Raw genomic sequence first — 134,453 nt, forward strand, 5'->3', positions numbered from 1 at the left:
TTTTTTTTTTTTTTTTTAAGATTTTTATTTATTTATTTGACAGAGAGAGAGCACGAGCAGGGGGAGCAGCAGAGGGAGAAGCAGGCTCCCCGCTGAGCAGGGAGCCTGATGAGGGGCTCAATCCCAGGACCCTGTGATCATGACCTGAGCCAAAGGCAACTGTTCAACCGACTGAGCCACCCAGGCGCCCTCATTTTTGCCCTTCTTGTACAGTTTGGTTCATCAATTCTTCCTTGACCAGGAGAATTATACCAATAAATTCCTGGTTTTGTCTAAGCTAGTTTTTTTTTTTTTAAGATTTTATTTATTTATTTTGACAGAGAGAGACACAGTGAGAGAGGGAACACAAACAGAGGGAGTGGGAGAGCTGAGCAGGGTGCCTGATGCGGGGCTCAATCCCAGGACCCTGGGATCGTGATCTGAGCCGAAGGCAGATGCTTAACGACTGAGCCACCCAGGTGCCCCATTGTCTAAGCTAGTTAAGTAGGGTTTCTGTCTCTTGTAACCAAGAGGCCTGCCTGGCTGGCTGTTGGTAGAGCATGTGACTCTTGATCTCAGGGTCATGAGTTTAAGCCCCACACTGGGCGTGGAGCCTACTTGAAAATAAATAACTAAAATAAAACTCATTATGTACTCTCATAAGGTATATATGAAGCAAGCCAGGAAAAGGGCCCAGGAACTCCCAGCCTGTACCTTTTCATGTTAACAATTTGCCTGTGACTCTACATCTCCTGAGCAACTAAATTCATGGATCCAACTGCCTAACTGACAGAATATCTCAAAGGTACCTCAAAACCATCATCTTTCCTCTCAAACCTTTGCCTTCAGGGTTCCTCATCACAGTAAATGGCATCACTACTCACATTTGGTGCCCAAATCTCAAACTTGGATGAGGTCCATGCATTATAAAACATACCCTGTCCTGGCTCCTGCCTATATACTACTCCTGCCTCCATTCTCTACCTCCAGCCACCTGGTTTATCTAAAATTAATGAGGTAACATCTCCCTTTCCCCTAGTGGTCCTCCACTGTATGCATTTTTGCATAGAACTTTCCTGTGTAAAACCCTAACTCCTATGTAAGGTACTCAAAATGGAGAGCTATGGATGTCCCTATACCCACAGGCCCCCTGCCTTCCCTGCTCTTCTGTCTGTAACAGATACAGCTTGAAGAGATAATCCTTACATATCTAGGAGTTTGAAACAAATGGGGTAAAAATAGAAAAAACTATAGAGGTCATAGTTTTGTGTGATATGTGTCAAAGACCACACTGACTTAATTTTACATGGGATGACTTCAATAGGGCCCCAAATTACTTAGCAAGTAAATGATTGGACCTCTGTTGCCACTATGGCAAGAAAGTGATCCTGCATGTCCCTTGCTGCTGCTGCTTCTTCTTTTTTTTAACGGATACCTCTAGGTTCAAATCTTTTTTTTTTTAAGATTTTATTTATTTATTCATAAGAGATAGAGAGAGAGAGAGAGAAGCAGAGGGAGAAGCAGGCTCCCTGCTGAGCAGGGAGCCCGATGCGGGACTCGATCCCAGGACCCTGGGATCATGACCTGAGCCGAAGGCAGAAGCTCAACCATCTGAGCCACCCAGGCGCCCATGTCCCTTGCTTCTTCATCCTGTTCCTTTCCTAATCAAAAATCTCACAGAGGAGCATCTAAGTGGTGAGGCTACTTTCATGCCTGTGCCTTAGTTACAAGAGTCACTGAGATAGTGAGGAGCTGTCTTCTACTTTAGTGAAGTAGGACTCATAATGTCAGAGGAAAGAGTAAAAAAAAAAAACAACCCACAAGGGAAGACTGATCAAAAAATGCTGGAAACCTCAAAGTATGGTCTCCACATCATGGCTTAACCCAGCCATCTTGTGGCATTCCCCTGGTGATTGAGACTGTTTTGCAATAGGCACCTGGCCCATTTCACACGGATGAGATGTTGGGGAGATTTCCAACGGTTGTTGTAAGAGAAGAGCTCTCATTTTAAAGGTGTATTGGAAGCTAGCTGTGTCTTTTTCTGGACAATATGGTTTATGGCTGAGGTTTGGAATTACTGCAGTAATGTTGACACTATGAGAAAAGCTATGCCCTATAGATGCAGCTAGCACAGCAGGATGCAGGGTGGAGATATGGGAAGAAAGTGAGAAACTGAATTTCACCAATCCCAAAGACTGTGCATTATACCTCTGGATCTTACAATTATGTGAGCCAATAAATCATCTTTATCATTTCAGTCTGTTTTGTCTAAATTGTCTAAAAAAAAACACATATCTGGCAAAGGACTTGTATCCATAATATATAAACAACTCTCAAAGCTCAACAATAAAATAACTAATAACCCAATTAAGAAAATGGGCAAAAGATTTGAAGAGACACTTCATAAGGGAAAATATATAGATGACAATTAAGCACAAGAAAAGGTGATCAACACCATTAGTTATCAGGAGCAAATTCAAACCACAATGAGAAACTACTACACATCTATTAGAATGGCTAAAATTAAAAATCTGACAATACCAAGTGCTGACGAAGATGCATAACAAGTAGAATTCTCACATAATGCTGGTGGGAATGCAAAATGGAACAGCCACTTTGGAAAACAGTTTGACAGGTTTTTTTTTTTTTTCCCTCTTCTTACTAAAGACTATATTTTTTGAGTAGTTTTAGGTTCACAGACAGCTTCTTTTAAAGTTAAACATACAGTTACCATATGGTTCAGCAATCCCACTATTAGGTCTCTATCCAAGAGAGATGAAAATTTATGTTTACACAAAAACTTGTACATAGGGGCGCCTGGGTGGTACAGTTGGTTGGGCATCTGCCTTCGGCTCAGGTAATTATCCTGGGGTCCTGGGATCCAGCCCCACGTCCAGCTCCCTGCTCAGTGGGGAGCCCGCTTCTCCCTCTGCCTGCCGCTCCCCCCCTTTGTGCTCTTTCTCTCTGGCAAATAAATGAAATCTTAAAAAAAAAAAAAAAGAACCACTTGTACCTAAATGTTTATGGTGGCTTTATTCATAATGACAAAAAATTGGAAACAACCCGAATGTCCTTCAGTGCGTAGAAGGATAAACAAACTATGATACCTCTGTGGAATGTAATACCACTCAGCAATAAAAGCTATGGATACATGCAAAACATGGATGAATCTCAAATGCATTATGGTAAGTGAAAGAAGTCACATGTGAAAGGCTACATATGTATGATTCCACTTATAAGACAAAAGTATAGCGATATAAGGCAGATCAGTGGTTGTCCAGGGTTGGGGGAGGGATGGGATGGGGGCAGATTGACTACAATAGGGCAGCAGGAAGGAATTTGTGGGAAGGGGAGGATGAAACTTCTGTATCTTAATTGTGGTGGTGTTTACATAACTTTACATGTGTCAAAACTCATAGACATGTACGCACACACAAAAGTGAATTTTCATTATATGTAAAATTTTAAAAGTGAATAATTAAAAAAAAAGTTCTGTCTCTACAATCTATTGGATGAAGCAGAGTTCCAACCCTCAGGGAAATTTTAGTGTAACTGGTAAAATGAAGGTGCCTGCTATAAGAAATAGTCTAATATAAGGGGCACACAACTAAATGTATATAAAAAATAGACAAGTACGGATGCATGCAACTTCAAAAATTAATACACGTAGGTATTAGAATAAATATAGCAAAGTAAAGTTAGTGGGACAAAGTCTCCTGGAAAGGCTAAGCAGAGGTTATAAGGGTGAAATCATGCAAGGATCTAAAAGCACTTTGGAAAGTATTTAGATTTATTAAAGTACAGATTTCATAATTTTCTTTGCATCTCCTACAAGGCCTAGCATAATATTTATATATTGTTGGTGTTTCATAAATAATTTTTGCTTATTCTTGTTTGTTACATATGATTGATAAATAAAATAAATTGTTCAAAGGAGTGGAAAGACATTCAATTCAAAAGGGAGTGTCCAGAAGAAGTTTTTTTTTTTTAAAGATTTTATTTATTTATTCATGAGAGACAGAGAGAGAGGCAGAGGGAGAAGCAGGCTCCCAAGGAGCAGGGAGCCCGATGCGGGACTCGATTCCAGGTCTCTGGGATCATGACCTGAGCCGAAGGCAGATGCTTAACCATCTGAGCCACCCAGGCGCCCAGAAGAAATTTTTATTCGTTCCAGACCTGGTCAGATCCCAAGGACTTTCCCCTTATTATAGGCAAAGACTGGGGGGAAGTCACCTTGTAAAGTATTGATCCAGAACAACTGAGGTCCTGCTTTTGTCTACGGCATGGTTTGCAGTTTGAGTAACTGGTATCAATCTTATGCTCCCTGTTCTACACAAAGATGTAGGTTCTGATGGGTATAAAAACACACTCTCCCAGCTACCCGGGGTGGGCAAACTTCCTGCAGCAGCCCCCTCTGCTTGCCTTCCTCTCCTGCTTGACTGCCGGGCTCAGTGTTCTGCAGAAACCAGTATTGATGGTATCTTTTTTCCCAGATCTGCAAGGGCCCTCTCAGCTATAGATTGGTGACATGACAATTAACCTTCAAAGTAGCCTGGTCCCAGGTACGGGGCACATAGCAACAACCACCTCCGGAAAGTTAGCATCTTATGAGCCCACTAGTACCCCACAAATCCGGTACCGCTATGATTTGCCAAAGTGGAAGAAAACTGTTTAATTAACTGTCTTTACTCACTCTGCCAGGACTGTAAAAGCCCTTGACTTCTCCCCAACAAAAGGGTCCCTTTCCCACAAGCATAGGCTAGAGAGTGTAAAGAATTAATTCTATTCAAATAGATCCTGTTATTCCCTTTCTTTAGCATACCTCTTAGTTGAACATTTGTCCTGGCCACTAAACTCTCAACTTTTTTGCATCAAGTTTTCCTTCATCCTCAACTCTAAATTCTGCTAGTTCTTCATGAAGACATCTTAGTCTTACTTCACTATAGTTTTGGTTTTAGTTTTCTGTTATTGCAGGTTGGATCTTCATAAGTACATCTATCTAAAATTTTAATACCACAGAAGACAGGCACTGGCTCTGATCTCATACAGTGGAACCTAGCAACACATGGCTTTTTAAAAAATTAATTATTATTATTTTTAAGTAATCTCTACACCCAGTGGGCGGCTGGAACTCACAACCCTGAGATCAAGAGCTGTATGCTCTTCCAACTGAGCCAGGCAGCCAGCCACCCCAGCACATGATTTTTTTTTTTTAAAGAGTCTATTTATTTACTTGAGAGAGAGCAAGTGAGCACAAGTGCGGTCAGCAGCAGAGGGAGAGGGAGAGGGAGAAGCAGACTCCCCACTGAGCAGGGAGCCTGATGCAGGGCTCGATCCCAGGACCCTGAGATCATGACCCGAGCCGAAGGCAGACGCTTAACCGATTGAGCCACCCAGGCACCCCCCAGCACATGATTTTTTTAAGTAAAAAACATACTACATAGATGGAAGAACAAGGTCTAATGCAAAATATTCACAGCTCCCAGCAAGTTTGGGGACTGAAAGTCACTCATTCCCTTCCAGAAGTTTTTCTGGGTATATTTTTATTTTTATTATCTTTTTTATTTATTTATTTATTTATTTATTTATTTATTTATTTATTTATTTGAGAGAGAGAGCGAGCATGCATTAACAGGGGGAGGAGCAGAGGGAGAAGGACAAGCAGACTCTGTGCTAAGCATGGAGCCCCATGTGGGGTTCGATCCCATGACCCCAAGATAATGACCTGAGCCGAAATCAAAAGTTGATACTTAACTGATTGAGCCACCCAGGTATACATGCCCCAGGGTATATGTTTTTAAAATGCAACAAGGCAAAAGACCTGCCTTCCTCTCTTTTCCCTATTGCAACATGCTCAGAAGCACAAGGGTTCTAAACAAATGGTTTACAAATAAGAAGTCATTTCACATATATTTATATTTATTATATATTTTAGCCTAAAAATGTTTTTCACATTCAATGCCAAAATACGGACCTTGCACCCCGCAGCCTTATCCACTGCCCCATACACTCAGCATGCTCTTGTCCTCTCCTACTTTCCTCATGAACAAAGCAATGCCTAGGCCCCTTAACTCTTACTTTGCTCCAGGTTTGTTTTTTTTTTAAGATTTTTATCCATTTATTTGACAGAGAGAGAGAGGACAAGCAGGGGGAGTGTCAGGCAGAGGGAGAGGGAGAAGCAGGCTCCCTGAGGAGCAGGGAGCCTGACTCGGGCTCCATCCCAGGACCCTGGGATCATGACCTGAGCCGAAGGCAGATGCTTAACCAACTGAGCCATCCAGGCGCCCCTCTTTGCCCCAGTTCTAATACAGCTCAGATGTTCTGTCAGTTTCATCCTTCTAGTTGTGGCCAGACCTGGGAGACTATTTCCTGAAGGTAGGAAGTATCTTGGAAGCCTAGAAAAATGTCCCTACCCAACCCACAGAAGAGAAGTTTGGAAAAGCCTTCAGAGCAACTTGTGGGCTTAAGTTCATGCATCCTAACCAAAGGCAGCCACCCAGAGGAGTGTCTCCCAGTGGAGCTCAATCACAAACCATGGAATGGCTCCTATGCCGGGAGAGGCCACAGCTGGTGTGAAGTGGGAATCATCTAGCCAATTAGCTTTTCCCCAGGGCTGTGGGAGAAAGTCTTTGAGGAGGAGGCTTTGGGACCAAATAGGGGAAAATGGAAAGCAGCACCTGGGTTAGCCAGATGCAGAAAGAAAAAGCAAGCCATCCCTGAGTGAAGTGGGGAGGCACTGCCCACAAGAGCGGGTTGCAGAAATTAACACCTGAACTGTGGTGGCAATCGGTTCATACCCATGTAACCAATCAAGGCAGAAAGGCAAGCCAGAGCTCAGATGATGGGTTTAAAGTGATAGGGACAGGAGAGGCCAGGAATCTGGTTCTATTGTCAGTACTGCTTGAACATTATTGAGACAAGGCACAATGAACCTCTCTGGGCCTCTGTATCTTCCAGGATGGCAGAATTTCCCAGGCAATACAGATAGAGGACCTAAGTGTTCTAGGTTTAAAATTCTTGGCCCTGTGTGCCTGCGAGAAGTAAGATATTCTAACTTCATAGAGCATTTTACCATTCAGCTAGGTTTTACATATATTCTCTAATTTAATCCTTATAATAACCCTGTGAGATGGCTTTTTTCCATTTTACAGAAGAGGAAAGTACGGCTTACAGAAAGCAAAGCTTATAGAGAAGTAGTTAACCCCGGCGGCACACTCTGGTCTTTAGATACCCCAGTCGGTATCCTCTGCATTGCTTAGTGGTTTTCAAACTTTGTTTTTCAAGGCCCTCAACAATTCCACGGAAGTGTCTGTGGGGTTTTGTGGACATTCTTACAGCAAGTCAAAAAACTTTTTAGACCACTGCTCAGTAATGCTTGACCTTGGTACTGCCCTTTGATTTGAAGTATATTTGGTTCCCTCAGCAACCCTCAGAAGGTCAGGCCTCACTTTCCCCTGATGCTGCAATGATTAAGACAGATAAGTAGTGCACAGATAGGGCTTGGGCGCCTTGCCTTGAAAGCAAGCCTCACTTCTGTAAGAATCCCAGCCTCACAGGCCTGGGGTGAGAGAAGTGGGCAGAGCAAAAGGAAGTCTGTTACTGATGCTCTGTGCCATTGAGTGATAATGCAACGTTCATCTTCCTGTTGAATACTTTTAAGTGCTTTCCCAGTTATGAATGAAATTTTCTCAGATTGGTTTTTTAAAATTCCCATTAAAACACCGAGCTTTTAAATGAGTTACAGTAGCCTCCTGCATCAGCAAACACATTTCCACAGTGACTGCTCTGACAGACTGTCATGTATATTCCTTGTTTTTGTGCTGCCCACCACCTGAACTCTCTTCCTGGATCTGAGGCATCCCCTACCATTGGAACTTTAGTAAAAAGCAGGGCCAGTATCCCACTTTAAAAGCACAAGGGGCATATACTTGCTTTCCCAGCACCTCTTACAGTTAGCGAGTAGGCATGTGATCTGATCTTGGTCAACTGGACATGCCCACTTGGAATCTGGACTCAGGAAATAGTAATGCAGAGAATGAAGCAGGGAAGCAGAATTTATTCTAGCAACAGCAATATCTAGTTTCCATGCCAGGGGTAGCATGCAGTGTCTTGTGCTGGTAGTGAGAAAGGCTTCATCAGACTGGCTCTGTGGTAGGATCTTGATGGTGGTTATACCTCCCTCCCTCCTCTTTATGCCCAGAGCTTGAGTCTCCAGGAAGTCCCATGAATATCCAACTCCTTTTTCTGGTTGCTCAGGCCCAAACCTTGGAGACTTTCTGAGTCTTTTTGTAACCCTATATCCAATCTATGAATGAGGGAATGAAAGTGGCCCATCTCCTCTGCCGGTACTCCCTGGCTCAAGCCACCATGACTCCTCACTGGATTACTGCAATAGCCTCTTAACTGGTCTCCCTGCTCTCACCTTTGTTCCCATACAGTCCTTCCTGTCTCTACAGAGTAGTCAGGATCTTCAAAAATCCTAAGTCAGATCCTGTCACCCCTCTGCTCAAAACCATCCCATAGATTTTCATCGTACTCAAAATCCAAAATACTTATCGAGGGCTACAGGATTGGCCCCTTGCTTTTGACCTTTCTAATCTCATTTCCTATCACTTTCTCACTTGCTCTCTGCTCTGGTCACACCAGCCTCCCTGCTATTCAAAATGCTGAGCACACTCCTGATGCTGACCTTGCTGTTTCCACTGCCTGGTAGGCTCTTCCCCAAGATGCCCATGCGACTTGCTTCCTCATTCCAGTCAGGTCTCTGCTTAAATGTTACTTTATCAGATGGGCTACTCTGACCTCATCCTATCTAAGCACTCCTCTCATCTTCATTTTTCTTTTTTTTTTTATTAAAGATTTTATTTATTTATTTATTTGAGAGATATAGCAAGAGAGGGAACACAAGCAGGGGGAGAGGGAGAGGGAGAAGCAGGCTTCCTGCGGAGCAGGGAGCCCGATGTGGGACTCGATCCCAGGACCCTGGGATCATGACCTGAGCCGAAGGCAGACGCTTAACGACTGAGCCACCCAGGCGCCCCTTCATTTTTCTTTTCTAACATTCGACTCATTCCTCTTTATTTTTCTTCTTTAGCATCTGAAACATTATAAATGCATTTGTTATTGTCTCTCTCCCCTACTACCGTGTAACCTCCTTGAAAGTAGGAACTTTGTTGGTTTGCTGCTTTATCCCCAGCATCTACAAGAGTGTTTAGCACATAGTGAGCATTCAATAAATATATATTTAGTAGATGTGTTTACCAAATAAATTCCGTTTCTGCTTAAATCAGCCATAGTTGGCTTCTATTTCTTACAATGTAAACTCCTAAGAACTTTGTCTGATAGACATAGTGTAGGCCCCAGGACATTGCAAATCAAATTTATTTATCCTTTAGTGACCTTGGGCAAAGTCACTTGACACCTGGGGACTCAGTTTACATGTTGCCCCTCTTTGCTCTAAGATAATTTTACAATTTTTTTAAAAAGCCAAATTTCAAAGCACCAACAGGATAGCTATTTTTCCAAACTGCATCATTCTTTAGCTTTTACGGTTAGCATTTATATCTTCTTAGAAATGAGTCACCTGGGGTACCTGGGTGGCTCAGTCGGCTAAACATCTGCCATGGAGTCCCGGGATGGAGCTCTGCATGGGGCTCCCTGCGCAGCGGGGGGTCTCCTTCTCCCTCTGGCCCACACCTGCTCATGCTCTCTCTCTCACTCTCTCAAATAAATAAATAAATAAAATCTTAATTGAAAGACAAGAAATGAGTCACCTCTCCTCAAAGTCTTATTACACTCGGGTAATTCTTATATCTCGCCAATGCTATTTATCACCACTGCCGCCAAATGAAAGTAACAAGCTAAAAGATAGAGGATTTCACAGAAGGGCAAAGGTCATCATGCACTATGTTGAGAAATGGGTGTTGGTTTTTAAAAAATTTTTGTTCAAGTGACCTCTACATCCAACATGGGGCTTGAACTCACAACCCTGAGACTAAGAGTCACATGCTCCACTGCTGGAGCCAGCCAGGCGGCCCTGAATGAAAGACGGATTTAAGGTGAGTAGAGGGGAAAGGTGGCCAACAGATGCTTTACATAGGTAAAAGCAGAGCACTACAGGTATATGATGAAGAGGTAGAATAACCAAGAGTAAGCAAATTCCAGTTTATTAGGGTTACCCACAAGCCATGCACTGGCTTCTCTTGATTTCTAGGAAAAGATGTAGACACCACAGCTTAAAGTTTTGTCTTAGGACTTTCTCCAAATTGTCTTTGTGTCTTCGTCCACAACTCAGCCTGCTTCCTCTATTTTCTTGCATCCAAAACTATATAAACATTTTTTTTAAAGCTCCTTTGCATATTCAATGACTTCTATAAAATTGCAGGCCTTTTTTTTTTTTTAAAAGATTTTATTTTTATTATTTATTTGACAGAGAGACACAGCGAGAGAGGGAACACAAGCAGGGGGAGTGGGAGAGGGAGAAGCAGGCTCCCCGCAGAGCAGGGAGCCCGATGTGGGACTCGATCCCGGAACTCCAGGATCATGACCTGAGGCGAACTCTACCAACTGAGCCACCCAGGCACCCTGCAGGCCTTTTTCTTATGAACGTCTACAAAGCCAAAATTTTCCCTTCATGTACTTCACTACATATTTTAATGTATATACTGGACTTTCTGATTATTCCTGTAAATTTTTATCTTTTAGCCTATTAATTAGAATTTGGAATCCTAACTCTCTAGGTCAATATAGTAGGTTATAGGTACTACAGTTTATGACACCTGAAAATTTCAAAAGTATTTCTCATGGGTCTTTATCCAAGTTGTTGAAGAAAATGTTGAATGAGATGAGGTCCAGGACTTCTGTGATCTCTCTTCAAGTTAAAACCGATCTTATCAGTACTTGGGTTTAACTTTTGAATCCACAATAAATAAATTCACTCAACTATTTTGCAGGGAAGAGATTGTGGTTTAGTAAATAGAGCAATGGACTGAGATTCCTATGAAAATGATTCTGAAACAAACTCTGCCACCGACTTCGTCAAGTTAACTAACTTCTCTTGAACTTATTTGGAAAATGAAAGGGCTCCATTTCCAAAATTCAAGGATTCTATCATCCAGTTCATATTTCCCCACAAAAAGAGACAATATTGTACTCTCTCATTTTCTGTCTCAAGAGACAGGGCAATAACATTTCTCTTTGGCCTAATTCAGCATAGGTAAGTCTTAAAACATGCTCAAGAATAGACAGTCTAATTTCAATTCAGTCCACAAACATCTGTTAAGTGCATACTATGTCAAACATTATACAAAGGGGCCTCTAAAATCAATCACCAACAATAAAAAACAAAGTTAACTAGAAATAAATCCTGCATTCCCAGACTTTGGATCTGTGCAGCACTATGGAAGCATGTCTCGGCCTCCTTTCCACGGACACTAGCCATTGCAGTTGCCACAGCATCAGTGTTTATGCATTTCATTAAAGGACTATGTCTTGTCCCTGAATTCTCTGAGATATTCTCTCATTCTTTCAGAGGCCATATATAATTAATCATTTTCTTCATTCTATTTTTCCAGTGTTTTCTTTAGGACCTTTAGGAAAATGTGAATTTTATCAATTAGGATTTGATCAAGGAAGCAGACCTCTATGAGTGATAATAGAACAAAGGATTTATTATAGGGATTAGGTCTTTTGCAATCATGGGAGCTAGTTAAGCAGTCTATGTGAGTCTGTTGCTTCTACATTTGGTGCTGGGCCTGAAGTCAGCAAGGCCAGCAGTTGGAAGGGAAGATAGACACAATGTGGGAGAGACAGAGGACAAAGTGGAACCCATGAGGACAAACTGGAGCTGTGTGGGTCTCTTTCTCACTTCTTCTACTCTAAATGCTATAGATGATCTATAAGATTAGTTGGTATTCCTCAGCATGGAGGACATGAACATGGCCCAGAATTTGGAGAAGATGAAGGAGATCATCCAGTGGGAGATGGGTCCTGCCCCAAACCAACAAAATGTACCAATAGATAACTGATGACATGTGAGCTACATAACTACACCTGCCCTACACTGACCTTCAGAGCACAAAATTGGCTATGATTTTACTTCTACCTTCAAAATCTCACGCAAACCTCTCTTGTGACAATTCTAATTAACAAGCATACAGGGAAGGATACTATGGAAAATATAGTTATACCGTAGCTACCACTGACACAGTACAAAGCCATCATCAGAATCAATACACAACTGGATAGCCCTTATGAACATTTCCTCCCTTATTCTTTAGAGCTTTTTAAGTATTCATTCCCATGTTCCATACTACTGTACTTGTTGCTATTATCAGCCACAGGCTAAGAGAATATGACTGCAATAAATACTACCTACAAGGAGTTAATATTTAGAATATATAAAGAACTGCTACACCACAATAAGAAAATGAAAAATGACTTAATAGAAAAATGGGCGGGGCACCTGGGTGGCTCAGTCGTTAAGCGTCTGCCTTCGGCTCAGGTTGTGATCCCAGGGTCCTGGGATCGAGCCCCGCATTGGGCTCCCTGCTCGGTGGGAAGCCTGCTTCTCCCTCCCTGCTCCCCCTGCTTATGTTCCCTCTCTCGCTGTGACTCTCTCTGTCAAATAAATAAATAAAATCTTAAAAAAAAAAAAAGAAAAAGAAAAATGGGCAAAAGATATGAACAAGCAGTTTGCAGAAAAGAAAACTCAAGTGGCCAATAAACATAAGAAAAAACCTCAATCTCTCTACTAATAAAAGAAATGCAAATTAAAACAGATTTCATTCATATTCATCAGACCAAAAATATTTTGAAGTCTGCAAAAACAAGTATTGGTGAGGATGTGAAGAACTAGGAACTTATACACTGCTAGTAGAAGGTAAATTGGTACAACCACTTTGGGGAATGATTTGGCAATAACTAATAAAGTTGAAGATGCACACAACACATGACCCAACAACTCTAGTTGAGTAGAAACACTCTAGTCTAGAGAATTCTTACATGTGTGTATCATGAGAAATATACAAGAATATTCACTGCAGCATTGATGTAACACTGAAAATTGGCAACAGTCTAAATGTTCATCAGTAAGTAGCTAAATAAATATAAATTGAGGTATATCCATCCAGTGAAAAATATTCAGTAGTTAAAATGAATGTACTAGAGGGGCACCTGGGTGGCTCAGTCGGTTAAGCATCTATCTGCCTTTGTCTCAGGTCATGATCTCAGGGTCCTGGGATTGATGCTGCTTCTAGCTCTCTCCCTCTCCCTCTGCCCCTCCCCCCACTCATGTGCTCTCTTGCCCCCCCCAATAAATAAATAAAATCTCTTTGAAAATTAAAAAAAAGAATGTACTGGAGCTACATATATCAACATGGAAAATATAAGAAATAATCTCGAAGGGAAAAAGCAATTTGCAGAATATTTATAGTGTCACACAATTTAAATAAAGCTTAGAAACAGGCAAAGCACTAGCAATATATTATTTATTTATTTATTTATTTATTTGAGAGAGAGAGAGAGAGAGAAACCACATGAGAGGGGAGAGGGTCAGAGGGAGAAGCAGACTTCCCGCTGAGCCGGAAGCCCGATGTGGGACTTGATCCCAGGACTCTGGGATCATGACCTGAGCCGAAGGCAGTCGCTTAACCAACTGAGCCACCCAGGCACCCAATATATTATAGTATGTAGTAAATATATAAAGGCACGCACAAAAATGATACACACTAACATAATGAACACCACTGGGGAGAAAGAGACAGAGATTTTATTGTAGAGGGTACAAAGTGGGTTCAACTATATATATAATGTTCAATTTCTTAAAAAAAAAATCTGAAGCAAATATGGCCAGATGTTAAGATGTGACAAGCTGGGTTATGGATACATTGTTTTTATTTTTTTTTTTGGTGGATGCATTGTTTTTAAATTAATCACTATACTTTTCCTGTTTGCTTGAAATAGTTTGTAATTTAAGTGGAAGGAAGAGAGGGAGGGAGGAAGGAGGAAAAGAACGAGGGAGAGGAAGCAATTCCAATATCTGTGCCCCATTTCCTACTCAATGCCACAATTTTCCTGCTGTTCCTTCTTCACAGTCGAGCAATGTGTTAGAGTGAAGAAAATGTCCTAGTTTTCAAAGATTTGAGTTCTGATCCTAACTTGGTCCCTTTTGAGTTGTGTGAATTTGCTGAAGATACACAATTCAAAAGGTACAGAGCTAAGATTTGAATTAGTACTGAGTTGATTTCTTTACTGTAAAATAAGAAAAAGTAAACCTAGCTCACAAAGTGGTTGTATAGATTACCCAGTAACAGCTTATATAAAATAACTAAGAATGACTGTCATATAAACACATGATAAGCAAATGCAAAATGAATAATTTCCTTCACTTCTTTCTTTTTTTAAGATTTTACTTTTTAAAAAGATTTTATTTATTTATTTGACAGAGAGAGAGAGAGAGAGAGTGCACGCACGCATAAGCAGGGAGAGCAACAGGCAGAGGGAGAAGCAGGCTCCCTGTGGAGCAAGGAGCCCAATGTGGGACTCGATCCCAGGACCCTGGGATCATGACCTGAGCCGAAGGCAAACTCTTAACTGACTGAGCCACCAAGGTGCCCCTTTAAGATTTTATTATTATTTTTAAAGATTTTATTTATTTATTTGACAGAGACAGCGAGAGAGTGAACACAAGCAGGGGGAGTAGGAGAGGGAAAAGCAGGCTCACCGCTGAGCAGGGAGCCCGAAGCGGGGCTCGATCCCAGGACTCTGGGATCATGACCTTAGCTGAAGGCAGATGCTTAACGACTGAGCCACAAAAGTGCCCCTAAGATTTTATTTTTAAGTAACATCTACACCCAGTGTGGGATTCGAGCTTACAATCCCAAGATCAAGAGAGATGAAGGATCACTGCTCTACCAACTGAGCCCGCCAGGTGCCCCTTTTCCTTCACTTATTTCTAAGTTCTTGCCCTTCCGTTCCTCTCTCATTGCCCAATTCTCAGGCTATATTTTGCTAAAAGGCCTGAATTTTCTGGCTTTCTCATAAACTTTTACACTTTCTCTGGCATTCCTAAAAGGTAAGGACAGTTTTCTTGCCCACATTTTGTAGGTGGGGAGATTAAAGCCCATAACAATGAAAGAACCAGGCCAAAGTTACATAGGGTATTTAGGAAAATAGCTGGGACTGAAATAGAATTCTTACGATTCTTGACCAGCTATTCTAAACACTCTGTCATGATATTAACAAAAACGAACAAACAAAAACAACAAACCAAAAGTAAAAAAACAAGTCAATTAAAAGTACACACCCTGGGGCGCCTGGGTGGCTCAGTTGGTTAAGTGTCTGCCTTTGGCTCAGGTCATGATCCCAAGGTCCTGGGATTGAGCCCCACATCGGGCTCCTTGCTCAGTGGGGAGTCTGCTTCTCCCTCTCCCTCTGCCTGCCGCTCTGCCTAGCTGTGCTCTGTGTCAAATAAATAAATAAACTCTTAAAAAAAAAAAAGTACACACCCCAGGATCTCCTGAAAGATGGCAAAGAATAACAGCCCTACCTGCATCCCAATGTTTATAGCAGCAATGTCCACAATAGCCAAACTATGGAAAGAGACCAGATGTCCATTGACAGATAAATGGATAAAGATGTGATATATATATATATATATACAATGGAATATTTTGCAGCCAATGGAAAAAAATAAAATTTTGCCATTTGCAATGATGTGGATGGAACTAGAGGGTATTATGCTAAACAAAATAAGTCAGTCAGAGAAAGATGATTATCATATGATCTCACTGATATGTGGAATTTAAGAAACAAAACAGGATCACAGGGGAAGAGAGGAAAAACTAAAATAAGAAAAACCAGAGAGGAAGATAAACCATAAGAGACTCTTAATCATAGGAAACAAACTGAGGGTTGCTGGAGGGGAAGGGGGTGGAGGGACGGGATAACTGGGTGATGGACATTAAGGAGGGCATGTGATGTAATAAGCACTGGGTGTTATATAAGACTGACGAATCACCAATAATGCATTATGTCAATTCATTGAATTAAAAGTAAAAAAGAAAAAGAAAAAAAATAAGTACCTTCTCTTGACCCCCACAATTAATTAATTAATTGATCAATCAATACCCCTTCCATCCAAAAGGTGTAGCCTAATTCTCCTCTCCTTTTAGATAAGACTGGATTTAATGACTATCCTATTGAACAGAATATGGCAGAAAGACCTAAAGGTGAAGCAGACATTAAAAAATACTGTCTGGCAAACCAGCTCCACCCTAAACACAAACTAATGTTATAGGAATTTGAAGCTTGGGATGCCCTAAGCATAACCATAGCAACAATAAATCTCAAACCAGGTCAATCACACACACCATAATAGAGATGAAGAATGCTTATAAGTGCATCAGAAGACTCAACACATCTGAGCAAAGGATCAGTGAACTTGAAGATAGGTTGATATAAATTACCCAAAATGAAACATGAAGAGAAAAGAGTATAAAAAGGAGGACTGGGCGCCTGGGTGGCTTAGTCGATTAAGCATCCAGCTCTTGATTTTGGGTCAGATCATGATCTCAGGATCCTGGGATTGAGCCCCACATTGGGCTCCACACTCAGCGGAAGTCTGCTTAGGGATTCTCTCCTTCTGCCCCTCCCACTCTCATGCACGCATATGCTCTATCTCTCTAAAATAAATAAAGAAATCTTAGCCACCCCCCACTATAAAAAGAGGACAGATCATCCAAAAGCTGTAGGACACTATCAAACAGTCTCAAACATGTGGTTGGAATCTCAGAAAAAGAGAGAATGAGGCCAAATAAATATTAAAAAAAAAAAAAAAAAGAAAAGAATAACTGTGCCCCAGACTTCAAACTTTCCCTGCTCTCCAAATTTCTAAAAAACAAATCATCGAAATAAAAACTTCAGTATCAACAATAAGATTCAAGGAATTAAACTTAAGGCAGCAGAAGTACATAGACAAGTAATACAGGGAGTTCACAGTTAACCCAACCATTTAAATGGATGAACCATAAGAAACACAAATATATATTTGAGTGGAGCTGAAAATTAATTCCTAAAGAAGATAAATGCAAGAGAACATCTAGTCTTGAGAATTTTTGTATGTATTTACTAAGCAACACCTGGTCAGGATTATCACATTATCAAGTAAGATCATTGTGTAAAACACTGAAAAGCAAAATGGACCCAGCAGGATAAAGTAGAATCAGTGAAATGAAAAGTAATTTTAGAGAAATATATTAGGAAATAAAAAACATATTTTAAAAGAACATGAAAGAGGAAAGGCAGAACCAACCTTTAAAAAATAGAAGTCTCAAAGAATACAGAAAAATGGCCATATATGTGATCAATAAGGTTTAAAAGAATATTTTTCACCTGAATAAAGAACTGAGATTGGACACAAAGAAAGTTCAGAGAGGAAATCAAAATTAAATAGCAGAGTCCAAGACCATGGCTTTGGGAAAAAAAATTAAATTACTGGTAAAAATGAAATAATTCTGTCTTCCAACTTAAAAAAAAGCAGGCTAGGGGCGCCTGGGTGGCTCAGTCATTAAGCATCTGCCTTAAGCTCGGGTCATGATCCCAGAGTCCTGGGATCGAGCCCTGCAGAGGGATCCCTGCTCCACCGGGAGCCTGCTTCTCCCTCCCCCACTCCCCCCGCTTGTATTCTCTCTCTCGCTGTGTCTCTCTCTGTCAAATACATAAATAAAATCTTAAAAAAATAAATTAAAACATTTAAAAAGCAGGCTAGGGCGCCTGGGTGGCTCAGTTGGTTAAGCGACTGCCTTCGGCTCAGGTCATGATCCTGGAGTCCCTGGATCGAGTCCCGCATCAGGCTCCATGCTCTCTCTCCCACTCCCCGTTTGTGTTCCCTCTCTCGTTGTGTCTTTCTCTGTCAAATAAATAAATAAAATCTTTTAAAAAAATAAATAAATAAAAATAAAAAGCAGGCTATATGCAAATTAGAGATTTATATAGAGAGAGAGGTGCTTGAGTGCATGCGCGCACACACACACACACACAGGTGGGGTGGGAGGGGCAGAGGGAGAACGTTAGAGAGGATCTTAAGCAGGCTCCATGCACCGCAGAGACCTATGTGGGGCTCCATCCCACAACCCTGAGATCATGACCTGAGCTGAAATCAAGAGTTAGATGCTTAACTGACTGAGCCACTCAGGTGCCCCAGAGCAGCTTTATATTTTCCCATTAAAACAAAACCAAAGGAATCACTGAAAAAAGACTTCTAATTCATTAGTAAATAAATGGACCAGGAAAGCACTATGAGTTTGTCAAAATAAGAGGCATATGTTATTTATTTATTTATTTAAGATTTTATTTATTCATTTGACAGAGAGAGCACAAGCAGGGGGAGTGGCAGGCAGAGGGAGAAGCCCGATGTGGGGCCAGATCCCGTAATCATGATCTGAGCCGAAGGCAGGCGCTTAACAGACTGAGCCACCCAGGTACCCCACTTTTTTTTTCCTTAAGATTTTTTTTTTTAAAGATTTTATTTATTTATTCATAAGAGAGAGAGAGAGGCAGAGGGAGAAGCAGGCTCCCCGCTAAGCAGGGAGCCCGATGTGGGACTCGATCCCAGGACTCTGGGATCATGACCTGAGCCGAAGGCAGACGCTTAACCATCTAGCCACCCAGGCACCCTTTCCTTAAGATTTTTATGTATTTATTTGAGAGAGAGAGCAGAAGTGGGGGGGGGGGGTGAGGGAGGGGCAGAAGGAGAGGAGAGGGAGAAGCAGGCTCCCCACTGAGCAGGGAGCCCAATGTGGGGCTCAATCCCAGGACCCTGAGATCATGACCTGAGACAAAGGCAGATGCTTAACTGACTGAGCCACCTAAGCACCCCTTGTGACTGTAATCTTAAGCACACCTCATATCAGAACTGCCCAGCAAAACCACTCCTGGATTCCTGACTTTGGAAACTGGGTTAGATAATAAATATTTGTTTAAGCTACTAAGCTTCCCTTTTAGACTGATTTAAAAGGTAAAAGGAGAGGGGCCTGGGTGTCTCAGTCAGTTAAGTCCTTGATTTTGGCTCAGGTCATGATCTCGGGGTGGTGGGATGGAGTCCTGCATCGGAGTCTGCCTTCAGTGGGGGGTGTCTGCTTCTCTCCTTCTCCCTCTCTCTCTGCCCCTCCCCCACCTTGTGTGCACCCTCTCTCTCTCTAAAATAAATAAGTAAATCTTAAAAAAAAGGTAAAAGGAAACAAAGTAAAACTCATAGAAAGGGTAGAACTGAAGAACTAAGAATAAAAGGAAACATAAGTAGAAAGTAAAGTAAACCAAGAATAACAATTAAAATTATTCTAAATAGTCAAAGTCCTGCTATCAGAAGGCAAAAAAGCATAAATCATTTAAAAATTAAGTAATGTTTTTAATATAGATACCTAGAAGCCAAGAGGCCTAGAAAGCTAAACATCAGAGAATGGGCAAAAATAAACAACTGATAAAAAAGGAAAGCAGTAATATTAGTATCTGATGAAACAGAATTTATGGCAAAAAAAAAAAAAGATTATATATAAAAGCACTTAAGGCAGGTGGTCACTGAATATGATAAAAGGTAGTGAATAACGAAAATATAATAATAAAGAATTTATATGGACCAACATAGCAGCTAAATATATCATGTAGATTAACACCTTGTAATGAGAAAATGATAAAAATACAATTATAATGGAAGATTTTAATTCTTTAATATCAATGACAGTTTTTAGCATGTAATATAGAAAGTTGTAAAGGATCTAAACACCATAATTGATAATGAAGAACATTATTGCAGATTTTTGTATTCTACACATATTCTATATACATAGAAATTGAACATATTAGTTTATAGAGAAAAATCTCATTAAAGACAATAAAGGAAAACATCTCATGGGCTACATTTTTTATCTGCAATTAAACATTAACTGCATAAATGTTTACTTATAAAGAGTCCCCAATCATCTGTAAAATAAAGTTTCCACAAATACGAATTTGGACAAAAAAGAGAAAATGCACAGAGTGCTTTGCAGGCTATAAAAGTATATGGCAAATGTTAGCAATTATGATTAGTTACTTACTTTAAAAATAATAATGAAAATACCAACCTATCTAAATCTTTGTGGTAAAGTCAAAGTAGTATTTGGAGGAAAATGAACAATTTGAAATAATATTATTTTATTATTTTTTAAAAGATTTATTTATTTTTATTTGAGAGAGCGAGAATGAGAGAGAGAGAGAGAGTACATGAGAGGGGGGAGGGTCAGAAGGAGAAGCAGGCTCCTCGCTGAGCAGGGAGCCCGATGTGGGACTTGATCCTGGGACTCTGGGATCATGACCTGAGCCAAAGGCAGTCGCTTAACCAACTGAGCCACCCAGGCGCCCTGAAATATATTATTTTTTAAGAGAGCAAAAAGATTATATATAAAAGCAACAACAAAATCCCCAAAAGTAAATAGAAGAATGGGACTAATTAAGACCAGAAAAAAATTAATTAGAAATAAAAACAATTTGATTTTGTAAACATTATAAAAGACAAGTCTCTAGCAAATCTAATGAAGAGAGAAAATAGACACAAATTATTAGAAACAAAGAGGTAAGTAATACGTGAAAATGCTAAAATTTTCCTATCCTTAAGAAAAAACCCTTTCTTTTAATAACTAGAGTTCTCTCTCTCCATTTGAAAGATCCTCTTATATCCAAATGATTTTTTGGAAATAATGTATGTTTTCTGATGGTAAAAGTAAAACTTACATTTCTGTTAGTATAGCAGACTAGGCACAAGAGGACTGTACCACCTGCTAAAATCAACTAAAATTAGTGGACCCTTTAAAAAAATTGAAGTATAGTTGACACACAATGTTACATTAGTTTCAGGTGTACAACATAGTGATTTAACAAATTTATATCTTATGCTATGATAAGCACAAGTCTAGCCACCATCTGTAAAATTCTGGATTTTTAAAAAGTCTCAAATGTACTCAGAAGCTGACAAGAAATTAAAGATTACTTAATGTTGTTACACGTATTCTAAGGCATCAGTGGTTGAAAAAGATACCACTATTTTATTCACTACTAAAAAAGGGAAAAAATGCTGTCAACCTATAACATAATGCTTGCTTATATTTTAGAACTTTTGTACTTACTGAAGGAAATATTTTAGACTTAGTCATCTATTTTTAGTATAAATTACTCTTGGGCATATGTAAATAATAAAATGTAAGTGAAAAAAATCATTTAAGGTATGCCTAAAACTTCCTCATATTTAACCTTTTTAATTTTTATTTTTATTTTCATCCTAACATTTAATCTTAGTCTTCCACACAATGCGCTGTGCCATCAAGAACATTGGTGATTTATTATTTCATAAAATAATCCTTAAATAAATGAAAAACAATTGGCATTGGGCTCTTAGGCTTGACATTGCAATAACATAGTGCCAACCAATTTCTGACTCATGTTTCAGGAATGTTGCTGCATAAGTCTGATTCACTATAAGAACAGCTCCTCTCCATAGACACTTGACTCCTAGGGGTTAAAAGAATGCTTCACTATCAGCCTCAAGATTTTCTTCCAAGCACTGATGTTCATTCTGCAAGTTTTGATGCTTCAATTTTGATACACAAACACACATAAAAATATACATCTATGTTGTGCCTGACCTTGGCTGACAGTCAATCCAGGATGCTATATTAGAGATATTAAAATGTGGGGGGAAAATGTATTTTGGTTAACAAAATAAGATCAATTAAAGTAGGTATAAAGATATGGAAGAAATCTATGAAAACTGGATGAGCTTAACATTCAATTTTGATAGAATTATGTAGCATGTGAGTTAAAAACGAAAGCCCAGGACCACCAAAAATAGAGAATCTAAAAGGAGATACTTCTTCCACCTCACATAAAGTGAGTCTCCAAAGTGTTATACTCTCAGTGTGAAGCAAATCAGAATTCAGCTATTTTCTCACCACAACTATCACCACCAGGGGTCTACAACAAATATTGCTCATCTCAAAATTTGGTGCTGAGTCAGGAAGAGGAGGAGATTATCTCCCCCAAGAATCTGTAGCCACAAACTACTCCAATACGGGTTTGTAGCCCAAACACATACAACCTAGATACTTGAAAAGAGTCTTAAGGCAAGAATTAAGTTTAAAGTAGTCTTAGTACAATGATGCCCTCAGGTGCCCAAAAGAAGCAAAAGCAAATCCCCTTGGAGGAACTCATTTTCATCCCAGGCCTTAAATATTTACCAAAGGAAAAAAAAATTTAAATCAGTTCACAGTAAAACAACAACATCATGAAACAAAAACAAATCACAAAACCATCAGGAAACAAAGCACCATGAGCAAGAGCCAGCAGAAATGATAGCAAAATCAGAACTGCAAAGACATTAGATGTTGGAATTACCAGGCACCAAATAGGGGGAAAAAAAGTATATTTAATATATTTCCAAAAATAAGAGATGGTGGAAAACATGATGAAAAGCCAACAAATCTGAAAAGAAACAAAAAATAACTAAAAAAGTAATAATTAAAATTTTAAATTTTCTGGATGGGTTTAATAGCTCTTCAGACACAGCCAAATATAGTAGACTAGAAGACAGATCTGAAAGAAATTGTACAAAACAAAGGAAAAATGATGATAAATATGAAGAAGATAATGAAGGATATAGTACAAGGATCTAACAAATGACTATTCAAAATTCCTCAAGGAGGAAATTAATGAAATGGGGTGCAGAAAACAACTAAAGAAATAGTGGCTAACAATGTTTTAGAACTAAAGAAAGAATTAAATTAACAGATGCAAGAAATCCAATGAATTCCAAGTAGAATAAGTAAAAAGATAGTTATACCCAGAACTATAACAGGGAAACAGCAGAACAAAAGTAAAAAACAAAATCAAATAAACAAAACTATGTTTGAGGCAGCCATTAAAAAAGAGAGATTAGCTTCCTGTGTCACAATTAGAATGACAGATGACTTATCAACAGTAACAATGGAAGCCAGAAGATAATGAAGTAATATTTCTGAAGTGTTTAATGCATTGAAAAAAGTAACTGTTACTGAAATTTTATGCCCTGTGGAAATATCTTCAAAAACGAAGGCTAAATAAAGACACTTTTCAGACAGAGTTTGCCACCACAGTTCTTCATTAAAGGAAATTCTAGAGTTCATCCTTTAAACAGAAAGTGATCACAGATGGTCTAAGATGAAAGAAAGAAAGTAATGGAAGAAAAAAATGGCAAATACATAGGTTAATCCAAACAAACACTGCCACATGAAAATATAACAATACCATAGGAAATTAAGAAAAACGAGATAGGGCCTTTAAGGAGGTAGGATGGGATCATAAGGATGAGGCTCTAATCCAATAGAACTTGTATCCTTATAAAAAGAGGTTGAGACACCAAACATTTCTCTTTCCTTGCACACAGAAAAAAAGAGCATGTGAGGACATAAGAAGGCAGCCTCCTACAAGCCAGGAAGAGACTATTACCAGAAATAGAAACTGCTAGCACCTTGATCTGGGATTTCTAGCCTCTGGAACTGTGAGAAAATAAATTTCTGTTGCTCAAGCCATTCAGTTTGTGGTATTCTGTTATGGCAGTCCAGACGAACACTCTTACTTCCTCAGACATCCTTATATCAAGGAGTGAACAGTAACATGTGGTTATGGCTAATGATATATAAAGAAATCATGTGGTATGAACTCTGAGACTGCTTTTTTAAAAAGGGCAGACCCTTAGGGGCCCCTGGGTGGCTCAGCCACTTGAGCATCTGACTCTTGGTTTTTGCTCAGGTCATGATCTCAGGGTTTTTGGATTGAGCCCTGCATCAGGCTCCGCACTCAGCATGGAGTCTGCTTGAGATTCTCTCCCTCTGCCCCTACCCCCATTTGTGCTCACTTGTGCTCTCTCTCAAATAAATATTTAAATCTTAAAAAAAAAAAAATAGAATGTGCAGGCCCAGAAAGCATGCTCCTTTAGGCTCCCTCCATTTTCCTATTGTAGCAGCATTTCTTTTCTTTTGATCACAAGGGGAGAGCCATGAGGATAATGCCCTATGTGACAATGGAAGCAGCAGGGAAAGATGAAAGTAGCCTGGGTATCTGATGGCATCATTGGATTACCATATAACACTGCTATATACCAATGGCTGATAAATAGATTGCTTATTTCAGATTTCTTATTGTGAGCTAAATAAATTTATATTTAAGCTATTGCTACTGGACTTTTGTGTTACTTGCAAGTTTCCAGATAATGTAATTCTCAGATGATAAACCCAAGGAGAAAAGATGGAATAGTAAGTTATAAAGAATGTGAAGTAATAGCAAAACCGAAGCATTGGCTTTACTCTGATTCTTCGAAGAGAGATCATGGAAGGTAAATTTTTAAAAACATTCTTTATATGTTAAATGATGATGAAAATAAAAGGAGTAAAATATAAGCAAAATTCACATGAATTTTTAAAATAAAATATTTAAAGGGGTGTCCGGCAGGCTCAGTTGATAGAGCATGTGACTCTTGATCTCGGGGTTGTGAGTTCAAGCCCCATGCTGGGCATAGTGACTACTTTAAAAAAAAAAATTAACACTTAAAAAACCATGAAGATAAAGTTTAAATTTCAGGCCTTCTCATTTATATAGACCCTTCCAAGGTCCTAGAAGGGACCCTAGCAATCTCTGCATGATCAAATATATTTTTAATTTGCAAAATCAGGGTATTTTAATAGATGAAGATTATTCTCTTTCCACTTAGATTTCTCCTTTATCATATTTTCCCTTGAATTAGGGGATGTTATAGTGGCCACAGATATTTTTGGATTCTGGCTAAGAAATTGAGCCGGAGATACATTTAATTCTAGTTAGGTGGAATATTTTATGCAGTTCAGTTACTTCTGTGCACAAATTATTGCTAGCCCCCCACTCAGTGAGGGAACGGCATCTGGGAACACTTCTTTTTTTTTTAGTAGGATCTAAGCCCAGTGTGGATCCCAAAACCAGGCTTGAACTCATGACCCCAAGATCAGGACCTGAGCTGAGATCAAGGGCTGGACACTTAACCAACTGAACCACGGAGGCGCCCCGATCCAGGAACACTTTTAACATCCATTAAGCCAATGTACCTGGCATGGGCACAGGAAGGTACAAGTTAAAGGTCATGTAAAATTGCAAATGGAGGAGTCCAGTCTCATAAAGCTCTAATTAAAACCAAAGATATTCCTCTCAGAAACATACTGAAAATGCAACATATGCAATTCTAAATGTATCATAGATTTTTTTCCCCTCTTTTTTGATGGGAATGGCTTCTGGTATATAATACACCATTTCCACTGCAATTTGAGGAGATATTTTTAAATGTTTTAATAAAGTGAGAAATTGTTAGCCTCCTAATTTGGACTTATATGAAGATGAATTTTGTCATATTTAAATTTATTTATTAAAGAACTGAAGGAAGGAAACAAAAGCAATAGAGAACAGCTATGAAATCAGTAAAATTGTATTTTTTTAATTAAAAAGTGAATTATAGGGGCACCTGGATGACTTAGCCGGTTAAGCATCTGCCTTTGGCTCAGGTTGTGATCCCAAGGTCCTGGGATGGAGCTCCCCGTCGGACTCCCCACTGAGCGGAGAGCCTGATTTTCCCTCTCCCTCTGTCCTCCCCCCACCCCCACCGGCTTGTGCTCTCCTTGTCTCACAAATAAAAAAAAAATCTTTTTTTTTTTAAGATTTTATTTATTTATTTATTTGTGAGAGAGAGAGCGTGAGCACAAGCAGGGGAAGTGGCAGCCAGAGGGAGAAGCAGGCTCCCCACTGAGCAAGGAGCCGGATGCAGAACTCGTTGCCAGAACCCTGGGATCATGACTTGAGCTGAAGGCTGCCGCTTAATCGTCTGAGCCACCCATGTGCCCCAAATAAATAAAATCTCAAAGGAAAAAAAAAAGCAAATTATAACAGGAACATTTAAAAAATATATATTTTATTTATTTATTTGACAGAGAGAGATACAGCGAGAGAGGGAACACAAGCAGGGGGAGAGGGAGAGGGAGAAGCAGGCCTCCTGCTGAGCAGGGAGCCCGATGCGGGGCTTGGTCCCAGGACCCTGGGACCATGACCCGGGCCGAAGGCAGATGCCCAATGACTGAGCCACCCAAGCGCCCCATAACAGGACCATTTTTATATCATATCAAAATTATTAATTTTTTAAGAGTATGAGCTAAATTTCAAATAAAGGTAACTAGGTTCTTGGATTATTTATAAATCCAATCAATGAAGAGAAATGAATCATATGAATAGGATGCCTGAGTCAGCTCAGGTCATGATCCCAGGGTCTTGGGATTGAGCCCAGCATTGGCCCCCTGCTCAGCGGGGAGCCTGCTTCTCCCTCTCCCTCTGCCACTCCCCTGCTTGTGCTCTCACTCTCTCAATAAATAAATAAAATCTTTTAAAAAAAAAAAGTCATATGAACATATGGAAATAGCTTTCAATTTCTTGAATTGACTATAAAGAGAACATAACTCATAATTCTCACTAAATGACGGTTATCTATGACACATTAGTGTCATTAATGTATTTTAGGATTATTGCACAAGAAAATCTGAAACACCCTGAAATCTAGAGATTGTATATGAAGGAACTATCAAGTTTCTTTCTTATCAAGATTTTAGCAAATTTGACAATTTTAAGAAACTACATGGTATTATCAATAACAAATTGTAAAGCTGAAGAAACTTTCAATTTTTTTTTTTTTTAATTTGACAGAGAGAGAGACAAGGAGAGAGGGAACACAAGCAGGGCTAGTGGGAGAGGGAGAAGCAGGTTTCCCTCTGAGCAGGGAGCCTGACGCTGGCCTCGATCCCAGGACCCTGGGATCATGACCTGAGCCGAAGGCAGACGCTTAACGACTGAGCCACCCAGGCACCCCAAAACTTTTCTAAACAATCAAAGTAAGTTGTAAACAACCATGAAAGAGGAAAGACTGATTTTTCTCTCTCCTTACTTAATAGAAAATATTACAGGGGTGACTGAGTGGCTCAGTCAGTTAAGCACCTGCCTTTGGCTCAGGTCATGATCTCAGGGTCCTGGGATTGAGCCCTTGCATCGGGATCCCTGCCCAGCGGGGAGTCTGCTTCTCCCTCTGACTATCCCCTGCTCATCCTTGCGTGCACTCTCTCTCTCTCAAATTACTAAATAAAATCTTAAGAAGAAAGAAAATATTACAAAATCTTGTTATATTAAGAAGCAAAGAGTTGCAGGAAAAAAAGTATTACAGAAGTGATTCAAGTCATTAATTAATAAAAACACTATATTGTTTTATGGATTTTATAATTTTCTGTTGTCAAGTGAAAAAAAATTTTAAGTTGTTAGGATTTCTTTTCTTGGGACGCCTGGGTAGCTCAGTCAGTTAGGTGTCTGCCTTCCGCTCAGGTCATGATCTCAGGGTCCTGGGATCAAGTCTCCAGCTCCTTGCTCAGTGGGGAGCCTGCTTCTCCCTCTGCCTCTACTCTTCCCCTGCTCCTGCTCGCTCTCTCTCTCTCTCTCATTCACTCTCTCTCTCAGGTAAATAAATAAAATCTTTAAAAAAAATAAAATTTTAAAACACTTAAAAAGTTGGGGTGCCTGGGTGGCTCAGTCAGTTAAGTGTCTGACTCTTGGTTTTGACTCAGGTCATGATCTCATGGGTTGTGAGATCCAGCCCTGCATCGGGCTTCCCACTCAGCGGGGAGTCTGAAGATTCTCTCCCTCTGCCCCTGCTCTCACTTGCACTCTATCAAATAAATAAATAAATCTTTAAAAAAAACCCAAAACTGTAGGGGTACCTGGCTGGCTCAGTTGGTAGAGCATGTGACTCTTGATCTCAGGTCATGAGTTTGAGCCCCACATTGAGCATAGCGTTTAATTAAAAAAAAACCAAAACTCCAAATAATGTAAACTTACTAATCATTTCAATAAAGTTTTGAAAAGGTGGCATAATACAATTTAACAATATTCTCATTAACAGTATAGCTATATCCTATCCAGTGTAATCAAACTATAGTTTGAGGGAACACTGCCCACAAAACTAACATCACTAATCCCATTAACTGCAAATTTCGGGGGTTCTGAAAACATCTCTGGCTAGGTAATTTCCTAGAAGGACTCAAAGAAGTCCCCGAAAGCTTTTTTACTTACAATTACAGTTAGTTACAGAGTAAAGATTCAAATCAAAATCAGCCAAGAGAAGAGATGCACAGGGCAGAATCCAGGAGGGGGTTACATGTAGCATTTCCCACTCACCTGTCCCCATGGATCCACATATGGTGTTACCTCTGTGTGACCACATATGGTATTACAATGTGTGACCAGATATACAGAATACTCCCAACCAGGGAAACTCACCGGAACCTTTGGTGTCCAGAATTTTTATTAAGGCTCGATTACATACTGCCCACATGGCTAACTCTTAATTTTCGGTCCCCGCCCCCCAAGGTGGAAATAATACCTTTAGTTATCGGGCCATATTAGTTATAATATGGCCCAAAGTTCATATTATAAATCACATTGTTAAACTTTTTGGTTGTCAAAGCCCCCAGCAAACAAAGACATTCCTATCAGGCAGAACATTCCTATTAGATCCCAGAAATCACCTTCTAGTATCAAAGGGCAGAGGCCAGACATCTCTTTGGGTAAGGTTAATTCTTTACTATCCCCAATATAAAAAATTAGCATTTCGTGATTTTCTAAAAAGATTTATTTATTTAGAGAGAGAAAGAGTGTGTGGGTGGGGGGAGGGGCAAAGGGAGAGGGAGGAAGAGAATCTTAAGCAGACTCCCTGCTGAGTGCAGAGCCTGACAAGGGGCTTGATCTCATGACCCTGAGATCATGACCTGAGCCAAAATCAAGAGTTGGACGCTTAACTGAGCCACCCATGCACCCCTAAAAACTGTATTTCAAATCAAGAGCCATTATTCTATTTAATAGATAAAAGTTAGAGATACTCCCTTCGTAACTAAAAAAACAAACAAGAATGATCTTCTAAAAAATTATTTAAATGTCTTTGAAATTTCTAGCCAAAGATTGAGAATTTGAAAAAAGAAATGATGTTTGTTTCTAGTATTAGTAGTCTAGATTTGGACTGACCCTTCTACTCCCCCAGGGTTGCTAGATTTAGCAAATAGAAAAACAAGATTCCCAGTTAAATTTGAACTTCAGACATATTTATAATGAAAAAATATTGTTTATCTGAAATCAAAATTAAACTGCTGCCCTTTATTTGGCAGCCCCAATCTCTTCCACTAAAAACAACCCAAACTGTTGTACACACACAAATATATTCATACACAGACATATACACATCTACACATATAACCTTCTTAAAGGCAACAAAGAGGTGACAGGATAAAAAGGAATTAGGTGTGGTGGCTTTTGTATCAATGAAGAGTGTAATTTATTAAAGTACTCAGAGGTAAGAAAATGTTACACATTTATATGAGAGGCAAAGAATTTTCTCATACAGACACACAGACCCACAGAAAGCTTTAGTTCTACAACTGCAGCTATGGGATAAAGTAAACACAGAACACAAAATATCACCAGTCCTGTTCTCAAAGAGATATTTTCCAATGTACACTAAATATCTTTTTTTTTTTAAAGATTTTATTTATTTGACAGAGAGAGACACAGCGAGAGAGGGAACATGAGCAGGGGGAGTGGGAGAGGGAGAAGCAGGCCTCCCGCGGTGCAGGGACCCCGATGTGGGGCTCGATCCCAGGACCCTGGGATCACGATCTGAGCCGAAGGCAGAACGCTTAAGGACTGAGCCACCCAGGTGCCCCACACTAAATATCTTCTTAATTGATTTGAACGCATTAATAGGAACACATTAAAAAAAGAAGAGTAACAAATCATATTTTGTCATCTATTAACTAACAAGAGTATAAACCGTCGTTAAGCTGATACTGATAACTGAAAGTTGGCCCATAAAGTCAGATCCCCATTTATTGCTATCACCAATTGAGAATAGTTTATCAAGTATGTGCAAATCAGAACTAGAACCAACTTTGGCCAAGAACCAGAAACAAAATAAAAATACAGGGCCAGGAATAAAAACAGATCAAAAATAAATAAAGTTATATTTCCTCTTGGGATTCACTCCAAGGGCATGTGCGGGTGCACACATAGATACACACATAATAGAAAAAGGAAAAAAGAAAAGAAAGAAAAAAAAAGGTATGTATGGGCTTAAATATTCGATAAGGTACACTTCTGGCACTCTTTAGTTGGCTCTGGTAGAAGTGTTCACTTGGGCATCTCAGTGGAATCATACCAAAGTAAAATATTCAAAAAGTTGAAAATACAACTTTCATACAAATATTAGAATAAAGCCATGTCGGGGCGCCTGGGTGGCTCAGTCCGTTAAGCTTCCGACTCTTGATTTCAGCTCAGGTGGTGATCTCAGGGTTGTAAGATTGTGCCCTATGTCTGGCTCCACACTCAGCATGGAGTCTGCTTGTCCCTCTGCCTATGCTTCTCTCCCGCTCCTCTCTCTCTCTAATAAATAAATAAAATCTTTGGGAGAAAAAAAGAATAAAGCCATGTCAGAAACATATTAACTCATTAATGATGGAACCAAAGATACAAAGATAATAAAGCTGGTTCCAAGAGTATTGGAGTATTGGAGCATTGTGTATTTATAGATACATTATTTTTTAAAAAGAATGTTAGGTTAGATACAAAACTAGTAAATGAGTGTCAGGACAATAAAACTATAACCTTTTTCCACCGAACAGAAATCTACAAGTTAACATGTAACTTCACATAGTTTGGGCTCTACAGATGGTAAATTGTAAAGTCAGACACAGGTACAGTAATCCTAAAGAAGTTCATAAACTGGGACGCCTGGGTGTCTCAGTTGGTTAAGTGTCTGCCTTTGGCTCAGGGTCCTGGGATCGAGTGCCACGTTGGGCTCCTTGCTCAGCGGGGAGTCTGCTTCTCCCTCTGCCTGCCACTCCCTCTGCTTGTGCTCTGTCTCCCAAATAAAGATAAAATCTTAAAAAAAAGTTTGTAAACCTTAGGCGGGCCTGTTAAACACTGTTCCAGGAAGACACTAAAAAGACAAACTGTACTTTCTTTCGCTTATTTCCAAGTCTTAAGAGTTTTTTTTCCCTTTCCTTTCTCTTCTTTAGATGCATGTGCTTGGCTGAGGAAAACTGCCAACTTGAGTATTCTCTATGCATCTCTCTCCTATTTGATATTTTACCCTGAGAGCTGCCTTGGCCTGCCAGTAACCCAATTTCCTTTTTTTTTTTTAATTTTAAGAAAGATTTTATTTATTTGCCAGACAGAGATGGAGAGAGAGAGAGAGATCGAGCACCCAAGTAGGGGGAGCTGCAGGCAGAGGGAGAAGCAGGCTCCTCCCTGAGCAGGGAGAGGCTGAGTCGGGGCTCAGTCCCAGGACCCTGGGATCATGACCTGAGTCAAAGGCAGGTACTTAACAGACTGAGCCATCCAGGCAACCCCAATTTCCTCTCTTTAATACAGGGAGATGTCTGTATTACACCTGGGTTCCTCTTCTCCTGGCAACTATATTCAGGCAGTAAGCAGGGCCAATCGTAGGGTTGTATTTGTGTTTCCCATTAACCAAGCATTGCTATACTTAGTTGTCTGATGTCCAATGTCTTGAAAACCACATTTAGTCTGGTTTTTCAGTTGTTATAGGTAGGAGGGAAAATCCATTTCCTATTACTCTATCTTGGCTTACTTCTTTTTCCTGCCTCACTGTACTGGTAGAACATCCAGTATAATGTTGAACTTAGGTGAGAGCAGAGTTGAGAGCATTGCCTTCTGCTTGTACAGGGAAAGCGCTGTCTTTCAACATTAAACATGTTTGGTGTAGGCTTTTCATAAATGATGATTCCTAATTCACTGGGAGTTTATCAGGGATGAATGTTATAATTTTGTCAATGTTTTTTGTGCAAATGTTGAGAAGATAATGTTTCTTCTTTTATAGTCTGTTAATGTGGAGAATTACACTAATTGGCTTCCTAGAGTAAGGGAGTGTTTCATCCTCTTTGATTTTCTAGAGGACTTTGTAAGGAACTGGAATTTTTTCCTTCCTTAAATATATGTTAGAAATCACTAGAAATGCCATCTGGTCCTGGTATTTTCTTTGTGGGGTTTCTAATTACAAATTCCAAACTCTTTAATAGTTATATAGATAATGAAGTTACCTATTTTTTCTCATTAAAAAAATTGAGATATAATTGACATATAACATTAGAGTACACGTGATTTGATATTTTTATATACTATGAAATAATTACTATAACAAGTAAACCATCCTATTTCTTCTTTCATTTGTTTATTTTTTTTTTTAATTTTTTTATTCTTATGTTAATCCCCTTACATTACAACATTAGTTTTAGATGAAGTGTTCCATGATTCATTGTTTGTGCACAACACCCAGTGCTCCATGCAGAATGTGCCCTCCTAAATACCCACCACCAGGCTAACCCATCCTCCCACCCCCCTCCCCTCTAGAACCCTGTTTGTTTTTCACAGTCCATCGTCTCTCATGGTTCGTCTACCCCTCCGATTTCCCCCGCTTCATTCTTCCCCTCCTGCTACCTTCTTCTTCTTCTTCTTTTTTTTTTCTTAACATATATTGCATTATTTGTTTCAGAGGTACAGATCTGAGATTCAACAGTCTTGCACAATTCACAGCGCTTACCAGAGCACATACACTCCCCAGTGTCTATCACCCAGTCACCCCATCCCTCCCACCCCACCCCCCACTCCAACAACACTCAGTTTGTTTCCTGCGATTAAGAATTCCTCATATCAGTGAGATCATATGATACATGTCTTTCTCTGTTTGACTTATTTCACTCAACATAATACCCTCCAGTTCCATCCACGTTGTTGCAAATGGCAATATCTCATTCCTTTGGATGGCTGCATAATATTCCATTGTATATATATACCACATCTTCTTTATCCATTCATCTGTCGATGGACATCTTGGCTCCATCCTATTTCTTCTTGAGTGAGCTTTGGCAGGTTTCTCTATCAAGGTATTTGTCCATTTTATCTAAATTATTAAATTTATTGTTCATAATATTATCTTTTTAATACATATGTCTGTGGTTATATCACCTCTCATTCCTGATATTAATTTTTGCCAACTCTTTTTTTCCTATCAGTCCAGCTAGAGGTTTACCAATTTCATTGATGTCCACGTTTCTCTATATTTCCTTTTTTCTGTTTGAGTTTCATTTATTCTTTATTTTCTAGTCAAAGGTGGAAGCTCAGGTCATTGACTTGAGATCTTTCTTCTTTTCAAATACAGGCATTTACACTATAAATTGTCATTTAAGTTTTGTTTTAGCTGTATCCTCCAAATTTGGATATATTGTTTTCACTTTTCATTTTTAAAATTAAGTCCTAATTTCCCTTTTGGTTTCTTTGTTGATTGATGAGCCATGCAGAAATGTGTTATTTAGTTCCCATATATTTGGAGATTTCCCAGAAACTGTTAACAATTCCTAATTTATTGTCAAAGAACATATTTTGTACGATTTTAAATCCTTTTAAATGTATTGGTACTTGCCTTGTTGGCCAGAATATGACCTATCTTGATAAAGGTCCCTTGTACACTTGAAAAAAATGTTTTCTGCTGGGCGCCTGGGTGGCTCAGTTGGTTAAGCGACTGCCTTCGGCTCAGGTCATGATCCTGGAGTCCCGGGATCGAGTCCCGCATCGGGCTCCCAGCTCGGCAGGGAGCCTGCTTCTCCCTCTGACCCTATCCCCTCTCATGCTGTTTCTCTCTCTCTCTCTCAAACAAATAAATAAAATCTTTAAAAAGAAAAAAAATGTTTTCTGCTGCAGTTGAGTACTATATAAATGTCAATTACATTAAATTGGTTGATAGTGTAGCTCCAAATTTTTATATCCTTATTTTCTTTTTCAAAAAACTGAGGTGTAATTGACATATAATATATTAGTTTCAGGTATAGTAGTTTTCTACATTTTATCAGTTGAGAGGTACTGATATTTCAACTATAACTGTGAAAATTGTCTTTGCTTCATGTATTTTGAACCTCTGTTAGGCACATAAACATATAAGACTGTTAACAACCTCTTATAGAATTGATCCTCTGGGGGTTCCTGGGTGGCTCAGTTGGTTAAGCGTCTGACTCTAGATTTTAGGTATGACCTCAGGGTTGTGAGATCAAGCCCCATGTCAGGCCCCATTGAGCATGAAGCCTGCTTATGATTCTCTCTCCTTCTCGGGGCGCCTGGGTGGCTCAGATGGTTAAGCGTCTGCCTTCGGCTCAGGTCATGATCCCAGCGTACTGGGATCGAGCCCCACATCGGGCTTCCCGCTCAGCGGGGAGCCTGCTTCTCCCTCTCCCTCTGCCTCTCCCCCTGCTCATGCTCTCTCCCTCTCTCTCTCTCTCTGTATCTCAAATGAACAAATAAAAAAATCTAAAAAAAAAAGATTCTCTCTCCTTCTCCCTCTGCCCCTCCCCCCACCCTCTCTAAAAAATATAAATAAAAAAATTTTAAAAAATGACCCTGTGACCTTCATGAAATGATCATCTTTTCCCTGGTAATGGCTTTGTTCTAAAATCAACCTTGTTGGGCGCCTGGGTGGCTCAGTTGGTTAAGCGACTGCCTTCAGCTCAGGTCATGATCCTGGAGTCCCGGGATCGAGTCCCGCATCGGGCTCCCTGCTCCGTGGGGAGCCTGCTTCTCCCTCTGACCCTCCCCGCTCTCATGTGCTCTCTCTCATTCTCTCTCTCAAATAAATAAATAAAATCTTTAAAAAAATAAAAAATAAATAAAAAAATAAAATCAACCTTGTTATTTATACAGCCTCTCCAGCCTTCCTTACAATAGAGGTAACAGGGCTTCTTTTCTCATCCTTTTACACTTAACCTGTGTGGCTTTTATTAAAGTTGTTTTCTTATAAGCAGCATGTAGTTGGATCTTGCTTTTTTATCCACTCTAATGTTAATTGGGCTGTTTGTACAATTTTCTTTTTTAAAAGATTTTATTTATTTGACAGAGAGAGACAGAGAGAGAGAACACAAGCAGGGGGACTGGAAGAGGGAGAAGCAGGCTTCCCACAGAGCAGGGAGCCCGATGCGGGGCTCGATCCCAGGACCTGGGATCATGACCCGAGCCGAAGGCAGACGCTTAACTGACTGAGCCACCTAGGTGCTCCTGTTTGTACAATTTTCATGAAGTGTAATTATTGGTATGATTGGCTTTAAATGTGCCATCTTGCTATGTCTTCAGCTTGTCTCAGCTCCTCTCTGTTACCTTCTTCCTCTTCTTTTAGATTGAGAATGTTTCATGATTCTATTATACCTTCTCCGTTGTCTTATCAGTTTTTAAATTTTTCTAATTGCTTTAGACCTTTCATATATACCAATCTTTAAATTACTACATTCTATATTCAACTAATATACAACTTTATGTAGAGGGTGAGAATCTTACACCAGTAAGACTCCCTTTAACCTCCCTTCCTGGCCTTTTTCCTATTGTTATGTTTTTAATTCTACATATATTAAAAACCTCATGCTTAATTTTATTAGTTTTTCCTTTAAGCAGTAATTTTTTTTTTTAAAGATTTTATTTATTTATTTGAGACAAGAGAGAATGAGAGAGAGAGCACATGAGAGGGGGGAGGGTCAGAGGCAGAAGCAGGCTCCCTGCTGAGCAGGGAGCCCGATGCGGGACTCGATCCAGGGACTCCAGGATCATGACCTGAGCCGAAGGCAGTTGCTTAACCAACTGAGCCACCCAGGCGCCCCAGCAGTAATTATCTTTTAAAGAAAAATTTTACTCTTCATTCCTTTGTATAGCTCCAGAATTCCACTTGGCATCTTTCCCCTTATCTCTGAAGGACCTTCTTTAACACTTATAGCACGAGTCTGCTGGTGAGGAGTACTTTTTGAACTTTTCTATGTCTGAAGCAGTCTTTGTTTCACCATTGTTTTTGAAAGATATTTTTGCTGCGTACAGAATTCGAGCTTTTTTTTTTTTTCTTTCAGACTTTATTTAAAGACTATTTACTTCTATTTACTTGAGAAACAGAGAATGAGTGAGCACAAGTGTGGTGAGGGGCAGAGGGATAGGAAGAAGCCAAATCACCACTGAGTGTGCAGTCTGATGTGGGGCTCGATCCCAGGACCTGAGCTGAAGTCAGATGCTTAACAGAATGAGCCACCCAGGCACCCCTCTTTCACCACTTTAAAGACGTTAATCCAGACGCCTGGGTGGCTCAGTCATTTAAGTGTCTGTCTTCGGCTCAGGTCATGATCCCAGGGTCCCATATCGCACTCCTTGCTCAGCAGGAAGCCTGCTGCTCCCTCTGCCTGTTGCTCCCCCTGCTTGTGTGCTCTCTCTCTCTGACAAATAAATAAAATCTTAAAAAAAAAAAATTACTCCACTGTCCTCATACTTCCATTGTATCTGATAAGAAATATGCTGTCATCCTTATCTTTGTTTCTCTACATGTAATGTGTCTTTTCACATGACTACTTTTAATATTTTCTTTAATCTCTGGCTTGAGGAAATTGAGTAAATGTGCTTTGGTTTAGTTCCCTTCATGTTTTTTTGTGTTTGGCACAGACTGAGATTCTTAGATCTGTGGGCTTATAGTTGTTATCAAATTTGGAAAATTTTTAGCCATTGTTTCTTGACTTGAGAAGACTTCAAGTTTACATCTCAGGCTGATCCCTGACACAGAGACAGCCCATAACAATGAAAACCAAACCAAACCAAACCAAAAAAACCCTCAAATCACTAAAATAATTTTTAAAAACAGCAAACCCTGGGAAAGGAGAGAATTAGTGAATTTGAAGATAGGACAATGGAAATTACTGGGTCTGAGGAACAGAAAGAAAAAAGAATGAATAAAAGCAGAGCCTGAGGGACCTGTGGACCAACATATAAATTGTGGACCAACATATAAACTGTGGGAATCTCAGAAGGAGAGGAGAGAAAGGGGCAGAGAATATCTGAAGAAATAATGGCAAGGGCACCTGTGTGGCTCAGTCAGTTAAGTATCTGCCTTCAGCTCAGGTCATGATCCTGGGGTCCTGGGATCGAGCCCCGAGTCAGCCTCCCTGCTCAGTGGGGAGTCTGCTTCTCCCTCTCACTCTGTTGCTCCCCCTTGCTTGTGCTCACTCTGTCAAATAAATAAATAACACCTTTAAGAAAAAAAAATGGCTGAAAACTTAACAAATTTGATGAAAGAAATGAAAATAAACATCCAAGAAACTCAACGATCTCCAGTAAAGATGAACTTACAGAGATCAACCCTGAGATGCATTATAATCAAATATTTGAAAGCAAAAGATAAAAAGAGAATCCTGAAAGGAACAAGAGGAAATTGACTTGTCACAAATAAGGAGCAGATTTCTAAGGAACTTTGGAAGTCAGAAGGTAGTGGTATGACATATTCAAAGTGTTCAAAGAAGAAAAAACTATCAATGAAAATTCCTGTATCTGACAAAACTATCCTTCAAGAGTGTGGGAGAAAGTTAGACATTCCTATATAAAGAAATGCTGAGAGAGCTCTGCCCTGAAAGATATGCTCAAGGTTGAAACGAAAGGATATTAGGCAGTAACTCAAATCCATATGAAGAAATAAAAGATCTTGGGCGCCTGGGTGGCTCAGTTGGTTAAGCGTTTGCCTTCGGCTCAGGTCATGATCTCAGGGTCCTGGGATCGAGTCCCGCATCGGGTTCCCTGCTCAGTGCAGAGCCTGCTTCTCCCTCTCCCTCTGCCACTCCCTCTGCTTGTGCTCTTCTGTCTATCTCTCTGTCAAATAAATAAATAAATAAATCTTTTTAAAAAAATAAATAAATAAAAGATCTCAACAAAAATCAACGCACGGAAAATTATGAAAGCTAGTATTGAGGTGCCTGGGTAGCTCAGTCGTTAAATGTCCAACTCTTTTTTTTCTTTAAAGATTTTATTTATTTCAGAGAGAGAGCATGAACGGGGGGGTAGGGGTAACAGGAGAGGGGGAAGCAGACTCCCCACTGAGCCAAAGGCAGATGCTTAAGAGGCAGAGCCACCCAGGCACCCCTAAATGTCTGACTCTTGATTTTGGTTCAGGTCATGATCTCAGGGTAGTGAGATTAAGCCCCACATTGAGCTCCTGATCAGGAGGGAGTCTACTTGAGATTCTTTCCCTCTGCTCCTCCCCTCCATGTTTGCACTCTCTCTCAGGTAAATAAAGAAATCTTAAAAACAAAACAAAACAAAAACAAAAAACCCTATAACTAGTATTATCTTGACAAGTTTATAACTCCACTTTTTGTTTTCCACATGATCTGAGACTAATATATTTAAAAAATTATTAGTCTAAACACTACTACTATTTAACTTTGGCTTGTAAATCCACATGTTGTTTTCTACATTAAAGAGACTAATACATTTAGAATAATTACTAGTTTGTGTTTGGGGGCACACAGTATATAAAGGTACAAGTTTGTGATATTAACAACTGAAATGGGTGGGGACAAAGTTGTAAAGGAGCAGAGTTTTTGTATGTTATGGAAATTAAGTTAGTATAAATTCAAATTAAAATGTTGCAACAACAGAATGTTCAACTTAATCTCCAGGTAACCCCACACACCCACAAAACCCAAAATAAAATATACACAAAAGAAAATGAGAAAGGAATTTAAACATTTCACTACCAAAAAAATCAACTAAATATAAATGACAGTAATGCAGGCAACATGGGACAAAAAAAGCTGTAATGCCTATAGAAAACAAAGAGCAAAATGATTCTTATCAGTAATTAAATGTAAATAGATTAAAATCTCCAGTTTAAAAACAAAGATTGGCAGAACAGAGAAAAACACATGATCCAAAATATGTGTCTACCAGAGACTCACTTTAGATCCAACAACACAAACAGACTGAATGTAAAAGGATTTAAGATATTCTATGCAAGTAATAATAAAAAGAGAAGAGGAAGTATACTACTATCAGAAAGATAAAAATTAAATCAAAAAAGGTTACAAGAGACAAGAAAAGGATATTACACACATTAATAAAAAGCACCACACAGCAAAAAGACGTAACAATTAGAAATATTTAGGCACCTAATAACATACCAGCAAAATATATGAAGCAAAACCAGACAGAAGTGAAGGGAAAAGCAGACAGCTCTACAATATTAGATGGAGACTTCAATACCCCACTCTCAATAATGGACATAACAACCAGACAACACATAACTAAGGAAACACAGGACTTAAACCACACAATAAACTAAGTAGATCTAACAGATATATACAGGACACACTACCCAACAAGAGCAGAGCATACGTATTCTTCTTAGGTACACAACGTATTTTATCCCACCACAACAGGATAAAGTAAAAAATCAACAATAGAAGTTAAATTGGAAAATTCACAAATTTGTAGAAATTAAACAAAATCTGAAACAATAATGGATGAAAGACAAAAGGACAAGGGAAATTAGACAATACTTAGAGATGAAAAAAAAAAAACCCCAAAAAACACAGCATGCCCAAACCTGTGGGATGAAGTGAAAGCAGTATTAAGAAGGACATTTATAGGGGCGCCTGGGTGGCTCAGTCGTTAGGTGTCTGCCTTCGGCTCGGGTCATGATCCCAGGGTCCTGGGATCGAGCCCCGCATCGGGCTCTCTGCTCTGCCGGGAGCCTGCTTCTCCCTCTCCCACTCCCCCTGCTTGTGTTCCCTCTCTCGCTGTGTCTCTCTCTGTCAAATAAATAAATAAAATCTTTAAAAAAAAAAAAAAAAAAAAAAAAAGAAGGACATTTATAGGGGCACCTGGGTGGCCTAGTTGGTTAAGCGTTTGCCTTTGGCTTGGGTCATGATCTCAAGGTCCTGGGATCGAGCCTCACGTTGGGGTCCTTGCTCAGTGAGGAGTCTACTTCTCCCTCTCCCCCTGGCTCATGCTCTGTCCCTCTTTCTATCTCTCTCTGTCAAAGACATAAAGTATCTTAAAAAAAAAAGGGAAATGTACAGGTATAAAGACTTACATTAAAAAAAAAAAACTCCAATCAACAACCTAACTTTATAATTAAGGAACAAGAAAAGAAGAAACTAAACCCAGAGCTAGCAGAAGGAAGAAAATAATAAAGATTAGAGCAGAGATGAATGAAAAGAGAACAGAAAAAATAATAGAGAAAATCAATACAAACCAAAAGCTGGTTCTTTGAAAAGATCAACAAAATTGATAAACCTTTAGTTAGATGGACTAAGAAAAAAAGAGAAAAGACTCAAATTACTAAAAACATAAATGGAAACATTACTACTAATTTTACAGAAATGTGAAAATTATAATAGAGTACCATGAACCACTATATGACAACAAATTAGAAACCTAGATGAAATGGACAAATTCTTAGAAACACAAAACCTACCAAGACTAAATCATAAAGAAATAGAAAATCTGAACAGACCTATAACTGGTATGGAGATTGAATCAGTAATCAAAACTCCCCCAACAAAGAAAACTCATGCACCTGATGGTTTCATTGGTAAATTCTATGAGATATCTAAAAAATACCAATCCTTCTCAAACATCCCCCCAAAATAAAATACAATTATATATTTATATATATATATATATATATATATATATATAAAATATATAAATGGAGAGAGAGAGAGAGAATAAGGAATATTTCTTATGTCATTCTATGTGGCCAGCATCATCCTGATACCAAAGCTTGACAAAGACACTACAAAAAGACTACAGACCAATATCCAATATGAACACCAATGCAAAAATCCTCAACAAAATACCAGCAAGCCAAATTCAGCAGGTATTAAAAGAATTATTCACCACAACCAAGTGGGGTTTATTCCTGGAACACACTGATGGTTTAATATACAAAAACCAATCAATGTAATACATCACATTAACAAAATGAAGTGAAAAAACCCCATCCACATGATCATTTCAATTCATACAGAATAAGCATTTGACAAAATTCAATACTCTTTCCTTGTAAAAACACTCAACTAGGAATAGAAGGAAACAACCTCAATGTAATAAAAGCCATATTAAAAAAACCCCACAGCAAACATCATATTCAATAGTGAAAGACTGAAAGTTTTTCCTTTAAGATCAGGTACAAGGCAATGACATCCACTTTCTTCACTTTTATTCAACATAGTATTAGGCTGTTCGTTTCTGGGGGGAGAGGAAGGGCAGAGGGAGAAGGAGAGAAAGAATCTTTTTTTTTTTTTTTAAAGATTTTATTTATTTATTTGACAGAGAGAGACACAGTGAGAGAGGGAATACAAGCAGGGGGAGCGGGAGAGGGAGAAGCAGGCTTCCTGCCGAGCAGGGAGCCCGATGAGGGACTCGATCCCAGGGTCCTGGGATCATGACCCGAGCCGAAGGCAAACGCCCAACGACTGAGCCACCCAGGCGCCCCAAGAGAAACAATTTTAAGCAGGCTCTACACCCAGCATGGAGCCAACGGGGTCTCGATTTAACAACCTGGAAATCCTTCCTGAGCCAAAATCAAGAGTCAGACACTTAACGGACTGAGCCACCCAGGCTCCCAGTGGGCAGTTCTAATTAGAGCAATTAGGCAAAAAAGGTATAAAAGATATCCAGATTGGAAGGAAAGAAGTAAAATTATCTCTCTTTACAGATAGGATATTTCATGTAGAAAATCCTAAAGATTCTATAAAAAACCTTTTACAAATATTTTAATTCAGCAAAGTAGCAGGATACACAGTAAACACACACAAAATCAGTTGTATTTCCATATACTAATAATAAACAATGGGAAAAAAATTACAAAAACTATTGCATTTACAATAGCATCAAAAAGTATAAAATACTAAAAAAAAGAAGTATAAAACACTTAGAAATCAACCTAGCCAAGGAGGTGAAACACTTGTATACAATGAAAATTACAAATCATTGATTAAAGAAATTAAAGAAGACATAAATGAATGGAAACATATCCCATGTTCATTGATTGGAAGACTTAATATTGTTATGGTGTCAATATTATGCAAAGTGATCAGGGCACCTGGGTGGCTCAGTTGGTTAAATGTCTGCCTTTGGCCAAGGTGATGATACCAGGGTCTTGGGATTGAGCCCCACATCGGGCTCCCTGCTCAGTGGGGAGCCTGCTTCTCCCTCTCCCTCTGCAACTCCCCCTGCTTGTGCTCTCTCTCTCATTGTCAAATAAATAAATAAAATCTTAAAAAAAAAATACTATGCAGGGGCGCCTGCGTGGCTCAGTCGTTAAGTGTCTGCCTTCAGCTCAGGTCATGATCCCAGGGTTCTGGGATCGAGCTCCGCATCAGGCTCCCTGCTCAGCGGGAAGCCTGCTTCTCCCTCTCCCACTCCCCCTGCTTGTGTTCCCTCTCTCGCTGTCTCTCTGTCAAATAAATAATAAAATCTTAAAAAAGAAATACTATGCAAAGTGATCTACAGATTCAATGTAATTCCTGTCAACAACCTGATGTTTTTTACAGAAATAGAAAAAAACCCATCCTAAAGTTCATATGGAATCTTAAAGGACTCTGAATAGCCAGAGTCCTGAACAGGAACAACAAAACTAGACGACTCATACTTCCTGATTTTAAAACTTACCACAAAGCTCAAAACAGTGTGGAACTGGCATAAAGACAGATATATAAACCAATGGGATAGAATAAAGAGCTCCCAAATAAACCCTTGCATATACTGTCAAATGATTTTTTTTTTAAAGATTTTATTTATTTATTTGAGACAGAGAGAATGAGAGAGAGAGAGCACATGAGAGGGGGGAGGGTCAGAGGGAGAAGCAGATTCCCTGCTGAGCAGGGAGCCTGATGCGGGACTTGATCCAGGGACTCCAGGATCATGACCTGAGCCAAAAGCAGTCACTTAACCAACTGAGCCACCCAGGCGCCCTATCAAATGATTTTTGACAAAGGTGCCAAGATCATTCAATGAAGAAAGGACAGATTTTTTCAACAAATGGTGTTGGGAAAAGTAGATATCCACATGCAAAAGTACGAAGTTGGATACCTATCCAACACTATATACAAAAGCTAACTCACAATGTATTGAAGGCTTAAATGTAAAACCTAAAACTCTAAAACTCATTTAAAAAAAAAAAAAGATTTATTTATTTGAGTGAGAGAGAGCACAAGTGGGGTGAGGGGTAGAGAGAGCAGACTCCCCGCAGAGTAAGGAGCCCAATGCTGGGCTTGATCCCAGGATTCTGGGATCATGACCTGAGCCGAAGGCAGACGCTTAACTGACTGAGCCACCCATGTGCCCCAAACTATAAAACTCTTAAAAGATAGGACAAAAGCTGCACACCATTGGATTTGGCAAAATTATCTTGGGTATAATACCACAGGCATAGGCAAGAAATGAAAATAATAGATAAACCTGACTTGATGAAAATTTAATAATTTTAGGCATTGAAAGACACCATCCAGGGGGCGCCTGGGTGGCTCAGTCGTTAAGCATCTGCCTTTGACTCAGGTCATGATCCCAGGGTCCTGGGATTGAGCCCCGCATCAGGCTCCCTGCTCAGCGGAAAGCCTGCTTCTCCCTCTCCCACTCCTCCTGCTTGTGTTCCCTCTCTCGCTGTGTCTCTCTGTCAAATAAGTAAAATCTTTAAAAAAAAAAGACACCATCCAGAGTAAAAAGAGTTCACAGAATGGGAGAAAATATTTGCAAATTATGTATCTGATAAGGGAATAATATCCAGAATATACAGAGAACTCCTAAAAGTCAACAACAAAAAACCAAACAACTCGATTAAAAAATGGGCAAAGGACTTGAACAGACATTTCTCTAAAGATATACAAATGACCAATAAGCACATGAAAAGATGCTGGGAAATGCAAATCAAAACTACAAGGAGATACTCACACCAATTAGGTTGGCTACTATCAAAAAACCAAAATAACAGATATTGGTGAGGACATGGAAAAAGTGGAACCCTTGTACACTGTTGGTAAGAATGTATATGGTACAGTTGCTGTGGAAAACAGTATGGTGGTTCCTCAAAAAATTAAAAATAGAGGGGCACTTGACTGGCTCAGTTGGAAAAGAGTGCGACTCTTGATCTTAGGGTCGGGAGTTTGAGCACTGCATTGGGTGTAGAGATACTAAAAAAAAATTTAAAATAGAATTACCATATGATTCCATTTCTGGGTATATACTCAAAAGAACTGAATCTAGGGTCTTTTTTTTAATATTTTATTTATTCATTTGACAGAGAGAGAGGCAGCAAGAGCGGAAACACAAGCAGGGGGAGTGGGAGAGGGAGAAGCAGGCTTCCTGCCGAGCAGGGAGCCCGATGTGGGGCTCGATCCCAGGACCCTGGGATCATGACCTGAGCCAAAGGCAGATGCTTAACGACTGAGTCACCCAGGCGCCCCTGAATCTAGGGTCTTGAAGACATATTTGTACAACCATGTTCAGAACATTATTCAAAAACAGCTGAAACACCCAAGTGTCTCAGCAAAATGTGGCATATACATACAATGATATATTCAGCCACAGAAAGGAAGGACATTTTAACACAGTACAACATGGATCAACCTTGAGGACATTATGCTAAATGAAATAAGCCAGTCAGAAGAAGACAACCACTGTATGATATACACTTATATGAGGTACTTAAACTGGTCAAAATCATAGAGACAAAAAGTAGAGCTGCCAGAGGTGGGGGTGGGGTGGGAAGGGGTTTGGAGGAGTTATTGCTTAATCGATAATTTTACTTTAACATGTTTAAAAGTTATGGATGATGATGATGATTGCACAACATTGTGAATGCATTTAACATCATCAAACTGTTCACTTAAAAATAGTTAATATGGGGGCAGCTGGGTGGCTCAGTTGGTTGGGCATGACTCTTGATTTTGGCTCAGGTCGTGGTCTCAAGAGTAGTCAAATAGAGTCTCACGTAGGGCTCCATGCTGGACGTGGAGCCTCCTTAAGATTCTCTCTCTGGGGCACCTGGGTGGCTCAGTTGGTTAAGTGTTTGCCTTCAGCTCAGGTCATGATACCAGGGTCCTGGGATTGAGCCCCGCATAGGGCTCCCAGCTTAGCAGGAGCCTGCTTCCTCTCTCTCTGCCACTCCCCCTGCTTGTGCTTTCACGTGCTTTTTCTCAAATACATAAAAATCTTAAAAAAAAAAAAAAAAATTCTCTCTCTCCCTCTGCCCCTCACTCCCCAACCTCTAGCTCGTGTATGTGCTCTCACTCTCTCTCAATTAGCCGGTCTCTCAACACGTCTATAATCAATTTGACTCACCTTTTCCTTAGGCAAAGTTATAAGTTCTTCCCCTGAGTATATATGTTCCAAATATATTCCTCTCTTACTTAGTTTTACAATATACAATGAGAACTATAAAAATGCTAATAGTTTTATTTATTTATTTTTTATTTTTTAAAGATTTTATTTATTTGACACAGAGAGAGACAGCGAGAGCAGGAACACAAGCAGGGGGAGTGGGAGAGGGAGAAGCAGGCCTCCCGCCAAGCAGGGAGCCCGATGTGGGACTCGATCCCAGGACCCTGGGATCATGACCTGAGCCAAAGGCAGACACCCAACGACTGAGTCACCCAGGCGCCCGCTAATAGTTTTAAAATATAGAAGCTCACTCAGAGAAATGTATCTTTATGAGACAGAAGAGATAAAGATGTTCACTGTGGCATAACATAATAGTGAAAAAGTTGAAACTAAGGAAATATTTCATAAATTATGATTTGTTAAATCAATGGAATATTATGCACAAAGCCTAAAGGACAGCAGGAAATAGCTACTATAGGAAGCAAGATTATGGATGAATTTTAAAACCTCCAAATGACATAATAAATGGTTTTTAACAATAGAATCTGGAAAAAAGGAACACTCTAGAGTTGAATCAAGGTATAAAGACTGAAGCAGAAAATATTTTTTCTGCTTTAGCTGTCTGAAGGAAATTAACAATAAGAGAAAAGGAAATGCCCTTATTGACCTTCCCTCCAGCCTTTCCTGCTAATTCCCTGACATTGAACCCTAGCCAACACTTTAAAAGGCAGTCTATTACAGAAATGGAACCAGCACTCAGGTTTCCTCTAAGAGGACATGGGAAGGTTATGTATGGAACGATATTAAGTAAAACCCAAGAAAAGCTCTATTCAGGAAAAACTCACACCTCTTTCAAAAAGAAAAACCCGAAAAATTATTACTAATCCAAAAGTTTAAATTTTTAAAAATTCCTGAGAGAAAAGATGGCATTTCCTAATAGTCACACAATGTGAGTCTTGATAAGTAACATTAACAATGTGCTATAGGGCGCGCCTGGGTGGCTCAGTTGGTTAAGCGTCTGCCTTTGGCTCAGGTCATGATCCCAGGGTCCTGGAATCGAGTCCCTCGATGGGCTCCCTGCTTAGTGGGGAGTCAACTTCTCCCTCTCCCTCTGCCCCTCCCCCTTGCTCCTGCTCTCTCTCACAAAAATAAATAAAAGCTTTAAAAACAACAACAACAATGTACTACAGGATTTATAACACATCTAAAACTATGACAAAAGTGCACAGAAGAGGGAGGAATTGGAGGTATAAGGTTCTTACATCATACATGAAACCATAAAATACTATTGATGATAGTTAAAGATGTATATTGCAATCCCTAGGGAATAATGTAAAAAAAAATTTTAAGATTTATCTTATAGAGAGGGGCGCCTGGGTAACTCAGTCATTAAGCATCTGCCTTCAGCTCAGGTCATGATCCCAGGGTCCTGGGATCAAGCCCCATATCGGGCTCCCTTCTAATTCTCCCACTCCCCCTGCTTGTGTTCCCTCTCTTGCTGTCTTTCTGTCAAATAAATAAATAAAATCTTACACACACAAAAAAGATTTTATTTATTTATTTAAGATTTTATTTATCTGCCAGAGAGAGAGATAGCGAGAGCAGGAACACAAGCAGGGGGAGTGGGAGAGGGAGAAGCAGGCTCCCCACCGAGCAAGGAGACCGACATGGGGCCTGATCCCAGGACTCTGGGATCATGACCTGAGCAGAAGGCAGATGCTCAACGACTGAGCCACCCAGGTGCCCCAAGACTTATTTTATACAGAGAAAGAGAAAAATAGTGTGCACACATGCGTGCACAAGTGGAGGGGCAGAGAAAGAGGGTGAGAGAATCCCAAGCAGACTCTGTGCTGAGTGTGAAGCCAGACATGGGGCTTAATCTCACAACCCTGAGACCACGATCTGAGCTGAAACAAAGAGTCGCACACTTAAACAACTGCACCACCCAGGTACCCCCATGTAAAATTTTTTAATGGGGTATAGCCAATAAGCCAATAGTAGAAATAAAATGGAATCATTATAAAAATAATCCAAAAGAAGATAGAAAAATTGACAAAAAGAAAAAAGAGATAGGACAAACAGAAAACAAGATAGATTTAAGAACTGTCAAGTATCTGAAATTTTACCCCACTTGCAAGCTAACAAGTTGGACTGACATAATTCCATGGATATTGGTAGAAGACAGGAGACATCTGGGTCACAGAAGGGCATTTTATCACTCACATCAACAGCAGTATCCAGAATATCAGCATTTTGTACCAATTCCCCAAATTACATTTCCCAAAGAGCAATGCAACTAGGGCCACATGATACTGACAAATGTAACGGGTTGTGTTATTGCAGAAAAACCTGGTATCGGAGGAAGTAAATTTTTTTATGTGGGCAATAAGCACGCCTGTTCCTTACTCTAGAGGGAGATATTATCTATCTTCCAAGGCAGTTTGCTAAATAAACATCCGTGTAAAGATAGAAACAAAGGACAATCAGTACCCTGCTTGCATGACATACAGAAATGCAAGAGACTTATGAAGAACTGCCTCTCACCCGATGGCAGATTTCAACCAACCATATGAATAATTATTATAAAGGTAAATGATTTAAACACCCAAATTAAAAAGCAGAGACTCAGACTGGACCTCAACTATATAGTATCTACAATAAACCTGTTTTGCTCAGTAATGGAGAGAATGACTAGACAGATAATTAATAATGACACAGAAAATGTGAACAATACTATTAGCCAATTTGACCTGATATTTATAGAACATTTTCATTTTCCCCAACAATAGCAGTACACATTCTTTTTTTTAAAGTAAGCTCTATGCCCATCATGGGGCTTGAACTCATGACCCTGTAATCAAGAGCTGCATGCCCCACTGACTGGGCCAGCCAAGCACCCCAGCAATACACACATTCTTTTTAAGTGTATGTGGAATAGTCACCAAGATAGATCATGTTGTGGGCTACCAAAGAAACCTAACAAATTTAAGGTAATTGAAATCAGATACAGTAAATTATCTGAACACAACAGAAGTATACTAGAACCAGTAACAGGGGGATAGGTGGACAATTCCCAAATATTTGGAAATTAACACACTTCTAAGTAATTCATATATGAAAGAGAAATCAAAAAAGGAAACTGAAAATATTTTGAGCTAAATGAAAATACAACATTATTGAAATTTGTGAGACATGGTAAGATGTTTACATCAAAAAATAAATGTTTTGTAATCTAAGCTTCTACCTTAAAATACTATGAAAAGATCAAATCAAACTCAAAGCAAGCAGACAGAAGAAAATAACAAAGCAGAAATTGATGAAATTGAAAATAGTAAAATGAGAGAAAAATTAATGAAATGAAAGGCTGGTTCTATAAGAAGTTCAATAAATATATTTCTAATCAGATTGATCATGGAAAAAATAGAGAAGATGCAAATTACCAGTATTAGGAATGAGAGAGAAGGCATCTCTACAGATCGTATAAGCATTAGAAGAAAAAGGAAATATGTATAACTTTATGCCAATAAATTTGATAGCTTAGATGAAATGGAAAAATTCCTTAAAAAAACCCAGAACTCCCAAAAGTCACTCAATAAGTATAGATAACCTGAATAGTCCTCCATCTGTTTAAGTAATTGAATTAGGAGTTAGGAGTAAAAACATTCTGCCACACAAACAAGCTACAGAGGTAGGTGGACTTAAGGGATGGTAAGTTAACCATTTTTCAATACAGAGAAGTATTCTTATAGGGGAATCCTGGGAGATAAGCCTGGCCTAAAAAATAAACACTGAAAGGCTAAAGTCATCAACTTCTTTTTCACATTGTGCTCCAGGCCACCCCCTGCGTTTTTTTTAAAGGTAGGCTCCACGCCCAGCATGGAGCCCAGTGTGGAGTCCAAACTCACGACCCTGAGACTAAGATCTGAGCTGACATCAAGAGTCAGACAGACGCTCAACTAACTGAGCCATCCAGACACCCCTGCATTTTTTAAGTAAACTACCCCCAACATGGGGCTCGAACTCATTACCCTGAGATCAAGAGTTGCATGTTCTACTGACTGAGGCAGCCACATGCCCCACACCCTCTGCATTTTATGACACTTATTCGTTAGTATTTATATATGCCTATACTATTTTCTCTGTTGGATGTATTTGTAATACAGTGCCCTAAGCAAGTCTGTAGATTCCTTAAGGTGGGTCATACCAAAAAGATTCGCAAACTGGGGGGAAAAGTATAGAAACCTTCCAGATCAGATGGCTTCACAGGTAAAACATCCTAAACATTTAAGGAAGGAATTACATCAATCCTATAAAACTCTAGAAAATAAAAGATGAGGGAACACTTCTCAATCCTTTGAAACTACTACACTGATACTAAAACTAGACAGAAACACTACAAGAAAACTACAGACCAACATCTCTAATGAACACATTAAACAAGTGAATTTAGCAATTTATAAAATTGATAACAAACTATGACTAAAGTGTTTACTTGAGAAATGTGAGGTCAGTTTATTGAAAGCAGTTAATGCAGTTTACCTTATCAGACTTGAATATGATCGTCTCAACAGAGAAAAAGGGGTAACAAAACTCAACATACATTCATGATAAAATAAGCAAATTAGACTTAATCCAGTAAAAACATATGTACAAAAACCTTGTATCTATAGCATACTTATAGTATGTTTTCTGCCTAAGATCCCCCTAATATCAGTAACAAGACAAAGATTGTCTCCCACCACTCATACTAGAGTGGTCCCAGCCACTAAAATAAGGCAAGAAAAAAAAAAAAAAATAAAAGGCTTAGTCTGGAAAGGAAGAAATAAACTATTTTTATTTGCATTTAAAAAATTTCTTGCATCCTGGGCGCCTGGGTGGCTCAGTTGGTTAAGCGACTGCCTTCGGCTCAGGTCATGATCCTGGAGTCCCTGGATCGAGTCCCGCATCGGGTTCCCTGCTCGGCAGGGAGTCTGCTTCTGCCTCTGACCCTCCCCCCTCTCATGTACTCGCTCTCTCTCATTCTCTCTCTCTCAAATAAATAAATAAAATCTTTAAAAAAAAAAATTTCTGGGCGCCTGGGTGGCTCAGATGGTTAAGCGTCTGCCTTCGGCTCAGGTCATAATCCCAGGGTCCTGGGATCGAGTCCCACATCGGGCTCCCTGCTCCTTGGGAGCCTGCTTCTCCCTCTGCCTCTCTCTCTCTCTGTCTCTCATGAATAAATAAATAAAATCTTTAAAAAAAAAAAATTTATAAAAAAAAAAATTTCTTGCATCCTCACCTTTTTTCAGACAAAATGATCACCTATATAAAAGATCCCATGCAATCCACAAAAAATGCTGAGAATAATTGAGTTTAGCAAGGTCACACGATACAGGATCAATTTATAAAACCCCACTGTATTTCTGTATATTAGATATAAACAACTGGAAATCAAATTAGAAGACAGCACCATTTATAATAGCTCAAAAAACATTAAATGGTCAGAAAGGGATAAATCTAACAAAATGTGTTAGAAATTATATGCTAAGAATTGAAAACACTGATGAAATAAAAGGAAAACTAGAACAGGTATCTCATGTTCATCATTGAAGACAAAGATGTCAGTTCTTCCTACAATAAACTACAGAGCCAAGCAAGCTCAACCCAAATCCCAGCAGTCTTTTTTGGTAGAAGTTGACAAGCTGATTTTAAAATCTATATGAAAATAAATACAATCTATATGAAAAAACAAAGGCCCTAGAATATATAAACTAGTTTGAAAAGGAAAAATACAGCTGATTTCAAAGCTTAGTATAAAGCTACAGTAATGCAGACAATGTGGTACTGGTAAAAAGATAGACCTATACAGCAATGGAACAAAGTAAGATTCCAGAAAAAGTGATCCACACAGATGGTCAAGTGATCAAATGATCTGGGAATATTGGTCATCCCTCAGCAAAAACAAAAACCCCCCTCAAGATCTGTATCTCACATCATACATAAAATTAACTCTGAATGTAAAAATCTAAGAATTCTAGAAGAGCTCTGCACAGTGGCAGTATCGTAGCCAATGAGGTTTATCTGAGGCGTGATTATTGCTAATTGAAACTAAGAATTCTAGAAGGCATCAGAAAAAATCTTTGTGATCTTTGGTTTGGCCAAGAATTCTTAGGACACAAAAAGCATGAACCATAAAAGAAAAATGTGATAAAATGAAAACTTGAGGGGTGTCTGGGTGATGCAGCTGGTCAGGCATCCAACTCTTGATTTCAGTTCAGGTCATGTACTCAGGGTCGTGAGATCTAGCCCCTGGGGCTCTGGGCTCAGCACTGAGTCTGCTTGTCCCTCTCCCCCACCTTCTGCCCCTGCGCCCGCTCAAATGTGCTCACTCTCTCTCTCCCTAATTTAAATAAATAACTTGAAAAAAAAATGAGGAATTTGTGTTATTTAAAAACACTGTAGGGAAGTGAAAAGACAAGCCATGGGCTGGAAGAAAATATTCACAAAACCCCTATCTGATAAGGATTTCTTTTAAATGCAAAACACATAAAGAACTCTCCCAACAACAACAAAAAAGAAATATGACAACCCAATTTTTTAAAAAAGATTTTATTTATTTGAGAGAGAGAAAGAGAGAGAGGGAGAGCACAGAGAGAGAGTGAAAGGGAGTAGCAGATTCCCTGCTGAGCAGAGAGCCTGATGTAGGGCTTGATCCCAGGACCTGAGCCGGAAGCAGACGCTCAACCGACGGAGCCACCCAGGAGCCCTGACAATCCCAATTTTTAAAATGGGCCTGCACATGAACTTTATAGCAGTTAGTGCATAAGTGACAAAAACCGGAAATAACCCGAAAGTCCATTAACTAGTTTACAGATAAACAAACTGTGGTATATCCATACAATATACTACTACTCAGCGGGGCGCCTGGGTGGCTCAGTTGTTAAGCGTCTGCCTTCAGCTCAGGTCATGATCCCAGGGTCCTGGGATCAAGCCCCGCATCCGGTTCTCTGCTCCGGGGGAAGCCTGCTTCTCCCTCTCACACTGCCCCCTACTTGTGTTTCTCTCTGTCAAATAAATAAAATCTTAAGAAAAAGAGAATACTACTCAGCAATTAAAAAAAAACAAAATACTGATACAAGGAACATGAATCTCAAAAGCTTTTGTTTTTTTTAGAGAGAGACAGACAGCAGGGGGAAGGGCAGGGGGCAGGGCAAAGGGAGAAAGAGAATCTTAGGTAGACTCTAGGTCCAACACAGGGCTCCATCTCACCACCATCATCACCTTAGCCAAAATCAAAAGCTGGATGCTTAACCAACTGACCACCCAGGTGCCCCAAAAGCATAATATATGAAAAAAGTCAGACACAAGTAACTACATACCGTAAGATTCCATTTACAGGACATTCTGAAAAAGGCCAAACTCTAGGGTCAGAAATCAGATCAGTGGTTGCCAGGAGCTAGGGTGAGTGAAATGGACCAACTATGAAGGAGCTTGAGGCAAAATTTTGGATCATGGAAATTGAGGCAAAATTTTGGATCATATTTGACTGTGTTAGTGGCTATATTGAGTCTATACATCTGTCAGATGTCAGCAAAGTACACAGGTGTAAAGTGTGAATTTTAGTATCTGTAAATTATACCTCAATAAGCTTGACTAAAAAAGCCCAAGCAAAACAGATTTCCGAAATTGTAATGTTTTGCTTAATGTCGAACAAGTTTACCTCTTCTCCACATATATTCCTTTTATTAAAAAAAGATTTTATTTGAGAGAGAGTGCAAATAAGAGAGCATGAGAGAGACATCACGAGTAGTGAGCAGCGGGGAGGGGCAGAGACAGACAGACAAGCAGACCCCCTGCTGAGCAGGGAGACTGATGCGGGGCTCCATCCCAGGACTCCAGGATCATGACATGAGCCAAGGGCAGACGCTTAAGCAACTGAGCCACCCAGGTGCCCCTCCAACATATTCCTAAACAAATCTTTTAAACTATAAATTAAGCTCATTTGGAACTAGACAAATAATACTTCTTGTGCATTCCTAAGGCCTGAAACAGCACTTTGTATGTATTATCTCATTAAATCATTCCAACAACACTATGAAACTGAGGTCGAGAGGGTTGGTTAATTCTAAAGTTGAGATTTAAACCCAGGTATGTGGACTCCCAAGATCTTTCCTTCTATACTTCACTGCCTCCCCAGATCTCCAAAGACAAGGACTAAATTTTATATTCTTTACTGTTTAGCATATAACATTCAATAAAAGCAGACACTGTTGAAATATAAGAAACACCTTCCAAACTCAGTATCTTAACAAGTAGGATCTAAAGAAGGCTGCTTAGTTGGGCAAATACTCCCTTCCCCACTCTCTTCACACCATCTACCTTCTCTCTGGTTTAGCAACATAGTCCACCAGGAAGAGGCACTCATTTGTTTATTTCCCCCAAGTCTCCTCTGCAATCTCCTAGCCCAGCAAAACATCTCTAACTCAGGATGGCCCGGGGGATGAGGCTAATCTGTTAATACTCCAGAGACCGCAGTTTCTATGGACATGGAATGATGATCCAAGATCATCTTTCTCAGGAATTATTTTCATAACTAGGGAGGTAAAGATTACTGTTTTATGGAATGAAATTAGTCACATCACTTCATTTGTATTCCCCTATATAGTCCAAGATCATTACTTCAGTTGCCAATTTTCTCAACTATGGCATTTAATAATTCTTCACTGGAACAACTGATCCCCTTCCAAAAACAGGTGGCCCTGTTCTGACATTCTTCTCATTTACAATGCTTTAGTTTTTTTTTTTTTTTAAAGATTTTATTTATTTATTTGAGAGAGAAAGAATGAGACAGAGAGCATGAAAGGGGGGAGGGTCAGAGGGAGAAGCAGACTCCCTGCTGAGCAGGGAGCCCGATGTGGGACTCGATCCAAGGACTCCAGGATCATGACCTGAGCCGAAGGCAGTCGCTTAACCAACTGAGCCACCCAGGCACCCACAATGCTTTAGTTTTAATGAACAGAAAACCAACCATGAAATTTATTCTCTCACATAACAAGTTCGGTAGTAGGCAAGTTCCAGAGGTGATTAATTCAGTGGCTCAAAAATCATCAAAGACCAAATTTTTTCCATTTTCTACTCTGACATCCTTAGGATGCTGGCAGTTATAACTTCGTAGCAGTCTCACAACAAGCCTGTGGGTTTCATTCCAACTGCTGCTTGATAGTTGGCTGGCATGAAGAAAACAATTTTCTGATATATACTACAGAAGGCAATTTAGAAGTACCTACAGAATTATTTTTTTTCCTATAGAATTATTTTTAATGTGCATATCTTTCGATCTTGCAATTCCACTTCTAAGAATTCAACTCACAGACATACGTAAGTGGACAAAAACAGGCATGAAGATGTTCAGTACAAAATTCTTTTTAACAGCAAAAATCTGGAAACAGCCTAAAATATCCACTAATTCAACAGGTGATTACTTAAATTGAGAGGCCCATACAATGGAATACATCACGGCTGTTTAACACGGAAGTATGTCCAAGTTTTTTGATAAGAGTCAAGCTTCAGGGAGTATGCATACATAAGTAAAACTTACCTATGACACCAAAGCACAGGCAACAAAAGTAAAAATAGATAAGCTAGGTTACATCAAAATTAAAAACGGAGTCCATCAAGACATAATCAACAGAGCGAAAAAACAATCTATAGAATAGGAGAAGATATTTACGAATTGTTTATCTGATAAGGGGTTAATATCCAGACCGTGTAAAGAACTCCTTCAGCTCAAAAGCAAAAAAGTAACCTGTTTCAAAATGGGCAAAGGACTTACAACAGACATTTCTTCAAAGAGATAAATGATCAATAAACATATCAAGAGACACTTACCACCACTAACCATTATGGAAATGCAAATCAAAACCACAATGGGACATCACCTCAAAACCATTGGGATAGTTGCTATCAAAAGTAGAAAATAGGGGTGCCTGGGTTGCTCAGTTGTTGAGCATCTGTCTTTGGTTCCTGTCGTGATCCCAGGGCCTTGGGATCGAGCCCTGTGTCGGGCTCCCTGCTTGGCGGGAAGCCTGCTTCTCCCTCTCCCACTCCCCCGCTTGTGTTCCTGCTCTTGCTATCCTCTGTCAAATATAATAAATAATCTCAAAAAAAAAAAAAAAAAAAGTAGAAAGTAAGTTTTACCAAGGATGTAGAGAAACTGGAACCCTTGTGCACTGTTGATGAGAATGTAAAATGGTGTAGCTACTGTGGAAAACTCTACGATGGTTCCTCAAAAAGACTCCGGGTATATGCTCTCAAAAAAACTGAAAGTAGGGTCTCGAAGAGATATTTGTATACCTTTGTTTACAGAAACGGTAAGACAGTTCCTCAAAAAAACCTTTTTGGGGTCAGGCACCTGGGTGGCTCCAGTTAAGTGTCCGACTTGATTTCTGCTCAGGCCATGATCTCAGGGTTGTGAGATCGAGCACCATGTCAGGCTCTGCATTGGGCCTGGAGCCTGCTTAAGATTCTCTCTCTTCCTCTCTCTACCCGTCCCCCACCTCTTTAAAACAAAACAAAAAATATGTGGGTATACACTCAATTGAAAACAGGGTCTTAAAGTGCATTACTCATGACAGCCAAAAGGTGAAGGTAACCCAAATATCTACTGACAGTTCCATGCATAAACAAAATGTGTTTTATAAACATACAATAAAATATTATTCAGCCTTAAAAAGAGAGGAAGGAAATTATGACAGTCTACAACATGGATGAACCATGAGAACATTATGCTAAGTGAAAAAAGTCCATCACAAAAAGACAAATATTTTATGGTTCCATTTATATGAGGTATCTAGATCAAACTCATAGAAACAAAATAGAATGTTTGCCAGGGGCTGGGAAGGGTTGGGAAGTTGTTGAATGGGTACTTTCAATTTTGCAAGATAAAAAAGTGCTACAGACTGTTTGCAAAACAATGTGAACGTACTTAACATTACTGAGCTGTACAATTTTTACCAAAAACTGAAATTAAAAAAATTTTGAATAAAAATATCATATTGAGAAACAAACCAAATTATATATACCTGTAAAGAGCTTAGAAGATTAACGGCCTAACTCCTAATAGATAGTTATATATAGAGAATACTGATGGGGAAAAGAACGACTTCTGTTTTTTACTTTATATCTTTCTGTACTATTGGCATTTTAATTATAAACATGCACTAAGTGGGGCGCCTGGGTGGCTCAGTCAGTTAAGCATCTGACTCAAGATTTTGGCTCAGGTCATGATCTCATGGGTCAGGCTCCAAGCTCAGTGGGAGTCTGCTTGAGATTCTCTCTCTCCCTCCCCTCTCTCCCCACTTGTGTTTTTTCTCTCTCAAATAAATCTTAAAAAAAAAAAAGCATACACTAAGCTAGGATTTTTAAATTCAATTTTTAAAAAGTTTAGTGGATAGGGGACAGAGCCTGGGTGGCTCAGTCGTTAAGCGTCTGCCTTCGGCTCAGGTCATGATGCCAGGGTCCTGGGATCAAGCCCCGTATCGGGCTCCCTGCTCCGTGGGAAGCCTGCTTCTCCCTTTCCCACTCCCTCTGCTGTGTTCCCTCTTTCGCTATCTCTGTCAAATAAATAAATAAAATCTTAAAAAAAAAAAAAGTTTAGTGGATAAAATTTAAACTCTAGGTACAACAGACTTAAGTTCTTTTTTTTTTTTTTAGATTTTTTATTTATTTGACAGAGAGAGACACAGCGAGAGAGGGAACACAAGCAGGGGGAGTGGGGTAGTGAGAAGCAGGCTTCCTGCCGAGCAGGGAGCCCGATGCGGGGCTCGATCCCAGGACCCTGGCATCATGACCTGAGCCAAAGGCAGACGCTTAACGACTGAGCCACCCAGGTGCCCCCAGACTTAAGTTCTAATGCCACTTTAAGGAAAGTTACCAACCATATCTCCTCACAAAAGCACACCATAAATAGGTTATTACTATTAGTTCTAAAAGGAGTAATTAAGGAAAAGCTCCTGGTGTCATCCAGTTAAGAGGAGATGCTGCCTATTAGGCTTTAGCCCAGGAACTGTCCATGACACTTATTAGCCAATAATGCCTAAATCCAAATTAGACGAAGATCCACTATCTAATCCTGAAACTAACAAATGTGATACAATGACAATAGCTGGTGCCTGCAAATACAAAATCCTAGGGTTTTCAAACTATTCTTACCCTTCTTCTTCCCTATCTACTACTACTAAAACACCAGGCCTGCACCAGCACTTAACTTTTTCAGAGCCTTATTCTCTTCCCACCCCCACTTCAAGAATGTTACAAGAGAGTTAGTGGGTGGTTAGCAAGACCCCCTCAGAAACCAACAGCCATTCCAGAAAAATAATTGCTCACATACCAAGGGCTGCCAACAAGAGCAGCTTCCCAGCAGCATTTTTTAATAACCTTAATGAAGCAGAGAGCAACGCCTCCTATAATACAAATTCTGGTTGGAAAAAAGATCTACAGATTGTGGAAAAGTACAACTTAAAAAGCAAACACCACAGGCTCCAGTAAGGGAGGAAAGCAAGCAGAGATTTCTAAATACAGAGCTCAATTGTAAGAGTTCACTGTACCTTATTTCTATCATCGTTTGCTCTGTCAAAAATAGAACCTTCCATGTCTTGATCCATTGAGAATAAGCCACAGCAGGCACAGCTTTGCTTACACAGGGCAGCCAGGTCAAAAAGGCCACACAGGGAAATGGAAAAGCAGCCAGCAGGTTTTCTTAGGGATTATACTGCTCCAGCTTTTATCCTTCTTCCCAGCTATTTTGGTGCCAAGAAAGCTGCAGGGAGGCCTTTGCTCTGAAAAAGCTTTTACTAGAAAGGCTAAAGCAGTCCAGGGCTGCAACTCCCTCTACTGCTCAAGGTTTTCTTTGCATGCTGCAGCAGGTTCAATGCATTTCAAACTCAACTACGTTAAAAGAGCTAAAGTAGCCCTTTATTTCCAAAATGTGACCAGAAAGGCACAGGTTCAAATAGGAGAGGAACAGCTAGAATGCCAACTTCTGAGCTGGATGAATTTTTACACTTACCTACAAGTCCCCTCTATCTCATGAAGGGTTTCTTTTACTTAGTTTAAATGAAAGTTCTCCACCTTCCTCACAGGCACTTGGAAAAGCAGGAATTAGACTTCTTGTTCCCTCTTCACCCACCCTTAATAATGCCCACTACCAAAATTTAAGGCAGGCCTTATTCATCTTTCAAGTTCTAATTTAAATAGCACTTAAGCACATGGAACTGAAACAATTTGTTTGCCAGTCTGTTTCACTGCATTTATTAGACTTGGAACCTGTGTAACAGCAGATGCTCAATAATCACTTACCAGAATTCTAACTAGAACTGCCCTGAGATCTTTTTTTAAAGTTTATGTAAGTAATCCCTACACCCAATATGGGGCTCAAACTCATGACCCCAAGATCAAGAGTCGCACATTCTACTGACTGAGCTAGCCAGGCGCCCCAAACTAGAACCACCCTAAGGAACTGGGGAAGATCTGTTCACATAATTCAATTAGGACGTAAGCAATTACTGGGGGAGGCACCAACATCTTTAGATTAAGAATAAGAGGCAGGTGTTGCAGATATTGCTCCAACTAACATACTATTACTCTGCTAACAATTTAGCAGCACTGCTTGTGGTCTTTTTCAGATTACCAATCTCACCAAGTCTCCATTCTGGTAACTGTTAACAGAACTCATTTTACATGTACTTTTAGGGCACTTTATTCTTTGCTTATACCCAAACACTTCTCACAGTGTGATCTTAGTGGTACAAGAAGTCACAGAGACCTCAGAGAGTTACTGTGAGAGTGCTAAGCAGAAACAGAAGCTGATCTAGCACGTCCAGCCTACTGTGGTCAAAAGGTCTTGTGTCCCAGCAGCTGGAATGAGAACTGCTGCTGAAGGCATGTATTAGTGCAGTAACCTCCTCTTCTCTACCACCCAGTATCAGGAGCTTACCTGTCAGGTAGAATTCCTACTCTTTGCCATGAAGAATCTATACATCAGGTTCTGGAAAAACAAATGCCCAGGGCAACTGCCACCCTCCAGAAAACTTAGCTGCCACTGAGTGAACGGTCTCTACCACTGGACAGAAAGAAACACTGTAAATTTTTAAATAAAAGCAATCCCACCGCATTTATTGTCCTCTGGTAATAACATAAAGGTAATCAAAATAACACAAACAAATGTTTTAGAACTACACTCACAACAAAGGACATCTAAAAAAACAAACTACATGGCCTTCTCAAGAATTTCTCACTTCACAGATCATTTCTAGTTGGAGACACTCTGGAGCAGGGTAATATTATCTCCTTTTAGCATGATCCGACCTGCAACACAAAATTAAAAAAAGAAAAAAAGCTATTAATAGCCATTCAGACAAGTGTGTAACCACCATTTAGCCTCAGAATTTTGGATCATATTTAAGCAATTCTGAAAATGCTTTCTCTCTTGAGCAGGTATGTGAAGATTTTCAAATATCCATATATTGAAAGACTGTGGATATTAGAGCCTATGAACTTTTCCAGCAATAACCTAATGAAGGTAGAGAAATGTTATTTTATGAAAAAGAGTTTCTATAGACTAAGTCAAATGAATAGATCTACCCCAACATATCCCACACTGCTCTGAGTTTGTAGAAGTTGGGGAACAGATTATGTATCAAGTTTAAAAAAATGCAGCATACTGCAGTACCATTCTTAGAATTCTCAGTATATTAAAGACTCCATCCTGCAATTAATAAACCTGTTTGAGCTTTACCCAACATTTCCTAATCTTACTTGAGCAGAGAATACTTTTTTTCCTGAGAATGTCCATAAATATTTTTTAATATTTATATTAAATATAAAGTTAGTTTGAGAAATGCTCATCAACCCCAATAGATTAAATGGTTTCACTTCCCGAGACTTCTGCGACAGGTAATATTAATCTATTCTATAGGATAAATACTACCACGGGAATTCAACACTGCAAATGATCTATAAGTAATAGGATGTCAATAAGGCTAGTTTGCCCTTCTTGGCAAGACAAGTTTAAATGTGAAAATCCAAGCTTTCACAAAAATAGCCTAAGCAGAAGGCAGCATAGCAAAACACCGTACCACTTCTCAGATTCTACTTTCCACATATCTACTTTAGGATCAAGAGAATCCTCAGGGTTTGGAAAAAAGAGGCACCTGAAGCCTACCACAGATAAAAGTACTAATGTGAACTGGGGCATTAAACAATTAAAAACAAAGTATCTAAATAAACTTCAAATGAATAGGATTTTAAAAGGAAGGACTCAGTTTGTCTTGTTGAAGTCATGAATCCTAAAGACCCTTTGTTACTGGGTTAAGAAACTGCATTCATTATTTAAATATTTTTGAGTTTCTACTACATGGCAGGCACTGAATTAGGCAGCAGGCTTATTAGAGAGCCAAAAAAGAAAGGACTTAGGAGCATCTGGCCCAGTGAGAGAGACATTAATAAAATAACCCCACTAATGAGTGTTTTACTATAAATTTGGAGAACACAGCACACGCTGCCTCCCCCATCCCTACCCCAGTAAAACCAAACCAAACCCTGATATTTGACATTTGAGTCCTAAAGACAGAAAACAGCATATACAAAGATTTACAGTGGGGTAAATGTGCAGATTCAAAGAACTGAAAGAACACGATGTGGATGAAACTCAGAAAATGAAGCTGAGTGCTACAAAACAAGCAGAGGGAAAAAAGGCCAGATCATGAAGAACCTTGCAGAATGCATTAAAGATTTTCTTGTCCTCCTAGCAACAGGAAGTCACTGAAGGATTTCAAATAAAAGGACGACGAGGTCAGACTGGTGCTTTTAAAAGGTAACTGCAGCCTGCAGAGCAAACTGGAGGGGGATGAGGTAGTTACAAAGAAATCAATCAGTAAACTGAATGGAGGTTGGTACCATTCAGTAAGGTAGGAAACACTAAAATAGCTCCAAAAGAATGTAAGGGGTGGGAAGTGAGTTTGATTTCTCACATGCTAACTTTAAGGAGTCTTTGAGACATTCAGGCAGAAATGTTGAATAGGCTCAGAGAGGTCTAGGGCTACAGAGATAAATCTGAGGCCAATATATAGATGGTAATTGAAGGTAGAGTCTTGAGTGCCTTAGTAAATAACACCGAATGACAAGAGGACCTACAACTAAGCCTGGAGCAACTCAAAACATTTAATGGCTGGGTCTCAAAGAACGAATATACAAAAGTCTGAAAAGGAATAAACAGAAATGAAAAGTGACGATCTGAGTATAGTGCCACAGAGCCAAGGGAACAAAGTGTTTTAAGGTGGGAGTGGCCAACAGTGCCAAATGCTGTTCAGAGTTTGATGAGGACTAATATTGACCATTAGATTTAACATCATTTGGGTCTTTGGTGACCTTGGTGAGAGCTGTCTGAGTGGAAAAACAAAAGCAGAAATGGGAGTGGGGTTAGCTGTTAAGTGGCAGAGGATAATTTCAAGAGTGAACTACTCCCTCACATAGTAAATTCTCAAGTGCAAACTAAATTTAAACATGAACTGAGCTGCAACTCATTCTATTCTGCAAGTGAATAAAAATTTCCACAATTCCCAAAGGCCATCTATATTCTTACCCAGTTGTTTTCTTGACTTTGTTTTAGAATGAATCTCTTCGGCATCATCTAATACGAGGTTCATGTACTCATCAAAACCCTAGAAAAATAAGCCAACTGTCATTTTCAAGTAAAATCATACCCAACCACTCCAGATGAATACACCAACCTAGATACAGAAATGCCAACTAATTTCAGAAACTCACCTCTCCACTGATTTTTAAGCTAAAACACCACCTCCCTCCCAAAGCCTCTTTTTAAATAACAAGAAAGCCAGAATGTACTACAAATTACCTCTGGAGCCTTTTGGACTTAAGATTTGATTAGCTATGCCTAAGAGCCATGGTCTCTTTCTTTTATAACTTGTCCAATATAGTTACGTGTGTACATATATGAATTAACTTCCACTGCCACCAGTCTTCCCACGTTCCTTACAAAACACTCTTGCCACTACCCATAACGTTTATTTTTCTACCCATAAACAGGGAAGGGGAGATTATTGATGCAATCTACAATATCTAAAGGTAATATCAAAGTGTGCTAATGTCCTAACATAATACTTTTCAGCCATATTTTATGTTTCTTTAAAACATTACTTAGGGGCGCTTGGGTGGCTCAGTCAGTTAAGTGTCTGCTTTTGGCTCAGGTCATGATCTCGGTGTCCTGGGATCAAGCCCTATGTCAGGCTCCCTGCTCAGTGGGGAGTCTGCTTCTTCCTCTCCCTCTGCTCCTCCACCCACTTGGGCATTCACGTTCTCTTGCTCTCAAATAAGTAAACAAAATCTTAAAACATTATTTAGAGATGGGATGCCTGGGAGGCGCAGTTAGTTGGGCATCTGATCAGGCCCCTAGTCTGGCTCTGCACTCAGCTTGAATTTCTCTACCTCTCCCTCTGCCCCTCCCCACCTCCCTGTCTCTAAAATACCCCCCCACACACACACATTATTTAGGGTATTCTGCTATCCTGAAAATCTTATTTAACTAACCCCACCCAGCTCTATTCAGGTATCACCTAATATAGAACTAATACACCATTAATTTTCACCCCACTCTAATTTTATTTCTTTTGTCCCCTCCTTCAAATACTAACACTGTTATTTAAATAATTTAAAAAAATTAATTTTCCCTCTTTTACGAATGACCCAACCGCCATCAAATAGAACAACGAGACAAGGATAGTGGCCCTGAAGAATTTTGCTTGGGTTGGGTCTTTGACTTTTTGTACACTGCTCTGGCTGGGCATTTTTGTGAAATCGTTTTCTGTGAACAAACTGCTATGAGATAAAACATCCTGGGTACTCACAATGATACAGCCCTCTATTCGCATGTTCACTTGCTCATAAAGCCACACCTGAATTCGAGATCTCTGAAAAAAAACATTGTTATGTTAAAAAAACAAGTAAACAAAACCCAATCACTCTGGTCAAACAATAAAGAAATATGGCTCCTAAAGAAAACCTTAAAAAGTAAAAGCCAAGAATTTTAACTACTTGAATCATATCCAAGAATTGATAACCAAGACTAATTACTTGCCAAGAAACATTCTCAATAAATGCTATATTGGGACTAAGTTAATAATTTTCCTGTGATCTTGGGACTCAATCATATTTCTTACTGCTTCTCATCTCAATGCATTTAGACTGCAAATTGACACTGTAGCACAAAGCAGTAATTTCCAATGATCAAGGGCTTCTTTCTTATCTGCTATAGCAAAATCCAGCTTCAAAACAGCTTTCTCTAAGGTTCCTGGCTTCCCTCACATTTAACAACCAGGGGAAGGACCCTCAAATCTGGTGATTAAAAATTACAATGGCTTGGGGCAACTGGCTGGCTCAGCTGGTGAAGCGTGTGACTCTTGATCTTGGGGTTGTGGGTTGGAGCCCCAGGCTGGGTGTAGAGATTACTTAAAAAAAAAAAAAAAAAAACTACAATAGCTTGAAATTAATCTGTTTCCAACTATGTTATCACATACTAAAATTTGTCAGAGTAACAGAAACTACATTTTGTTTCCAAACTAATTTAAATACTTTGCCCTACCACCTCACAATGTGAGTTGCTAAAAATCCCCCCAAAGGAAAGCAGGCTGTCACAACAGCCTCCGAACCTATCCCTCCCCTCTTCCTTTTTTGGCATCTTTTCTATATTTAAGTCATCCCCTCCCACCTTACTAGGTGGTTTAAAGTAGATAGGATTCTTCTTCCAATGTTTCATCCCAGGGCAAAGAAAGGAGAGAGGTTCCAATGTTCTAGCCATAATTACTACCAACAAAAGTACCCAAATACCAGTCATGTCTGCCAGTAATTATTTTGAAATTAGTGATTTTGGTCTTGCAAAGTAATGATGACATAATTCTTTCAATGCTTGGGGTTGACATTTCATGACATTAGCGTTTTCCCTGAGCCCCTTCCACTCAAATACCCCTCCAATCTCTAGTTTCACTTACTATTAATTTTTAAAAGTTACCTCGCCACGCAACGTGGGGCTCGAACTCATGACTCCAAGATCAAGAAAGAGTCACTTGCTCTACCGACTGAGCCGGCCAAGCTCCCCAGTTCCACCTATTTTTAACTCTAGAACACGCTGATCAGACAGGATGACACAAATAGCCAAATAAATTCACGTTTTACTTAAAAAGGAATTACAAAACAACAAAGAACAGGTAACTTACGTACATTTTGCAAGTATCTGAAGATGAGGTTCTGTACCAATGGTTAAGGAAAAAATACACGCACAGAGTAGCCGATGCTCCCAGACACCGGTCGATCCTACCCCCATCTCGCCCTTGCTTTCTGAACACGAGGTGTGGTGCCCATGCAACGAACAGTGTCCAGCTAGGCACTGGTTAGGGGTTCCCGAAAGGTCCTGAAGGAATCCCCGCCCACTCTTACTCTCCTGGAATTTCTTGGTGCCGACATCTTCCTCCTCCCCGAGACCGACGACTCCCACTTTCACTCAGTTCCTAATTAAAGCTGTCTTCCTTTCGCTCATCCGCGCCACGCCTGCACTTCCCACCGCAGGAGTCGGCCCAAGCCCACCTCCCACCGGGTCTTCAACTACCCGCGCTTTCTCCCGGCCACGGTCGCCCCGGGGGCTCATGGGATGTGGGTCCGCACTCCGCTCCCTCAGGCCTGCTCTCGGTCTGCTCCCTCGCCCCCCGTTTTCTGGTCCGAACCTCCTAGTCCTGACATCCTGCGTAGGATACGATGGGCTGAACCATCACCTTCTGCACTTTTTGGCCCTGGCCACGGTACGCCATGGTGGAAGCCGACAAAGACCGCGCGCTACCTCAGAGAGCAACTTCCGGAATAAAGAACCGGAAGCGGAAGTGTATGGCGCCCGCGAGGTGACCTGGGGCGGCTCCTGGGAAATGCCTCTCTAGCATGGGTGTTGCTTTTCTCTGTGCTCTATATCCCCTGAGGGAAGCCAGAAGGAGGCTGTGCGCTTTAGAACGTGAGTCGGTCCTGTAGCGCCACCTGGAGGGAGACGGGAGGAGGCGCCGAGGGGCTTCGCTTGTGTGGCCGCCGCGGGAAGCGGCGCGGACTCCGGCGCCATCACGGCTCCGTTTTCTGTGTCGGCTTTAACAGTCGAGTGGTCACACTGCCTGTTTCCCTGGAATTTAGGCATGGTGGGACGCATCGCCGTCTAGAGGGTATGGCGGCGAGAAGCCCCAGTTCGGGGGGGGGGGGCCCACCTGGCCCTCACAGCCACAGACAATCCGAATTCAAAAGCCAGGCGCTGTGGTTCGCTGTGTAGCCGATTCCACTCCCGTCTCCTTTGTGGGGCGTTACTGTAAGGTGGCGACAGGGCCTGGCTAGCGGGAAAGCCCTGAAATCTGATGGCTGGGCCCAAATGCAACTCGCTTACGGCGTGTTTGACCAAGGGGTAAGTTTCTCAGCCTTCCCGTGTCTCGGCTTCGTTGTCACCAAGATGGAGATGACAGGGTCTTTGGTCGCGAGGTTGGAGATTTCAGTGAAGGAGCAGCATGTGCGTGGACTCAGCAAGGCCTCCGTGTTGGAACACATCGTTTCCAGGGTAACACAGCTGGAAGGGAGGAGCTGGAATCTGTTAGGTTTTGTCAGTGGCTTGAGGCCTGGCCGAAATGGTTATTTGACCAGAATACCCATTTTACGGATGGAGAAACTGAAGATCGGAGTTGAAGGGATTCCTCCAAGGGGACAGGGGCAAGTGGCAGAACCATAACTTGCTTAACTGAGGTCTTCTGTTGAGGATGATTTTAATACTGACCTCATAAAAATGTTGAGATCAAAGGATATGAAAGTGAGTTTTGAAATATAAAGAGCTAGAAACTGCATGGGATAATTGTTAAAAAAAAAAAGCCCCCCCCCCCCCCCCCCCCCCGCACAATCCCAATAGAGGGTTATGTTGTCCACAAAGTAAACAGGGGATCAGTTGAATTCAAAGGTGGCATGGATGGAAGAAACTATCATACCTGTCTCATTTCAGATGCAGAGATGCTTAGCTACACTTGCAATTTCCTATCTCTGAAGTCATGATTCCTAAACTTTTGGGGATTGATAACCTATAACCAGTCATCTGACTATAAAACTCATGAGATTTGTTCTTTCCTTTATTTTTAAAGATTTATTTATTTATTTTAGAAAGAGAGAAAGAGGGAGAGAGAGAATCTCAGGCCGACTCCCTGCTGAGCGCAGAGCCTGATGCAGGGGTCTATCTCAAGACCCTGAGATCATGACCTGAGCCAAAATCAAGAGTGGGATGCTTAACTGGAGCCACCCAGGTGCCCTTATTTTTTCTTTTAAGTGATTTTGCTTTTTTACATTTAAATCTTTTTCCATCTAAAATGTTATCCCAGTATATCCTAGAACTGATACAACTTTATAATATCTAGACGGCTACTCAGTTTTACCATTACCATTTACAGAAAAAAACTATTGTTCCCCATTTAATTTAAAATGGCACATTTATAGGGTGCCTGGGTGGCTCAGTCCATTAAGCATCTGCCTTTGGCTTAGGTCGTGATCCCAGGGTCCTGGGATCGAGCCCCACATCCAGCTGCCTGCTCCATGGGAAGCCTGCTTCTCTCTCTCCCACTCCCCCTGCTTGTGTTCCCTCTCTCGCTGTGTCTCTCTCTGTCAAATAAATAAATGAATAAAATCTTTAAAAAATTTTTTTAAAAAATAAAATGCCACATTTATAATATACAACTGTATGTATATATGTATAGTTTATATTTTGCCCAATTGATCTTTGTGTCTATTTATGAACCAGTGTCACTCTTAAAAGTCCTGTATGATATTTCCTTATTTGGTAGGACTAGAAGTCGGTAGAACTTTCTTAGCTGTTCTTATTTATTTTTCTTACAAACTTTAGAATTAACTTATCTAATTAAAAGAATCCTTTTGGTATTTTTACTGTGATTACATTAAACTTGAGAAAAACTTAGAATCAATTTTTTTAAACTACCTGATGTCTATTTGTTCAAATTTCCCTTTGAGTCTTTGGGAATATTTCAGTTTTCTTTAGTTTTTAGTTTCTTCTTGCTAGTTTATCGAGTTTAATCATAGACATTGCCTCTTTCTTCTTAACAATTGTCTCTTCCTCAGGTGTATGCTCTCGCTGGTTTTTAGAAGAAAAAGTGATAAATTCAATTATGCAAAAATCACACAAAGTTTTGGGTGACTAAAACACCACCACAGTAAGCAGAGTCAAAGATCAGGGAGACGTATGTTTGTACCACATCAAACACAAATGGCTAATTTTACTAGTATATAAAGAGCTTTAAAAAAAAAATGCTTTTCTCGTCTCTATTGCTGTGAAAGAAATATTTCAAAACTTGGTAGCTTAGAACAACAACAACAACTATTTTGTTATAATTCATGATTTTGTGAGTCAAGAATTTGGGCAGCTCTCAGTTGGGCATTTTTTTTTGCTCCAGAAGGCATATTTAAGGGTTTGGGGGGTGTGTGTGTTTGGAAAGCTGGTCTCACTTGGGTCTGTCTCCACGTCTGTGCAGCCTCAGGGCCTCACACCTGGTCTCTCTTGCAGAGTAGGATGCTTTCTTTCTTTTTTTTAAAGAGAGAGTGTGAGCGCATGCCTGTTGGGGTGGGGGGCAGAGGGAGAGAGAGAATCTTAAGAGAGAGAATCCACCCAGTGTGGAGCCAATGAGGTGGTGGCGGTGGGGGGGGGGGGGGCGCTCAATCTCATGACCCTGAGATCATGACCTGAGTCGAAATCAAGAGTTAGATGCTTAACCAACTGAGCTACCCAGGCACCCCTAGGATGCTTTCTTAAATGGTAGCCCAGGCCTCCAAAAAACCAAAGCTGAAGCCAACAGTACCTTTTAAAGGCCAGGCTTGGAACTAGTATACAGTTCACACCTCAGGCCAGATTCAAATGCTGGAAAAAGAGAGCCCACCTCTGTTAAAGGTTAAAGAACTTGCAGCCACAAACTGACACAAAGATCCGAAATAAAAATTGGCAATGGAGGTGGGTGAACAATCAGTTTATAGTAAAGGAAATATAGATGGTCTTCCAACATATGAAAAGATGCCCAACTTCACTCATTATGAGGCATGCACGTTAAACTACACTGAGAAGCCATAGACAAAGATCGAAGAGTGGTGGAAATAGAAATTATTAAACTGCACTATTAGATATTCAATCCTACAGGTAAACTTACATGTGTGATATAATGTAATCATTGCAGCATTGTTTAAAATAACAAGGCAGGGGCGCCTGGGTGGCTCAGTCGTTAAGCGTCTGCCTTCCACTCAGGTCATGATCCCAGGGTCCTGGGATAGAGCCCCGCATCAGGCTCCCTGCTTGGAGGGAAGCCTGCTTCTCCCTCTGCCACTCCCCCTGCTTGTGTTCCCTCTCTTGCTGTCTCTCTCTGACAAATAAATAAAATCTTTAAAAATAAATAAATAAATAAATAAATAAATAAATAAATAAATAAATAAATAAATAAATAAAAATAACAAGGCAGTGGGCTCCTGGGTGGCTCCATCGATTAATCATCTGCCTTCGGCTCAGGTGATGATCCCAGGGTCCTGAGATCGAGTTCCGCATCCCGCTCCCTGCTCAGTGGGGAGTCTGCTTCTCCTTCTGCCCCTCCCCCCCGCTCATGTTCTTTCTCACTCTCGAATAAATAAATAAAATCTTAAAAAAAAATCATAAGAGAAAATAAAATTTACAGTGTACTGTACATACATTCATTGAAAAAAACCTGAGTATAGGCTAGCCAGGCTGGGAGGGGACAGGGTGGTGGCAGGCCTGGCCCCAATATAGTGCTGTTCTGTAGCCTGGAGGCCTTGGTTTAGCAGGGGCAGCCCCCAGGTGCGCCTGTGGGCTGTGACAAGGGCCTGGATGCGTAGTACATCTGCCCCAGTGGCCTGGAGGTATACCACAGGCCTATGGCCATGGGCAGCTGCAGCCATACGTGAGTTCACTGGCCTCTGGGAGACCAGTGCACAGAGAACTAAGGGATCAGGGCTCCCTATGCAGTGCCATCCCTCCCCTTTGGGCTTTTGCCTCAGCCCACCCTCCTGCCTGCCAGCCTTTGGCACTCAACTTGATCACCCCGTAGGCACACAGGGTGACCTACTGCCCTGCCCAGTCCTGGGGCTTCCAGGGGCTGCTGAGGGCCTCAGAGGCCTCCCGAGGGAATTCAGAGGGTGGCAGCCTTGATGCCTGCATCAGTTGCCTTCTGTTGGGTCCCTTGAAGACTGGGTTGGGCATTTGTAGATAAATGCCTTGTGGCTTTTGCTGTCAACTCTTTTAAAAAAATCCATATATGAGTGGATCTGTGTAGTTCAAACCGGTGTTGTTCAAGGGTCAACTGTATCACCAGTTCCATAAATTCATTAGGTAGTGGAAGGTACTATGAAACTAGTTTCCCTTTTTAAGTTACAACTAATCATAACATCCTTGCAAAATTTGAGATTTTCATGACACTCCCAGAGGTGTCTGTAAAATAGCCTTAATTAAGAATTTCTGGTCCAGAGGCACCTGGGTGGCTCAGTCGTTAAGCGTCTGCCTTCGGCTCAGGTCATGATCCCAGGGTCCTAGGATCAAGCCCTGCATCAGGCTCCCTGCTCCGTGGGAAGCCTGCTTCTCCCTCTCCTGCTCCCCCTGCTTGTGTTCCCTCTCTCGCTGTGTCTCTCTCTGTCAAATAAATAAAATCTTAAAAAAAAAAAAAAAATCACTGGTCCAAAGAGATATACCCTGAGTGGCGCCTGGCCGGCTCATTCGGTGGAGCGTGCAACTCTTGATCTTGGGGTTGTGAGTTTGAGCCCCAGCTGGGTGTAGAGATTACTTAAAAATAAAATCTTTAGGGCGCCTGGGTGGCTCAGTCGGTTGAGCGACTGCCTTCGACTCAGGTCATGATCCCAGGGTCCTGGGATCGAGCCCCGCATCGGGCTCCCTGCTCGGCGGGGAGCCTGCTTCTCCCTCTCCCACTCCCCCTGCTTGTGTTCCCTCTCTCGCTGTGTCTCTCTCTGTCAAATAAATAAATAAAATCTTTAAAAAACAACAAATACCAAAGAGATATACCCTAAGAAAAGAGTCAGTTCCGGGCCTCCGAAATACTGATCCTTCCTCTTAGCTTGAAGTTCCTTCCATCTCACAGCTTGCTGAACAGCTGTTATTGATAAGCATTCCAAAGAATGGGGTTGCAAAGACAGGGGCAGTCTAGCAAAGATGGGTATATAGCCCCTGACACGGGTATATGGGCCAAGAGCTTTTTCATTCATTCAGCAAATGTTTATTGAATGCCTTTTGTTATGGGCTGAAGTGTGCTCCCTGAAATGCCTATGTTGAAGCTCTAACCCCCCAGCATCTCAGAATGTGACTGTAGTTGGAGATAGGCCCTAATCCAAGATGACTGGTGTCCTTATAGAGCCATTAAAACAGACATGTACACGTAGAGGAAAGACCACATGAGGACAGTGAGAAGGCGGCACCTGCAAACCAGAGAGAAGCCTCAGAAAAAAATTTTCGAACACTTTCTCTTGGACTTCTAGCCTCCAGAACTGAGAGAAAATAAATTTCTGTTGTTTAAACCATCCAGTCTGTGGTATTTTGTTACGATACTAGTTACTGAGAATATATAGGTCAGTAAGAATCTGTCTCAAGTTTCTATTCTGCTGAGGAGGATGGACAGGTAAACAATTTTAAAACGGTGGGGGTAAACAAATAGTGTATGCCTAGTGGATGGGCACCAAACCCCAATTTGGGGAGAGGAAGAACAGAGTGTTGGGAGAGTAGCCTGGAGGCCATAGGATGTGTAGGAGTTAGCCAAAAGAAGAGACTTCTAGGGAGAAAGACAGCGTTAACAAAGGCAAAGGGCTGGAGAGAGATTAGTGTTCAAGGGAAGTGGACAGCTTGTAGTTTTGCTGGAGTGGAGAGCATCAAGGGTGAGGCAGGAGGCTGGGAGGACAGGGCCTTGCATGCCATGCTAAGGGACCTAAATATAATTGTGGAGGGAGAGGGAAAGATTGGAAGACTTTTCAAAGCAGTGACTCAGATTTGCATTTAAAATCTTTGATTAAAAGATCAGTTTACACTTAAGCCAAGAATGGCTGACAGCAAATTGAGAGCAAGAATAAGACAAAGCAGAGCCTGAGAAAGTACCAATGGGATGGTCAGGGGTCACGTCAGCAAACCTTACCTGCTGTGTTGGCCTTGTTAGCAGCTCACACCATCTCCTTTGCCAGGCAAGCAACACAAAACTCCAGCTCTGACACCTCAAGGAAGCCTTTCCTGACCGGTCTCAAACTGACTTCTCATTCCCTCTATAGCACCATCTACTTATACTTGCACCTACTTCATTTCTGATACCTTTCTCTTAAAAGTACTTCCTTTTTCTTGGGCAGGGGTTTGCATCATACTCCTCTCCCTGGTGACAGTAATGTTAAGTGATGGTTAGAATTTAGGTTCTATTTTGAGTCTCTTCAAGGGGTGGGAGTCCAAAATACTTTGTGGCAGTTATGCTGATGTATTAATTTCACATTCCCTTGTTTTTCTAAGCTCGGCCACCTTCCTTGAGATTCCCAACCCAAAGAAGGGACCTCCTTCACCATATACACCTGTCAGGTAACGATTCCTTCCATTTTGCTTCACTCTTCCCTTGAAATTTCTCCTCCCTTGTTTCCAGTCTTCTTGATCCAGCCAATTCCCTATTTCACTTATTTATTCAATAAACAAGAGGCTATTTGAATATTTTTTCTTCTCTTTCTTCAGAATCTGACTGGCTCTGCTTACCCTTACTCTTAACTCTGCAGGCTGTTGTCTTACTCCTGAGGACAAAGCAGACATGGAGTCAAAGACCCAAAAAACCCAGGGACAGGCAATGCCAAGTTTGAATCCACTGCTGCTTGCTCATCACCATAGATTCAGCCTCTGTAACACCTTAGCGGTTAAAAACAACCTAATACTTCCCTCTTAGGCCCCCAGGAAATCTTGTGACTGACTCCTTAATTTTTGCTGATTCTTTGCTCATTTTATTGTACAATGTTAAGAAAATGGTCAAGATCAAGAATTTTCTTTATGCTCATGCCCTTAACATCATTTTGCAAATTCAATTAAGTTGAAGCAGTTTGGAGAATAAGTTACTAATGCCATCAGATGTGTGGGTTGTGGGAACTTGCAAAGATTTAGCAAGCAGCTTCCTAAAACCAGATTTGAGAAATAAAGAGCTCTTGAAAGTCACTAAATCAAACTCAACTGCACATAGGAATATACTTTCTGACACTACGGTGGGGATATAAAGCAGCGATCTTCCAGTGCAGCATAGCATGTTGTATCAAAATGGGTATGTGAGTTAAGAGGTACATAATACTCAGTAAATGTTAATGGTTTTAAATATTAGACAGCAACTGGAGACCACCCATTTCCTGTTGCTAAACTGACAAAAAGCAGTCCATTTTAAAGAATTGCCGAAATATTCCGGCAAAATGAGGCCACAATTTTAGAAAAGTAACACTGTACTTTGATCAACATAGATTAAGCTTTATTTCTGAAACAGTATTAGTTATCAATCTAACTCTGTGGTGGTTTCAGAGATTGGAGAGGTGAAAATAAACTCTGTTTTGGTCATCTGAGAGGACCTATTAGAATTTGAAGTTAAGGTCAGAACTTTAGGGATCATTTATCTTGAGACAAAAACATGAGTCATAAACTATCTTGAAACTTCGGCTGTGGCCAAACTGCAACATTTGGACTCTTTTTTCTTTTTCTAAAGATTATTTGTCAGAGAGTACAAGCAGAGGGAGGAGGCGGCTCCCTGCTGAGCAAGGGGCCGGATGCGGGACTTGATCCCAGGGTTCTGGGATCATTACCTGAGCTGAAGGCAGATGCTTAACTGACTGATCCATCCAGGGGTCCCCATTTGGGCCCTCTTCTGTTAAAATTGAAAACCATAATCACTTAAAACCCAATACACAATCTGTTTCTGATTTTTTAAAAAAGATTATTTGAGAGAGAGGGCGTGTACACACAAGTGTGCACGAAGGGGGTTAGGGGCAAAGGGAGAAAATATCAAGCAGACTCCCTGCTAATGGGGGAGCCAGCCACCCAGAAGCCACCAATCTGTTTGCTTTTTGTGAAAAGTTGAACTTCAGACTACTATTAGAAAAAAAAAAATCTGTTGTTGGTAGCTAACAAATTTATGTGTATTCCCTTAAAAACTGGCATACCACTTAACACTTGGGACTTCTCTGTATGACTTCATGCTTGGAAGTTCTTAAATGAATCCATCTAAGATCACTTCTAAATCCTCTCTCCTTTAAAGAAATTAAATGGCATTGGGGTCCCCAGTGTCTTAGTCGTCAAACGTCCGACTCTTGATTTCCGTTCAGGTCTTGATCTCAGGGTCGTGAGATCAAGCCCTGCATCGGGCTCCGTGCTCAATGGGAATATGCTTGGGATTCTCCCTCCCCCTCTGCCCATCTCCCCACTGGTGTGCACATGCCCTCTAAAATAAAAAAATGAATCTTTTAAAAAAATTAATGGCATTACCTGAGTTACAATGATAAAATCTTCCCCATTTAATAATATTCCTTCTTTCCTAAAGTATATGCGGCTAAAACAGCATACTTGTGGGTAAGTTTGGCAATACGTCCTTGTGAGAAGTTTCTAAAGCCACATAGTATCTGTGAAATTGGAGCATTTACACAAGAGGCCAACAGCATTCTGACTGGACCCCCCCACTGAGGCAGCTCCTAGGCTGAAGTGATGTATGACCACTTAACTCATGAAGTCCAGACTTTCCTACACCAGTTTTATTTAAAACACAAATAAGTATTTCTCTTTCTTGTAATGGCAAATGGTTCAAATAATGCTGAACATGAATCATTGACTAATACAAGGACTTTAAATATGAAACAAAATTATTTTTAAAAAAGCAAAAGAATAAAGGTTATATACAAAAGGGACCTGGAATCTTTAAGCTGATTCCAAAAACAAAATGAGTAGAAAATCTGTGAAACCAGAACATTCCACCCTTGCTTTGGAGAAGGGCTATTATACAACATTCAGTCAGCTGAAGATGGATTGGTAGAGAGGTGTCTATACATAAATTTCAAGTCATTTTTGCTTGTGCAGAATCATCCAGATCTTCCCAAGACTGAATGGGCAGTCCTGTGGCTTTCTTCCTTTTCCATATTCCCAACAAGGCTACATGAGGTTCAACTCTTGATGAGCCGCTTACAACAGCAGTTCCTTAGGAGCCAACACGACAGGTGGATCAGATTTCCCTGTGAGAAACCAAACTGGCCACCTACGGCAAAGTATCAAGACGGACAGGTCCTTCTTTCCTCTTCCTTCCGATTATGTACAGTATGTCTCCTTTCAAGACTCTTATCCCCATCGTACTTGTTCCTTCACAAGTCTAAACCTTGAGGTGATATGAAGGAGACCGACATCAAGAAAAGAAAATTCAATTCAGAAACGAAGAAAACTGGAAGGTATACAATACACCCCCAGAGCATCTCAATCATCCCCGCTACAGTACAGTTCGGTGTACTGCTACAGTCCAGAGATAAATATTGGCAGCTTGGAGGAGTTCATCTGTTCCCCTCTGGTGGTTAAAGGGCACCAAATAAATAACTGGGCAAGAGGAGTTTGCTGGGAGAGTTAGAAATAAAAAACTAACCAATTTTAATCCCTGTGAGAATTCAATGCCAGTAGGAGGCAAGTATTGAAGAAGAGAAAGGACAACTTTCATGCTAAAAAAAGAATTCCTCTAATCATTATGTCACCATCTCTTATTAAGAATCCAGGGAATCCCAGAAATAGAAAATTAGTTTCAGAGGACCCCTGAGGCACTTTAAAGCCTTAAAAAATTACAGTAATAATAAATTAGCTATTGCTCTTCAGAGGCTGACAGAGCAGCAGAAGCATGGAAATCAGGTTCAAAAAGTTATGTCCAGATTACAAGCTTCCGGAGCTGCTCAGCCTTCTCTAAAGCTTAGTTGAATCTCCAAATACCTTTAAAAAAACATACAATTTAACACAGACAGAGTGGATCTTTTGTTTAGTGGTAGTGTGAAATTTGGTCCTCACTGGCAGCAGCTGGTCTTCATCCTTTTCAAACTCAGATTACATTAATAAGTACATTAAGACAATACATAAAAGAAATACTAGAGCAAAGAGGAAAAAAGCCCAAACTGACAAACACCTCAAGGAGTCACTAAGTTCTCTTGCACCCTTTGACTTGGCTCTCCCTCTCAGTTTTTCTGTGGAGAGGTGTAAGACAGTATTTTTCTCATAGATGCTAAACCATGGCATCGAATGGACAAAATGGTTATCAAGGGACTTCAAAAATCTGACCCCAAGGAATCCAGGACACATACAGGTAATTCAGAGGTATACTTCTGATTGGGGGCAAATTCTAGACTAAAGAAATGATCTTGGGTAAATGTTATAATAGATGAAACTAAGTCCAGTTTTTGTTTTTTTTTTTTTTTAAATGTTCTACTGCCTTCAGCTATCAATCATCTCTGATAGCTCAAGCAGAAGGTCATCTTCATCTTTCCCAGGATCCAAGTCGATCTCAGCTTCTAATTTGCCTCCTGAAATCTCCCATATTAGTTTCTCAAAATCATCCTCCACAGAAAGCGGGGGCTTTCCTGTTGAGGTGGAGCTCAGTCGGCGAGTTTTCGTGGCCATCTGAGATGAAGAAGGGCCAGATACTTCCGGTGGGGAGGAATTTGAAGAGGACTGGGTTGGAGGCAGCACAAGACTGCAAGGGAAAAAACCCAAAAGATTATTAGAAAACTGCCCTTTTTTTTTTTTTTTAAAGATTTTATTCATTTATTTGAGAGAGACAATGAGATAGAGAGAGCATGAGAGGGGATAGGGTCAGAGGGAGAAGCAGACTCCCCGCCGAGCAGGGAGCCCGATGCAGGACTCGATCCCAGGACTCCAGGATCATGACCTGAGCCAAAGGCAGTCGCTTAACCAACTGAGCCACCCAGGCGCCCCAGAAAACTGCCCTTTGTTAATGGTTGACTGAATGGTCCCAAATTGGTCTGAGGAACACAAAGAGTTCGCGAAGAGTTATTTCTGATAACAACATAACACAAGAATTATTTTACTGATTTGGGACGAGGCATTTTCACCTGTTTAGTGTATGTGCTGCCGAAGCGAGCACCATTTTCACCCGTTTAAAGAACAATTCAGACAGATATTGAAAACATTGCAAAAATAATGCAATCAATATATAAACAGTGGCATCAAAGGAGAACAGCAACCTTGCATGCATATCATGTTTTCTTGTAATTAATTGGAAGTTTAGCAGATTTAAGTTCGCTATTAAGTTGGTCTGAGTGGCTAAGTTGGACATGTCCGAAGATTTATTTAGCAGTGTCATTCTCTAGAGCACATAAATAATAATAGTGGCCTAAAGTTTGGTTAAGAAGAACTGCAAGGTTTACCTGTCTCTAGGTTTTTCCATCTCAGGCACAGTGACTGACTTGTCCTCAGAAAGGAGTGGGACAACCGCCTACAAAAGTAAAAGGAAGGTTAACTCAGTGGGAGTCAGGCTTTTTTTATTTGAGCATATTCGTTTACTTTGCCACCTTCTTAGAACCATGGTTATCATTCTTTAAGCCTGGAAATCCGAGAATAAATAATCCAAAGGCTGAGTGTAGAATAAACAAAATCTCTTGCCACCCAAGAATTAGCTTAAAAAAAAAAAAAAAAATCCATTCTGCCACTCCATAAATGTCTAACTGTGAATGTAGAATACAGTAACAACCTAAACTAAAATGCTTCGGAAATGGCAAAAGTAGCACACAGAGCTAGCAGAGTGACTCTGCCCTGCTTTCCTCCCACACTGACCAAAGCACCCTCTAGCTGCATCTACTTCTTACCACAGCTGCTTTTTTGGTGGGGCTTTCCTGGAGGACGCCGCTGGAGCTGAGTGGCTTCACAGCTGCAATGACAGCAGGGTGGGCCTCCACTGCCTTGCGTTTGGGGGCCAGTTTGGGGGATGAGACAACTTTAACCACAGATGGCTTCACATTGACTTTGGGTTTAGCTACAAGGGACAGAAAATATCCGATTAATGGCTAGAATAATTCCTCTTTTACATGGAGAATAACTCTAGAATATAAAAATTCCTTCACAATACTAGAAATATCATACACACCCCCAAATTGAAAGTAATCCTAAACAATGTGCACTACAATGCGGTCATAATGTAGATCTATACTCAATTCCTTTCACTGGCTCTTGAATTCACTACTGTTCTTCCATTCCCTGGTGTTTTTCTTCTTCAAAACCAGAGGAAAGATGCACCACAGAGAGCTTTTATTCCCCCACTGAGGTATAACTGACGTATAACATTATATTAGTTTTGGGTATACAACATAATGACTTAATATTTGTATACATCATGACTACATGATCGCCACAGTAAGTCTAGTTAATCCATTACCATACATAGTTACAATTTTTTTGTGTGAGCACTTTTAAGATCTACTCTCCTAGCAACTTTCAAATACATAATAGAATACTGTTAACTACAGTCACCATGCTATGTTACGTCCCCATGACTTAGTTAAAAATACGGAATGCTTCCTGAATTTGTGTGTCATCCTTGCACAGGGCCATCCTAATCTTCTCTGGAGCATTCCAGTTTTAGTCTATGTGCTGCCAAAGCAAGCTTTAGACAAAGCTTTTTATTTTTTTTACTTTTATTTTTCAAAGATTTTTTTTATTTATTTGAGAGAGAGAGGGAGAAGCAGACAGGGAGCCCGTGACCTGAGCACAAGGCTTACTTGACTAAGCCACACGGGTGCCCCTAGACAAAGCTTTTTAACAGCAATTTTAAATTCTGAGAAAGGAGCTTTGTCTTTTTAAGTAGAATTATCAGAAATACTACTTTCCACCTGTGTGAAAAGTCTACAACACAAATGGAATTTAACCTAATTGTTGCTAGGGAGTTACTGGAAACTTGGTAATTTTCAAATCCTAAAGCAAGATACACTAGAAAAACCACTCACCTTTACCCCTTTTTTCCAAGGTCTGTGCTGCACATTTCACATTCAATATCGAGTCCCCAATGCCTGAGGTTTCTACCTCTGCCTTTTGGGATGGCTTTGTGGGAAGCCGCTTGGTCAGGTGCCGTGTGAGGCCCGGCACTGTAGTGAGCACCGGCTTCTCTGCTATCTGAGTATTGTAAGAGTCTACGTCTCCCCGGAGGGGTGTCAAAACTGATTTTTCCTTCTGTGAGGTGCCCCTCTCCAGCTGTTTCTGCATGTGCTTCTCTCTCATGGTCTCACACCTCTTGACTTGAATTTTGGTGATGCCAACTCCTGTGGTCTCTTCTGAAGCCTGTGGGCAAATTTAAATGACAGATTTAAAATTTCATACCTCTAAACAATCTGTATGTTAATTATTATTTATAAGTTACCAGGCTTAATAGCTCAATTAAAACAACAACAACAACCACGGAGAAAAAACTTGGGGTGCCTGGCTGGCTCAGCTGGTAGAGCAAGTGACTCTTGATCTCGAGGTTGTTGAGTTCGAGCGCCACGCTGGATGTAGAGGTTACTTAAAAAATAAAATCTTAAAAACAAAACAAAACAAAAACTTGTTTAAAAGAAAAAAGTACACCTGAAACTAATATAAGTATGTCGAAAATAATATAAATGTCAATTTTATCTCAATTAAGAATTAAATCTTGTTTAAGTTACTGGGCTGACATCCATGTCAAGCAGAGTTTAACACGATCCAGAACACAAGAGCTTTTGCTCTTTGATATTAAACAGAAAATACCAAACTGAAGATGAAAAGTTAAAGATGTATGGAACAATGAAAACCCCAATTTTATAGACTTAGACAATCATGACCCTAAGTCAAATACAAATGCCTCCTAAATAATCAGACACTTGCACAAAGATTTATGGACAAGGATGTTCATTACCTTAACTGTGTAAAACAAAATAGAAATGTCCAGAAGCAGACTATATTGATATAATAGAACATTATGTCATGGTCAGTAAAAACAAACATCCCAAAGAATTATGAATATAGTAAAATTAAAGCAGGCTGCAAAATGATACACTATAGAGTTCTCAATTACTTTCTTTTTTTTTTTGAAGATTTTATTCATTTACTTGACAGAGAGACACAGCGAGAGAGGGAACACAAGCAGGGGGAGTGGGAGAGGGAGAAGCAGGCTTCCCGCCGAGCAGGGAGCCCGATGTGGGGCTTGATCCCAGGACCCTGGGGATCACGACCCGAGCCGAAGGCAGACGCTTAACGACTGAGCCACCCAGACGCCCCTCTCAATTACTTTCTAAACATGAGTTAAACAATGAACAAGTTCACATACATATGTACATAAATAAAAGGCTTGAGAAAAACCCATGAAAAAAGCTAATGGTTGTTATGTCTGGGTTGCAGAATTACAGGGTTTTTAATTCTTTTAAAAAAAAAGTCCCCAAGTTTTGTAAAATGAGTGCCATTATGCTTAGTTTAAAAAATGTTAAATGGCCAAATTAAAAAAAACAACTTTTAAGGGGGCAGGGAACACTGTAAGTACAGAAAATTCTCATAGAATAGTATAAGCATAATGAAAAACTGTTTACCTAATTTATTATTGAAGTGTTAAATAGAAATTTATTATGCTAAAACTAAAAGGCACACTTTATCATTCATCTGGCCTTTGCTTGCCATGAACAAAACTATGAAATGATCTTAAACTCACCTCTTTAGCCTCTGTTCTAATAACACTGCTCTGGGAAGCAACTTCACTTCCTTCTTGAAGTTTCTTCTCTTCTTTTATACCTATATTCACATTAAACACATCATTAATTATTTCATTTAGGCTGCAACTTCAGGAACAGTTTAAGTAAAACTTTTCTTAATGAAAATAAAGATAGGACAAATAAAATTGTAGATGAAGCCCATTCACCCTCATAAAGTTTCAAAATGTACCTTAAAACATCAAAGGTCTATATAGCACTCCTGTAAAGAAAGAGCTTAACTTCATTTGATCCAGTGGTTTTCAAAGTTATCTGAGTAAAGTTCTCACAGAACTCCTATGAAAATCCTGTGGAATACTGCCCTTTGAAATATGATCTGGGGAAATGGTACTACAGACCAAACTGTGGTATTTTTTTGTTTTGTTTTGCTTTTTAAAATTTATTTATTTGACAGAGAGAGACACAGCGAGAGAGGGAACACAAGCAGGGGGAGTGGGAGAGGGAGAAGCAGGCTTTCCGCAGAGCAGGGAGCCCGATGCGGAGCTCGATCCCAGGACCCTGGGATCATGACCTGAGCCAAAGGCAGACGCTTAACAGCTTAACAACTGAGCCACCCAGGGCCCCCAGACCAAACTGTGGTGTTACCTGTTTTTTTTGTGATTCGGAGAAGCCGCCTTGCCCCTGGGGTGGCCTCAGGCTGAGGCTGGGAGCTGGTGCTGCCCTCAGAGCTCTGCTGTACCCGCAGTGCCTTCTCCTGTTTAATTTCCTCCAGTGTCTTGATGTGCACCTCCTGCATAGACTTTGTTCTACCTGCGGGCTCCTCTGATTGTCCTTTGCTGGTAACTATAGGTGGGAGAACCACTGTTTTTTTAATTTCACTATCTGCCTTTAGCTTGATGCAAGTTACATCCTTTTTGCTTTTTTGCCTCTCTGCTTCCTGCTGCCGATGTTTCTTTTCAGCCAGGACCTCAGAGAAGGTTTTGATTCGGATAGTGGAGGGGCTTCTTGTTCCTAAAGTAGAATCATCAACTTTTGAAGGTCCTTCTGTCTTGAGTTTAGGTTGCAATTCTCCACGTTTCTGACTAGCTTTTTCAAGAAGAATTTCTTCTAATGTCTTCACATGGATCTCACCAACTTTAGTGACTCTCTCTGTTTTCATGGGGGGAAAAAACAATCACTGTATTTAGCATTCACCTCTTAACAACGTATGCTCTCTCTATTCTTGGATCAGGGCAGAGTCCTAATAGAGTGGTATCATGTAGGCAGGTAATTAAAATGATCAAAGTATATTAGTTTCAATTTCAGTTTTAAAATACTGCACGTTTCAGGTAGTGGCCCTCAATGAAAACTCTTAGGTGGCAAAAATTACTGATTTGTTGGAGTTCTATTCAGAAGCTTATTCCTGGAGAATCTCAAAGCCATTTATTAGCTGGAGACATCTGTCATTGTAAATCTCAACAAAATGGCAATAAATTAATTCTTCCATTCACTTATAAACAGGTGCTGGATACTGTGCTAGAAATATAACGATAAGCAAAACACAATCTCTGCCCACATGTAGTTTACAGTATGGTAATAGTAACTTTGTGTTGTTGTTTTTTTTTTTTTAAGTAAGCTCTAAGCCCAATGGGGCTTGAACTCATGATCCTGGATCAAGAGCTACACTGCATGCCCTACTGAGCCAGCCAGGCACCCCAATAATGATAACTTTGATAAAGGAAGTATAATACTATGTAGGAGGAAGAACCCCAACCTTTGTCTAGAATTGGTTAAGGGAAGCTTTTCAGAGGAAGTAATGTTTAAGTGATATTAGAAGGATGAATAGGAGCTAAAACAGGTAACAAGACAGAAGAAAAATGGGAAAGGCTCAAAGACTGGCATGCCACTGAAGTGCGATTTTTAATGATATGTTAGTCATTCTACATCTGTTTAAAGAGCAAATTTCACATCTGACAGATATGCTTGTCGTCATTACTGAAAAGCTAAAAGAAATAGTGAAGTAATGTGGGAAAAACAAGAAAAATATGGAGATTGTACACATGCATTTGATAACTGAAGGACAGTTTGTTTTTTTTAAGATTTTATTTATGGGGTGCCTGGGTGGCTCAGTCATTAAGCGTCTGCCTTCAGCTCAGGTCATGATCCCAGGGTCCTGGGATCGAGTCCCACATTGGGCTCCCTGCTCTGCGGGAAGCCTGCTTCTCCCTCTCCCACTCCCCCTGCTTGTGTTCCTGGTCTCTCTATGTCTCTCTCTGTCAAATAAATAAATAAAATCTTTAAAAAAAAAAAAAGATTTTATTTATTTTGAGAGAGGGAGGGAGAGAGCATGAGCAGGGTGAAGGGGCAGAGGGAGAGGGAGAAGCAGGGAGTCTGCCCCAGGGCTCGATCCCAGGACCCTGAGATCATGACCTGAGCTGAAGGCAGACGCTTAACCGACTGAGCTACCAAGGGGCCCCCGAATGACAGCTTTAAATGAAAGATCCAAAACAAAAAATATCCTTTAACAACCTTAAACACATCATGTTTGGTTTCACCTTCTCATTTTTTGAACATGCTGTCCCTTCTACAGAGAGTATGCCCTACTGGTCTCATTCTCTTGCTGCCTAGTTTTAACTGAGTTCGGTGTAGAACCTGATACCTGCCAATCTAGTTTATTTCTGTGATCACAGCACTGCAACTACCTGCATTTCCAGCCACACTAGATACTTCATGAAAACGGACTATATGTAGTTATCGGAAATATTTTAGTATAGTACCTGTATATAGGAAGTACTCAAACAGATACTGAATTACTTGCTTAGGCTTTTTAAATAAAAATTCTTCCTTTTAAAGATGGCAGACTGATCTCAAAATTTCCACTCCAAGGAAGTGCGTGAATGGCGACATGAAGATCTTGTTTCCCCACTCTACCAAAATTTTATCAAAATAATAGAGAAGACATTAAAAATAGAATAAACCCACAACAGTAGGGGAAAACAAGGCTGCCACTGGCACAGCATAAATCGAGGGATTTCTGAGATAAGACAGCAGCTATGTGAATTTACAGAAAAACAGAAAAAGAACAAATGAAACTATAGGAATGAGATCTGTTCTTCCCAGCAGAACCAAAGAAAACTGCCAAACTAGTAGGAAAAGAACAGTGGGCAGAAATGTAAGGATGGCCTATAGAGCCGCAGGACCAGTCATGACTTTCTCCTGGAACTGCTCCCTGAAAAGAGGAGAATCTGCTGGGGAGGGGAGCAAGTTAGGAGGTTGGGGCTGGAGGGAGAACAAAAAATGCTAAGCAGGAAAAGAACAGGGGAGAAGAGGAAAAAGGAGAGGCAGGGAAGGAAAGAAACTTTCTTACTGTGGCAATGGTATGGGCCCCTAGCCTTCCAGCCTGCAACTCACACAAGCTGACTCTTAGCACGCCCTCCCCGCCTCAGGCAGTCCTCACTCGTGTCTCCCAATCTGGAGAGAGGACCACTTGGGAATAAGACCTTTAGAACCTCCAAAGGAAGCCCAAGAGCTATGAAAAAACCACAACATTAAAAGTGGACCAAAACAAACAGAAGTGATGGAGATGACAATACACACTTTTTTTTTTTTTTTTAAAGATTCCAATTAGAAACTCCAGGGCAGCCCGAAATCAGGCTGTGAAACAGGGAGAAACCAGAGAACAAAAAAAAGGTCTGGGAAGATAAAAACACAGGCACACAAATAAACCCCACCAAAGGAACTGAATAATAAAAAAAAGACAATCAGCCATCTAGAAGAGGCTTGGCAAATTATAGCTGATGGGCCCAATGTGGCCATGGCCGCACAGTGGAGTAGCTGTGGAGACTGCACCACAACACCTAAAATATTTACTATCTGACCTTTCATAGAAAAAGTCTGTCAATTCCTGACCTAGATAATAAAGTCAAGCAAAGACCATAGAAGACCATGCTACTAAGGTAGCATGAAGGCAAGGTTAGAAAACACGTGAGACCTATGTCCTGAAATTCCAGCCAGCCTCTGTCTGGTACGAATGCCACAGAGAAACCAAAAGAAGAGTGGGAAGACATACTCAGGGAAATGAGAGGAATGTTTTCTAGAACTAAGTCCTCAGATTTGAAGGGCCCACTGAGCACTGGGCTGAATCAACCAAAAGTGCCATGTTTAGACCTACTGTACTAAAGTCCTAGCACAGCAGGGAGGAATAAAGAGAAAATTATAAAAGTTTCTGAAGAATAAACCCAGGTTCTTTACAAAAGAGTAAGAATGTTTAACATCAGATTCTTTTTATGATGCTGGTAAAAATCTTAATATACAAACCAGATAAGGATAGGATAAAAAAAAAAACACAGGCTAACACCATTCATAAACATAAGACATAAAAATTAAAAAGCATAGATATAAAAATTAAAAAGCATTAAACTGAGGGGCGCAAGGCTGGCTCAATCAGAAGAGCGAGGTATAAAAGAGCAGGATGGCTGGAGTACAGGTTCATTTTACTATTCTTTAAACTGTATACATATATACACTAAGTGGTTAGATCTTGCAATTTAAAAGGTTTAAAACTTAAGAGTACAGGAAGAGTACAGAATATAGACAAGAAAATTATTTTGGTGTATTTTTTGCAGTGTTTTTCTAAGGCATATATTTTTATCTTTACAAAACTGAAATCATACATACGGATGTTATTCTGAATAAGTTTCTATAATAAAATAAACTTCATCACCCCCACAAAGTAAGATTCTTACCCTAAATCCAAAGGTCAAAAGCAGTGTGTTCTTTTGTAACCTTTCTTCATTCAATATAATGTGAGAAGTTTTTCAAATCATGATTGTTCAAAATATGACTTATGACAATAATTATTTTTGTACATAACTACCTTAGTTGAATTTTTGTTGGATATTTAGGTAGTTTCTAGTTTCTTACTACTAATGCTATGGTGAACTGATCATTTCGCCATCTTTTTTTTTTTAAAGATTTTATTTATTTATTTGACAGAGAGAGCGAGCGAGAGCAGGAACACAAGCAGGGGGAATGGGAGAGGGAGAAGCAGGCTTCTTGCCGAGCAGGGAGCCCGATGTGGGACTCGATCCCAGGACCCTGGGATCATGACCTGAGCCGAAGGCAGACGCTTAACGACTGAGCCACCCAGGCGCCCCCTTTTTTTTTTTTTAAAAAGATTTTTATCATTTCGCCATCTTTTAAGAGAATTCATGGGGCACCTCAGGGGCTCAGTCAGTTAAGCGTCTGCCTTCCGCACAGGTCATGATATCCGGGTCCTGGGACTGAGTCCTGTGTTAGACTTCCTGCTCGGCAGAGTCTGCTTCTCTCGCTTTCTCCAGCCCCCCCTGCCCCTCTCCACTAGTTCTCGCTCTCAAATCTTAAAAAAAAAAAAAAAAAAAAAAAAAAAATTCATACCAGTGAGTCATATTACTTAAAAAATAAATAAATAACAAATAAAACCACAAAAGACACAAGCCCTAACCTAACTGCAACAGGAAAATAAATCAGAGAAAAGGTAAAGATTGTATGGCAAGGAAAAAAATATTAGAAGCTGGTCTCAGGGTTTACCTACCTCCTGCCTCCTCACTGTTGGGACCAGCTGACATGCCTAATCGCTCCTTCAGAGACTTGGAAATATGAACTGTAAAAAATATGTATTTTAAACACCAAAAGTTGAACAGAGACCTTTTTTTTTTTTAAAGTTCACAAATTAGGTTTATGTTTGTCTTCTAATGAAAATACTTAAAAAAGAAATCTCTTAAGGTCTTAAAATTTTTCTTTTCCACAGAACAAGACCTATGTGAATCATGGATTCCCTAGAGCACTTTGGAAGGCTTTAAAAAAAAAAAAATCTTTTTTCAGATCTGAAAAGCAAAAACTTGAATTCAGGGAAATAATTCTGTTATTGTACAAACTTCTATAATCTTAATGGCATCAAAAGGCCCCCCAATCTATTTAAAATGTGCTTTTTATTTATGAAAATTTTTAATATGATCGATAGGCAAGGAGAAAAAGGTTATGACTGCAAAGAAAAAGAGTAACTTGGGGCGCCTGAGTGGCTCAGTTGGTTAAGCGGCTGCCTTCGGCTCAGGTCATGATCTCAGGGTCCTGGGATCGAGCCCCATGTCAGGCTCCCTGCTCGGTGGGAAGCCTGCTTCTCCCTCTCCCCCTGCTTGTGTTCCCTCTCGCTGTCTGTCAAATAAATAAAATCTTTAAAAAAAAAAAAGAGTAACTTGTTTGCTCTGAGAGACCAAGAAAGACCCTAAACAAAAACATCTACTCATTAAAATCTCTTCAGCTAGGGGGAAAGTGCAAGTTTCTCATCTTCAAAAGAAGTTAAAACTAAACACAATAAAAAGGAAAAAAACCCACCTATTCTTTCAGTAATTAACACCAATGTTTCACTGCCAAGTCATAAAAGGAAAACAAAGTCCAACCTTGACTTCTATAAATAGAACTTCAACCACGAAATCATTCTAACTCCCAAATATCTCTCATTTAGTCCACATCTCTCCATACCAACTTTTAGAACACTAAATCTATGCCACTAACTCCTCTCATTTAGATTTTATTAACAGCCTGCTAACTCATATCCTGGACAGCACATTCGTCCCCTTCTAATCTTTCTCCATATTTTAGGCAAGGTGATGGTTCTGAAATGCAAATCTGAGCTTTTGATCCTTGTTCATAACCTTCACATGGTTTGCTACAAAGTCCAAACTCTCTACCATGGCTTGAAAGGCTCCATATGATCCACTTCCTTCCTCCTCTCCAGTCAATAGGCCCTTTACCCCAATTCTATGTTTCAATCATACTCAGTTCCTTGAGTATATCCTGCTTTCTTAGCTCTGTGCTTTCTCTGCCTCAGCATAGCCTCTGGTCCTTCAGCTTCACCTCCCTAATTCCTAACTCATGTTTCAGGTCTGCTTCAACATAATTTGCCTTGGGAACCCTTCCCTGACAGATGGTAAGAGAAGTGCCCTTCCTGTGTTCTCCGATAACACTGTGTACTTTTTCTATCACAGAATTTATCACAATATATATAAGTACTCCTATCTGCCATTATACTATAAGCTCCTGAGCACTGTGATGTTATTTATTTTATCCAGTGGCATCTCCCTAAAATCTAGCACTAGAGTAAATACTCAAATGTTTGTTGAATAATGCAAACAACAAGATAATCTAATTTATCTGAACAAAAAAGAATGACGAACCATACCTGTTAACATTACAAGAGACAAGTATCATGATTACACACACACACACACACACACAGAGTATATTAGAACAAAGGTACCTTTCTTTGGTGCTTTGTCAGTGTTAGTTTCTGTAGCTTCCACTTTCTTCCCCAACCTCTGTGCAAGGCTACGCTTTAATGGAGGATCACTGTCACCACCTACAAATGGAGACAACTTAGTTCAAGAGTTCAAATCAGTCTTCAACAAGGTTAAGAAATACAAGCAAAACAGACAACGCAGAATGTCAGTTTTCTGCATTTATATAGTGTGTTCATTCACTAGTGTCCTTACAGAACTCAATGTTAGAGAATAAAAATGTCCCAGAAAGAAGAAATAAGGGACAAAAAGTAGAATGCACAAATCAACATCTATCAAATAATTGACTAAAACTACAAATGGAGAATAAGCCCCGAGTAAAGCCAAAATTCAGAATTAGGAATATGTGAAAAAAACTTCATATACAAAAAACATCTTAAATGGCCACTTGCTAAATTCTAGGGGTATCTGTGGTTAAATGCACCCGGAATGTTCCTGGTGGACAGGAAAGGAATCATTATATTTTCCTGTGACATGAAAACTTGGAAGACCAAATAGCCCCCTCTCTTCAATTGTAGATAAGAGATCTAAGGTTATGAAAAATTCTATCTTATTCAAGTCACCAATTAGTGATAGAACCTTACCAAGTTTCCTGACTGGTCGTTTATTATATTATACTATTCAATATGAGCTGTTTAAATGTCACAAGTTAAAAACTGTTTTTCAGATTGCTTGACTAGCGATAATCTTTGCAGCGTCCCATTAAAAATCTGAAAGACCCTACACAGGGTATGATTTTCTCTCTACTCTCATTTATAATTTAAATTTAAATGTGAGACCAAAAATCACAAAGTTTCCATGTATGTAGACATTAAAAAAGCTTCTCAGGCAGTGAAAATGGTATCAAAGAAAACACAAAACAGGTAAGATTTCATATTTGCAAGCGCATTTTAAGAAGAGTATGAAGGAATAGCTGAAATCAGAGAAGATTTTCTTTTTTTTTTTTTTAAAGATTTTATTTATTTATTTGACAGAGAGAGACACAGCGAGAGAGGGAACACAAGCAAGGGGAATCGGAGAGGGAGAAGCAGGCTTCCCGCTGAGCAGGGAGCCCGATGCGGGGCCCCGGGGATCATGACCTGAGCCGAAGGCAGACGCTTAACGACTGAGCCACCCAGGCGCCCCTCAGAGAAGATTTTCAAAATTCTTTTGAGACAGACACATTAGGGTATGTACATGACAATTCAAAAATACGATAAAACGCTTCCCTAAATATAAAATAGCATTAATAAACTGAGGGACCAATTTATATTAACTGGACACTTTTTCCCCTTGAAAAAACTCAAATTTCAATTTGTCCAAAGAGACAAAGAGGTATCTTCTTTACTGTTTTTTCAATGTAGTACCTTCTAAAAAGCTAGTTACAATCTACTTAAATTGTAACACTATAAATTTCTGTAAATCAAGAAAAGGTATAATGCATGTGAAAAACAAGGAAATTTTATAAGTTCTTTCAGCCAATTCAGAGGGACCAGCAAATAGATCAATATCAACAGGACATTGTATAAAGTCAGTTTTGGAGGACATTACCATGTTAATGCACAAATAGAAGAAAACAAAAGATATGCACAAAATTCACCTCACCTACTGAAAATTTTCGTTTTCCCAGTCTCTCAGTGAGACTCAATCTTACCAAGGGTTCTTCTCCTGAAATGGCAAAAACAGAATTTCTCTATTATCCAATTTTTCTGTATTCAGTAAATAATAATGGGTACAAAATATGCTCTGATATCATGAGCCCACCCAGAAAGTCTCTTGAAAATCACATCTCAAGACTGTCACATGGGGGGGAAAAAAGATTCAGTCTATTAAATAATAAACAGCCAAATGCACAGCCCAAAGGGATCACTAATACACTAATTATTAACAGTAGCCAAGTATATGAAGACAGGTGTGTTCTAATCAGTTGCTTAAGAAACCCAAGCTATACTTTTGTTTGTGCACTTCAATATGCTAAATGAAATCACACTCTATTGCTAACTCTCATGTAGAACTGTGAAAACCAGCATAAAGTGAGCTCTCTTTCCCCTAATTCTTTGTTGTTTGAACAGCACATTTAAATGTATCTGTATACTACAATTACTTGTGTCGTATTTCTTACTGGGTTTAAAACTATTAAGGGAAAAGGCTTATATTTTCTATAATTTAGAGTTTATTATAGTTCTTTGACCACAATGGGCAGTCAATAAATTTACTGAATGGATACAGATAAAGAGTAAATGTAAAAATTAAATATACCTAAATGTGAGAGCTGCTTGAGCAAGAATTTCAACCTTTCAAGTAAGCGTCAAATGCACTGAGTTTTCTTTTCATCCTTCTATCTGACCAACGTACCAAAGTCTTCCTGCAAATCCATCAAAGGTACACTACACCCAAGGACTTTGCTCTCCCAGTTATTAAAAAGTGGTAGCGTGACAACTCTCAACCTAGACCTACCTATACCTCACCTTGTTTGCTGGAAAGAGTTACTGTCCTCACTACAGTCCGAACATTCTCTTTTTCAGGACCTGGAATGGGCTGAGGTTGGAGTAAAAGACTGGAAACTCCGGAAGAACCTTCTGAATAAAGCAAGTCAAAGAAGAGCAAATAATTTATGGCAAATTAAGCTATTATAAGCCAAGAAATTTTGTTTCTGTGATCAGTTAAGTTCAATACAGACCACTGGATAACAAGCCAGTCTTTCTCTTCCTATTTGCCTATAGTGAATTGATTGGGGTGGGGTGGGAGAGAGGAGATAATCCCTGTTTCTTATCTGCTTTGGATACAAGGTAAAAATAAAATATAAAATTTTCAGTGACTTAGGCATTCAATCTACTTTTATTTACCAAGAAGGCTAACATTCTAAAGTTAACCTGAAGCACACCAGCTACCAAGTGTGTCAATTCAGCCTTTTATTTTTTTTTAAGATTTTACTTATTTATTTGACAGAGAGAGACACAGCGAGAGAGGGAACACAAGCAGGGGGAGTGGGAGAGGGAGAAGCAGGCTTCCCGCGGAGCCGGGAGCCCGATGCGGGGCTCGATCCCAGGACCCTGGGATCACAACCTAAGCCAAAGGCAGACGCTTAACGACTGAGCCACCCAGGCGCCCTCAATTCAGCCTTTTAAAATCTAATTTAATCATCTGCAAAACACAACTCCAAGGTTCCTACAGAACAAGCTTTAGCAAGTGAATACTTAGAACCAACCATTTGATCCTTTCTAAATAATACATTTCATACTGTATCTGTAATTTTTAGGGTTGGAGATATAGACTGACCAGGCAGAGGCAAGCTCTAGAAGAAAATTCTAGCAGCTCCTAAGAAGAATTCATCTATTACAAAATAAAGTTTTTCATCTCTATGATTTTTTCCTAAGATTTTTATTTATTTGACAGAGAGACAGCGAGAGAAGGAACACAAGCCGGGGGAGTGGGAGAGGGAGAAGCAGGCTCCCCACTGAGCAGGGAGCCCGATGCGGGGCTCGATCCCAGGACCTGAGCCGAAGGCAGATGCTTAACAACTGAGCTACCCAGGCGCCCCTCAGTATGATTTTTATATGTTGTTCTTTGGAGCTGTATTTCTGAAGATAAAGCAGTTCTTTCAAGTAGTAAAAAAGCAGCCCTGATTTAAATAAGTGTGTTTTACTTCAAACAAGCCACAGAAGTCAAAATCTATGTGCTCATTTTCTATGTACTCATTTTGGCTGCTGCCAGTGTCCTTAATAAGTGTCCCTGTTACTCTTCTCCAGCAAAATTCAACCATCCATGTCAAAACTGATGACTTACCACCTTGCTTCTTGGATTTTTCCTTCATTTTCTTTGACTTAATTTCCTCAAGAGTTTTTATTCCAAAATTCAAACATTCACCTGAGAAATCCAAATAGAAATCACATGAGGAACTAACACCTCGTGCCCTTTGCATTTTATTTGTGCGTAAGCACTCGAATGTTTTCTGAATGAGTAAGAGAACATGTGTCAATATGGGTGTGTGTACAGTGGCGTCAGGGGACAGAGAGGTGGTGGTGATCGTGATCTAAATTTCAAATGTATTTAAAATAGTTTGGGCACATTCAACAGTGCTTTCAGATTTATGAGCAGGAAGCAGCATCAATGTAGCCTCTTCTTACCTTGCTTCAAATTGACCCCAGGTTTCCGGGCAGAGGCTGTCCGTAATCCATTATGAACTTCGGGAGGCGGTTGCAGGATGGGTGTTTTGGTTTCATCACCTTCCTCAGAAAACTGATCTATGTATCGACATATGAGGCAAATTTACAATTAACAGCAGGCCTCAAGCTTTAATCCTGATTCAAATTCATTGAGTGACCCTGACCATTTATTTGCCTTAAAGCAAGAGCTAAAACTTACCATCATCATCTTCATCATCATCTGCAGCATTGATCACAACTGGTGGATGGGTGGGGCTAGGAACATTTTCTGAACTTTCTACTTTCATAACACTTCGCAGCTGAGGGGAGGGATTAGACTGGACAGACAATTTGTTCTGTTGAACTGTGAGCTGGTTAGCCTTCACTTCCTCTTCTGGTGACTCAGGCACAGTGGGCAACACAGCTAGACATACGACATCAGTCATAAATTAAAAATAGAAGATAAAGTTCCAATTCATCAAAAATCTTCAATCACATATGCTAAGTTTGGTGCTTTTCCTTATGACAATTTATTTCTTTGTACCTGATTTCTCCATTTTCACAATTAGGTTCTAAACTCCCAGAGAGGGTAAAAATGGCTTTTAGCTAATAACTCTTCACTGTACAAAACACGTTCAAAGTAGGTGTTCAAAAGACAGAATAATCTGGAGGCTAGATGCATAAAATTGTTTGCAAATTCTAGACATTTAATTTTAATATTGAAATTCGAGGCTTTTTGCACAGCAAAAAAGTAGCTGTTAAAAGACATAGTAGATAACACTTCTGAACTAAACCAGAGAGGAGCAAGCCCACTTTTTCCTCTTAAATAGAGGAGAGAATATGTAGCATCAAATTTTAATCACATAAGATGTGGCTTTTAAATGGCCGATCATTCCAGTAGGAAATGTTGAAGGAGATTTTGGAAATAAAAACTAGCTTTTGGGGGAGTGTAAATTTTATTTTAGATTATAGCCTAGAGTCGGGTTGGTAAACTTTTTCTGTGAAGCGCTAGACATTAAGTACTTTAGGCTTTGTAGACCTCTGTGTCTCAACTCTGCAGAAGGAGCACAAAATCTGGCCATAAAAAATATGCAAATGAATGGGCAGGGCTTCCTTCCAATAAAACTTTATTTTATAAAATAGGTGGAGGACCAGATTTGCCAAACCCTGGCCTGGAGAATCCAGTTTCTTTTGGAAAACTCACTGGGTCTGATAAAATGGGAAATGAAGCTATAGTAATCGAAACTGTCATGCCAAGAAACATTTGGGAGGCAATATGGCTTTTGGTAACAAAGTTTTAATCCTGACTGTGATACTTAACTTGTTTATGACTATGACTATGTACAAGTCATTTAACCTTTAAAATTAAAAGTTCAGTTCCCTCATCTGTAAAGTGGAAATAAAACTACTCTCTCCCAAGACTAAATGGCAATGTATGTAAAGTACTCTGTACAGTGTACATAGGTGTTCTTAAATTGTAACTATTCTTTTAAAATTAAAAACACAACTCACTTTTGCTTGGAGGTAGGAAAAGGCCATCAACATAACGTCCTCTATTGTGATGGAAAGCGCAGTTTAGTTTCTGACATCCCATTGGCTGATTTTCCCAGTAACAAGGAATCTCACTACGTTTTTTCTATAGGAAGAAAAAACACATTGTTTTCAAATAAAAAATGAGGTGTGACCTGTATTAATTTGGTCATTTGTTTTTCTTTTTTTTTTTAAATTAATTTATTTATTTGACAGAGAGAGAGAGACAGCGAGAGAGGGAACACAAGCAGGGGGAGTGGGAGAGCAAGAAGCAGGCTTCCCGCTGAGCAGGGAGCCCGATGTGGGGCTCGATCCCAGGACCTTGGGATCATGACCTGAGTTGAAGGCAGACGCTTAAGCGACTGAGCCACCCAGGCGCCCCTGATAATTTGTTTTCTGAATGAAGTTCATTCAGGCTTCAAAACTCGGAGGCATGTGAACTGATTGTGAGCAGGAGGAAGAGGGGTTGCTGAAAGTGACACTCCATGCTTGAGGGAGAGATGAAGGGAGTAGGGAGTAGCTCATGTACTGTGTTGGAACCCCTAAATGCCTATATTTAATTTAGAAAAGCAGGACAATGTATTAGTTAAGATTTTAGAACCAAAGATAACATTACGTTATGGCCATGTGAGGTTGGACAAATAATTTAATGCCTCTCAGCCTTAGTTTCTTCAGCCATAAAATGGCAGTAACAGGAGCTATCTACTTGGTTTCTTGTGAGGATTAAATGAAATAATGTATATGAAACACTTAGCACATAAAAAGGACTCAATAAACTGTAGTTTATTTAAAACTGAGAGCTCACAGCTTTGAGGAAAATTTTCCCTTTCGTGACTTCTCAAAGTAAGGCACAAATAACACACTAAGGATGGTACTTTTCCTTCCCAAGCTACCTCACTCTTATGAAGGGAAATGAGGAAAAAGATACCCTCACACTTAGAATAAACTGCTGGATCATAGGGCATATGTCCAGCAGAAATACATACATTAGTTCTATACATTAGATGTGTATAAAGAATGGTTGAAAACAATACTATTTATAATAGCTCCAAAATGTAAACCCAAATGTACATCAATACCAGAATGGATAAATACATTGTAGTTTATTCGTACAATAGCATGTTATTCAGTACTGAGAAGGAATAAACCATCCCTGTGCTTAACAGGACAGTGCAGAAGGAAGAAACCAAAAGAGTGCACACTGTGTGATTCCACTGATGGGGAGATCAAAGCAGGCAAAATTTCTCTATGGTAGAATAGTCAGGATAGTGACTAGCTTGGAGGCAGTGGATAGTGACAATCAAGGGACAAAGGGCGAAGACAGATTTGGATCTGTTGGATTATGCTGGATCTCTCATCATAAGCAAGCTGAGGTTTAAAATTCTAGGAAAGCATAGCAGCATTACAAAAAAAATCACAAAAAAATCCTCAAATGTATCAAAAAGGGCAAAGATGAAAATCTATTATATTGAGAGACTGAACACTTGATAGTACACCGTGTCAGTAGGGATGTGGAAGAACCAAACAGTATCATGTACTGATAATGGAAATGTAAATTAGCTCAACATCTCTGAAAGGAGGTTTGGTAAAAAAAAAGGTATTCACAAAATTTATGTCCTGAGTTTACTGCCACATGTATGATCACCTATTTTTAAAAAGTACAGCAAATTCCTTTACCTTTCAAAGAACTGGTCTCCTGGCACACCCAAAAGGTTAAATGTAATAATAGCTACCACTGTTTTTTTTAGATAAAAATTACAACAATTATTCAATTACTCCTTCCTCAAGGCAGAACCTAATGCCAATCTTTCTTGCTTCTGGGTCTGTCTTTGCTTAAGTTTTTATTTCTTTCCTGGAAGCAGTTTTCAAATTACTGAATGACTTCTGTAATAGAATCCTCTACATACAGGAGTCACATGATATTTATTGTCAGTGTCGTATTTCACTGACAAAATCTCCTAATCTTTCCATATCAATAAAATTTCCCTTTTAAAAATCCACTTACTGGATTTTGTTTCTAAATGAAAAGTAATGCACAAATAATGAAAACCACTTGGAAAATGGTAATAAATGCCTGCCATGCTATTACCCAAAGAGAATCACTTGAGTATAGAATTCTTGGACGTAAAAAAAAAAAAATTATAGGTGTGCCTGGCTGGCTCAATTGGCAGAGCATGCGACTCTTGATCTCGGGGTCATGAGTTCAAGCCCCATGCTGGGCATAGAGCTTACTATTTAAAAAAAAAAAAGAAAGAAAGAAAAAAAATTTTAAATGCCTACATGTACACTTAAAAGAAAGGTATTCCAAATAATTGCGTATTTTTCACTTGGCAACACATCCTCCATAATAACACTCTCCTATAGAATCATTTCTTTAAATGTTCAAAAGGTTGAATACAGCACATGGTCCAAAGATATATAGCTGATTCTCACTATCTGAAGTAGTTATGTTTATGAGGTCACCATGAATACTAAATTATCCAATACTGAACCACTCTGCTCCTAAGGGAAATACAGAGTTAGAGTCAGGTTCCTGCAAGTTTCTGTCACATTTTCATCAATCAATACATAAACTGGTTATATGTATGTTTGTGTTTAAAGACACCTCATTTAATATATATTCCTTAATACTGAACTCTAAGGCCAAGAGCACTGTAATTCACAACTGAATGAAGCTTATCTAATACATGTATTTTCTACATAAGGCACGTAAGAGCTTTCTTGCATTTAGGGACATTACATGGCACTTCAGCATCTCACTCGGGGGCCATTTTAATCAGCCACAAAAAAGACAGAAAAGGACAAAATGCAAAAAAGATGGCATTAAACAGACCACAAAAAGGACACCTGCTTATAGTATGAGAACTGAAACAAGGCAGCAGGGTGTCACCTTGTCTGATCTCAGCCGGGGGTGTGTAAGTCAGGCGACTCAAATTTCTCAGTGCTCCGCACATGTCTGCAGATGGCCCGTGAAAGCACTGCAAGTACTGATTTGGGGGTTACGAATAAATTTTAGCGAGTAGGCAAATTTGCAAACATGGAACTCATGAATAATGAAAATCAACTGTAAACAGAAGGAGTTACAGTAAAAAAGGCTCCTTTCCATTCCTGTCCCCACTCCCTCAGCCACTGTTGTCAAGTTTCTCCTTTATGCTCCCAGAGTAAAAAAATACACATGCAAATGAAAAACAAATTCTTCTCCTTTTTTTACACAAATGAGAGCATATTACGCACCTTCTTCTGCCCCTCCCTTCTTCACTGACAATATAGCCTCATCTTTCCATACCAATAAAGTTGCCCTTTAAAAAATTTTTAACAGCTACCCAGCACTTCGCTGTATGAATGTAGCAAATCTGTTTTAAATGAAGGTTATTTCACATATTTTATTATTATAAATTATGCTACAATGAGTAATTCTGTATATATCTGCTTTTGCACGTAAAAGCAAAGATGAGACAAAGGTAGGAAAAGCATATAGTATTTTTGAAAAATGTAGCCAAGTAAGACTGCAAAGAAAGAGTTAACTGAGCAGCCCTAAGACTGCTACCTTAGATACCCAGCTTGCAAAGTTGGCCCTTGGAATGTTCCTAGTCTGTTAACTGATTACAGTGCCTAGACTGTGCAAATAATATGTCTTGTGCTGAACACCGGCCATCCTTCTGGGAGTCTAGAGTTTTGGTATATGATAGGTAGAGGGTGCTTATGTGACCAGCTCTATTAAAACCCGTGGATGTTTGAGTCTCTACTGGGCTTCCTTAGGCCGAGACATCCCACATACAGTGCTGCATTTTCATTGCTGGGGGAAGTGTGTACTCTTTGTGAACCCTCGTGGGAGGGAGATCATAAAAGCAATCCACACATGGATTCCTCCAGACTCTAGGTCTTTTTTCCTCTTATGATCAGACAGTGTTATCTCCCCATCACTGTAATAAAATTTTTTAAATATTTATTTATTTATTTTAGAGAGAGGGAGAGTGAGCACCAGCGGGAGAGAGACAGAGAATCTCAAGCAGACTCCCTGCTGAGCTCGAAGCCAGACATGGGGCTCGATCTTACGACCCTGAGATCACAACCTGAGCCAAAACCAAGAGTCAGATGCTCAACTGACTGTGCCACTCAGGGGCCCCTCACTGTAATAAATCTTAGCCATGAATATAGCTATATGCTGAGTCTCAGGAGATTCTAGGGAATCTCTCAATGTAGATGTTCTTAGAGACCCTGACATACCTTCTAGGGAGTTGTGCCAAATTATACTCTGCCAACAATATAACAATTTGAATTTTCAAAAGCTGCAGAGAATTCCTCTGAATTTATTCAGTGAATTCCCTGCTCTTTGGAAGATAGGCAGCACAGAATGCAGTTAAAAGGCCATTAATCTGCAGCCCACCTGGAGTAGCTCTATGAGCCCAGGCATACAAACTGCAGTCAGTCCCTTCCCTCCTTCCCCACCTCCCTCAAGCAATTGGTCCAAGGGTATTAGGTGAGGCTGAGAAATGAGAGGTAGGCATTCCTGCTGGGAGAGGGAAGGGCACATGGCCCAGACCAGGGTGTTGGAGCCTGACTGAATGAGGAAGGCACCATGTGACAAGGTGGAACTGGCTTAGGTGTCAGAAATCATGAGGGGTTGGGAGGACATCTGTGTAGGAGCTTGGCCTGGCACAGTGTTGGAGCCTGAGCAGGGTGAGGAAAGCTTTTGTGAAGAGATCCCAACGTAGAATGAGGAGCATATATTTATGGAGGGTCAGCCTAGAAAGGGCAACAATGACTAAGCGGGGTAAGGAAGGCAGGGTCTTCCCAAGTGGGGGCCTGGTACAGAGGTGGAATATATTCCCGGGTGAGAAAGAGCTGGAACACATTCCAGGGTGAGAAAAGTAAGCATCTCACATGGGAGGGCTGTCGCACACAGAGGAGCAGAGTCCAAAGGTGAAAAAAGGGCATTCACGGGGAGAGGGGTCCAGAGTAGGATGCTGGGGTCCAAGCATGGTGAGGATGAAGTCCTCATGGTGGAGCAAGGACAGAAGCCTGGTACAGGGTTGCTGGAACCAAAACAAGGTAAGAAAGACGTCCCTGTAGAAGAGCAGCCTCATGTGTGATGTCGGAGCCTGAGGGAAAGGAAGAGGCTGGGAATACAACATTGGCTTACACAACAAGAGGACTGATAGAATCAGTGATACTAAGGACAAGTTTCTCACTTTTGGAGAAGAGAGTTACAAGTAGATAAAAGGAGAAGCCTAAACCCTACAGTGCCAGTGAATTGAAAGCATCTATGTGAACTCATGATTTTCAATACACAGACATAGAGAATAAATGATGATGTAAATGTTTGTATGTAAATCCATTTATACACTCTTGTTCTGTCCACTGTAGGCCTGGAAGCAGTGAGACTCCAGGAGCTGCTGAAATCTTATTTCTATACATATCATTCTTCACTAAAAGGATCCAGGGCTCCTTAGAGAAATAACTGATTCCAGGACTGGAGGAGGAAAAATATACGATGAACCTGAAAAATCTTGTCAGGCCAGAACGCAAAAAGGTGTTCAAAGAATGATGGAAATATCAAAAGGACACAAAAATCAGCTTGAACAGCTCTTACTGGGCAAATGTGGGTCAATCTGAGGATTAAAAATGATAGTAATGGACTACCACACTCTGAATAAAAAAGGAAACCATGAGTTCGCAAACATAAATAAGTGGAAAAAACCTGAAAATTTGGTGAGAAATGGGGAAATGACAGGGTATCAAAGTACCTCTCCACAAAATGCGTATTAGTTACAAAAAGAAAACCTGTATAGTGAAGTAATTTGGTACAAACCACCTCAACGAAGTGATCAAAGTTAACACCACCAGTAATGGGATAATTAAAATTGTATAACTGTGCCACCTAATGGTGTGCACTGAGAAGAATTATGATATTCCTGCCAGAGGTACATAACTTGAACTTAGTAATGAGGAAACACCAGACAAACCCATATTGAAGGACATCCTACAAAATAACTGTCCAATAACTACCAAAAGTGTCAAGGCAAATGAAAAGTAAAGAAAGACTAACTGTTTTAGATTGAAGGAGAATGAGAGAGCAATGACGACTATATCCGACAGTCCATTCTGGACTCGTTCCTTCTGCAATTAAGGACATAACTGGTAATGAACGGGATCTGAGGATTACATGAAGGTAATCTATCAGTGTTAACTTCCTAATTTTGATGGTTGTATTACAGTTATCTAGGAGAATACCTTTTTTTTTTTTTAAGATTTTATTTATTTGACAGAGACAGACACAGCGAGAGAGGAAACACAAGCAGGGGGAGTGGGAGAGCAAGAAGCAGGCTTCCCGCCACCAAGCAGGGAGCCTGATGTGGGGCTCGATCCCAGGACCCTGGGATCATGACCTGAGCCGAAGGCAGACGCTTAACGACTGAGTCACCCAGGCACCCCGAGAATGTCCTTTTTTGTAGGAAATATTCATGAATGTATTTGGGAGTGACAGGGAATGTAGTTTACTCCCAAGTGGCTTAGAAAAATGTTTTATAATGTACCTGCATGTTTTCTCTAAGTTTGAGACTGTTTAAAATAAATATAGAAATATAAATACTCCCCAATGATACACGTATCATTTTTACACTTTAGATACATTACCAAACTGGCTCCCAGAAAATGAAACCAACTCATACTCCCAAATATCAAGATATTGAGCATTACAACAAAAATTTCACTACATCATTAAAAAATGTAACCTGCACATTATATATAAGGTATCATTTCTTAAGCAGGCTCCATGCCCAGCGCAGAGCCCGTCATGGGGATTGAGCTCATGACCCTGAGAACATGACATGAGCCTAAATCAAGAGTCGGATACTTGGGGCGTCTGGGTGGCTCAGTTGGTTAAGCGACTGCCTTCGGCTCAGGTCATGATCCTGGAGTCCCGGGATCGAGTCCCGCATCGGGCTCCCTGCTTGGCGGGGAGTCTGCTTCTCCCTCTGACCCTCCCCCCTCTCATGCTCTCTCATTCTCACTCTCAAATAAATAAATAAAATCTTAAAAAAAAAAAAAAGAGTCGGATACTTAACCGACTGAGCCACCCAGGCGCCCCTTTCTCCCTATATTTGTTATTGGCCCATCACAACACCAGACTGCTTATTATAACACAAACTAAAAACTTACATCAATCTCCATGTGCCGAAACCTGCACACCTGTCGAAAACAGCGCCCCTCTTGCCATAATGTGCAAACAGTTTCATTTCCTAGTGCAGCTTCACAGTGACGGAAGGGACAGCTGTCACCCTGTAAATGAAAAGAATACAGAAAAGAACTGTGGTACCAAAATAGATCCTAGGTAAAGTGTGCACTGTTAACAGCTTCCTGGCATCCAGACAAACACAAAGGAATAAGGACAGACAGGCAAGGTAGAAAACTGAGGTGGAAGACAAGAACAACCTGAGGTCAACAAATTTATAATTTCCTATGACCTATTTCTTGACAGTATCCTTCATTTGATTTCACAAGATAAATGACATAAGCGGAAATGGGGCTGAAAAAAGTGGTACTCTTTAAAAGTGTATTTTATAGTTCTTCAAAACCATTTCATACATCTTGACTTTTGTAACTAGCTTTTGATGGAAAATCACAAATAGATTAGGATTTAGGTATAATTCCATGCTTCATTATATACCTCTACAATGACAATATCTGAAACAAAATGCTATATATGCTCAGAGCTTTGCTCAAAACCGATCATTTTAAACATGGCACTGAAATGATTTCAGAAGTTTTTCTAACAACATATACATTTATAGAATTAGTCACAAAGGAACGGAAAAGTGGATAGATCTCCCAATGGGGCTGCAGAAGAATCAAGCAGAAAAACAGGAAGTTTTGACACAGAAAAAGCAAAAATGCTACAAAAGCATATTTAGAAGAATGGCTTTATTACTCAGCAGGAAATGTGAAGAAACAATCAAATTCAACCCACAACAGTTTCTAGAAGTACGATACAACCCACCCATTCATTTAATACAAAGTAAATAAAAACAAACTTTACAAGCCAGGCCAAAGTGCTCCTAATTTGAATCAAAGGCACCCTGAACAGGGGTAATTATTGATAGGTAATTATTAATTATTAACAGATAATTATTATCAATAAGATAAGTGAATGATGACTATATGCTGTGGACTTTTTCACTTTTGTAGAATATGAAGAACATACATGAAAAGGAAAAAAGGATGAACAATGAATTCTCCTAGAAGTACTATTCTCTACTAAGAAAATGGTAGCAGATAATAAATGGTTGAGCAAAACAAAACATAAAAACTTAGTATATTGGGAAAATCTTATCAAATCTCATTAGAGAAATTACAGAAAGAACTGATTTTAAAGATGCCAATTCTTACTTTGGTACATGTAGAATAGAAAAAAAAATAGCAGTCTTCTCCTTGATTAGGCATGCTGGGTAGATCCTTAGATTGGAAGTGGCTTCTTGAAAACAAGCCACTGCTTCCTCAAGGCGAGGACCAGCTCCAAGTCCTCTTGAAATGGGTTTAATCTTCCAAAAGACAACTCAATCAGAGAAATCGTCTTTAAAATGCAATCCTAAAATGAGGAGACATGAATTAAAGTATTTCAGATAAATTCTTTCAACTTCCTCTTCCAAATCACCTCAGAGAGCACATTGTTAAAACCAAATTTTAATTATATTATGTACTTGCCTATTCAGAGCTTTGTGAACCCTGATTAATATTTTATTCTTATGTGAACATTATACATTCTCATTTATAATGTAAAACTTTTGTTAAGGGCAGCCATGCCCTTCTTTCATATGCTCTATGGAGCTTGTTACATGGCTTCAACATAAGATTAAATAAGCACTAACTCCATAAATGATCTACATTTTAGGTCATGAATGGGACTTACATTATTTTACACAGGGTATTTGCTAAATCTACATTGCCAACAAACTAGATCTTTTTCATCTGACGAAAGTTCCAATATTTTCACAAGCATTTTTATTTCAAAAGTATGTAATTATAAGTAGGTGGGAAAAACTGTCTCACTAGAATAATTGAAACAATTACCCCTGGATACATCTGTAGAACTAGCTTATGTAATAGTTTATGTAATGAAGACGGCCAAGGAGCAGAAGTCGTCCTTGGGATTCTTCCCATAAAACAGTGCTTACAAAAAACCACCAACAGCCCCCACCGTCAGCCCTTGCTACACTCAGGCCCCCACACTGAAGTGTTCTAGAAAGCTTCCACAGAAGTAACAGCACATGCCAGAATTTGGAAAGGGTTTCTGCAAACTCGTACATCAGAAGACCAGGTTTCAGAAACACTGATTGACAACTTGAAATCAATTAAATTAAATTCAATCAGATCTCCCACTAATAACCCTAATCCAAGCAAGGCAGGCCACAATAAGAACCAGCCTTGAAGTCAGCAACCTAGGTTAGGAATTAAGAGTCTGCCACTGAACATATACTAAAACCTTTAAAATTTGCAATACCCTCTGACTCACAATTTCATTTCTAGAATTTATCCTGAGGTAAATATTCAACCAATATGCAAGGTAATAATACACAAAAAAGTTCACTACCACTTTGCTTCTAATAATGAAAACACATCCAGACACCTAAATGTTCAGAAACTGGGGTCTGTTTTAAAAAATTATGGTACATCCAAGCAATGTGATAATATGCAGGATATTATAGATTCTGGTACCAGGAAATGGGTATGGCTGAAAAAATATCTAAAAATGTGGAAGAAGCTTTGGAATCAGGTCACCAGTAGAGGCTAGAAGAGTTTTGAGACACTTGACAGAAAAAGCCTGGAAGAAACTGCTACTAGAAAATCAAAACATTAGAGGAGTTTCTGGTGAGGTTTCTGTGGAAGCATTATTAAGAGAATGAAACGACAAGTCCCAGACTGGGAGAAAATCTTTGCAAAATACATAACTCATAAAGGACTGGTATCCAAAATATACAAAGAACACTTAAAACTCAACAAGAAAACAAATTAATTAAGGAATGGGCAAAAGATCTAAACAGACACTTCATCAAATAAGACACACAGATGGTAAATAAACGTATGAAAAGATACTCAACATAGTATATCATTAGGGAATTGCAAATTCCTTTTAGAATGGCCAAAATCCAGAACACTGACACCATTAAACACTGGTGAAGATGAAGCAACAGGGTTTGGAAGAACAAGACCAAAATGTTAGCAACAGTTACTACTAGAGTGGTTGGTAGGATTATAGGTGGCTATTTATTGTTTTATGCTGATAATAACATTCAATTTTCTAATACAAGGCAACAATATATAATAAAAAATTTAAGTCTGCCTTAATGGCTTGTCCATCACTGATCCACTACAGAATGGGACAAGGGCTAGTCCTTTAATAGCACCTCACTGATCCACTAGTAGGATTCCCCTGACCCCAAACACAAGGAATGCATTCCGTAATGGAGGGTACACCAAAAGGTAATTAAAAAAACTGCCTCAAAAAACAGAAAACCTGCCTGAAACAGGATCAAGTTTCTAAGGAATATTCAAATAATTACAATGACACATATGCAAAAAGGAAAAGTATTAATCAGAGGAGAATGGAAAAGTTTTATAATAGAAAAATATTTTAGAAAGGAGGGGGAAAAAAGCCTTAGGGATCAATTTCATTTTTGAAACAATATCCCAAAGAACAAATATGAAACTGGTGCTTGTTTCAGGAACCCCCAACTTACTAATCAAACAACAAAATGGTACTTATGAAATAGTAACAAAACAGCATGAATTGCATGTTAGGGTTTTTTGTTGTTGTTTTGCATTTTAAAAAAATTAGGCTCTGCAAAACTCCCTCAGAGGTAGGCAGAGCATGAAGACTGAATGCTGAGCAGATGGACACAGCCTTGCTAATGTTTCAACAGTACAGTAACTTCATGTATCTGTTTTAAACATTTAACTTCTTTATCCTTCTATGGGGTGGTGGGGGGGGGGAGAATGTAACTGTTATTCAAGAAAATGGCCAAAAAACCCTTCCCCAGAGATTTAGGGAAAAAAAAATTGACAGTAATCGCTACTACCCCAAGTTTGCAGACTCAAAACCAAGATGCATACTGATAAATTTTTTTAAAAAAGATTTTGAGACAGAGTGCGCGAGGGAGGGGCAGAGGGAGAAGCAGGCTCATGGCTGAGCAGGGAGCCGGACACGGAGCTTGATCGCGGGACCCCGAGATCACAATCTGAGCTCAAGACAGCTAGCTGCTTAACTGACTGAACCACCCAGGTGCCCCCCCACTGATAAATTTAAGTTTTAAAAAGGAAAAACAAAAGTATTAATGATGCCAAGAAAGTATGAACTTTTCAATAGCAAAAGTAGGAAGCCAAGATGAGTAATTGGTCCTCTCCCCTCCCACCCCTGAATTAATGTAGGAAAAAGGATAAATTCCTTTAAAATTGCCATGTTCTCAGTAAGCTTTAAAGGATACAACCTGAGGGGCTCCTGGGTGGTTCAATCAGTTAAGCGTCCAACTCTTAATTTCAGCTCAGGTCAGGATCTCCGAGTTGTGAGATCAAGCCCGACGTTGGATACCACACTGGGTGTGGAGCCTGCTTAAGATTCTCTCTCCCTCTTCCTCTGCCCCTCTCCACCCCAAAAGGATACAGCTTGATACAAATGAGTATCTGCTATGAGAAAGAGAGGAAACAAAAGAAAGTTCAAAAAATAAGAAAACTCAAATTTCTAGCCTCTTCCCCCAAAGAGATTTTTTAAAAAATTATTTAGAGAGAGCGTGCATGTATGTGCAGAGGGAGGGGCAGAGGAAGAGGGAGAGAGAGAAAAGCAGAAGCCCTGCTTAGTGAACCCAATGTGGGGATGGATCCCAGGACCCCAAGATCATGACCTGAGCTGAAATCGAGCTGGTCGCTTAATTGACTGAGCCACCCAAAAGAGATTTCAATACAAGTAAAAGAATAAGCTGATGAAAAACACAAAAATTCAATTTTAAAATATTGTCAGGATATCTATCTCTTAGAATGCAGAAAGATGTCAACACAAGAGAAAAGGTATTTAAGATGGAAATAATTCCAGGAGATTTAGTTTCTATACAATGGAAATTCTAAAAGAAAGGAATGAAATTGGTAGAGATAAGAATAAAATAATACAACAAAATTTCCCTGAACTGAATAAACCTGAGTCTTTAAATTAAAAGGGGTTCATCAGGGACACTTGGGTGGCTCAGTGGGTTAAGTGTCTGCCTTTGGCTCAGGTCATGAATCCAAGGGTCCTGGCACTGAGTGCCGCATCAGGCTCCTTGCTCAGTGGAAAGCCTGCTTCTCCCTTTCCCACTCCCCCTGCTGTGTTCCCTCTCTCGCTATGTCTCTGTCAAATAAATAAATAAAATCTTTAAAAATAAATCAAGGGGAGATTATGACCTTAGATTTGGCCTTTCAAACTACATTTCAAGATCTCAGGATTTGGAAGAAGTTTTAGACAAGGTCTCAAAAAGTATACCATCTATATACTCCACGTATTCTTGAAAAAAATTACTTAAGGAAGTATTCTAAGTTGAGAAAAAGAACTTCACGTCCACTATTTCACTGCTTTTTAAAAAAGTTTTAAAACAACTGCTTTGGATATCTTATTTATGATACAGCTGATAAATCCAAAATAAAGCAAACTGAACCACAGTATATTAAAAAAATAAGATCACATAATCAAAAAACATTTATTCCAGGACTAAGAATGGTTTAACATTAAAAAAATTCATTACATTAGGGACACCTGGGTGGCTCAGTTGGTTGAGCATCTGCCTTTGGCTCAGGTCGTGATCCCAGCATCTTGGGATCGAGCCCCACATCAGGCTCCCTGCTCAGTGGGGAGCCTGCTTCCTCCTCTGCCTGCCGTTCCACCTGCTTATGCGCTCTCTCTCACAAATAAATAAAATCTTTTTAAAAAATTCATTACATTAACAAATGTAATGAGTAAAGGGTGGGTAAAAACAAAAACTCTGGTATCTTAAAACCTTTTTTTTTTTTTTTAAGATTTCATTTAGTTATTTGATAGAGAGACAGAGACAGAGACAGAGAAAGCGAGTATGAGCAGGGGGAGGGGCACAGGGAGAGGGGGAAGAAGACTCCAAGTTGAGCCTGACATGGGGCTCCATCCCAGGACCCCAAGATCATGACCTGAGCCGAAAGCAGACACTGAACTGACTGAGCCACCCAGGCACCCCAGGTATCTTAAAATTTCAAAAAGGAAAACATGGTTTAAAAAAGGGATTTAAAAATGGTATTTTTTTTTAGATAAAATGGCTTTAAAAAAAGGTAAAATGCAGCATTTACCCCTGATAAAAACTTACTATAATTACAAGGAACCTCCTTAGCATACATGCATTCAATCATCAGAAACCATCAGCACAAGCAATATGGTAAAACACTGGAAGTGACCTCATTCCAGACAAAAAAGGAGCACTTGTTGTCTCCACTATCTGTCAATACTGTTTCCGAGTCTAGCACATGAAGTAAGGAAAGGTATAAAGACTAGAAAGGAGGAGGCAAAAAAAATTTAGTACCTACAGATTATATGCTTGCAAACTAGCAAATCTAGCAATCAACTAAAACATATTTAATAAGGTATTTTTAAAAATCAGTAAATTTCCCATGTGCTAGCTTGGTAACAAAGTCCCATTCACAATAAAGCTGTAAAACATACAGGAAGAAAACAAATAAGTATACAAAACCTACATTAAGTTAAAAACTGAAAACTATGAAGCTACCAAGGCACTGAAGACCTGGATAATGGAGAGAGAATGGAGTAGAGGCTTAAAGCAGTTTATTTCTCCAAATAATGTATACATCAAATGAATAGTTTATTATTGGAACCTGATGGACTATAAAATCATCTAGAATAACTAAGATAAAGAAAAATTTTAGAAGAGAGGACCTCACTCTCCTTGATATTATAATGGATGTGAAATATACCATTTAATATTCTCAAATGACTTTAAGATCAACAGAATTTAAACAAGTCCACAAATGTGATTTGTGAAAAAAGTAGCATTTAAAATTAACAAAAAAATTTGGTCTCCCACTTGAAAAAAAACCATTTCTACTGCATATAAAAAGGTTCTAAGGGAATAAAAGCAAAGATGGCAAAGAGGCTTTAGCTCACTAACTAAAGCACTATACTAAGAAAGATTCTGGGAGTGCCCAGGTGACTCAATTGGTTAAGCGTCTCCCTTCGGCTCAGGTCATGATCGCAGGGTCCTGGGGATCGAGCCCCGCATCAGGCTCCCTGCTCATCCGGGAGTATGCTTCTCCATCTCCTGCTCCTCCACCCTGCTCATGCTCTCTCTCCCCCTCACTCTGTCTCAAAAAAAAAAAAAAAAAAAGATTCTGAATTCATAACTGTGCTCAGCAAAAAGGAAAGCAATATTTGACACCTTTATTGACCATGCTTATGGGAAGGAGAGGCAATGCCATATAACTACAATCCCTAGATTAATTTTTTTTAAGTTTTTATTTAAATTCCAGTTAGTTAACAAACAGTGTAATACAAGTTTCAGGTGTACAATAGTAATTGTACACTTCCATACAACACCCGGTGCTCACCACAAGTGCACTCCTTAATCCCCATCACCTATTTCACCCATCATCCCACCCACCTTCCCTCTGGTAACCATCAGCTTGTTCTCTACAGTTGAGAGTCTGTTTCTTGGTTTGCTTCTCTTTTCTCTCTGCTCTTTTGTTTCTTAAATTCCACATATGAGTGAAATTATAAGGTATCTGTCTTTCTCTGATGGACTCATTTCGCTTATCATTATACTCTCTAGCTCCATATATACACACACATCTTCTTTATCCATTCATCAACTGAAGGACACTTGGGCTGTTTCCGCTGCAATGAACATGGGGTGCATGTAACCCTTTGAATTAGTATTCTTGTGTTCTTTGGATAAATACCTAGTAGTGTGATTGCTGGATCATAGGGTAGTCCTAGATTACATTTTTAATATAAAAAATATAACCATCCAAGTATTGCAAAAAAAAAAATACATGATATATTTTTTATAAGCTCAGATTGGAAAAAAAAAAAAACTTTTCCTAGCATGATGCCATAGTTAAAAATCATGATAAAATTGACAGATTTGACTACATAAAATGGAAAACACTTATATAGCAAAAGATCAGCAACATGACCAAAGATTAGTATTTTTACTAAAAAGGGTATGTCAAGAACTTTTACAAATCAAAAAAGACATCATTAATTACTCAGTGTATTGGTACAACCTCTTTAGAGAATTGTAATAATTCTACAAATTTACATCTGAGAGCTGGTTCTCGGGAAATAGCTCACAAAGGGCTGTTATTGGATGTGGGCTATTTTTATTTTTAATGGCAAAACTCCAAATGTCTATCAATGAGAGATCTGTTAAACTACAGCACTTCCATATAAAGGAATACTATCTTGTCATTTAAAAAAAAAAAAAAACAGATGAGGCACAGCTATGTGCATGGAACTATGTCATGGATAAACTACTGATAGTGCTTTCCTAAGAGGAAATGGAATCACAGGGAGATTCCACCTCGGTATATTGTTTTTACCTTTTTTATAAAGTGCATGTACTATGAAAAAAGGGGGGAGGGGAAGGAAATGTTTCCATCCCCAAACCAAAAGCTTGTAAGTAATTACAAGAAAAAAATATCTTGACAATGGTTTTTTAATTTCTTACTGATCCAGGAAAATTATGCCTTAAATTACAAAAATATTCACTCCTTTAATGAGAAAAAACCCATTCCCACACTTACATTAGCTGGTTGCTCTCAACAGGAACCTCTGTGTCTTCACTGAGTTCCAATCTATTACGCCTGTAGGTCGAACCAACACTCAATCCATGAATTAATAATAATGGGGCAGAAAGAATTTTCCTCCTCACATTGCCAAGGAAACCTCTCAGCCACAATTCAAACACAGGACGTGTTTTTAAAACATCTCCCAACTACTGGGAGATTAAGTCCATTCGAATAACCTTTGTCAGACTGGAGACAGCTAGGCTTAGTTATCTCCTCAAAAACAAAAACAAAAATAAAAACCAACAAAAAAGAGAGTTCATTTAAAGATGAACTTCAGAGTCAAAGGATTATTGGAAAAAAAAAAATCCATCTTCCATAGCCGAACAATATAATTTAAAAAGAAAGAAGAAAAAGAAAAAAGAAAAAGAACACCAAAATTCAATAAGATCCAATTTCTGGTCTTCAAGATTTCTTCACCTATTAAGAAAAAAACAGAAACCTTCCCCCATCTTTATTATCTGTATAATAAAAGCATACTTGTATGAAAAAATATAAAGTGTTTTATGTATATAATATACATATACACATATACTAACTGGCTTATACACACACACACACATATACACAAATGTGTAGAAATAAAACATTTGGGTAAGTTTTCCCTTTTAAAATACACTACAAAAGCCTTCAGATTTGGGTTCATTATAAAAATAGTGAACTTACTCTTACACCAAAGTATCATGACGTGTATTGCTATGTTACACTAAATTGTGCCCAGCCCACAGAATAAACATGAAGGGAAATCCTTACACGTGAATCAATGTGTATAATACGGACGTATGTACATCATATTTCTCATCTTCAGGGAGTGTTTAACCAAAAAAGATAGAAACGTATAGTTACCGAGTAACTACAGAGTGGTGCAGCACGCTGTGGAAGGCAGAGCAGCATTACAGCCGTCCTGAACTGGCACTGTCACAATCCAGAAAGCTTCTATCTAATGGAAGACTTTTTCTTCCTTTATAGCAACACCAGTGTCACTGGCATGACAGTCAATATTGGCCCTGCAAAGGCTTGCTTAGGCAGCCTGGTTTCATGTTTGTTTGTTTTTTTCTTTTACAAGTGATGGCTACAACTAAAGACTTTATAATTATTCATTTACTCCAGTTAGTAAAAGGGTAAACTTTTGGAGTTTAAATTTCATTTCACAATGGTACATTTACCATTTAAGAATTAAAAAAACAAAAAACCCAAAAAACAAAAACAAAAAACGATTTTGATACATAGAAATGAGTTCTAAATTTTGAAACCAGCCCCGTAACAAAGCAGTTTTGATTCTCATGTAATAAATACTACATAATTTCTAGGCTAAATCTTGCCAAATACTATCCAAGACAAAACTAAAATCAAAACTTAAAAAAAAGTGGACACCTTTTACTCACACTTAATACTAGTCAATTTTCCAGGAAATTTTTGGGCAGGGAATATCCCCAAATCTAAAATGAAAAAAAGGAAAAATTGGGATCTTACATTAGTTATTCAGTCTGAAACTTGTAATAGACTTTTACTAAAAGTCATCATTTTCTGGCTTCCCACTCAACCACAGAAACATACTTTAAGAGTGGAAAGGGACTTTAAAGTTCACTGAGATCATTTCTCTCATTTTACCAGTGAGGTAATGATTCCTAACACCTGAAAATATTGAGTGCTTATGTTTAGCTAAGATTAGAAGCCAAAAAACAATCTCACAGTTAAGAATACAGTATTATGGATCATTCAGCATATATATTTAAAGACATTTAAGATCATTTAAAAGCAGAGAAACATTCTTTGGGAAATGGACACTGTGTTTGTCAAAAGTGTGCTCCTGGGGCTTTTACTCCAATTCCCATTCAATCTTTTTCAATTTTTGTAAACTTTTTATTATGTCATTTGCCCGTAAATTTGTAAAAAGTACCCATACAATCTTTGTTTTATTGTTTTTACACTATTTTCTGAAAGTTAAAAAAGGCTATTCAAAGACTAAAAGTACATTTTTCCTGATAGTTTTCTAGTGTTTCCCTTTTACATAGATCCAATCCTAAATATAAAGGGTAACTCTTTTATCACACTCAGTAAGTTGAAATGATAAAGCTGACCAGTATGAGGAGGCAATTAGAAATTTCTAAATTTCATGAGTTTTGTTTTTGTCAAGCTGTAAGTATGGATCAGGGTTTTTAAAAAACTAGAAAAATGGGAGAGAGGGGGAGGAATACCAGCTTAGTATGCGTTTTTCCCTCAATTTCACTGGTTTCAGAGCAATCAAACTTCCCATGATGGTAGAAATTTTTACTTAAAACCAAATTACAAGTTCAATCTACCAGCCAGAAATAGCCTAAAGCCTTTCAATGCTGCACTATATTTTTTAAGTTAAAAAATATCTTTTCTCTCTTAATTGGTATAAACAAAATTTCAAGAGACAGCTACACTGAGTTACTACTGTGAAATTTTTAATCTTCACTGTCAGCATTATTATTAATCCTCTGAGGAATTTTCAGCACGTTTTGTGTTTTCAGGTTTCCCCAGATTTGTGTATAAAGAATAATTAGTATAACTATATATAACAACTATAGCAATTAGGATACAGTAACATAGCAACAAGTTGCCCATCTCAAATGGAAAAAGGAAAAAGAAATTAAGGTAGTATTTCTTTTTCGTTGCTTTGAATAACTTCATTCCCAGGATCCCAGCTCAGAACCAATGTAGAATAATCATAGTTAACATTTTTCAAGTTCATTTTCAAAAACATCAGCTGTTCTATATTGTCAAAGTCCAGGCTCATGATCTGTTTTGGGTGAAACTGGCTATTTGCAGTAAAGATACATTCAGACTGCCAACTACACATGGGGCAGCTTAGATATTGAATGGCAACTTGGGTCAAAGCTGGCCATATGCTCACCTTCCTCTGCCAGTAAATCAAAGGGTCACCTCCTGAGATCTCTGAATACTTCTCTTTGAAGTACTCATCAACTACTGCTATGGCAGAAGGAAACATGAAGCTTTTGCTTCCAATGGCAACATTATCTACAGCTGAGCTATCAAAAGACCCTGAACTGGAGGTGCCTTCTCTTATAGATGAGGTAAACGAATCAGCTCCTACGATGGCTGAGGGACCAGAAGCATCTGAAGTTGCAATATGGCAGACCTCTGAAGATTCCATATAATTGCAAACTTCTTCTGCAAGGATCTGCTTATAAGTTTCTAAATCAGCACCTTGAGGGAAAAAGTCTTCCAAACTGTTTTTAAAGCAAGGGTCTAACAAAGCAGCCAAAACACAGGGCTTAGATTTAAGCATGGCACTCAGTAGGGTATCAGTTTCAAGTTTCAGAGATAAACTGTCCACCAGATTGAGTGCCTGAGTAATACCTCTTATTTGAAAATCTTCTCTGAGTTTCTGCAGAGAAAGGAGCAGATGATGGATTAGGGGGAGCACCTGATTCAATCCTGTGGTCTTGACACTCACTTTCTGGGTGGCCTCCTCAAATGGTTTCAGAATATCACAAACGTAAGTCATTAGAGTCCACTGAAGGGAGGTGAGCACAACTCCACTAGCTCTACCAAGACTATGGTGAACTGAGTAGCAATGCTCCAAGAGCCATTTTAACATATAAAAGGTAGAAATCCAATGGCCAGTTTCATCCTGCTTCAAATTCTTCCATGGAAGTTGGTGATCATTTTGGAACTCCTGCAGAATCTGACGGGCCTTGACTGAATGACTAAAATGATGACAGGTTTTCCTAGCAGCTACTAACATATTCTCAATGCTTTTGTGCTCACAAAAAAAGTCCTGAATGACTATATTTAAACAATGCAGGAAGCACGGCACATGGGTAAAACCGCCATCTTTGATTGCATGTACCACATTAGAGGAATTATCAGAAACAATGAAGCTAGGAATAAGGAAATTAGGAGAAAGCCACAGACCAATCTGGTCATTTAATTCTTGTAAAATGTTGGTTATCAAGCAGTCTTTGGCCAACCCTGTTACACAAAGTACTGCCCACTTTCTGAAATTGGGGATCCTGCCATTACTGGAAGAAGGTGCAGTTTCCAAAGAGACCCAGTGTACAGTCACAATGAAATAGTCAGTGGATGGGTCATGGGTCCATATGTCCACAGTCAGGTGGATCTTTTGGCTTTGAACATTCTCCAAAGTTAAGAAAATTTTTTCTCTGACCCAATCATATAATTGAGGTACGGCCTTTGTGAAAAAGTAAGTTTCAGATGGTAACCTATAGTCAGGGGCCACAATCTGCATGAACCTCTGAAAGGCTGGAGTTGAGAAGTAGTTGTAAGGATGCATATCCTCCACAATCATTTGAATAATTGCCTGACTTATTTGACTTGAGACTGAATTTTCAGAATACGTTGTTTCTCTCTCCTGTGCGTGTGTCAGAGCGTCTTGCTCTGCTACAGGAATAGGACTCTCAGATCTTCTACTATTTTCAACCTCTAACACAGGAGGTTCATCTGAATCAGAGTCACTAAGGTCCTCAGCTGTTAAATCATGGCTGCCTGTAGACTTCTCTCCATGCAGAGGATCGCTTAAGAGATCATTTCTCTCAGTGTCAGCCTCATCTAATCCATTTCCAACCGCACCACTGTCTTTGTTGGCAACAGCCCAATGGATGGGATGTGTGGCCTGCAGGTGTCGTTGAAGAGTTGAAGTCCCTAAGTGAGAACCTGGCCTACCCCGGCTCACACTTCTTTTACATATATTACACACAGCTCTTGAGATGTGCTGAGGATCGGTATAAAAAAAATTCCAAACTGCAGATGTCTTGGCTCTTGTTCCAGGAATTAAGGCATGCTTGACAATATTACTTTTGATGAGAAATCTCCCTCTTTCTGCCCTCAGGGCATCAGATACTGATTTATCACGTTTCTTACCCATTCTGTTTTCATCTAATGGATCAGTAGACATATATTCAAAGCTTCCATTGCTTCCAGCAGAAGAGGGAGATAAAGGCACATCCAAAGTAAAATCCTCCTCCCCACTAGTGACTCCATATTTGTTGGCCCTGGTCCAGTGAGGTGAATGCCTTGCCTGCAGATGTCGTTGTAGAGTAGATGTCCCCAGATGGCTGCCTGGTTTGCCCCTGCTAACACTTTTTTCACAGAGGTTACAAATAGCTCGCCAGGTATACTGGGGGTCAACATGAAAGAAGTGCCATACAATGGAAGTCTTGGCTCTGGTACTAGGTAGATAGATCTGTTTTTCTATATTGCTCTCAAAAAGACTTTCTTCATCCTGCTCATGGGCACTGGAAGCTAATAAAGCAGGGGCATCTGCAACAGGCCTCCCAGATCCCAAATCCTTAAACTTTTTCGCAAGGATCAGTTTTTTTCTTCGCCTTTTCCCCTTAATCCGTAAACCCTTCTTTCTTTTCTTTTTAGCAGGCAGTTTTGCCTCTTTATCCATTCCTTCTGCCACCATCTTTCCCTCTACCACATCTTCTTCATCTGTATTCGAATTAATAGGAACACATCCCAGAATCCCAGCACCACTAAAAGTGCTGCATCGTCTGCCAGGAGAGAGTGAGGAAACTGGTACACTTAAGGTACATACACTCATTCTCTTTATGTCTCCAAAATTCGTACCAGAATCTGTTAGTGGGTTTGTTACTCAAGCAGAAATACAGCTGTTCCTCTCTAATTGCATTACCTTGTCTCCAATTTCTATGGGGAATCAAATTCCCTTTGGAACAATGACTTTCAAGCCAGGTTATTTTTGGAGGAAAAGTGACAGCAATGGAGAACATTCCCAAACTCTTTTCTTAGAGGGTTTTATGATCCCTTCCAATTTCTGAGTTCTGAATCTGATTTCAAATAGTCCAATCTCTTCATGTTATAGAAAAAAAGAACTTGAGGCCCACTTTCCCAGAGTCATAGAGTTAGTAGCAGCTAGAAGCCAGGTCTTCCAAATCCCAGGCCCATGTCCTTTCTGCTTCATCAAGAACTACATCTCCTTGAAATGCCTTCAGCTTTAAAAATATATATTTTAATGATGTGTCATGGTAGTAACATCAATTTCCCTTAATTCTGAAATTAATTATTTTCAGGAAATTTCACTTAAACAAAAACATAGTGCATCATTCAACATTCATCCCTTAGGACTGTGATTTGACAATACAACCCAAAAAGTCAATTCTGGGAATATAAAGCAGACTCCACATACTGGTCATTAACAGCAAATGCTAGTTGAGCCCTTTCAGCTTTAAATATAAATAATACAATTTTTAAAAATGCGGATGGCTAAAAAAAGTGTTTTGAGAATAAAAATTTAAAAGGTCACAAGCTGCATTTTCAATTTACTGTTTGTATCAAGAGTTAATCCAAATTTAGTTTTCAGACATTTTTAGACTGGAGAAGCTTTACTGCCTGTAAATGTACTAGTAACCCATGAGTGGAACTCTAGATGAACAACAAACACTGAAATTTAAGCTTTAAACCACTTTGATTCCTTTTCGGTTGATCCCTCCCCTTCCCCCAATACCTACATACATTTACCCTAAAAAGCATCGCTATCACTAGTTCCACAGCCTCCTTCTCAAGGTCCAGAACCAAGGCCTGCAAGATGTCAACAACATGGGCCTTCCCCATAGGAATCCGCACCGATTATGGGACTTTAGGGGGTGTTCTTCATTACGGTTTCATCAATCCTACAAGGAGAACGGAAGTGTCCCTGTTGTTCTTGACTCCGATGCGGAGGGCTGGGGTGGGAGTTAATTAAAGTAGGGAAGGGGTGTAGGATACCGGATTAAGGTCGGTGGCTTTCAGTATGTGGAGTTTGAGAATATCTCCCAAGTAGTGGGACCCTGGAGAGGAACGAGAGTAGGTAAATTCAGCTCCTGGCACCCAGTTGGATTTAGGCAGTGGGGGTCCGCTAAACTAGGGAAACTGTTGTCGCGAAGAAAGCAAGCTAGTGTCAGTTCTCTCTCCGGGAGACGGGGCACAAGCCGGCTTTCCGGGGCTGCTCCGGGCTCCTACGGTTTCGCCAACACCGGATGTGGGGGAGGGGAGGAAGGTTGTTGGGAAGGAGCAGGCGCCGTGGGGGTGGGGTGCAAGGGATGGGGGTGGGGTGACTGGAACTGAGAGCGGGAGCCCGGGGCTCCCAGCTCGCCCCGGCGAGGGCGGCGGGCGGGGGGCAGGGGAGGGGGGTCGTTACGGCGGGGCCGAAGGACCCGCTCTGACTTCCCGGGCTAGGCCGCAACCCAGGGGCGAGGGGAGGCCGCGGCCACTCCCCTCGCCCTCTCCCCCACCTCCCCTGCCCCGAGCCACCGGGAATCAAAAAACGGGTCTAGTTACCAGAGAACAGAAACTTTACCGAACCGCCGACACTGTCCCCGACTCCCGCTTGCTGCCACGTCTTTCTTCTTTCTTAGCCGGGGCCGCCCGCCGTCCTCACAGCAGCAGCACCAGCAGAAATCCAAGACTGCCAGCGTCAAAGATGGCGCCTGGCTACAGGCTCAGCTCTAAGACCCGGCCGGTAAAAGTGCCAGCACGACGCAATGCGAGAGGATTCTGGGAGATGTAGTTTCCTCTATGAGGCGATGCTTAAGATGGTTTCCCCGGGTCACAGGGTCACGTGAGAGGGGAGGTGCTAGGACGTGGGGTGTCTTAGTTTTGGGGGGAACGCGGTTTTGGAAACTTACGGGTTTCTTGAAACCGTCTTTGATTAAAAAAAAAATTTTTTTTTAATTTTTTAATCAAATGAGGTAATAAGCGAGAAAGCCGCGAGAACTGTGTCTACCAGACAGTAGGCCCTCATAGAATTTGGTTCATAAGTAAATCGCCTGAACCATGTATAGTTTTCATTTAGAAATAAACTACTTTCCCCATGCAGTGTTGAAGGATCTGTGCCTTTATTTTTATTTGAAGAGGTGAAATTGGGTTTGGGGGAATTGCTTTTGTTTCTTAAAACAAATTTTTGTGTTGAAAAAATAATTCATGCTCATTACAAGTTTCGTGAGGGTTGGCGTAGGGAAAGGAAAAACCAGTGGTCGCCTGGCCACTTCATTATTAACATTATACTGTACTTTCCAATTTGGATGTGTTTACCTTTTTTTCCTCTGATTATAAAAGTAATACATATAAGTGGTTTTTAAATTTTTTAAGTAATATACAATTGTGGAACATTGACCTCTCCATTAATTTCATTCCTGCAAAATAATCTCTCACTAATTTAGCATATATTCTTTCTAACGTTTTTGTATGCAAATATACCTAAGTCTATTACTCTGATCGAGGAGGAGCCCAAGATCCCCTCTGGGTTAGTGGCTCAACAGAACTTACTTAGGTGGCAACATTTTACCCAGCTTGGATAAAGGATACAGTTCTATTACTAAGAAAGCATACATTTGATGGTTAAGCAGATGGGACTCCAGGCACCTTTTATTTCCTCCCAGGCTTGTTCCGCCAGATACCAGCTTGGTGTGGGAGCCTCAGCCAGTCCCAAGTCTCCTCACACTTGGGCTTTTATCCCCTTTTAAAGTGAGAAGGCACAACATTAGAATCCTAGCCCCAATCCCTGCCTTACATGACAATACTCTGTGATTGCCATGTCAACCAGGCCCAACAAGCAGGTTCCTGATAACCAATTTCTGTCTGTGCCACAACACCTAGGGTGTTTAACTGAAAAGTTTAGCAGAAGGCTAGCCAAACAGCTGAAGGGGTTTTCAGCCCAGGGCTTTACAAGCTGCAGTCCTGTTCTGATTGGTATACGATATATAGTTATATCATATTTCATCAAATCTAAAGCAATAAGACGCATCTTATTTTATAGAACTCTAAGACAAAAAAAACAAACAAACCAACCAAAAACCAGAAAACCCAGCCATTAATCAGAGATGTTAAAAGTTGAAAGGATATATGTTTTAGATAGAAAGAAATACAGTGTTTTAAAGATATGAACAAGCTAAAACTATCCATACTATCCATATTGTTTTGCAGTTTGCTTTTTTCCCCACTGTACAATGTATCTTGAATATCTTTTAATGGTCATCAGTGCTTAGAGGCCTACCTTATTCTTTTTAACAGTTCCCATTCCACTGTAAGGCTGTTTGGCAGTAAGTTTCAGCAGGATATGAACAATGTGAGGCAGAGATCACTGGGGCCTATCTTGGATGCTTGCTACCATACCAGGTATTAGTGGTAACTGAATCTTCCACTGACAATTTTACAAGTGTGATGATTGAAAGAATTTTCCACAGTCTAGCTTCTGGCTCCATACATTTCAAACCTTGTCTCTTCTCCATAATCTACATGCCACTTACATCAAGATCTGACCTCTTGCCCTATGACTTTGGGTCATAATGCCAGATGAGTCTGCACAGTGGGTAATAGGGGTATTCTTGAAAGCCATTTCTACACCAACATGTCTCTAACCCAGTGTCCATCACCAGCATCCATCATCCCTCCTCTTTTTCTTCCTGCCTTTGGGGTTCAGCTGTCTGGTACGAGTGAAGAAATAGGGACCAGCAGAGCCTTCTAGCAAGAAGCCTTAAATAGAAATCACAAACATCTGCTAACTAACTACAACAGATAAATTTCAGCATCTTGCTCTAGCTGCAAGACCAGAACTGGTTTCACTGAAATCAACCTTCCTAGGACTGCCTTCACCTCTTCACTCCCAATGCATTCTTAGGTTGTTTTATTTCCTTGTATGGAATTTTTTTTCTTGGTATTTAATTTTGGAATGAGGCAACTGGTTTTATTGGGTGATGGGTCATTTAAGAAAAGACAGATTAGTTTTCATCCTCATCATCCTCAGTTACCTTACACTAACTATACTCCTACGTTTAGCTTGCTGTGCTAGGCTTTGTGGGGGATTCCAAATGGGCCTAAGGTGTGGAAATGCCCATGTGGAAGTTTTCTGGAAGACCTGATAAATATAAAGCTAAATAACTACCAGGTAGTGCACACCAAGTGTCCAGCCATGGTTTAGACTTGGGGTTACAAACTCAAATACTTACATGAGCCAGGCACATATGAGTACAGTGAGCAACTGCAAGGATAAAACTTGGAGTCCGTGCCCTAGCCAAAGGGCCAGCTGTTAACGATGAACTCCAGCCCATTCCTGCCAAGAGGGGATGCAGACTCACTGTCACCACATCTTCTGATTTTTATTTTATTTTTAAAATATTTTATTTATTTATTTGACAGAAGGATAGAGAGAGAGCACAAGTAGGCAGAGTGGCAGGCAGAGGGAGAGGGAGAAGCAGGCTCTCCGCTGAGCAGGGAGCCCGATGCGGAGCTCAGTCCCAGGACCTTGGGATCATGACCCGAGCCGAAGGCAGCCGCTCAACTGACTGAGACACCCAGGCACCCCTATCTTCTGATTTTTAAAGAGAAGCTGAAAATTCAGAGTTTTATCTGAAAATTTCTGATTTGTCAACTTGGAAGCTAATCCAGATAAAACAACTACAACAGAAATCACTTTGTGGGCTGGTCTACAACCTCTACTTTAGTTATAGAAGGGTTAGAAAGGAGGTGGCCACTGAAAAGTGCAGTGTTTCAGGACATGCTTTCTGGAGGGAGTGAGACTTGAGTTGCCCGAACGTGGGCCAGAGGTGAGAGGTAAGTGAAGACAAGGAAAGAAGCTATGTAAGGAAACCTCCTGAAGGGGTGAGGAGAGAAATTCAGCTGGAGGAGTCCCCAGGTTAGAGAAAGAGAGAACATTGTAAACGTAGGTGGGAACAAGAATCAAGAATTCAAGGTGGAAGACCTTGGATGTTGGGAAGGCATTTGAATAATATTGTTTAGACAATAGGGGTTCCTCGAAGGGTTTGGAACAGGAATAAAATGGGAGAAAGTTTGTAGAAAGGTAGAAAGTGTGCAAAGTTGTGTCTCAGAAAGACTGAAATAGTGGTGATGTTCAGTCCCTTGTATTTTAAACTTGTCTCTCTATAATTGTTCCCCAAAGCCTAGCAACATACAAGATTCCTCCTTCTATTTAGAAAGAAAAATTGGATGGTGAGGAAGTCTTATGCTCAGTTCCTAATTTTTCTCTGGCACACCTAATTTCTCATCTTTTTTGCCAAGATCACTGGCTACTTTTTCACCTCACATACACTCTTCAATGTATTTCATTTAGATTTACATCCTCATGGCTTCTCTGAAATTACTGTAGTGTGGTCAAATTTTAAATTGAATGGCTCCTTTTCAGTGCCTATTTTTCTTCTTTTTAGTAACCAGCTTATAGTGACAGTTTATTATGTGCCAGGCAATACACTAACAGTTTTTTTATATCCATTATCCAATTGAATCCTCAAAATAACTGTTAGATTACTACTATTATCTATTCCTATTAGATAAGTAATATTATTAACCTTCTTTTACAAACACTTATAAAGTTCTAGTGATGAGTCCAAGGGGTCATTGCTAGTGAGTAGCAAAGTCAGGCTTCACACCCACGTCTGTCCAACTCCAAATCATTATGCAATCATTTGACACTCATTCACCATTTTTCTTTCTTTCTTTCTTTCTTTTTTTAGAGACACAAAGAGAGAGAGCACGTGTGCACATGCCAGGAGGGGAGGGAAGGGGAGGGGAAGAGGGAGAGGGAGAGAGAATCCCAAGCACGCTGATTGTGGAGCTGATCTCAAGACCCTGAGATCATGACCTAAGCCAAAACCAAGAGTCGGATGCTTAACAGACTGTGCCATCCAGGCGTCCCCATTTTTTCTTTCTTTAAACTTCCTCTCCCATAGTTTAAAGAACAAAATTCTATCTTGGTTTCCTTCCAAATTCTCTGGCTGCCTGTTCTCTAGTCTCTTTGCATGTTCCTCTTTCTCTGTCCCTCACTTAATCATTGGTGTTCCCCAGGATTCAGTCCTCATCCCTCATCTTTTCTCACTCTGCATTCTCTCTCTGGGTTATCCATCCATTTCCCTGGTTTCAACTATGAATTAATTTTATGTGGTGACTCAGATCTGTATCTCTGACCCAGATCTCCGTCCGGCTGCCTACAGGAATCATTCAATTGGATGTTTCAGAGTCATTTTAAATTCAACTTACCAAAACGAAATCATCACCTCGTGTCTCCAACATCTCCTCCTCTTCCTGACGTCTTTGTCTTAGTGGATGGCGCCACCCACCATCCACACAGTTACTGAGGTCAGAAATCTGGGAGTGAATGAGGACTCCTCTCTTTTCCTCACCTCCCATGTCCAAATACTTAGGAGCCTTATTGACTTAGCCCCCTAAGTACCTCTTGAATCTGCATTTTTCTTTTCCATTCCCATTGCTTCTGCTTAGTGTAGGCCTTTATCGCTTGCTGCTCATTTTCTGGATTGCTGCCATGCCTCTTCACTGGTTTTGCTGCCTCTCCATCTTGCCCTCTCTTCTCTCTCTTCCAAACAACCACAGAATTTCTCTTCGAAAATGCAAGTATAGGGGCGCCTGGTGGGCTCAGTCAGAAGAGCACTCAACTCTTGATCTTGGGCTTGTGAGCTCAGCCCCACGTTGGGTGTAGAGATTACTTCAAATAAATAAAATTTAAAAAATAAAAAATAAAATGCAAGTATAATCTAAACATCACACACACACTCACACACACACACACACACTTATGCAAGGAATACCTTCTGGAGAATCGATGAAAAGTGATGAACTGAGGAAAGTGGAGCTGGATGTCCGAAGTAGGAAGGAGATTTTTCACTGTACTTTTTGGTACCGGTTCAAATCTTGTCTTACTATATATATGTTACTTTTGTTATAAAAACTAGTAAAAATGGATATCTCTATACTTTGATCCAGCAAGTCTACATCTAAAAGTTTGTCCTGTACTGTACTCCCACAGGAGCAGAAATGACATATATACATGGCTATGATTTAACCTATAAATATGATAATGGCTAAATTTAAAGTGGTATACCCGTACAATGAAGTTCTATGCTGTTATGAAAAGCAAGGATGTGCTTTGCACAATGCACCTGTATTAATGTGTCTAAACACGCAAAAGACCATTATAAAATGTTACCATTTGAATATTAGAGAATGGTCTTTGGAAGAATTTATAAGAGTAGTTGCCTCTGGGGAAGGTCAAGGGAGTGGGGAACCTGCTAGGTGGCTTGGGAAGAAGCTTACTTTTCACCGGCTTTTGGTGTTTGAGTTTTACACTGCGTTTATGTATTAATCTACTCACATTTTTTCAATGCATATCATTTGAATAGGTGATCTAATCCATCTCATGAGAGGAGACAGAGTTCACTTGTACTGTCTTTTACAATCAGTGTAAGACAGTTTGCCTATCACTGTGATGAATGAATTAATACTGATTCTTTGCAGATACACAGTATTATGCAAAATGAAGGGCAGTTATACCAGTAATGACTAGTTTTGCGTTCCCTGATGAACTGCCTAATTATTGTTTTATATAGGACAGACCCTGATACATACAGTATAATCCAAACTATACTGGTCACTCCTCTTAGCTTTCCTTCCATGTTCACAAATACCAGTCTCTTTTGTAAGATCTTTAAAACATATTTTATTTTATTTTTAAAAAGATTTTATTTACTTATTTGAGAGAGAGAGAGCAAGAGAGAGCACAAGCAGGGGGAGAGGCAGAGGGAGAGGGAGAAGCAGACTGCCTGCTGAGTGGGGAGCCTGACACGGCTTGATCCCAGGACCCCGGTATCATGACCTGAACTGAAGGCAGATGCTTAACTGACTGAGCCACCCAGGCACCCCCTAAAACACATTTTAAACATGTCCCTTAATTTGGACTTATCTATGAATCAGAACAATTTCAAACTTGTATATTAAGATTAAAATTTACTTCCCTACTGAAAATCCTTCAGCTATTGCCCATTAACCTTAGGATCAATTCTAAGCTTCTGTGGCTATCTACTAATATGCAAAATCTTATTCCTGCCTGCTTCTTCATCCCCCCCAAATTGTCAGTCCATTCTCCTCCAGTTCTTTGCTCCCTCATGTGGAATGACCTGGAGTGACCTGAATGTGTTCTACTCCTCAAGCCCCCATGTTTTCGCACATCTGCTTTCTTCTGCCTCATATGCCTTTTCCTCACCCTCAATCAACCAATTGACTGGGATCCAGCAGCCTACGCCTTCTTATTTAGGAGTTGGCTTATTGCTCATTTGCTTCTTTCTATACACCGTGAACTCACTGAGAGCAGCAACGTCTTGTTTATCTTTATAGTTCCAGTGCCTGAAGGCATTTGATGTGTGTTTGGATGGATTTGGGGGAATACACGCTTAGACTGGAGAGATAAGGGAGCCGGGTTTGAAGGCCAGGGAGAGGAGTTTAGATGATTACAAACAGGGACTCATTGTTTCTTGTTTAAGGGAGGGGCAGGACAAAATGTACTTGGGGAGAGAAATGCTGGAGGGACAGAGATTAGGTAGTCAAGCGTTGGGCACAATCCGGGTGGGAGGAAATGAGAGTGGGGATTAGGGCTGTGGCCCTGGGATGGGCAGGAAAAGCCCGAGGGGGAATTGGGCTGGGGAAAAAGATGGGCTGAGAGGGCAGAAACAGGCAATAATAGTAATGGCCATATCCTTTCTTGAACATCCATACCATGTTAATGCTTTACTGGCCTGGGCAGTTTGAGAATGCCTTTCCTCCAGTGTATCTCTTTGCTTTGGGGGCTTGTTTGCTGTCATCAGTGAATTGTGGTGGAATCCCTTGTATCTTTCTGCAGCCACAAATTTATTCAGAAATGAACCCATCCCACAAAACAGAGGGACCAGGAACTCTGACCCCCCTGAGATTTAAGGCTACAAAGACATGACTGATGCGTGGGGAAGGCCCAGCCAAAGTTCGACTTCGGGAAAGGAGGGGCAGATTCTCAAGAGGAAAATCCCTATGAGGGAAAATGGATCTGGAGCCAGTGACCCGGACTCAAACTTAATGCCCTATGGGGCTAACCCTTTAATGGTGTGTAGTGTGTGCACGGAGGGTGAGTTCAGGTGGAGGTGGAGGGAGGTGACTCTAGAGTAGGGTATGTGTATGAACTGAGTGAGCTCACCACTCAGAAAGTGGGGCAGCCTTGCAGTGGGATGGTTCTGACTGGGTTTGGTAGAGCATGTTCCTTCCCATTGCACTAAAGTTTTACTGTCTGGGGAAACCTACAGATGCCTACATTAAGGCCTTTAGGAATCAGGAAACTAGAGTTTGATTCCTTCAGGACTTCTGGGATTTAAGCCAAGAAACTGACACCAGTGACATTAACAGGTTTCTAGTTCTACTGAGTGGTGGATCTGTGGTTCCATTATTAGAAGTGGCAGCAGGTGCTTGGCTGCCTCGAGCTGGGCAGAGGCCAGCAGGCATGGGTGACTTGGTCAGAGTGGCATCTCCAAGGGGCTATTAGGGACCGGGGATGGCAGAGTCTAGCTCAAAGGGTGTTCTGGTCTCCTTTTCACCAGGGTGCTGAAGTAGCAAGCAGTGACCCGGGCTATTCATGGACACACAGGCACCATGGGGATTCCCAAAAAAGAGCAGAAGGTAACCCCTGGAAAAGACTGTAGCTTCCTATTTGTCAAACAGGGTGAGGTTCAGCAACACCTGGAATGTTGTTAGGAATGCAAAGTGTCAATCCTAATGAATTAGAAAAGCTGTAGTTTAATAAGCCCTCTGGGTGATTCTAATAAACATTGAGGTTTGAGAATGACTGATGGACTATCACTGCAGAAGGAAAATCATTTGAACTCAGACTAATGATGTCTTGGATACAGACTCTCCATAATCTATACTCCTCAGAAGAACCCACTTTACTAATGGAGGAAGTGAAGTCACTAACTCCTCCATGTGGGCAAATCCAGAGACCCCGTCTGTGCCCCTTCTCACTCAGCCTCTCAACCTCACTGGCCACAGGGACCAATCCTTCTTGGAAACACTCTCTCCGCATGGCTTCTGTGACCAGAGACTCTCCTGGTCTTCCTCCTGGGGCATATGGGAGGATGGTGAGAAAGGAGCATGGAGGCAGGACCAGGTCATACGGCACCTTTGAGACCACAAAAAGACATCTGGGCTTATTCTGGTTGCCAAAGGAAGCCACTTAAGGGCTTTAAGCAAGAGAATGATGTGATTTCTGCTGTAGAAGCTGCTGTACAGAGAGAATATACCGAGAATGGGCAAAGACTGAAGGAAGCAGGGAGAGCAGTCAGGGGGCTTTTGCTGCCATCTAGGAGAGACATGATGGTGGAGGCAATGGCTGTGGGCAGAAGCAGAGAGTGGGCGGCTTGGAGGCAGAAACAAGCCTTAGAGGATATCAGGGATGACTCCTGGGTTTGGGGCCCAAGCACATAGATGCTGAGGAGATGGTGTGCCATTTACTGGGATGGGGAAGACTGAGGAGAACCAGATCTAGAAGTGAGGAATTAAGAACTCTGTTTTAGATATACAACTCTTGAGATACTACCAGAGAGCCAGGTAGAGATGTCCAGTAGGTAATTAGATGGGACATGTGGAATTTAGGGGGGTCATGAACCCATAGACAGACCATTCCTTCCATGGAAGAAATGGTCACCTAGGGAGAGAATCAGGCCAGAGGAAAGAGATGCAGGTCCCAGCCCTAGGGTGCCAACATGTGAAAGTTGGAGAGAAGAAGAATCAGGAAAAGGAACCAAGTGCTTGATGAATTGCTTGGTGGCCCCAGGCACACAGACAATGCAACCTAATACGTCTTGAGACACAGAAAATAGGGGTGCTTGGGTGGCTCAGTCAGCTCAGGTCATGATCCCGGGTCCTGGGATTGAGCCCTGGGTCAGGCTCTCTGCTCAGTGGGGAGTCTGCTTCTCCCTCTCTCTATGCCATTCCCCCACTCATGCTTGTTCTCTCTCTCTCTCAAATAAATAAATAAATAAATAAAATCTCTAAATAAAAAAGACACAGAAAACAGGAGATAGCAGAATTTTATAATTTTCTAATTAATTAAGAGGCTAAGCCTGTTGAGAATAGCATTAAAAAAAAACCCTCAAAACCAACCCTGGCCCAATGAGGTGGCCAGCTGAATGTGTTTCTGCTTACCCCTGGTTGCGGAGTGGCCAGAATTAAAGATAAACTATAGTTTGTCAGACCAGTGGTTCTCAACCTTTCTGTGTAACATCCCAACTATCACATTTTAAAGAATATTATCTGAACTGCTTTTATCCTGGGAGAAATGATATCTGATGGAAGATACAAGAGTTTCCAACATGGACCCTGCATCAGGCTGAATGAGCCAGAATATTTTCTTTTTAATCAAATAACTCCACATAAAAATAATAGAAGTGAGGTTTCTGGTTCCGTCTGAGACCAAATAAGCCCACGATAGCCACTGTCTCATATGGATTACAACTAAAGACTCTGGACACAACATAAAAAGCAAGTATATGAGAGGACACCTGGGTGGTTCAGTCGGTTAAGCATCTGACTCTTGATTTCGGCTCAGGTCTTGATTTCGGATCATGGGATTGAGCCCTGTGTCGGGCTCCGCACTCAGTGGGGAGTCTGCTTGAGATGCTTTCCTTCTCCCTCTGCCCCTCCCCCTGTTCTCTCTCAAATAGATAAATAAATCTTTAAAAAAAACCCAAGTATAGGAGGATCTTGAAAGTCAACAAAAGGAGATGAATTGTGGAGAGAAGTGAGCTACATAGAGGCAAGTTGCTTGTATTTCCAAATTTTTCCTTTTCTCTCATAGCCTTGGCCTGATGGCAGGTACCAGTTGCAAAACTGAACGTGTGTTACCGGAGTGGGAGAGAAGAGGCTAAATTATGGTGGAAACCCCATCTTTCTGGAAAGAAGAACCAGGAAGAGGGGACTGAAGAGAATGTATGTATATAATCGTCATTTCTTTTTCCCTCTCTCAGCTTTGCCCTGAAGGTGGGCCCTCCCTGTGGAGCTGTGCTTTGTTGGCAGGTCAGGCAATTAAAATTCCAGTTGATATCTCATCTGACCAGAGGCACCAAAAAGGTGGCTCTGAGGGCCTGGGAGCCGGGAGAACTCATGAGGAGGAGAGAACGAGCAGAGGGCCACCTAATTCTGTATAGGAACCCGTCCACACCACGGGCTCACACTGGACCTGTGCTTGAATGGATCAGATCCAAACCAACACAGCAAAGGCTTTGAGAACTGAGGCAACGGTGAAACCACTGCCCACAGAAAGTGAAGCATCACTAGCAGTTTGAACTTAACTGGGTTGATTGTCTGCTGTAATGAAAAAAAAATTATTCAGAGGATTTTAATTGTATCCAGAGTTTATACAACATAATATTAAAAATATCTAGGATTGGAGAGCCTGGCTGGCTCAGTCCCTGGAGCATGGGACTCTTGATCTCAGGGTCATGAATTCGAGCCCTACACTGGGTGTAGAGTTTACTTAAAAAATAAATGAAATCTTCAAAAGAGGTATCTAGGGTACAATATAAAATTACTTAACATAAAAAGAATAAGAAAGTGTGACCAGTTCTCGAGAACTGGCATTAACAAATGCCAACCCAAGATGACCCTGAATTTGGAATTACCACAGAGACTTTATTTTTTTTTTTAATTTTTATTTTTTAAACCATTTTCTTTTTTAGATTTTATTTATTTATTTGTGTGAGAGAGCGAGAGCACGCACAAGCAGGGAGAGAGCACATAAGCGGCAGGCAGAGGGAGAAGCAGGCTCCCCACTGAGCAAGGAGCCTGATGTGGGACTTGATCCCAGGACCCTGGGATCATGACCTGAACCAAAGGCAGACGCTTAACTGATTGAGCCACCCAGGCATCTCGGAATTACCACAGAGACTTTAAAGCAGGGAAGCAACTGTGCTTCATGAACTAAAGGTAAACATGCCTGAAACGAAGGAAAGGTAGACATTCTTGGTGGAGAAATAGAAACTATAAATAACCAAACAGAAAAATTTCAGAACTGAAAAATGCAATATGTGAAATTAAAAAATTCATTTGATGCGCTAACAGCAGAATGGAGATGATAAAAGAGAGAGTCAATGAACCTGAAAATCGATAGAATGTATTCAATCTAAAGAACAAAAAGAAAAACAATCGGGAAGAAAAAAGAACAGAATCTTAGGGATCTGTGGAACAATATCAAAAGTTCTAAATATTGGGGTGCCTGGAGGGCTCTGTTGGTAGAGTGTGTGACCCTTGATCTCGGGGTTGTAAGTTCAAGCCCCACGTTTGGTGTAGAGATTACTTAAAAAATAAAAATCTTTAAAAACACAAAAGTTCTAATATTTATGCCATTGGATTTCCAAAGAAGAGAAGAGACAGATTGATGCAGAAAAATGTTAGAAGAAATAATAGGTCACAAAAGACAAGGCAAGAGGGAGGAATTGCCATGGATTGGAGGAGATGAAGAAGTTGTATAACTACATGTTCTGTGGGATCCTGGAATGGATCCTGGAGCAGAGAAAGGGCATTGGTGAAAAGCTGATAAAATCCCAGTAAAGTGTGTAAGTTGGTTAGTAACATTGTACCAATGTTAGTTGCTCTGTTTTCATCATCATATCAAAGTTATGCAAGGTGTTAACATCAGGGAATGGTTGGTGAGGTATTTGGGAAATCTCTGCATTATTTTTTTGGAGCTTTTCTATAAGACTAAAATTATTTCACAATAAAAAGGTTTTAACACTTTTGGGGCACCTGGGTGGCTCAGTTGGTTAAGCGACTGCCTTCGGCTCAGGTCATGATCCCAGGGTCCCGGGATCGAGTCCCACATCGGGCTCCCTGCTCAGCGGGGAGCCTGCTTCTCCCTCTGACCCTCCCCCTCTCATGCTCTCTGTCTCCCATTCTCTCTCTCAGATAAATAAAACCTTTAAAAAAAAAAAAGGTTTTAACACTTTTAAGTGAAAGGAAAGAAGGAAGGGAGGGGTAGTGTTTACATTAATGTCAGATAAAGTACACTTCAGAACAAAGAATATGACCAGCGATAAAGAGGGACGTCATATAATGATGGAAGTCAATTCAGCAAGAAGACTTAACAATCCTAAATGTGCATACAACTAACAACAGAACTTCAAAACACGTGGAGACAAAATGAGTATAACTGAAAGGATAAAGAGACAAATCAACAATCCTATTTGAAGACTTCAACACTTCTCTCTAATTGCTAGAACCCATGGAAGGCACGTAAGGATGTAGATGACCTGAAGAGCACTATCAACCAACTTGACCTAACTGGCATTTTCAGAGCATTCCACTCAACAGCAGCTGAACACATATTCTTTTCATGTGAGATTCTGCAAAATTAGAATACCCTTGAAGAATTATGTCTTGATCTCGGATCATCAGGAATGGATTTCCCCTCTTAGAAAGAGTCCGAGTTCTCCAGGACACCTGGGACAAACCTGAGCTTCTGTCAGAGATTCTCAGCATCTGAGTGCCAGTTACCTAGGAATCTTGTCTACATTTAGCCACCTGGAGACGTCCTCTGAGTGTCTGCGTGGTATTTCCCAGAGCATTGGTGGCTCTCTGTGGCTGCGTGCTGCTTTGATGGTTGCTGTGACTTCCAGGAAAGGAAGCACCTCCCCTAAATTAATGCTATATCGGGTACCCAATCTAAATCAGTTAATCAGGAAATCAGCAATGTACCAGGCCTAACAACATTCTTCTTACTCTCTCATCTTCTAAAACCTAGGGGGTTGTGTGTGGGTGCTCACGCACCTGTGTGTGCATATATCTTTGAGTCTTATAACCCGTTTCAGATATTATCAGGTTCGTGTGTCATCAGAAATACTGATCTGCTATGCAGTTGTGGTGGACAAAATGTGTTCATGTCTTAATGCCTGGAACCTGTAAATATGTGACCTTACATGGTAAAAAGGACTTTACAATGTGATTAAGTTAAGGACTTTGAGATGAGATTATCCCGTGTTATCTGGGTGGGCACCATGTAATCGCAAGGATCCTTATAAGAGGGAGACAGGAGATGACAGAATTGTTAACTCCACTTCTTGATACGCCCACATTCTACCAACAGTCTCCACCTTCAACTTATTGATGAGGAAGGGAAGACTGAAAGGAAAAAAAAAAACTATGGGTATCTTATTTTCCCCTTTCTTGCTGTGCCATTTTCAGCATAAGTGGTTAAAACTAATATAAAGAAGTAAGGGAAGTAAGACAGGACGTGGTAGGTCATTTGTGTTAGAACACTATTGCCTTCTTTCTGTAATCCCTGCTTATCAACTGGTTTAAGAGTCAGAGTTTCTGGAAGTATTTGCACTTCAGTACAGGACCTCAGCCCACAGGGAAACCAGAAATGATAATAAAGCACCACGATGCTAAGGGGTGCTCAGGGAGGAGGCATGGCAGAGGGACGGCAAAATCTTTTCTTCTGCTCACCATTAAAGGGTGAATTATAAAGAGGGAAGGAGACTTAGCAAACTCTGTATTTCATACTAAACAGTGTTCTGAATCGTGTCCCATCAATAGAATATGAATTTGAATAATTAATTTACTATATTTAACTAATTAAGGAATCATAATGGATTCGTTATCTTCATATCTACTTCCTCATCCTTACCTTGAAAAAATTACCTCCTACTAGGCATTGTCAGGCTCAGGAGATGAGCCAGTTACTGCACTCGGGCATTCAATTTAACTCAAAATTTCCTGGCAGCTAATGTGAGAAAAATAAAACTATAAAGGGAAAGAAATAATTATGTCATAAACAGTCTTCCATTCACTCGTTTGTAAAAAAGCTCAGAACAAGAAATAAACAGAAAGGTTACTATCTCGTTCAGGACGATCGACAGCTTATTACTCATTCTTGATTTGGGAGAACGTATGTAAGTATAACTGGCTTATTGGGGTATAAACATGAGCTGGCTTTATTTTTTCCAGGGCCTGCCCCCTGACTGTGGTTGGTTGAACTTCCCTTCCTTACTTGGTGGTAGCTCTCTTAACAAAGTCTCATTTTGATTTCTTCATTTTTCATTGTCCTCCTGGCTGCGAGAAGTCTCTCATGCCAGTATGTAAGATGCAGTTCTGCTCAAGTCTTCATCCTTGTATGTGACCCTCCTGTCTCCTTACTCGACCAGGTGGGGTTGCCACCCTCCTGGGGCTTGTCCTTGCGTCCCTGGAGAGCCCCGACTGGGTGCCTCCTGTGAGGCAGGAATTTCAACACCGGTTACTTGTGGGGTGAGTCCGACAGCCCTGAAGGAATCTGCCCGCAATCCTGTCACCCGGTGTGGGAGAATTAGATCCTGGGACCATCTGCCTTTATCCCACAGTCTGAGTCCCTTCAGGCAGCTCTAACAAAAAAAATACCGTAGACTGGGTGGCCCCAACAATATTTATTTCTCACAGTTCTGGAGGCTGGGAAGTCTGAGATCAAGGTGCCAGCCAGTTCGGTGCCTGGTGAGGCCTGCTTCCCCGGTCACAGACGGCTGTCTTCTGCCATGTGTCCTCACGTGGCAGAAGGGACAGGGGCTCTTTCTGGGGTCTCTCTTGTAAGAGCACTAGTCCCATTCATGAGCGCTCCACCCTCATATCTAATCACCTCCCAAAGGCCCCCACCTCCTAATACCATCACATTGGGGGTTCAAACATACGAATTTGGGGGGCACAACTTTTTATGGCATAAGTACATGCACTGAAACAATATCATCAATCATCAATGATCAATTATCAATAACCTGCCTTTATCTTGGGCCTTCTGCTAAGATCCACTGTGGATACAAAGGATTTAAATATATTTTCCTGCAGGCAAAATGATACAGATTAATAGGGAGACTGATCAAATATGTTAACAAAACAATGCAGAAAAACAAACAAATACCCAGAACAATTATACTAGCTTATGCTTTAATGTTATACCCATTTTGCAGAAGAAGGAACAAGGCATATTTCTTTAAATGGTATGAAGCTAGATGTCTTCACTTTACCCATGTTTTAAAATTATTTTATTTGGAAATAATTTACAGAAGAGTTGCAAAAATAGGAGAGAATCTCTATATATCCCTCACCCAGCTTCCCGTAATGCTAACATCTTCCATGACCATGATACAATGATCAAAACTAAGAACCTAACATCAATGTAATACTATTTACTAAAATATGGACTTTTTGAATGCTATCGTTTCCCCCCCCACTAATGTCCTTTTTCTGTACCAGGATCCAATCCAAGGTACCATTATTCTATATTCAGTCATCAGGCCTGCTTGGTGTCCTCTAATCTGTGACAGTTTCTTAGTGTTTCCTTATATTTTGTGACTTTTAACACTTTTAAGAGTTCAAGTCAGGTATTTGTAGAATGTTATGCAATCTGGATTTTCCGATTTTTTTCTCATGATAAGAATGGGGTTTTGTGGATTTGGGGGAAGAATACTACGGAGGTGAAGTACCCTTCTCCTTGATCATATAACAACTTGACTTATTACTGGTGAGTTAGCCTTGACCACATGGTTAAGATGGTGTCTGCTCTAAATTTGCACGCCCACCCCCCTCACCCCCCACGCCTGCACCGGCCGTTCCATATTCTATTTGTTAGAAAAGAGTCACTAAATCCAGCCCACACTCCAGACTGAAGGAGAGGGGAATTAAGTTCTGGGGAAAGTATTGACTAATTTGTGGACGGACATGTGTCAGAGTCATGATAGCAATGTATAAATATTTGGGGGGGGGGATCTTTGAAGCTATGCAACGATCTTAGTTCTCTTTAAAGTGTCATCCACTAATTTTAGCACTCATTAGGACTTGCGTACAGCAATTATTCTGTGGTGTCTTTTTCTTAATTAAGCTTGTATTTTAATTCCGGTATAGTTAACATACAGTTCTGTGGTATCTTAGTAGTGATTTTGTTTTCCCCTCATTTCTTCTATATTTATTATTCAGAATTCAGCAGGAAGGAAGATTTCTCCCTCTCCTCCATTTTATTCACTTACTGGTATGGACTCAAGAATATTTATTTTGTTGAGTTACAAATTTATATCATAATTATTTATTTTTATTGCTGAAATTGTTCTAGCTTTGCCCCTGGGATCTCTTAGATGGCTCCTTTCAACATACCTTCATATTTTCTTGTGTTTTCTTCCCCTGACACCCTCCTTTTTCTTTCTTTCTTTCTTTCTTTCCTTTCTTTCTTTCTTTCTTTTTTTTTAAATCTACAAGATGGTCAAGCCCCCCCTCCTGTGTTTTCCCTACCCAGCCCTAGAACTGAGAATGATATTTAGAAACCAAGACCTGGGTGCTAAGTGTGTTCATTGCTTCTAGGGTGTCAATTCTTCTAGACCCTCTAGCGGACAGAGCTAAGAAATATATGTCTGCTAGCCTATGTATACACATATCTATATTTATTTGTGTATCTATTTATTTGTGTATCTATTCATATATATATTTAAATAAACAAGAGTTCAAACTATACCTCCAAATCTAATCCAGCACCACAGAATTCATTGTAGCCTTTCTGATAATGAGAAACCTGTCCATCCTTATCTACATTGACTTATTTGTTCAAGCTACATTTAAAGTACTTTCAGAATTGCTAACCTAGGGGCGCCTGGGTGGCTCAGCCGGTTAAGCGTCTGCCTTCGGCTCAGGTCATGATCCTGGAGTCCCGGGATCGAGCCCCGCATCGGGCTCCCTGCTCAGCGGGGAGCCTGCTTCTCCCTCTCCCACTCCCCCTGCTTGTGTTCCCTCTCTCGCTGTGTCTCTCTCTGTCAAAAAAATAAATCTTTAAAAAAAAAAAAAAAAAAAAAAAAAAAAGAATTGCTAACCTATATTCCTCTGAGATACGAATTTACCAACTAGAGTACAGTGTTTATGTAGTTTTTGTCTTTCTTATAGTCTTCAGTGAAAACATTGTTTTCTAAAGTTAATTAGGCCAGCTCCTTTTCCCCTCACCCCTTCAGTGAGGCTATATCATATATCTATAATATAGTTAGGTTTATTTGTCTTAATCTGCATTCCATCCTGGCTTCCCCTGACAGCATGGTTAATTTAAAAAATTTACATACAATAAAAGTCACTGGTTGTGCTATATAGTTTTTTGTGTTTTGACAAATTCAAAGTCCTGTATCCACCACCACAATACCAATACAGAGGAGCCCCATTAACCTAAAAATTCCTTTGTATAAACTTCCTTTCCTTAAACCTGGCAACTACTGATCTGTTTTCCATCCCTATAGTTTTGTCTTTTCCAGAAGGTCATATAAATGGAATCATACAATATGTAGATTTTTAGGTCTAGCTTCTATCACTTAGCAAAGTGCTTTTAAGATTTGTCTAGGTTGTTGCACAAACCAATAGCTCATTCCTTTTTACTGCTGAGTGTAGATAACCTTATTACATGGACATACCACAGTTTGTCCATTTATCTGTTGAAGGACATCTGGGTTATTTCTAGTTTTGGCAATTGTGAATAAAGCTGCTATAAATAGCATATATGGGCTTTTGTATGAACTCAAGTTTTCAATTCTCTTGGATAAACACCCGGGAGTGGAATGGCTGGGCTGTATAGTAAATGTATGTTCATAAGAAACTGCCAAACACTTTTCCAAAGTGGATATTGTGCTTTGCAATGAATGACCATTCTGCTGTCCCACATCTTCTCCAGCATTTGGTTGTCCACACTCTTTTTCAACTGGAAACTGCTGCACCA

The 134,453-nt window shown here is 40.1% G+C and overlaps 5 protein-coding genes, 1 long non-coding RNA gene and 2 other non-coding genes across 16 annotated transcripts in view; 2 read left to right on the forward strand and 6 right to left on the reverse strand.

The window, feature by feature from the left end:
* The first annotated feature begins 51,341 nt into the window (after window positions 1–51,341).
* LOC123840752 (U4 spliceosomal RNA) lies at window positions 51,342–51,483 on the forward strand. Its single transcript, XR_006790078.1, has one exon. It is a non-coding gene; the product is annotated as a U4 spliceosomal RNA (small nuclear RNA).
* A 7,960-nt stretch (window positions 51,484–59,443) lies between these two features.
* On the reverse strand, window positions 59,444–65,304 carry SNRPE (small nuclear ribonucleoprotein polypeptide E). Of its 3 annotated transcripts, XM_045870502.3 has the most exons (5): window positions 65,121–65,304; window positions 64,591–64,617; window positions 63,222–63,284; window positions 61,940–62,018; window positions 59,444–59,664 (listed from the first exon to the last, which is right to left on the reverse strand). In XM_045870502.3, exons 1-5 carry the CDS (start codon window positions 65,172–65,174, stop codon window positions 59,609–59,611), a joined length of 279 nt encoding a protein of 92 aa, XP_045726458.1. In that variant the 5' UTR covers window positions 65,175–65,304; the 3' UTR covers window positions 59,444–59,608. The 3 variants fall into 3 exon arrangements, with proteins under 3 accessions (XP_045726458.1, XP_054362569.1, XP_064450040.1); XM_054506594.2 differs by lacking the exon at window positions 64,591–64,617 and having other exon boundaries at window positions 65,139–65,228; XM_064593970.1 differs by lacking the exons at window positions 64,591–64,617; window positions 65,121–65,304 and adding an exon at window positions 64,382–64,426.
* A 74-nt stretch (window positions 65,305–65,378) lies between these two features.
* Window positions 65,379–75,891, forward strand: LOC129045697 (uncharacterized). The gene is made up of 2 exons (XR_008505781.2): window positions 65,379–65,800; window positions 71,927–75,891. It is a non-coding gene; the product is annotated as an uncharacterized LOC129045697 (long non-coding RNA).
* Window positions 75,813–116,179, reverse strand: ZC3H11A (zinc finger CCCH-type containing 11A). Of its 4 annotated transcripts, none has more exons than XM_064593968.1 (19): window positions 115,520–116,179; window positions 110,308–110,361; window positions 108,881–108,940; window positions 101,468–101,666; window positions 100,241–100,360; window positions 93,062–93,185; window positions 91,770–91,973; window positions 91,532–91,648; window positions 91,191–91,271; window positions 89,873–89,983; window positions 89,010–89,072; window positions 87,389–87,487; window positions 85,664–85,732; window positions 80,758–81,261; window positions 80,115–80,194; window positions 78,406–78,736; window positions 77,272–77,438; window positions 76,834–76,901; window positions 75,813–76,139 (listed from the first exon to the last, which is right to left on the reverse strand). In XM_064593968.1, exons 4-19 carry the CDS (start codon window positions 101,519–101,521, stop codon window positions 75,881–75,883), a joined length of 2,451 nt encoding a protein of 816 aa, XP_064450038.1. In that variant the 5' UTR covers window positions 101,522–101,666; window positions 108,881–108,940; window positions 110,308–110,361; window positions 115,520–116,179; the 3' UTR covers window positions 75,813–75,880. The 4 variants fall into 4 exon arrangements, with proteins under 4 accessions (XP_064450038.1, XP_054362566.1, XP_054362565.1 ...); XM_054506591.2 differs by having other exon boundaries at window positions 115,415–116,179; XM_054506590.2 differs by having other exon boundaries at window positions 108,881–109,342; window positions 115,415–116,179.
* Window positions 77,963–78,064, reverse strand: LOC123840755 (U6 spliceosomal RNA). The gene has a single exon (XR_006790080.1). It is a non-coding gene; the product is annotated as a U6 spliceosomal RNA (small nuclear RNA).
* Window positions 109,544–110,084, reverse strand: LOC135364683 (uncharacterized). Its single transcript, XM_064593575.1, has 2 exons — window positions 110,028–110,084; window positions 109,544–109,837 (listed from the first exon to the last, which is right to left on the reverse strand). Exons 1-2 carry the CDS (start codon window positions 110,082–110,084, stop codon window positions 109,727–109,729), a joined length of 168 nt encoding a protein of 55 aa, XP_064449645.1. The 3' UTR covers window positions 109,544–109,726.
* ZBED6 (zinc finger BED-type containing 6) lies at window positions 110,333–116,381 on the reverse strand. 4 transcript variants are annotated; one of them, XM_045870508.3, is made up of 3 exons: window positions 116,213–116,381; window positions 115,661–115,722; window positions 110,333–115,566 (listed from the first exon to the last, which is right to left on the reverse strand). In XM_045870508.3, exon 3 carries the CDS (start codon window positions 114,477–114,479, stop codon window positions 111,540–111,542), a length of 2,940 nt encoding a protein of 979 aa, XP_045726464.1. In that variant the 5' UTR covers window positions 114,480–115,566; window positions 115,661–115,722; window positions 116,213–116,381; the 3' UTR covers window positions 110,333–111,539. The 4 variants fall into 4 exon arrangements, with proteins under 4 accessions (XP_045726464.1, XP_064450036.1, XP_045726463.1 ...); XM_064593966.1 differs by having other exon boundaries at window positions 116,232–116,379; XM_045870507.3 differs by lacking the exon at window positions 115,661–115,722 and having other exon boundaries at window positions 116,232–116,381.
* Window positions 116,382–131,642: 15,261 nt separating this feature from the next.
* LAX1 (lymphocyte transmembrane adaptor 1) overlaps window positions 131,643–134,453 on the reverse strand; it is a 7,123-nt gene continuing 4,312 nt past the window's right edge. The window contains exons 4-5 of the mRNA XM_045870525.3: window positions 133,570–134,453; window positions 131,643–133,342 (exon numbers count right to left, since the gene is read on the reverse strand). The exon at window positions 133,570–134,453 is cut by the window's right edge and continues 1,239 nt beyond it. The gene's annotated coding sequence lies outside the window, so the exon portion shown is untranslated. The remainder of the gene's footprint in view (window positions 133,343–133,569) is intronic.

This window comes from Mirounga angustirostris, unplaced genomic scaffold (genome assembly GCF_029215605.1).
Source record: "Mirounga angustirostris isolate CCGP_5_RB_7025 unplaced genomic scaffold, mMirAng1.0.hap1 SCAF_6, whole genome shotgun sequence".
Classification (NCBI taxonomy): Eukaryota; Metazoa; Chordata; class Mammalia; order Carnivora; family Phocidae; genus Mirounga; species Mirounga angustirostris.

Excerpts from the sequence above, each read along its gene's own strand:
- SNRPE (XM_045870502.3), bottom strand. The coding sequence starts at position 65,174 with ATGGCGTACCGTGGCCAGGGCCAAAAAGTGCAGAAGGTGATGGTTCAG. Across the intron at positions 62,019-63,221 it reads GAATAGAGGGCTGTATCATT|GGTTTTGATGAGTACATGAA; the intron begins GTGAGTACCCAG and ends TTATTTTTCTAG. Across the intron at positions 59,665-61,939 it reads AAAGTCAAGAAAACAACTGG|GTCGGATCATGCTAAAAGGA; the intron begins GTAAGAATATAG and ends TTTGTGTTGCAG.
- ZC3H11A (XM_064593968.1), bottom strand. The coding sequence starts at position 101,521 with ATGCCTAATCAAGGAGAAGACTGCTATTTTTTTTTCTATTCTACATGT. Across the intron at positions 89,073-89,872 it reads AACTCTTTCCAGCAAACAAG|GAGAAGAACCCTTGGTAAGA; the intron begins GTGAGGTATAGG and ends TTGCCATTTCAG. Across the intron at positions 76,140-76,833 it reads ATGGAAAAACCTAGAGACAG|TCTTGTGCTGCCTCCAACCC; the intron begins GTAAACCTTGCA and ends TTTCCCTTGCAG.
- LOC135364683 (XM_064593575.1), bottom strand. The coding sequence starts at position 110,084 with ATGTACCATTGTGAAATGAAATTTAAACTCCAAAAGTTTACCCTTTTA. Across the intron at positions 109,838-110,027 it reads TTACCCTTTTACTAACTGGA|TGCCAGTTCAGGACGGCTGT; the intron begins GTAAATGAATAA and ends GGATTGTGACAG.
- ZBED6 (XM_045870507.3), bottom strand. The coding sequence starts at position 114,479 with ATGAGTGTATGTACCTTAAGTGTACCAGTTTCCTCACTCTCTCCTGGC.